We start from the raw sequence: 142,777 nt of genomic DNA on the forward strand, positions 1-142,777 counted from the left end.
GTGCTCGAGTGCCGAAGAGCAGACTCACAGGGGTTTGATTTTTGGGAGTGATTATCAACAGACCCGCTGCATTCAACCCACACACACAATTATCAATTACTCTAACAACTCTTCTCAAATTCTCTAGTGGCCAGATAAGTGCAGGACAATTTTCCTCCGCTCCCATCAGGCCTGATTGCTGGAGCCCCACCAGCTTCACAAAGCCGCCCAGTTCAGTAAATCCAGTTTCCCCACAAATGGAGTTCAGCTCTTTGAAAATTAGGGAAAGCTTAGGTAATGTGTTACATATATCCGATGTGAATAAACCAATCTGTTTGTGGAAATACAGTATGCTAATTTGTTAGCAGCTGCAAGAAGTTTATGTACAGAGAGAATTAAAAGAAACTGAATGGTCATGTGAATAATATATCATATAATCACTAATATTATCACTCATTTCTCATGGCTATATGCTGAAGGACCTCTGAGATTTGCAGTTTATGAAAAATCTTGAAACCTTTTTTAAATGACTTTTTATCCTTTTAATGTTTTTGTGAGTGGAGGCGTTATGTTTTCAGGTCATCCCATTCATCTTCCTTCTTCCTCCTCTTCTTTTTTGTTCTTTTTCTTCTTCCCCTCCTCTTCTTTCTCTTCCTGTTCTTCTTCCTTTTCTTCTTCCTCTGCTTCCCATCAAACAATCCCATCAGCCTCAGTTGTACTTTTGTGTTCAGTGCCAATAAAGAATTTGAAAAAACATTAGACAAAGATGGTGAACATGCAAATATTTGCTTGACATCAGCATGTTAGCATTGTCATTTTGAGCACGTTGCCATTGTGGTGTTAGCATTTATCTAAAAGCTCCACCTAAATGGGCTGTTAGCATAAACCTTGGTGATATTTTCACTTTTTGTAGCCCAGAAACATTTTAATGACCATGGCTATTCTGTATCGTGACTTTGCATGTAAAATTAAAAATGTGACTGATTTAATGTTAATTATACAGCAGCAAGTATAGAGGTATGTGTCCTTACGGTGGCCTATGTAGGACTGGACGGTCGGTCAAAGTTCAGCTCTAAAAACGACCAGCAAACGGGGAATTTTAATGATAACTACATGCTTCTTATCTCATTTCTTGCATGGTGACATTCACCATCACAGATAAAAAAAATCTTCTCAGTGGGACTATGTATAGCTTTGTTTTACTCCTCTGGAGCGGAGAGGCTTGCCTGAGAGGCTTGAGGTTAGTCAGGTATGACCTTGTTCTACATATTTAGAATGCAGAGCAAAGAACTGGTTGTGCTGGAACAGGCTTGTGAATCTAGGGTACTTTATCTTCATCACAGTCCATTGTACTGCAGGCATCTGTACTATGATCCCTTTACAACCCAACCACACTGGTTTATTCAGCCATTATTGGACATTGCTCAAATATTGTAATATGCTCTTATTATGACATAACTTTATGCTGTTCTTATGGTATGGCTGTTTCTACCATATTCATATAAAATATTGTTTAAAATGAATCGTTATGGTATTTTTTTTTTATATATTTATCATTTAGATCTTATTGCAGCCAGAGAGTGTCATTCGGCTTTAGGACAGTTTCTGCAAAAAATATGCTACTATTGTCGTTTATAGGGTAACGGTGTGTGTATGTACGTGCGCGTGAGAGCAGTTCAAGTGCGTCAAGCACCTCAGAGACAGGACAATACCGGAAAGCAGCAAGTTGGCGTTCAAAATAAAAGCACGCAATTTGCATGAAGGGTAATTTCTGTGTGTATGTCACTACAACTGTGGGTTTACATCCCTGAATGTTCAGCTGTATGTTTTGTCATCACAACCCCTTTGTGTAGCTTTCATAGGCTCTGTAATTTACACTAATTTGCCTGTTTATGTTCAGTTTTTGTCTTAGAGAGGTGATGGTTTAACTTTATGATCATGCAGGAGGCAGTAGTTTCTGTTGTTGAGTTGTACTGCATTATACTGAGAGTTCTTTATACATTTTTTACCTCATTTGTGTCAATAAGACTGAATTCAATATCAGAAATACCTCTCAATAACCGTTTCAACTGTATTTGTATTATATTTAAATTGAGCTCTAACTTTTGATTGCAAAAATTGAATTCTACTTTTAAAGTTTTTCATTTAACAAACATTTCTAGTAGCTTTTATGTGTAAAAAATAAATAATTATGTGTTTTTTATGTGTAATTGTGTTTTGAAAGAGAAATTTGAGGGGTAACAAGAAAAACACATATTTTTCTTTTACGCAATGTAATGTTTTTTTTTTCAGACTTTTTTGTGAACTCCTAGACATTTATGTCACCTGGGGCCATGAAAGTCCTTTAAATACAAAGGAAAACTTTTTTTTTTTGTTTTAACTTAACACATACACACATACTATGTGTTTACACATAAGAGCAAAAAGAAAATCTTCTCTCAGAATCTCACACATAATCCATACCCACCCCCAGCTAAAATAACTAACTAATTAAATAAATAATTGATTCATTAAATATATGTTTAGGGATTGTATTGGGGTGATATGCTCAAATTTACATATGTCATATATATGTACAAATTTTGGAAAATAAATAGATTAATTAAATACATGTTTCAGGACTGTATTAGGGTGACTCACTTTAAGGATGTCATACATAGGGCTGCAACTAACAATTATTTTCATCATCGATTAATCTGTTGATTATTTTCTTGATTAATAAATTCGTTGATTGGTCTATAAAATGTCATTAAAAAAAATCTGAAAAATCAGTTTCCCAAGATGACTTTTTTTCCTTTAAAAATGACTTAAAATGAACGATCAATTCTTAAAAAAAAACTTGTTGGCAATTAATTTAATCATTGATTAATAACTGATTAATTGATTAGTTGTTGCAGCTCTAGTAAAGATATTGTATAAATACAGGGAAACAAATAAATAAATAAATCAGAACCATTGCAGAGGGCTTCTTATCTATCACCAGGTACTTCCATCATGTCCTCTGTCAAAGAGTGACTGATTACCTGTGATTATATTTTAATTTTTACTGTATAAAGATAATTCAGAAATTTATAAAACTAACCTATAATTCACCGAGGAGATAATAAGTAGGTTATCTTATTTTGAAAGCCATGACCGGATGTAGCCGTTACTTCTCTTGCTAGCTTACCTGTGCTCTCTAAACACGAGCACCGCCTGTCCTGCAGCTCTCACACAACAACAAACGCGCTTTCCACGGCAGGAAGAGAAACGAGAGAGACACGGAAAGAAATTCAACATGTATTTTTGTCAACAGACACTTTGCTAAAGTTGCGAGTTTGTGGATAAAACGATTTTAAAAGGGACAAAGAACTCGTCGCGTCCAGATTTTCTTAGAAGACTTTCAAGAATAAGAGCAGCTTCCCCGGACTGTCCACTCCAACATACATGGTAAGTTACTGGATTTTTACTGTAAATAACTTAAAGGGGTAATATAAGGAGTTATGTTAAGGTTTTTTTTGTGTACTTTCAGCTGTTGGATTAAATGTGTGTCGAGTTGTGAGTTTAGGGATAAAGATTAATCAACTTCCCTCTGCACAGGTGTGTGAAGGTTAAATTAATTCCGTTGAGTTTTTGTTGCTCCCTTTAGCTGAAAACGCACGCTGTATGTAAATCATGGAGGAAATTAAGTCTCAGATCCCTCAAACAAATTCTTTTACAATGTAAAATACAGCCTGGAGCCCCCCTGAAGTCTTTCTTGTCTAAAAATACCCTTTTTTTAATCGACATGTGCATCAGGCAGGGCAGGTTGACTGGGTTTAGACATAACAAAGTGCCTCCTACAGTAACTACATACAAACTCATTTCCTGCTCAGCCACTCAGTTCCAGTCCACCTCATAAATCAGCAATTTCTTTTATCATGGACCCAAAATAAATCCTATTACTTTTCTCTTATCTTTTTAGAAATAGAGGTCTTGATACTCCATGTTTGGGGTATTATTGCTTTCTAGGAAGTTAGTTATTTTTGTTATCAAAGTTTTTTTAAACAGTGCTCCCTTTGCAGCAGCATTTAACCTTAGTCTTGCTACTTTTTTTTTTTTTTTCATATCTCACTGCAGTTTTTGAATCAGCTTGTTTGCAGTCTGTTTTCATTGGTTCATTTTAAGCTTCCCCAGTCAAAAGCATTCATTCATTCTTAATTTAAAATATAACACACTGTCAGGCGGATGGCTCAAGGGAGAAGTTGGCATTCAGGGCTTTCTGGCAGAAATCTTGCCATTTTAACCCAAACCGTTTGAGTCAATTTTAAGAGAGAGAAAAGTCAAAATTCTCTGACTCCAGATACTGAAATGTGACTATTTCCTGATTTCTTTACTCCTCTGTGACAGGAAACTGAATATCTTTGGGATGTAGACAAAACAAGACACTTGAGGATGTCATCTTGGGCTTTGGAAAACTCTTATCAACATTTTTCACCATTTTCTGACATTTTAAAGACCAGACATCTAACTGATTAATGGAGAAAATAATCATAGTTTGCTCTGATTGTTTGTTTTAGTTGTTTATTCTTGGTTAGGTCAGTTGGTTTTGGATGTTAAATACTGTTTGTTGTTAGGATAAGGGTTAAATGCAAATGCTTGTGGTTTATCGTTCTGTTCTGGGACAGTTTGTTCAGTGTTGAAATCTTGAAGAAAATCCTTAAACTTGTAGCATCATTTGGGACTTGAAAACTAGGTCTGCTCCATAGACAGTCAACGGTCTGCTGACTTTGTAGGAGCTACAAATGCTAAATCCCAAAATAGGGTTGAGTTTTCTAACTCGGTTAGCAAGCATGGACTGCAATTTAAAGGGATAGTTAGGATTTTTTTGAGGTTGGGTTGTGTGAGGTACTCATCCATGGTCAGTGTATTGACTACAGTAGTTGGGGATCGGCACACCCCCAATTTGGAGAAGCAGCTGGAGTACTGATGCAGGAGGCAAAGCAATTTACTGCTTTGGACAGGGTGAACAACAAAGGCATTTTAGCCACTTGAAAAGGTCCCACCTAAAAAAAATCTATATCAGTTTAAGCGTATGCAATATTTAGAAAAGTTTCAGCACTTTATCTTGCTATCAGACAGCCTTTTCCGATGAGAAACCACAGTTATATGAGCAAAATGTCTCTGTCACCAAAGCCACCAGACTCCTGTGATAAAAACAGTAATTTTACCTCGTAGGCCACAGGAGTCGCAGGTCTACTGCTGCCCCGATCTGTTAGTTTTTTTGTGTTATTGTGAGACTTTGGTGAATCTGAACTAACCCTGTAAAACACTGAAGTCGCTGTAGAGAGTGGTATTATATTGGAAATTATTGTGGAAAATATTGTGTACACTTAAACTGATACAAATTTTCTACTCTGGACTTTCTTTTAGGTGGCTAAAATATGATTTTATGTTGATCCTGTCTACAGGATAACATTGCTTAGTGACTCTCATCTACTGTTGGTAATACGCTGACTATGGATAAGTATCTCATAAAACCCTCTCTCAAAAAATCTAAGCTATCCTTTAAAACATATTTTTGGTGCAAGAGCTCACAAGTGCACCATTCATTGTTGATGGGAACAGTGGCAAATTTCACATCCCAGTGACAACACTAAACAATTCATGGTCTATTCTCTAGCTTGTAAGAGAAAGCGGTTCACATTCACAGCTTTGTACTGGCTGACCTGCCTTGGGGCGCAGCAATAACATATGTGAATTCTTAAAATGAATGGCATTCCCCCCTGACTCTCTACAGCCACTTTTGGCCCGACACAGAGGCACTTTTCACGGTACTATTACATTGCCAGGTCCACCGTGGGACCAGAACTCCACAGTTTGTGTTTTACTAGGAGAAACAAGAATATAATTCAGTGTTTTGCACATAAAAGTTAGCTTGTTGGATTTATGGTGCATATCTGCAGTGCGGCTCTGTGGTGTGTTTACACAGAAAAAATCCCAAGTGTGCTCATTTAAGTAATGAGGTTAAAAAAAGCACCCTGTCTATTTTTGTATGCAGCTGCCTCATCTGTAAACAAAGGCCAAATACTTGGAACAAGATGATAACATGACAAAGAAGAGCAAACAAACCGATACGCAGAGCAAATCTCCGAGCTCCAAGCCTCCAACTCTGCAGGGTGTTACATTCAAATGTCTTCATCCTAAACACATGGGGAGGTCAAGTGCTTACCTCAGCTAGCTTGCAAAGGGCAAACTGTGAGCCTTGACAGTGGAGCGGGGGGGGCACAGTTTATTTGCATTGATAATTTCTCAAGTGATTTTATAAGCGCATGGCAAGCCTCCCTCAGAGGAGCTGCTTCATCAGCATATCAGGGTTGAGCGTCTGTAGAGCTCTCCACACTTCGTTTTATACATGACAAGAATATTATGACTCGATGTGGTGGAGCAACAAAACACAACTATTCTTCTTGGGCTGGGCTGCAGCTAGCAATTATTTTCATCATTGATTAATCTGTTGATTAATTTTCTCGATAAATTGATTAGTTGTTTGTCTATGAAATGTCAGAAAATAGTGAAATATGTTGATCAATGTTTCCCAAAGCCCAAGATGATGTTCTCAAAAAACTCTTTTAAAACCCCAAATTTGGGGAATATTAACATCTTTTAACTCATTTGACACAATTCTCCAAATTGCTTAATGCATCAGCAGTGCTGTAAATAAAGAACTTAAAACAATAGTCTCAACAACTAAAATATGGTCTACTCTGAAAAGTTTTTAGATTTAGGTCAGGTTAGGTCTAATCAAAGATGCAAAAGTTTGATCATGCATTCAATGCCAACTTAAGAATTGAACACTTTATGTTTTTAAGTAACTAAAGCCACTTAAAGATAAGAAATAATATAATAAACTCACTATTTATGAACTAAAACTCAAAGATTTACTGTAAAAGAGAGATATTGATCAGTAGGAGATTTGTTGAATTTTACAAATCTGGGTATTTTCCCAGTGTTGAACCAGATTAAGATCAAAGCCTGACTCTTTGCAGGCTTTAAAGTATAATTTAGCTGTATTATACTTTGGATCTTACTTGTATCTGCTAACCCAGGAACAGTGACGTTAAATCGTCAAGAAACACAGTCAGACAGGTTTTAAACAGACCTCCAGATTAATTAAACTGATTTGGAAGAGAGAATAAAAGCAAATGGTAGCATTATAACCCAAACTGTCAGTCATAAACATCCTTCACAGCATAAAGATTAACTTCCTGCTTCAATTTTGACTGTCTGCCATTCAAACAGTTTCTGTGTGCTACGAGCGATTATTAGACATTTCAGGTGTGCTCACTTTAAGTTAACCTCCAAAATAAAATGGTTTATGTAATCTGGCTACAATTTTGGCTTGTCTGGTCATGGAAACACTTGTTTTTCTTTCCCCGTTTGGACTTCATTGTTGTGATGTTGCCATGTCGAGTACTTTCCTTTTAAAACAGATGTCAGACTCTCCATCTTTTACCACGAGCTCTTTGCTCACTTCCTCATTATGATATACCTGTTTGTGTTCCTTCATTAGCATTATATGCTAATGTCTATACTCTTTGGACCACTCCTTGTAGGAGAACATATGTGGCTTCTAATGCATGGTAGAAAATATGTGGCCTACCTATTCTTCTGGCCTTGAGGATTAAATCTATTATCATCAACTTTTCATGTGACAGGCCTAATAACTATAAATGGTTGTCAAAGTAAGGCACACTTGTTGCAGAGCAGGTCTGTAATGAACAGTCTTGAGGCAGGCCTGCAGTATGTGCTGAAAGTTGAAATGGCATAATCAAGTGTGTGCAGGCTGTGTGTGTTCCTGTGTAGAGCTGCAAAGATTAATCGATCAGAAGAGAATAAATCATCAACTATTTTGATAATTGCTTAAGTGTTATGATCAAATTCTATCAAGTGTGATATAATGGCTAGTAAGTTATGCTATGCCATAAATGTTTTTTTCCCCTCCTCAGAAAAAGTGGTGGAGTGGAAAAAACTGGTTTGATTCTTGAAATCATCTTGAAAACTCATTTCAATCGTTTTCAGTTTAATATTGAAATTGTGATGCCACTATTTTATATACTAATAGATTAATTGTGAAACAAATCTGCGGATTAATCAATAATGGCATGAATGGTTAGTTGCAGCCCTAACATTGTCCTTATGTGTGCAGTAGAAGCTGTGTAGGAGCACACCTTGTTGGTTTTAGTTTGACTTTGTGGGACGATTAGGAGGACAGGGACGGAGGTGTGAGTATTTATTAGTCTAAAAGGCCATGTTTCATAATAGATAATGTATTTTCTGTAAGTGATACCCCCCTGTCATGCTGCTGCTGCTGCGCATATTGCCCTTGAGCTGTTTAAACTGGCGGTCAAGTCTCTCCATTCTTTTTATCAGGCTGCACGAACCGTCTCCTTGAAGAACAAATAAAAAGAGAAACTTTAGAAGACAAGACAACAATGGGAACGTAGTGGGAGGTGTTCTGCTGTCAGGCAACATGAAGACTGTGTTGTGTTTTTAGCTTTCCTGGGGGCCCAACATCTCAAGTGAAGTGCTGATTTAGTATTTTGTGTGTTTCTTTGTTTATGTAGTGTCTCATTGTGTTGACTTTACTCTCCTGTCACTGGTTGCTTACTGTAATTATTGATGTTGCACAGTTTCCCACACCACAGTGTTTAAAAACAGTCTGAAATAATGATTCTGGGGCTCCGTGTGGCTTTTCCAGTAATGTGCCATGACGCAAAGTATGCTACAGGCTTATTTCTGTTTAGTCTCTGCATGAGTAAAGAAGGAATACATCTTATGTAGCTCTTGGAATTATGTCCTAAATGTCCTTTGGTTTAATTCTGCTAAAGGAAGACTTGCTGTGTTGTGATTTGTATCTGTTTTGGGGGATTTTGTGTCATTGGCAGGCTGCTGGTTGTTAAGGATCTGCTTTAGTGTCACAACACACTGTACAAAACTCAGGCAACATGCTGAATCCACAACACATGCAGTATGTTGACAAAACACAGTGAGTGCAGTTGGCCTTCAATGTCAGTCCTCCCTATCTTCCTTTAGAGCAGGGTCCAAAGAGATTTTCATCTAGTTTCAAATGTTTCTTTGAGCCCGTGGAGGTTTCAGATCTGATCTGATTAAGTTGTCAGGCACAGAAGTCAATTATTGTAAACATATGGTGCACATGTGCAAATAACATGGGGGCAATTCATGTTCTTCTTACCTTGTCAACAAAAATATGACATATAATTTACCTGCCGACTTTAAATCATGATCTTAAATCATTAAAATTATACTTTGTTCATCCTGTCTTTGCTTCTAAACCACACTTTCTAGCCACATAAAAAGGTGGTATCAATAGAGAAATCCTGAATCATGTTGCTTCTCTTTTTCACTCTAACACAGTTCATTTTAATGCAGCCGTTCAGACCACAGAATAAAAACATTTAAATCTGTTTAATGCATTGCTTCAGTTCTTGGCACGTCACCACCACCAGCTGTCAGTCAGTGGAATAGCTTGAAATGAAGGGATGTCATATAACCTGTGTTTTGTTTTATGGCTGACATTTGCATTGGGCTTACTTGCACTCAGTGCTGTGGCAGTTGAGCGTGAGACAAACAAAACAGAAAAGAATGAAACACTCATGGAAACATTGCTCTGTGGCAACACTAGTGATCAGACAGTCCATACAATTCTTTAAATCTATATACATGAATTACATGATTGAGTTAATCAACAGCTATTTTTATGATCTGTTGATAGTTTTAGGTAGCTTAATTTTAAATCAAAAATAGCAAATATTCACGTTCCAGTTTCTCCAGTGTTAATGCAGGCTTTAACAATAAGGATTGCCCACTTGCTCAGGGCAAGTAAAATGCCACATCGGGCTAGTGAATGTAGCAACTCACTTGTCTGACTGGGCAAGTGATTAAAAAAAGAATTAAAATACAGTTTAATCTTTTAAGTATTATCATTTATCAACTGAAGCTCTTTGGATTTTGGACTGAGAAAACAAGACTTTTAAAGACATCTTTAAATTTGAAACTGGGATGGACATTTTTTTTTTTCATAATGTATAGAGGTTGCATGGGGCAAGTAAAAATTTACTTTAGGCAAGTAGATTTCTGACCCACTTGCCTGCAACTGAAGAAAAAACACATCAACATTGAACTGTAATTATAATAAATTTAAATAAATTCTAATAAACTGAATATATTTGGCTTTTAGACTGTTGTTTTGACAAAACAAGACATTTGAAGACATTGCTGCGCTCCTTTACAGATGGAGGTCTTCTGACCTTATTTCCTCCTCAGGTTGGATGGGTATTCTTTAACAGCTGTGCACAGCTGGACTGCACATCTGTCTGAGGGCACTCGGAGAAAGGGGCTGAGGTTTCAGAGACCCATGATTCCCGACCCAGAGAATGGGTCAGAACTCCTTTTCCCTCCTGTCCTGACCAGGCAGGTGACATCTGAGTATGAATATTTGAAGAATATTGAGGTTAGAAAGTATTTGCGAGGATTTAGCAACAGATATCTGACACACACACACACACAGGGCTCCCAATTAGTTCTCTCTGCTGAAACCTCATGTGATTTTTGCTCCGTCCCAATTTTCAGGTGCAGAGCACAGCGGCCATTAATCTGTAGACATATTTTACCTCCCAAATTGCCATATTTTGTCACCTCCTTTCCCAGCCTTTTGACTAATGGTCCCATTTCAATGCAAATGGACCGCGGAACCCAAACAACCGCCATACATATTTTAAAACTTTTAACTTCCTAATGCCAGTCACAGTCTCGTCCTTCTTCTAAACCTTTTGCCTAAAGTTAACTCTTTTTAGAGAACTCACCTGAAACTTGTTTGAGTTTGAATTGAAGTTTCTTGAAACTTTCTCTGCCTGTTCAGCAGTGAAATAATTTAAAGCTGCAGTGATTAGTAAGTTCATCGCTTGGTTGATTAAAAGAGTTAAGCTAAAATGTCAAACATTTGCTGGTTCCAACTTCCTAAGTGTAATGATTTGCTACTTTTCTCAGTTAAACATCAGCCTAAATGTAGATAATAATCACAAATTATACTGTTTATCACTCTACAACAACACCAACAGCAGTCCTTAGAAACTTGACAATCAAAGTGTGATTCATTATTACATTAATACTAATATCAGCTTCATTTTATTAATCAGTTTTTGCAGAATAACAGTCAGTTCATGCAGCATTACTCAGTGCATCACATTGCAGTCTCATCCACTTCTCCTGCCCTGGCTAAATTTGACTCTTTAAAAATCCAGAGATCACTCACCGCATCTAGAAAACTCACTATTGTTTTATATCTGAACATGATGGAAAATGGAAATGACAGTCCAGTGCTGTCTTTTATTCCACAAACGGCACAATCTTCATCTCCTGAATACTGATGACAGTGAAATAATAAAAGTAACCTCCTGCCTGTAAATTTCTAATATGCTGTGCGGAGAAATAGATTGGACCTCTCTTGTGTCTCTTTATTCAATCACTACCATAACCACATTAATTTTTAAAATCTCGTTGCTGCATCATTTCCTGCAGCCACTTTGAGAATGAGTCCCAAGGAACTGCTGCCCCGCTGATTAGATTTACAGTTTTGTAAACAGCCCAGATAAGATGCCAGAATGGCTGGACTTTGCTGCTTTCAGAGTAAAGTCACCGTCATCGACATCAATTAGCGACTGCGGGAGAAAGTGTCCTTGGAGGGGAAAACCCTTCTTATCCAGGCTAACCTGAAACGGAAGTCACAGAATTACTCGAACTGCATCAGTTCTGGTAGGAACTCTACTGAGCAGCTCAGCTGTGTGACTTGGTCAGTCGGTCAGTTGGTTGGTCTACCTTTCTGGCCGAGACTGAAAAACTATTAGCTGGACTGACTTTAAAGGGATAATTCAGATTATTAAATCACTGTTATATAAGCTAAATATGACTCTTTCCAAACCAACCAGACTCCATTGGCAGAATCTGTCACTTTACTTTGCAGAATATGAGAGATGCTGGTCTACTGCTGCCTCAGTCAGTTAATCTGCTTCGATCGAGGCGGTGGTAGACAACTATTAGATATTCACTGGGCACGATTCAACAATAATTCTAAGATGTTAGCATGCTAACAGGCCAAACTAAGACAGGGAGCACTGTAAAATATTTCACCTGCTAAACATCAGCATGCTCTCACAGTCATTACAGTGTTAGCATTCAGCTCAAAGCATTGCTGTGCTGTGAGTACAGCCCTCAGAATGATAAAATATTTCTCTGATTGCTACAAAGAGAAACACAGTGTAACTGGTCGGATTGCATGGGCTCAGACGTCAGGGTTAGTCAGAGAATGTGGGCACAATTTGTTGTGTTTGGCCTTGATCCCGAGTCTGAGCTTACACCGAAAAATAAGTTGTCAGGAGAATATTTTACATGGCATTTGCAAGTACTGTGTTGCATCATCTGTTGTTACTTGTGGATGATTGCGTGTGTTAAAAACGCATGAAAAACAACATGCCCTTTTCCCAGAGGCAGCTGTGATTGCAATGGTAGTTAGTGTGATCATGACATTCACAGCTGCTGCAGGGAGGCCCATATGTGCTGATGTACAGTGCAAGCCTGGAGCCTCTCTGACTCCTACTTCTCTCTTCTTTTTTTTGTTCCCTTGTTGCTCTCACACTCTTTCCCTCCTCTCTCGCAGCCACTCTTTTTCCCACTCACATACTCTTCAGCTGTGTCAGCTGCCTGTTGTCCTGCTGTGATCCATCTCACACCTTTTGATTGTGGACTGTGGTATAGACCACAGACAGTGGACAGAAACACGAGAAAACACTGAAACAGAAAACAGGTCAACAAGTTTAGACTGAGTTATCTGTTATTAGTTAGTTATCTGGAATTAAAACAACAAAAAAACATTCCTGTATCCTGTCCATTTGCACAAAGTCCAGTTTATCACATCGTGGGTCTTATTTTTGTGGTTTTGGCCCTAACTTCTGTAAGTTATGTTAACATTGAAGTCATCAAGTTAATTACTGAGAATGTTGCAACACTGCTAAAAGAAGTCAGATGGGGGAAGAAAAACAAGCCATCAATTTAGCCAAACCTACAGTATTTGGAAGAGAAAACAAAAGCAAATGATAAAATAATGACTCAAAATGGCTGGAAATATTCATCATCATTTACAGACCAAATTCTTGCTTAAACTTTGACAAGACATATTTGTTGTAAAGGCCTTCAGTACATGTACAAAGTCTTTTTTAATCTTCTTTGTACTTGCTTTGTGACACCGTACAGATTCACAAAAACTCTGTATTGTGACATTGGATGCATGCTTTGTGGCAGTGGTTCATTTTGTGTTGTGGTGACAGACAGACTGTTGTGACACCAAGCTCTCAGGCCACAGCCAAATTGACTTTCACATTTGCTCCCAACCAGCAAAACTCTTTCATGCTTGCTACAGATAATAAATCAATCACATTGATGCTGAAAACATGCACAGGCCTATTTTAATCTACAAAGAAAATTGTTCAGGAACCAAAATGGGAATTGATAAAGGATTAGACGTATTGATAATGGCCTTAATTCCCATCAGTAATTAAGCAGCAGTGATGCATTACTCTCTGATGTACATACTGGAGTGCATTTGAATAGTGATGCACTTGCTATGTGCAAAATCACTTTACATAACTTGCTTATTTACAACCTGTCTCATATCTAGTAGTGTTTCTGTCTGGACCTGTTTTTTAGGGACGTCTTAACAATACCCTCATTCCCTCCTTTCATTCATCCAACAAGGTCATATTACTCTTTTCTTTTTGTTCTTGTTTTTTTCTCGACAGGTTTTCAAAAATGATCAAACACCAAAACGTGGCTTTTTCATTTCAATTTGAAACTCATGACCCGAGTTAATGCGTCATCCTGTGTACTTTGTTGTTTCTGAGGTTCAGAGCTGGGAAATTAGTCTTGAATACCATGTGTGATTGCAGATCACCAGGAGTGTTCCAGAAATTTCTTTAACTGTTCTGTCTCCATCTTTTTCCCTTTTAGTTTTCTTGTAGTTAGAGGTACAGTGTGTAAGTGGGACGGCCCCTCCCTGAGGTTGGTTGTTTGGATATTTTTAAATACATTTCTCCTCTTCTCTCTCCGTGATTTCTGGCCTGATTATCTCCTGCAGAGAGGCCACGAGATGGACGGCACACCAGTGCACTCTCTATTAAACACACTACTGATATGCATAAAGACGTGATACCTCAAACACACAAGACGCACAGCCCTGAAGTGAAGGTATTTTAAGTAGACAGGCTGACTGTGGGGTGGGAGGCAGGCTGACTAGGAGGTGAAGAGGTGGCAGGGAAGGATGAGGGTGCGGATCAGAAGCTACGTGGGTGGTGGGATGCACGGTTGGGCAGCGGCTGCGTCACAGCGTTGCATAAGGGCTTACGCAGGCAGAAGGGAAGTGGATCTGAAGCAATTAGCATAGAGAGCCCTCAGTCCTGCCCGCGCACTCAGAGAGGACGAGAGATTCAAACAATGTACAGTTCATCCATCCCTCCTCACTTAACAGAACAATCAAGGCTGCCTGTTGTTGACTTCATTTCTGATTTCTTCATTTTAGTCAATAGAAATGTGTGTCATGTAGTGGAAATCTGCACTCAGCACTTCTGCTTTTTGCATTTTTCATGATTTTCATGGCCACCGTAGTTTCTTCTACCCACTTGGAAGGAAAGAGTGCTATAAAGTAGTTGCAGTCTGCAAGCTCACCGTTAGATGCAGCTAAATTGCACACAGTTTTAGCTAATCTGTTATGCTGCGTTTTCTTTTTTTAAACATGGCTTTGAACTCATTAAACCGTACAGCATGTTTCACATTGTGGTTCAGTTCATGCTCAGCTTTTTTTTTTTTTTAAATGTTAGACATCTTATTAAACATTTGTTCCAAAAAACACCACCTCTTCACTGACAGCTGCACTTTTGGTCCTGCCTCGTTTCCTCCTCATCCTCAGACCCTCACTACTCACGGAGCAGTGGAAAGGGATGGAGTTTTCTCTCTGAAGGTTTTCAAAACGTGGGAGGATGTTTGAGGTTTGGCCTGGACGATCCTAAATGAGGATGTCTGAGAGAGAAGTGATTTTATGCCGTTTAAGATGGAATGTGATGCTTTCCATGTCGGCCATCTCCTCGCTGTCCAAACAAGGCAGACATGCCAGTTTTCCCCGTGGATTCACTTCCCACCCTCTGCCCATTTTATCCTTTTAAATAAACAGCTGTATGGTTTCAGAATTTCTGAACACGATCTTCCAGTTTCCTCTATGAGTTGTTTTCACAGACATTCATGCTGTTGTCGGTATATTCTTGTCCATGACTGTGTACAAGCAAGCAGCTATGAAATTAAAATGAATTTTCAGACATCCAGTGTACAATATTGTCAACATGTCAGTTTGCATGATGTCCCTTGACACTGCATCACTTCCCTATTTTCTGAATGGCCTTTGTTCAGGGTGTGTTGGTTCGACGATCTGTTATGGGGTTTGTTAACTTGTCTGGAACCTTTGGCACACGTCTGAACATTAGAATAATAAACCGACAGTGAGTGCTGTGGGGTGGCATGTGTTTGGACAGGGAAGAAGTGGGCCGCCACCCTGTTCCTTAATAGCTCACTGGCTCTGTTTGTATGTGTGTATTTGCATGTGTGTGTTCACATTCTTTTGTGTGCGTGGGCCTGAAAGCCTGGCTAACACTGTACCTCAGTTATCCTCATTTCTGCTTCTCTATTACACTGCCCTTCCCAATAGGTATCTAAATTTATTTCCTGCGCCACATCCTATTTAATTCAACCTCCAAACCACTGCACAGTGTAGCTGTAAAGTCCATGCTCCAACATGCACAACTGCACCAACTAATACTGAAAGTTTATAAACACGGCTGAACAATCAACATTTTATGGAAATTGCTTACCCATTGCAATTTTAAATTGCAGAAGTTGCAGTATTTGATATCAATTCAATAATGATGTGAAAAATTATCATTCCCTCTAATATCACAAATCATATCACAATTGCAATACCCTCATTCAGCCGTATTTATAAATGCATACTGTTCATTTTGTTGTGGTTATGAGGTCTGCATAAGGTTGCCTGCAACGATTATTTTAAAATCTGATCAAACTGTTTTTTCACTGTTTCATCGTTGAAGCAACTGGAAGCAAAACTTTTATATTATCATTGGATGACATGACTATTCATCAGCATTGTTTCCAGCTGCTGCAGGCAGCTGTTTTCAGTGAAAAAGCTCTAAAAAAAACTATTGTGTGATACACACTAACTGTCTGGGCAGACTGACAGAGTCTGCTACCAGCTGATGATGAACATGATGGAGCATTTATCAGCTTATAAGCTAGACACGTCCCTTAGGACGGTCAAAACATGACTAAAAAAAGAGTAAATATTTATCAGGAGGACAAAAAACACAACTAAAAATGAATGCTAATGTGGCACCGTGTCTGAAAATATGTTGTGAGTTGTGTTTACAGCTTTATAGCTGCCCCCAACTGGCCAAAAATCTTAAAGGTCCAGTGTGTACAGCAGAAATGGAATATACTGTTCTTAGGTATTTTTTCATTAGTGTGTAATCACTTGAAAATAAGAACTGTTGTGTTTTTGTTACCTTATAATGAGACATTTATATCTACAAAGGGTGTTGGTCCTCTTCTTCAGAGGCTGCCATGTTGCACCGCCACGTTTCTACAGTAGCCCAGAACAGGCAAACCAAACACTGGCTCAAGATACAGCCTTTCCACATTTTGCTCAAATTTTGTGCCCACTATTGGTTCTCCTACATGCCTGGAAGGGAAGAGTGAGACAAGGTGTTTGCAGTCTCTGAGCTCACTGCCAGATGTCACTACATCCTACACACTAGTTCTTTAATTAAAAGAATGTCTAAAATAATCTGAGCTGCAATAATTAATAAATTATTACATTATAATATTATATCTAATATTTTGTGGTTTCTTTACTCCTCTGATGGCAAACTGAATCAAGCAAATGTTTCTGTTCTACTACATGTTGTTCTTGCACTTTTTCTGTGTAAAACCTCAGGTTTTCTCCATGTTGTCTCATGCGTTATCCTTGGTAATTAAAGTGATCCTTATTTTAACTATGACAAATAGTTGTGACAAATCCTATTGTTGAAATAGATTTAGATAGTTTTATCCAAACATTTTTTACCTTTTTCTGTGGGATAGTGAACAGAGGACCTGATCTGACTCCCAGGGCTCTTTTTTTTTTTTCTTTTTTTCTTTTTTTTTTAGTCAGCTGGGAGATTTTTGCCCCCCCTGCCTACAGATTAAACCTAAATCTGTGTTCTCTTTCTCTCATCTGTCATCTTTCTATCACCCATGACAGATTTTAGAGGATTCTTTGAATGTGCTCCAGGACACCCACAAACACATCTACGCATGTGCACATGTCCATACCTCCTTTATTACTTACCTTACTGTTGTATTTTTAGAGGCTTGGGAATAATGTGAGAAAATCCTTGTAATTGCCACTGTGATGGATCAGCGCTATTTATTTAACATTCAGAGAGGTTCTGTGAAATATGAAAGTGACACAAGGTGAAGAAAAGATGGTGACAAGTTGGAATGAGACAGATTTTATTTGGTAAGTAGAGATAAACAGCAGGATAATGTAAAGTAGGGATGTTGGTATCAAGACATTTTTAAATGTGATTTTGCGATATTTGATAAATTGTTGCATCCATAATAGATACTAAAGGGAAAAAAGGATTGATCGGGGACCTGTCTGATTAGTAATTGATTATTCTATTACTCGTACCGGTCCCTATTGTAAAGAAACACTTAGGACATTAAACCTTCCTGACACTTGAAATGACACTTGGTTGCCTGTTCAATCAATCACCATTTCAAACAGAAGGGTCTCTGTTCATTGCAGGTGTATTGAACTGCTTTGAACTGTCATGAAAATAATTCATGTCCACTTCAAAGGAACTTTTCTGATACAAATTCTTTTAAGCTGGCTCTTCATCCCAAATAAAGTGTCTTCACTGTCCGATGGAGAAGAACAAGAGACTTCTCATCTTTACTCCTGCATGTCATTGATTGTTGATTGATTTGTGGGTCAGTTGATGTGTGAGGTTTGGTGGTATTGAAGGCCACCTTTGAAGGTGTCCTGTTCAGCAGATGAATAATGTAATGAAATGGTAATCGCAGCAGTGCCGCCCTCTGCATTCTCTCCATTCAGTGCACATGCTCCTCTTTCTGCGTCTCCCCCTCTGCTGTTTGGTGTTCCTTTAATGAGGATTATCCCCTTTAATGTGGACTGGCAGGTGAGGGGAGCGGCCCTCTTAAGTAAACACCTGTTTATGGTCTGTGGGTCGATTGTCTGTCTTTAAAACAAACAACTATTAAGCCATTACTTTACAGGGCTCAAAGTATACGCTATGGCTTGGCACTATCACAGCGCAACGTTTAAAAGCTGTCGTAAAGCCATCTGGAGTGAGCTACATTACATGTGGGAAGCCACAGCCTCCTCAGCACTTCCATCTGTCTCTAACATACTAATACAGTATGTTTGGCCCAGATGGAAGAGCTGCACGTTTGTTTTAGCTTTAAGTAAAGCCTGTACAGTTGCAGAAACCCTGCAGGCAGTTGGTAATGTTAATTTTAGCAAACATCCCTGATCCTGCTGATAAAACAGGATGCACAATTAACCAGTTAGCTGCTACTCCACTCACACTCTCAGTTTCAGCTCCTACCAGTTCACCAAGACCTTATAAGGTTTAGGGTTCGGTTTGAACTCCAGATCCAGTCTGATGCTATTTTCCTACAATTTTATTACATTATTGATTCATGGCTTATTGTTTTTATTCTATTTTTAATCCAAACAAAACATTCATCAGAGACAGTTTTTACAAGGATTACTAGAAAGCAATGAGAGAGTGCATGCATCTGCCAAAGGTTTTACAATCCTCTAAATTTGTTTTTTAAATAAAAGAAATTGGATCTGCATCCGATAGATAATCATCATCATCATCACCAGATTTAAAATGTGCAATAGTTCTTTGGAAAATGGGACAAATGCACGAAGGTGCAATGTACAACATTTGGCCTCACTAAATGTCAGCCAACAAGAAGTCACTCTCCCTCTTGTGTGTGTTTTTATCCTGTTTATCCAGGTTGGCTGCAGGTGCATGTTGGTGTGTGTGAATCACTGTCTGTCCTCCACGTCCATTTTCAACATGGCGGCCTGGTGAATATTACAACTAAACAGTACACTAAAATATGTTTGTGAAAACATTTTAGATGAGACAGATGCAATGCAGTAACAGAGTCTTGATCCATATTTGATCAACACTGCCTAGTTTGGTTGTTTAATCTGAGTTTTGTGATGAGTGTGTGTCTTTTTTCCCCTAATTTTGAGTGAATGAAGCATGCATTTGTTTTGGTCTGAGATGCTGGAGCTCGACTGTGACCCCTAGTGGCAGTGAATGGCACCTTTAAAAAAAATCAGAGAGTTAGATGAGAAAATCAATACCACTCTCATATCTGTGTGCTAAATATGAAGCAGCCACCAGCTGGTAGGTAGGCTCATTTAGCATGAAGACTGGAAACAGGGGGAGACGGGTAGTCCAGCTCTGTCAAAGGCAACAAAATCTACATATAAAATCGTTCAAAAATTAAGTATAAATTAGGCATAAAAGCTTCAATTCTTTTATCTGGTCTGTTGCTTGCTTGCTTTTTAACCTCTGGTTGTTGTACATTTTACAGTTATTTATTGCAAAAAACTATTTGAGTAAATTTAGGTTAATGTAAAACTGAGTTTAATAGCCAGCCCTGGTAAAAAACATTTTACCTGTCTGTTAGTGTCTGAGTACTCTGTGAATATTTCATGTGCACTATTACTTGGAAATAAGATCTCTGGAGGCACAACTGGCAATTAGTCCACTGCTTCATTTCTGCATATCACCTTGAAAAATTGGCCTGGAAAGAGGAGACTGAAACCTGCAGAACTGAAATTAAAAAACACTCTTTTCCAGCACCATATGTTGCTATTATTTCTTCTTCTATTAGCACCAGTAATTTGATCTACTGACAGGATATTGTTTCCTGAAAACATGATGGTACAGAATGAAGTGTTAAGTAATATTTTGCAATCATAGACATTCTGAAATGATGACTGTCTGGTCGACTCACCTTTGGCACTACTCATAGTCTTTTCTCATGCTCTTCCACTCTGAACTTAAATATTGCCTTACCCTTAATACACCAGTTTAATGAATTGCAGATGGACTCTGTACTTCTTTCCAGATGGTGGCAGTGTGCCTCTCACCCTTTTTGTCTTCCTGGTTGTCAAGGTTTATTTTAATAACATTTTTCTCATTTCATTTCTAACATAGGTCATTTTTCACTTCAAAACTTCTTTTGTCTTAAATTTAAACCTCATACAACCAGAGAAAATGACAAAAATTTGTGAAATCCCACAAACCTTTGTGGTGATCCACGACGATGTAAAAGACTCAACAGTCTCATTTTTACTTTACTCAGGGGATCATTGTTTAGCGAACTGGGTGCAAGGTTTGGGCTCCGTCTTCACTCTTGTTGATATGGAAAATCCCCTCAGTCTCGACCTTCCCTCGTGAGAAGCCTTTTGCCGTTATGACTCAGATTTTCCTCTTTTTCGCTGACTTTTATAAACACACTTGTCACATTTCAGGTTTTCCAACTCTCCACGGTGGAAGTAGTCTCACTGCTTCTCTTCTGCTGATTCAACAACATGCATTCTTTTGCTTTTTATCCCCTCAGTCTGGGAGAACAGAGAGACGAGGAGAGAATGAAGATCTGCTCACCGTTGTGAGTTCCTGGGATGCTTGAACGACCTGTACCCCATGCTTTTTTAACGCCTCCAGAAGCTAAAGACAGGGTGTCATTAACAGGTAAGTGAAGCCTTTTTCGGTGAAATGTGGTTTAAATTTTACCAAAAGACAACTTTGAACTTTTTTGGCTGTTCCAGGATGTGAAACAGGACCTTAAAGTTTGATTTCCTACAAACATTTTCAGATTACATCTCTCACAAAGTCTGTTTTAAGTTATTTCTGACAACGAAAACATTTTCTTTCCTTCTCAAACTATTTCTGGTTGCAGTTTTATTGACATTAATTGGCTACAGCTTGTCGCACACATAGCATTCAGTTTCTGCAGGTCCTTAAAAAGTTTAAAATCCAAAAATCTGACTTTTAGGCCCTACATTGTCTTAAAATCTCAACAAAATAAAAGCAGTCAGGGCTGGTCCATTGGTTGGTCGTTAGGCTCTTGTCCGACCAGATTCTCATTGGTCAGACAGTCGCTGGTGTTACTTTAATGAAAGAAGCGTGTCCATCCATTATGTTGGGGGCAGGACAGACATATGCAGACCTGATGTATTTTATTTCTGAATGACAGGCCATTTACTGAACGTTTACTGGCTCCAAACTAATTGATACCACATCAGAGAACTAGCACTAATCGCTACATAGACCCCGAGGCTCAGAGGACAGAAGAGCTGAGTGGATAAAAAGTAAATTTTTGATGACAACATGTGTGTGGATTTCACTTGGTTGGACTGCTTTCTTAATGAGCCCCTGCTGCTAATGTTTCAAGCCCAATGATGGATAAATACCAGCTGCTCGTGACCCAACTTCAAGCTGGAAAGCTGTAAGTTTTCCCGTGTTTTATGTTGTTTTAGTGTTGAATTTGTAAGTTGAATTTGGCACCACCTTGTTGCTAATGTGGCTACTCCACATGGGATTAATACTGTAATATTGAGGGACAGTCAAGACAAACTGTGTGAACGTTAAGCCTCATTTGAAGCCAAGTAAATAAAGACAGGAGAAGGTTGGATGGTTTTTTCACGTTTCTTTTTGTGGACGTTTATATTGCAGCAGGAGCTGTGTTAGCACTTAGCTTTGTTTATATATGGAAGCCAGTGTGACCCTTGCTAGTGGGTGTGTAACGCGTACTGTATGTGTGTGTGTTGTTGCTGCATGTAAATGTACTTGACATGCTCTGATCGTGATGATGTAGCTATGCGTGAGAAAGAAATGGTCGCACTGGAGGAATTAATTCACTCAGCAACACTGTGTAACTGTGATTGCCACCCACTGCACCCACCCACTGGAGATAATGTGCAGTTATTTCCTCCATCGACCAACCGATTGGTGGAAGACTGGGCAGAATTTCAGTTGACTAGGGCTACAACTGACGATTATTTTCATATTTGATTAATTGGTTGATTATTTTCTCGATTGATATTTATATATTATTTATATATGGTCTGTAAAATGTGGTGAAAATGACAATCACTGCTTCACAAAGTTCACAACCCAAAGATATTCAGTTTGCTGTCAGAGAGGAGTAAAGAAACCAGAAAATATTCACATTTAAGAAGCTGGAATCAGATGATTTAAATTTTTTATTTCATAATCAATTAATGATTGATTAATTGTTGCAGCTCTACAGTTGACTAAGATTTTCCTTGATTGACTACAGCCTGAAAACCAACATGCAACCAATAACCACTACTATTATTACTCCTGCTTACACAGTTCTCTGTGGTCATGTTGAGTTGAATATTGTAGTTCTTGGACTTCAGTTTTCCTCCTTGTCCTCTGTATTTTTTGTTTGCCAATCTGGTTGTGAAATGGGTCTTAAATTGCATTCATAATGCTCTTTAAAAGGTCTTAAAAAGTCCTAAATTTAACTCGCTGAAACCAGCAGAAACTCTAAATGTTGTGCATCCTGCTATGTGTGGATATTAACACATTCCTGCTGCGAGGGAGTTAGCAACAGATCTTAATCATGGATAGGGTTTTGCTGTAATTCCAGAGCTGGAGGCGTAACCCTAATCTCTTTGGCACATTATACAGTAAATCAGAGTGTGGCTAAGTCGGGTCGCTGCCAGCTCAATAGAGCCATCCCATTTCTGTGGATTTATGAGCAGACTTACTAGGAGTTGTTATTTCAATCTACAAAGCTCTCTTCCTTCTCTTCATTTGTGTCTAAAACTGACGAACCACCCCCTGTTGAGCGCTAAACCTTCGCACCAGTTTTATTTCGGAGGTGTTCCTGGATTGCTTTGTGCCATGGTGGATTATTTTGGAAGTAAGCGGTCCAAAGGGCCGGCTGGTGGCGGCCAGTTTTAGCTGCAGCGTCCAGTGGGAGCGATGTCCCCACGCAGAGGCAGCACGGACATTGATGGATGGCCTAGCTTTCTGTCGGCTTCAGGTCCCAGACGTGAGGCGTTGTTATGAAAATATAGAAGGAAGCAGGCTGACGGACCGCAGAGAGATGGCAGCTTAGCTTCAGCCTATGATGGATGACCACCTGCTGGGCATCCGCCATAGATACAGATAAACTAGAACTGCGGCCTCTAAGGAGCCACTTTCAATGTTAACCAGAAATTGGCCCACAGACGGCACCCCTAAACGTTTTGTGTATCTTTGTAGGATAATAAACTTAAACCAGAAACCACCAGACAGATGTATCCAACATTACTGCAAAGCCACACTGGAATTATTTGTTTTATCTGGTATTTTACTGTAATTTCCCTCATGGTTTTCCCTTGGCTATCCTGCAGACTGTGAGGAAGCCACAGAGTTGTCATTTTACTTTGCTGCTTCGGCCTGTAAATCAACTCCCTCCAAAGGGGCTGAGTCATGTTAGGCCCCCCCTCTGGCCTATAAAGAGGTAGTGTTAATGGTGGCATTCACAGAGGTGATTTGCAGCCAGCCTCTTTATCCCAGTGCTGGTGGCCTCGGGGCGGCTGATTGATGGTGTTTGTCGTCCAATCTTGGACTCTAACTGAGAGCGGTTTCTGTTGCTTTGGCTGCAGCAGGACGGAACTTCACTTGTGGCGTATTCAGTGTTCTCCAGACCTCCCATTGAGACGCGACCAAGAATGACCTTGAACTCCCTCCCCGACGTCTCATTGCCTGAAGGACACGCTCCATGCCTACCAGTGTGACCCAGTTATAGCAGAAGGGGGAGAGAGGGAGTCAAAAAGAGAGAGGGAGAGGGACAGATCTGTGTTTGTGTGTGTGTGTGCGTGTAAGGCTGTGGCAGGGCATAGCCTACTTCTCGTACCCTACTTTACCCCTCTCTTCATCTGGGAGCCGAGCAGCTGAGCTCCGACTTCACCATCTCGTCTCATTGTTTCTTTTATTTTAATTCATTTTGGCCAGATGGTGGATTACAGGTCAAGGCAAAAGCTGAATGCTGCCGCTGTCAGAGTAAAATGCTCTGATCCACTGGTTACTCAGGATGTTAGAAACTATTTGTTACACTTCAGTGATACTAAATATTATATCAAAGAGGTTTCAGATTGAAGGTTAACCAGGGCACAAATTCCCATGTTGATTACATCTATCAGGAAAAACAAGTGTAACATTTGATGTCTAAACTGACAGACGTTTAAGCTACATCAATCAGTATTTTTATTCAAATAACAGAAGGGTCCACTCATAGTGTTTTAGTGATTTTTAGCTCAGTTCTGGCCTGCAGCGTCCATTTTGATTCACTCTCAGTACTCTGACAACCTAATTTCCAGCAGCAGTGGGCAGCTGTCTTCTCTGAAAATCCTCTTTTAAACCCACTGCAGGGAGCTAGGTTTAGCAGCTAAAGAGCTAGCAATTTCCCCTACAAGTTGGTGGAGACCAAAACAGAGTAAAAAGAAGAGTGATGTTGGACTCACATTCATCAAGTGGCCAGAAACACAACTAGTGTCTGCAGCATGTGCAGATAAACAGCTGTTTACAAATATATTCACCAGAGTAAGACTAGTAAGATTATGATATGTCAGTGTTGTGTTTACAGCTTGTCGCGTTGCCTCCAAGTGCTGAAGAATGATTAATGCAACGTTATACTTAACTGTTGATAGTATATTACAGCATTTTCCAGCAATAGCCGTCAAAGAATTTCATTATAAAAACAATGAAAACTGCGATATAGTGAAGCCCACTTTTCCCACACAGGTTTCGTATTGTATACTTGTGTATTCACAGGAGACGATGAATGTACGGGACATGACGTAGAAGACAAAAGCTGGGAAAAATGCACATGTTTCATGTACGGCTGATGACAACATTTTATCATAAGTATTTCTGTGTCAGCCAACACTGTGTTGCCTCTTTCAACTGTCTTCTTTCTTAAAGCGAGACGATGTAACTGTCAACAGTGGCCACTGTGACTACAAATTATGGGATAATGCTAAATGCTATTTTTTAGTATTTAGCTAAAATGCTAAACTTTAATAAAAGTACATCAAGTATTTAGCTTGGGCAGTATCCTTTTTTCAATACCTTCATACCTTCCTGTCATTTTAATGGGGTTTACAGTATTATGGCGGTATTTGTGTACAATGGCTCAAGTCGACTGTACTTAGTACTGTAGTACTTCCTTAACATAGGCATATTCCCACAGTTGAGAAATGACTCACACACACAAAGGAGCTCTGCTTCGGTCTTGAGAAGCTGCAGCTTTTATTCACCGACAAACTCAAACTTACACTGTACATTTACTACCAGACCGACGACTTCACCGCTCAACTTTTCCACCACTCATTGTGCATTCACCGTCACTCTCTGCCACCACACACAGTAAAATAATTTGTCTGCCGTTTGCCCTCTCTCACATTTGCTAAAGTTACACACTCGCTACACTATTCTGACCAATCAGTAGTCCACAGTGTTTGCTGGCTCACCTTTATCAGCGGGATCAAATCCAAAATACTCCCAAGCTGAGCCAGTTTTCCTTTTTACCAGTTAGTTCTGTAACTTTATCCTGCAGACGCCATGTTTGTCTGCTCAGCTGCTCTGCCTTCTAGAGAGATTTGACCTCTGGGGGTGTAATTTTAATTTGTACGTGAAATAATGTCTTTTCTTGTTAATTTTTTCTCTCAAGAGTTGCACGGCAAACAATACAGTTCAATACAGACAGTTCTGACTCTTGAAGTGTTATGATCCACTCTTTGCTTTGAAGGAATATCACAGCTGAATTGATAAATTTACCTCCTTTAATTCAGACTGATGGCTTCTTTAATTAACAGTTTGCTCAGTAATTAACTGTAATTCCTTTTTGAGCTTTGGGCGTGTGCCTCAGTGTTTTTAGATCAGACTGACAGATGAGAGGCAGGACTAGAGTGTTTGATGAAGATTCATAAAGAGAGTTTGCATCCAGTGTCTAGTTACATCTCTTTCTCTTCGAAACCTCAAACCTTGAATCCCTGCACTTCTCAGCTTTTTCTTCCTCTTTTTCTTAGTTTTTTTTTCTTGAATGCATTCAGATGAAGACTCAATTTTGACAGATGAAAAGGCTCAAATCAAAAAAGCAAATCCAGACTTTTTAAAGTGAGATAATATCCTCATGCAGTTCCGCTTTCTTTTTACTCTGTGGCTTAGTAGGCAGGAAAAGTAGAAAGGTCTTTAACTGACAGCTCGCCTTTCCCCAGCTTTCTGTTTCTTTCTCCTTTTTACTGCCTGACAAAGGCAGTAGAGGACTTTGCAGAGTGTAGTTTCTTTGGTCAAAGGAAATGGTAGAGGAGGAGTGGGGCATGCAGAGAGGAGGTGTATCTGTCAGAGAGAGGCTGGGCTGTGCTGAGGAGGAGGAGGTGGTGGTGGGAGGAAGGGGAGGGGACTGTGCTCCCATTCACATTGGCGGCATTTGGCTTGAGAATGAGCTGTTTCTTTTTTTTTTTTTTTTGAGGGGGTTAGAGAAGTTTTCCTCAGGAGAGTTGGTCAGAAACGGAGCCAAACATCCAGGAGAACAGGAGCACATAGTGAACATTTGAGCCGACTTAAACCTGAGACACTGAAGGAGCTGAGGCTGGGTGATAAGAAGGAGCACCAGAGCAGATATGCCGGGGACAAACTGGGGTAAGAAACTCGGAGGGAAGGAACGTTGGAGAAGAGGGAAGTTGACTTTATTACTTTGACAAGCAAGGTGACAGTGATGTTTGGTGAGATGTTTGACTTATACTCACTGTGGAAGAAATATTTACTAGATAAAAGATATGCAAGTTTATTCATGCAGGTTTATTGCATGTTAATGTAAAAAAAAAAAATCCATAGATGTAAAAAGAAATGGAAATAATTAGAGGTTCAGTTATTAGTTTTTTTATCATCATGTATAATTTTTGTCTTTATCAGCTTCTCAAATGTCACAATTGGCTGTTTTTCTCTCACAACACTAAATTGCAATACATTTTTGACTGCTAGTCAGCCAAAGTAAGTTAACTGAAGACATCGCCACAGCCACTGAGGCATTATGAGTGCCATTCATTATTTTTAATGTCTCATGGACTAAATGATTAATGAATAGAGAAAATAATCAATAGATTAGGTTAGAAAATGAAAATAACTGTTACTTGCAACCTTAGAATAATCTGAGAATAAAATTGAGAAGATGGAGCCAACTTCCATTGGTCACTCTTGTCTGCTACTGCTCATTAAAACAAAAACAGTGACAAGCTGAGGCTGCTTATCCCAAAGAGTGTGTGTGTGATGGAGGAGAGTGAATGGAGGCCTTTGCTCTGCTCTTTCAGTGCAGTCTAATCATTGACAGCGTTCAGTGCATCAAACAAACCTCATGTCCCTCAAGAGAGACGGCTGTTTAGTTAACTGTTTTCTTTCTACATTGGCTGCCACTTCTACTTGTCCAAAGGAGCTACTTAGGCTATAATATATTATGCACTTTCCAGTCAAAAAGACAGACAGATAGCACAAAATGTATTTACGTCCTGCACATAGTTAGTGCTTAAACAAATAAGTCAATGAATCGGTTAGTTGATTGGCATGACAGTCAGTTACTTGTTTAAAGGTAGAATCAGTAGGATTTGTCTGAGGTGCTCATAAATGGACCAGAAAACTACCAGGATGTGAAAAACCAACGTGTTTGGGTTGGCAAAATGTCTCGAGCAGCAAAATAATGTGAAAATAAGGAAATACAAACAGAAGACAGAGTCTCTACGGAAGCAGCCACTATGAGACACTTCCAGTCAGTCATAAATGACGATCGAAGGAATTATGTTTATGAGTCTCTGCATTGTTTTTAAAGAAACCTTTGCATATTTTGTCCTTGAGTCTTTTACCAAACACAGAATGCCATATATTGTCTGTGTAACTCAAATGTGAGGATTGTGAATTGGATATTCTGGGGGGTTTTGGACTATTGGTTGGACAAAACAAGTACTTTAAAATTGTCATCTTGGGCACTTGCAGAGGTGGCATAAGCACACGTGTTGTAGAACTACAGATACATGTGTTAAAAAAGACTTTGGTAAAAGTTGAAGAACTGAACTTCAGCTTCTTTACTCAAACAAAAGTGAAACTTACTCAGAGTAGTAAAAACTTAGTGCCCTGAAAGACACTTCTACTCGAGGCGTCTGTGCAAAGCAAACTGAACTGGCTGTTTTGTCTCGTTGTGTCTTTAATGTCATTTTCCTCCCATTGCGTCTGTCGTGCATGATATCCATGTCCCATCCATTTAAGCTAAAATTAGTCTTGATGTTGGGAAGATGGTGCACAATGATGCAAAAAAAAGTCAATAATTACCCTCAAATGCATTAAAGCTAAAGTAACAAGTCTGTTTTGAAAGTGTAAGAAGTAGTGAAAAGTAAAGTGAAAGTAAAAAGTTGTCAGAAAAATAAGTACTCAAGTAAAGTGCAGAAACTTGAAAACTCTACAGAAGTACAGGAACGTAGTATTTCTTTTTTGTTAATTCCCAACTCTGCGCACATGCCACTATATTCTGACAGTCCCACAGTTAAAGGAATTGTCACTTGCAGTCCTCGTTGGAAACATTAACATTTGGCACGGTGACCGTCAGTGTCTGCCAGGGCTGTGAGGTGAGGTGTCTGCCTGAGGAAAGGTAGGTTGTCTACAAACCTAAAATAGCTTTGTTACACTTTCCCTCTTATGTTCCAGTTTCCAGAGAGATGGGTGGGGGGGATAAGAGGATGGGAGGTTGGGTGCAGGACAGAAAGAGAGTGAGTGGGACTCAGAAGTTTAGGCAGAGAAAGAGGGAGATGGAGAGTGGAGGAGGGGATCTCCGGACTCATTTGTTTGTTCCCTCATGCAGACGCTCCCTGCTGAAAACTGAGACACCCTCCTCTTCCTTTCATTCTGTCTCCTCGACTCCTTTTCCCTCCACATCCTCCTCGAGTCAGAGGTGGTGAAGCCTCACATGAGAGCCGGTATATAAGAGTTTCTTTTTTTTCCCCCACCAGTCTTAACACTTCACCTGGTGTGGGGAATATTTTTAGACTCTCACCTCTGTGGATGTGTGTTTATGGCGCAGTGCTAACAAAGAGGGATTTAGTGCCGGCTCTTTCAGTTTGTCTCAAAGCAGGTTTGTGTGACGTTGCAGTCTTGCAGGGCAGGGCCAGCAGACTGTGTATACTGTATCTTTGTAATGCAGCCTCTATAAAAAGGCTTTTATACTGTTTGTTTCTCTGATTGCCCAATCTCAGATGCAGTCAGATGAAAGGTTCCCCTGCATGCCAATGAATGTCATTGAAATGTATCTAGATTCGCTGCTGTATGTGTAATGAAATACACTGCTGTGACTGGAGTGACCCGACTGTCGGTCTGTGGGACGAGACGCTGTCTCACATTTCATATTCAGTCAGGTCTTGTAGACTGAAATCTCAGCAAGAATTTTTAAAAGTATTGATCGCAGCATATGGATTTCTCATCTCTGTTACAGATCCCATCTCGCCATAGAAATAAGACGTGTAAATTAAACTTTGATTTTAGTAACCATTTAACATTTATCTCATCTCTGCTTTTTGCTAACAAAGAGCAATGTACAGTGTAGTAGTTATAAATGCATAAACAGCCAGTTGGGATACATTTCTTAAAATGTCAAGTCTTTAAGTGGTCTATTAGGAGTGTCACAATTCTCCAAATCTTTGGTTATTTCAATTTAAACATTTATTTTTTCACTGACAGCCATGACATGGTCACAAAGATCAACACTTTTGTTGTTTTTTGTGATGACAACTGTTTGTTAGCCTACATTTACAAATTCTTTAAAATGACAGCTGCCCGGTAAGCTACACTGTGTTGCCTTTTAAAGGAGAAATGTGCGTGTACCTTGTGATGTGTTTGCTGTTAGTTTGTAAAGTTTTGGTCTGCAGAGTTTTATGCAGAACAATCAAATTTTCAAAAACTGCAGAAATTGCAGATTCTCCCGTCGCTACTTTCTTGTGTTTGATCTGTGTGAGTAATTCTATAAAACTGTCAGTGCTGAAAGCTCGGGGATAAAAATCCTGAAGCCTCGAGGTGACAGCAGATCCCCAGAGCTGCTACTGTTGGCCGCTGCAAAGCAAAAATGCTGGACGCAGGAGAAATGCAACTTTAAATCTCCTCTCGCAATCCTAGCTGTGACATGTGAATGATGAGGCATCAGAAAAACATTGGCTGTAGAGTCGCCCCGTCCACACACTGACCACCACTTTTTCTGTCCATGTTGAGTCTTAACTCTCATTAGCTGCTGTGGCCGCACATTCCTCCTGCTGGAGGAGCGACTGACTGACTGACTGAGTCAGTCTGTCTGAGGGGCATTAAACCCTTCAAGGGCTTTCCCAGACAAAACAGTCTGCCCACAGTCAGAGTCAGCTGACACTGTAGACAGTATGGGGGTGGCTGAAATATAAGCCTCATTGTTGGTTTTGCTGTGTACATGAGATGTAAATTTAGGGCCGATGATTGTGATTGATGATTTTTAATGACCTATTTTTAGTTACAGTTTTTTTTCCACCTGGTCTGTTAGTGCTGTTTATCCATCTAGATAGTTTTTGTTTGAGTTACTGAGTTTTGGAGAGAGATTGTCTGCCTTTCCTCCAAAATAATGGAACTAAGTGGTACTTATTGTGCTGCTCAAAGCAGCAAAAAATACACTTGAAAAATTCAAAACCAGTGTCTCTTTCCAAAAATCACGACCCGGTTACTCAGGTGAATTCACAGACCTTGTTGTGACCAGTTTCAGGCAGGAACTATTTTCTGTCTATTAGAAAGTTAAAGTAGTTCTGGTAGATTCTGCTGCAGACAGAAAGTAGTTCCTACATCAAACTGCTCACAAACAGGTCTGTGGATTATTTTGAGCAACCGGGTCATGATTTCTGGGAAGAGACACTGCTGCTGAGTTTCTCAAATGTACTTTTTATTCATTTACTTTACTTTTTTATTTTAGGGGATTTTAAGCTCCACAGGACTAGTACCATTTAGTTCCATTATACTGGAGAGAAGGCACAACAGGTGACCTGTCCCTTAAAGACCAGAAGAAAAAAGGTCAAATTGGCATGCAGGTATTTAACTTAATAGACTTTTAAAACGCCCCCAAACATTGCCATACTGCCGAGCTGACCCGTTCTTTTTCATTAATGATTTCTTGCTTTTTCCTCTTTTTTTTTTTGTTGTTGTCACATGTTGAAGATGCAACCGAACAACACACAAGTTAATTGACTTTTTTGTGTGTCATAATATCAAGGGATATGACAGGCTGTTTATGAGCCAGTGCATATTCATTATGTACTCTCTTGGTGTTTTGCACTTAATGCATTTAAATGAAACTATTGAACATTTTATTGAACAATTTTCTTGTTGCTTTTGCTGAAGTGTTTATTGCCGATACATTTCACTGTTGTTTTATTGCCCAGACTTCTTACAGTATTTTACTGGCTTTGAGTTGATTAATCAGTTAAACTGATATTTACTTGTACACAACCAGAAGTGGATAAACATACAGAAAAAGAAACTGTTTGAGACATATATTGGTTCCAGCTTCTAAAGTATGAGGATGTACTGCTTTTCGTCATTATTTAGGATAGCCAATTGAATATCTTTGGGTTTTAGACGAGTGACAGATTAGTTGTCAGCTTTGAAATTAATTGGCACCTATTTTGATAATCGATTGTTTTTTTTTTTGAAGAGAAAAAGACTTGTTTCTTTACTCCTCTACGACAGTAAATTTGAGTTGTGGACAAAACAAGATGTTTTAGGACTTTACCTTGGGTTTTGAAAAACACTGACTCTTTTCACCATTGACTATCTGATATTTCTTCAGTCCAACAGTGAAGCGACTGATGGAGAAAATAATCAACTTAATGAATCAATTCATTATGAAATTAATGTTAGTTGCGGCCCTATTTTACACTGTTGTTGGAATTTTTCACAGTTTTCTGCAGCTGTACTACAGTATACTTACCCACCATTTTATATGAATATTCTCTCCATTCACCTCTCTGTGTTGCTGTCATGGCTTTGTCCACCAGTCATTAGCTGTTAATGTCCATTTATCTTCTATTAGGGCCAACAGGGGACGTATGTAAGATTGTCAAAGCTATAGAACCAATGAAGGCTTTAAGATGCTAAGGAGGGGTCCTGGCCTCCCTGTCAGCCCTCTGACCCACTCCCCTCTTCTCCCGTCCTCCCCCTTCTAATGTTTGAGGCCCCGGTCGCTATGACAACAAAAGAGTAACCAGGGCCGCATGATCATGACGGGGGCTTTAAAAACAGTTTGAGACCCCCTCAGTAGAGTCTCTGCATAGTTTCAGTCATCTTGAGTCCAGAGGGATTAGAGCTTATTCACTTATCAGGAAAGAGTGGAGGGCAACGAAATGGTCTCCCCCAATCAGAAACACTGATTTGAGGAAAGCAGTGGAAAAGGAGAAGCCTTCAGACAAAGTTCAGTTTACATGAACTAACATGATTTGGTTCATTTTTACTTAAACCAGAAGTTTGAATAGTTCTTTGTGGGCAGTGTGAGGTTTAAAGGGTTGGGTTTTACTAAATAGCCCCTTCCAGACATGCTCCCCCTCTACGTTAAGTCATGATTGCTGTCTTACAATGTTGGACGGATGGGCAATTATTTTCTCAATTAATTGATCAGTTGTTTAGTCTATAAAATGTCAGGAAATGTAAATATAAAGCCCAAGATGACGCTCTCAAAAGAAATGTTTTGTCCGCATCTCAAAGGTATTCAGTTTACTGTCGTAGAGGAGTAAAGAAACCAGCAAATATTAATATTTAAGGAGCAGAAATCTGAGAAATTTGACTTTTTTTTCTTTAAAAAATTACACTAATCGATTACTTGATTAATTGTTGCTGCACTACCTACGACATGGCACAAGTCTGAACTGAATTTTGTCATATTATTGTAGAGGCTGCAGCAGCACAAAATGAAACGTGCACAAAGAGAGATTAAGCTTTGTACCTGTCCCTCACTGGCTACTGGACTCAACCACTCCACACAGGGCAGTTAGAGAGGCAGGGGGTAAATAAATGACACCCAAAACTTAAGAGCCACTCAAGGCTGCCGTACTCGTAAAAATGGTATCAAGTCATCCTTGCGTAATCAGCGAGAAGCGTTGCCAAGTGGCCGGCATGCTCATGATGGTCATTAATTAAGGCTTCAACGGCAAAGTTTTAAAATCCATCACTGATGCAGCCTCTCCCTCTCCCTCTCTCTCCATATTATAACACCAGATGAGCTCACTGACTGGTGCACATTAAACCAGCAAGGAGGACACTTATCATATAAACTCTCTTATAGAGTTTAGTTGGAGCTAATCCTCCATGATTCATGGAAAATATAATTTTATATAAGTATAAGGAGTTTTTTCTGACAGCTGCTGTTTATAACAGACTTCAGACCTTAGTGTAGTGCCAGAGTTAGACTGATTCCCTGCTATTCAGAAAGGATTATATGTAATAAATATCGTCATGGACTAATTAGCTTTCTCAGTGCATAGAGAAATCACATAAGATTAATCCTACAGGCTCTGCTCATTAGGACGGTTAATTCTGCTTTCCAAACACCACATGTTGCTCCTGCTGCCGTTGAATTCTTTCCTTCATAGCGACACTGATGCTGTAACTGAAGTATGCAGCATGAATCATTAATTATTATGAATGACAGACAATTTAAACTCCATTTCAAAGTGCATTTTACAGAATGACCAAACAGAATTAATGGATGGAGCACTTCCATGAGGGAGTGAGCAAATGGATTTTAAATAAGTATTCGCTGCAGTACTTTTGTTTGACTTTCCAATAATAGTTTGTTAAAGCTCTGTGACAAGGAGGCTGCTGTTTAAAAAGTACCACAATCAAAGTAAAGATACCAACAGATGCTGGTGCAGTGTAGCTTATTAAAGCAATATCACACAAGAGACAGCTGTTGTACTTAACATTATAAGCAACAACAGATTCTGATTTGTTTATTTAATCATTTATTTGGCTCTGCAAATACAAATCTGCAACTGGACTGTTTCCAACAACACAAAGATGTTCTTGCACATTAACATTAGCCTGCTAGCTACTTAACTGCAGCAGAGGTCCCCTGTAGTTGGCTGGTTGGACCCATAATTAGGAGTTAGTTTGGACTTCTTAATGGAACATTGTCCTTTTTTTAATTTATCTTTTCATCATTACCTCTAATATTGTAAAACATAACAATTGCAATATCAGAATTTCTTCAAAATCGTTCAGTCCTATGTAACGGTTATTAGAATGTGTGGAGTGAAGTGGAGTAAAACATGTGGTTAAAGGTCCCAGTTCTTTTGCACTCTACATCAGCATCCATCATCCAATCAATCAGATTACTTGGTTGGAACTAACTGTTGTGTAAAGTGAAAAAAAAACACTTGTTGTAGTTTCACAGTTTTAACACACCATTACAACATCTTGCAGCACCAGATTTGTCTCAGTCAGTTATTATGAGTCTAAGCAGGGATCAGCCCAACTTTGAGTGTGCTAATTAACGTGTGGTAATCACACTTAAATCGCTGTAGTAGCCTCGTAGGCTCAGTAAACTTGGCAGTTTGGAAGGTGACTTGGCATGGCCCCTGTCCTGGCAGGTGGACTCTAGAAATGTGTCAGGCCGGCATGCCTGCTGTCAGGCCCTCTTTCGTCTCATTAACCATCTTCACCGCTAATTGCAAACACGGACACTCTTTTCCCTCAGTTTTTTTTTTTAAATCTTCATTGTGTCAACAGGAAGGTTAAGAGGGTGAAACAAAAGGGAAAGTCCTAGCAGGGCTTCTCCAAACGAGCGAGAGTGACGTAGTGACAGCTGCAGTCTCGCCATACTTTTAAATCCTTCAGTCACATTTTTGTGACTTGCCAGATGAGCCTGAAACTCAATAAGAGGACACACCTGTCAGTCGGATATCCTCATGTTCTGTGACTCACTGTGATGTTTTAAGAGAACAACTGGCTGTGCTGTTGTTGTGTTGTCAGTGCACCATGACCTCATCATCATGCGTCCTGTTGGCCATTGTTCTCCACACAACACTCAACTGTTCGCCATCCACTGTTGACATCATCTGTCTGTGAGCGCCTGTTATAGTGTCAATATTTACCACAAGTCCTGTGAGAGTGAGGGAGCGGAGAAGTAAGTGCGTGAGATCTTGTGCCTCCTACGTTGTTGTGTTATTTCTCACAACTACATATTTTTGTGCACTGTTAGATTTACTCAGCAACTTTTAACACCCACAGCTACAGTATCACAGCAAGTTCAACCTGTCTCCTCTTCTCTGTGTTTATCCTTTGAGGTATTATCCGCAGTTATGAACTTTTACTTATTCCTAAGGCTGATGAGATGTGTGGAGACAGTAGCCTTTGTTGCTGTCAGGGGAAATGCCAGCATGTTAGGAGCCATTTTACATCTCAAATGAAAAGAGACCCTTTTCTTCTGCTGCCTCATGCCTCGCGAGCCTCATGCCTCAGGCCCTGTTTGTGCTGCTTGAATGGGCATCGTGAATGGCCTGTCCTGGTTCTCTGTGTGTGGGCCACCGTGGTCTTGTGGGACATTTGCATGCTTCAGTCTACTGTATATAATTTCTGTTTGGCCTCTGTCGCAGTTGCAGCAGTGTGTGTTTTTGACAGGGTAAAAAATTCCTTGAAAGCACCCCGGTGCAGAGACTGAACAGCTAGAATTTGACCTTATCAGTGTCTGTGAGGAAAATGTGCCATTTCAACCAGTATTTAGTTTCCTAGATAAGAAAATACAGCAACAGGTCTTTGTGTCAGCCATGTAAAAAAACACAATTAACTCAGCTTTGATAGGAAAAAGTTCAAATATCACTTTAATGGTCAGCATTCAGAGACCTGAAACACTTGCAAATGACCAGCAATATGCTTATGAGACTTGTGACTTGATCTGTCCCTTAGAGATTTGGCTTTACATTCCTAAAATAAAAACAATTCAACTATTTAGATAATTTTTTTCATTGAAAAAAAGAAGACAGTGCTGTTTAAAGCCTCACAACTATGGAGTTCTCCCACTTTTTTTCTTTTATCATATTAAACTGAATATCTTGGGATTTTAGGCTGACGAAATAAGACATTTAAAGACACCACCTCAGAAAAACTGTGATTTTCACAGTTTTATGACATTTTGTACGTTGCAGCCCTAGATTAAACTTGACAATTAGCACCACCAAAAAATAACATTTGCACAGGGGCAAATAAAAATGGACTTGCTATTACAAGATGTGACCCTTAACTTGCACTAGTCTAGGAAAACTTGAGACCTGCTATTGGACGTGTCTTAAGCCAGGTATTCACTGTGCAGTTTTTGGCTGTCCCAGATGAAAGATGACCAGCATGAAAGAAATGTGGTGATATCTTTGGTCGTGGCTCTGACATGGTGGTCCTTCTTTGCACTGTGAGAGAGGTTTAAAGACGGCCTGGGAACCATCTCACAATGTGACTGCTGCTAACCAGCTACTACTTCTTGTGACTCAAAGGCTTGAAAACATATGATAAAAATGAAAAATGTATTAAGAACGATTGTTTAAAACATCCTTGAGAGCCTCACACTGTTGTTTTTTTCCCTCTCAGAGAGAGTGACCCCTCTGAGCCGCCATCATGGCCCTGGTTCAGGCTCTGCCCATATCTGCTGAGCCCCACAACCCCGGCCTGAGTGGAGGAGCCCGCAGGAGACACACCTCCGGCCCTTCACCCCCCATCACTGCACCACCACCCTCCACTCTGGATCCTATGGGTTCTGTCAGCAGCCTCATTGCCGCCCGCCCCGGCCCCTACCAGGACCACCGCTCTGGTGCTGAGCTGGGAGCCAGGGTCCGACGGCCCACGCCAGGCGCCTCCTGCCTGGGCTCTGAGTCGCCCCAGGACCCCTTACTGCAGAGCATCCCGCCACTCAAGAAACAGAGCTCCACGACGTCCAGCAGGGGGCTGGAGAAGGAGACTGGGAACGGGAACTATACCTATCTGAACGAGGACTATGTAGGCGACTGGAATGACAACCATGTGACACTCGCCAGTCCAGGAAGTGATGCAGACGAGCTTAAAGAAGGATCAGGGGTGAATGGGAATATGGGCGGACCTCCTCCAAAACTCATCCCGGTGTCAGGAAAACTTGAGAGGGTGAGTCTGAAGAAATTAAATGGAGTTAACTGATAAACTGTTTAATTTTATATCATCATCAGATGTAGTATGTGGTGCCTTTAAGCTGTTTTGCATCATACAGGGAAGTGTTTCTGTTATTTAGTCTATCCTCATTGATATAAATGGGGTCACCTGTCAGTATAACGCAGATAATTCAACATCATCACAAACTACAGCCTCCAAAATGCTGATGAAGTTAAATCAAAATCCCCAAAACAGTTGGAACAAAAACTGAACATTAGGGTTCATTGCAGGAACTGATATGAACTGTCTGGTTCTTCAGATGTACTTGTTGTAAATCCCTGCATGCCTCCCAACTCTATACCATGTTGTGCTCCTTCTGCAGAACATGGAGAAAACAGTGCTGCGGCCCACTGCCTTCAAACCCGTCATTCCCAAGAGCCGTACCTCCATGCAGTACCTCTCCCCTCGCCACTGTGCCAACGCATCGGAAAGCCAAAACAACCTGAACCTGCTGAGCCCCTCGCACAGAGAGGTGTCTCCCTCCTCCCCTGAGAAATGCAGCTTGTACAGCAGGACCCGTAACAGTGCCGGCGGCAGCAGCCAGTCCTGTCAACTGTCTGACTCTGGACGCAACTCCCTCTCCAGCCTCCCTCCTTACAGCGGCGCTGGCTACAGCCAGGCGTCAGGAGAGGCCACCGCTGGCCACCTGGAGCCCTTGAAGAGCGCTCCACCCATCAGTACGCACGGACACTCCAACTCCGACAGCGGGCGCTCGTCCTCCAGTAAGAGCACAGGCTCCGGCTCGATAAGTGGCCGAGGACAGCCTCTGTCTGACAGCGGGTCCGGCGGGCGCTCCCCGGGCCCGGTGGAGGGATATGAAGGGGTGGTGAGGGACCTGGAGGACAAGCTGAGGGAGAGAGAGCTGGAGCTGCAACAGCTCAGAGACAACCTGGATGAGAATGAAGCCGCCATCTGTCAGGTTGGTGGATAATGTAGAACAAAAAATGTCACTTGACAGCTTGATGAGTGTTTTTACAGAGGAACACGCTCACTATCCCGTCCTGTTCCCCTGGAGTTTGTAGTTAAAAAAACAAAAAAACAAAACATGAATCAGTTTTGGCTTTAAAGGTCCAGTATGTAAAATTTACAGCTATTTATTGGCAGAATATGGCAGAAGTGGAATAATAATAATATTCAGAAGTATGCTTGTTTTTATTTACCTTAGAATGAGACGTCTATATCTACAGAAGGAGCGGCTCCTCTTCCACGGCATAGTAGCTACAGTAGCCCAGAACAGACAAACCAAACACTGGCTCTAGATAAAACCTTTCACATTTTGTGAAGTCAAAGTTCACCACTAGATTCCACTAAAGCCTACATACTGGTCCTTTAACTTCGGTTGACAACTTTGACATTTGTAGAGTAAATCCTTTGACCTGTTTGCCTCTTGTTGTTCTGTGTTTCGTCGCAGGTTTATGAGGAGAAGCAGAAGCGCTTTGAGCTGGAGCTGGAGGAGCTTAGACAGGCTTGTGCCACCAGGATGCAGGTAGCCTCGCAGAAGGCTCAGCGAGCGCAGCAGGTGCTCCAGTTACAGGTCAGAACCTCTGACAGAAAAGCTCTGACAGGTTTTACTGCAAGCCAGTGATGCTGCTGTATTTCTACAGAGTCAAAGATGACCAGAACAAAATCACCAGAGCCACAAAAATCCAATTTTAAAAAGCTATGTCATCTAAGTAGTTCGGTTTACTTGACGAAAACATTGTATAATAATCCTTTATTAGAATATGCGTCGATCTTGCCATGCCAGGTTTTGTGAAACTAGATTGCTGTACCTCTTGTGGTATATTATGGATTATTTAATCCAAAAAACAAATTACAGGGTTTTATTTCGTTCCTTTTAAGTACTGAAGGTCTTCCAGCAATAAGTATAGAAAAACATGTTGCCAAAAATTAGTTCATTTTAAATCACTGATTCCCAACCTGACCCCCTTTTAGGGTCACCAAAGCTTCACAGTGTGTGGTGAGGACTGATGTAAGAAAACTTTTTCTTAAGAACCTTGGCCTGTGTATAAAGAAAACTAAAACTTTACATTATTATTTAAGGTTAACTGAAGAAAATGTCACAGGATACAGGCATGGTGAAAACCTGAACACGGAGCCTTCACTCTTTCCTAAACAGCCACATTCTGCATTAGAAAAGTACACAGTCCAAACAACCGAAGAACTAAATAGAACAACGGCCAAGCACCAGGGAATAGAAAATAATGAAGCAAATAAAGTAATACAGGCAGTGAATTGTGTTAAGTTTCCAAAACTAGAAAAACTAACTCATCAATTCATCCAAATCACTTGTTTTACACAAACTTCCTGCAGCTGTTGTGTTCACTATTTGGGTTAATAATTATGTGTTGAATATAATATGAAATATCTATAAAATCCGTCTCTTTTTGTCAGTAGTTGTCAGTTTAATCAATGATAGAAAAGGGGTCCCTTAGGGAAAAAGGTTGGGAATCACTGTTTTAAATCATACTGTATGTTGCTGTCATTTTCACATTGATCATATCTAGAATCAACATCTGATTGAAATGATCTTTTTTGACTTAGATCAATGTAGTTAACTAATGAATTGCTAAGATCAACCTGTCTGATACTGACTCCGTCGTTGTTGCAGGTGTATCAGCTCCAGCAGGAGAAGAAGAAGCTGCAGGAGGACTTTGCTCAGCTCCTGAAGGAGAGGGAGCAGCTCGAGGATCGCTGCACCTCCTACGAGCACGAGAAGATCCAGCTGGGGCCGCGACTGGAGGAGAGCAAGTGGGAGGTGAGACGCTGACATTTTTATTCATCAAGTACAGTAATGACCGAGATAAAAAAAAAAAAAGAAAAAGGTTTGGGCTGTAAAGGTGAAGTTTATCACAGTGCTGTCCTCATTGATTTTACCATTTCCCATCCCTCCTTAAACACAACATTACTCATATTGTTTGTCTGTTTTACAGCATCTCCATTTTATATTCATGGACGCTTTTATTTCTGTAATTGAAAGAAACGGGAATTGAACATGATTACTGTGCAGTGCACCTGTCAGTCATTCACTCGATACAGGAGGTGAAAATGTTTGATCTTTTTGAGCCCTCGTCGCAGGCAACATAATTTGGGGAGTGAGACAAACTTTAAATAAGATGTTGCCTCAGGAATTGTTTTTTATTGTGAGTCATGCAGACCTCCTTGTCTTTATGAGCTGCAGACATGGATCGATATTAATAAAACTGATCTTCTCTGCTGTTTGAGGTAATTGATTGTGCCTCAAGGAATCATTTCTAGAAGATCTTAGAGATTTGATTCTTTTTTTTAATTCTCCCGTTGTTACAGACCTGCTGACAAGAAAAACCTGATCTCTGTAACAGAACAACTTGCAGGCTTCCTCAGTCACCGACAGACTGTTTAATTAATTATTAAGCAACAAAGTTACACACATCAATCAGGCATGTGAGAGTTTAGTTTAACTACACCAAACCTCATTTTTAGACCTTTATCCAAATGAGTGTGACAAGGTCCTTCTAGTTCAACCAGACAATGATCTGACATGCTCAAAAAAGATGTGAATTGAGTTTTGGTCTACTTAAACCTCCAGAAGATTAGAGTTTTTTAAATTTTATTTTTAGATCAGAAACTATTAGCTGATTAATCGGTCAGCGCCAACCAATTTTTTAAGCCAGTGTTTCTCAAATTGGGTTGAAAATACCACCAGGGGTACTTTGGAGTACTGCAGGGGGGTACATGAGATTTTTCTAAACTGTGCATCAGAAAATGTCGTGGCTTTACTGAACTGAATCCTGAGTGTTTGTCTTCTCCCCTCAGGTGTGTCAGAAGTCGGGGGAAATCTCACTGCTGAAGCAGCAGCTGAAGGATGTTCAGGCAGAGTTGGCCCAGCGAGTGGGAGAGATCGTTTCGCTGCGGGGTCAGCTCAGAGAGACTCGTGGCGAGCTGACAAACACCCAGGTCCTGCTCCAGGAGGCCCATGGCACGACCCGCACACGAACCCTGGAGCTGGAGGTGTGTGAGAACGAACTTCAGCGCCGCAAGAGCGAAGCGGAGCTGCTCAGAGAAAAGGTAGGACGCCTGGAGGGGGAGTTGGCTCACCTCAGAGATGCTTTGGCCAATCAGGGCCCAGGAAACAGACAGTGTCAGGTGTTCCAGGACACAGAGGAGCACCTGCTCGCCTACGAGAGCGACGAGGCGAAGGCCCAGCGGCAGAACAACGCCGAGGCCCTGCAGAGCATAAAGGTGCAGATGGACAGGATGAAGGCCGAGCTGACTTTCGAGCGTCAGCGGGCCGAGCAGCAGATGGGAGGCTTCGAGGAGGAGCGCAGGATATGGCAGGAGGAGAAGGACAAAGTTATCCGCTACCAGAAACAGCTGCAGCAGAACTATGTGCAGATGTACCGCAGGAACCGGGAGCTGGAGCAGCTCCTGCAGGAGCTCAGTCAGGAACTGGAGAGCAGAGAGGAGGACGAAGGCAGCGGCAATGAGATCAACTTTGATGAGATCGCCGCCACGGAAATCTGACCTCCGTATGTCTCCATCTTTTGATTTGCACTACTGTAAACTAATCTTTTCACCTCCATGTCACAGATTTGTATCCGTTTAAGATTACCAACACACACACTGTTATCACAAATGTAAAAACTATCTGCAGTATGAATTCAGCCACACTTTAGTTCTGCCTTGTCAGTCTGTTCTCTAAGGAGTCCCACTTGAAAGCTGATGACCTCTATTAGTCGTTAGTGGGCCACTTCAGTCCTCTGACCCTCCATTAAAGGGACAGTGCAGATTATTTGAAGTCAGCTTGTATGAGGTACTTATTGATAGCTGGTGTATTAACCACAGACACGCCCCCAGTTTGCAGAATCAGAGAGAAGTACCAGCATGGAAGCTAAGAAATGTCCTGCTGTGGAGCAGGTCAGCAGCAAAAGGCACATTTTAAAAAAATAATATCAGTTTAAGTGCATGCTTTATTTAGCATATTTTCACTGCTTCATCTTACTGTTAGCAGAGGAGCATGTCATTATCTTTATCTGGAGCTGACGTTTTCCAAATATTCATGCCCAACGAATAGAAGAAATATCCATTTCAATCACATTAACTGTGCTTTCCCACATAACTTATTTGGATTCGCTCAACCAGACTCCATAGGAGAAATCAGTAACTTTACCTTGCAGAAAACAGACGTTGTTGTTCTACAGCTGGCTCAATCTGTTAGTTTGTTTGTGTCATTGTGTGACTGTGGTGTTTTAAAAGGTTAGTTCCATATACACCAAAGTCACACAACAACACAAACCAACTAACAGATCAAAGCAGCTGTAACCAGCAACTCCTGTCTGATGGCAAGGTAAAGGGGCGAAGACATTCTGAGTATAGTGTTTGCTTAAACTGATATTGGTAGCTAAAATATGATCTCTGCTCACCCTGACCACAGCAATACATTGTTTAGCTTCCATGCCGGTGCTCCTGTAGCTTCTTTAGGTGATACACTGACTATGAATAAGTAATTCATACACCTCCACTTCAAATAATCCAAACTGTCCCTTTAATGTCTGTGTTAGTGTTTGCACCAACCTTCGCTAGTTTTAGGGAGACTTTGCTGTGTGTGAGTAACATATTCCAACCTTTCACTATCCTCCTCCTCCTGTGTTGGTGATGACTCCACCCTCCCTGCTGGTTTTGTCACTACACACCCACTCTGTGTTAACGGTCAGCTCTCATTAGGACATTTAATTTGGATGGAGCCCACGCTGTTGTCATTGTTAGTAAACGTGGGATACCACACATTCAGCATGTCACGATAAGAGAGGGTGAATCAGAGCGAGGTGCTAATGATGATGTGGAGAGAATTATGTTGTTTTTTTCCTCAAAGCTACTCAAGTGTTTTATGTAAATTCCATCATGATCAAAAAGTAAACAGTAGATGTTTCCAAAATATGTCTAATTCCTTAAACAAACAAAAGCAAGTCTAATTCTCCAACCATATATGGCAGAAATGAGTTGTTTTGATAACCGTGAGCGCAGATTAAATTAGTTTCTGGACAATAATATTGGGTCCAATTTGAGAGAAATAAAGCCCCATTTTACCCTAAATGGTGGTAATAATGTCATGAACATCTGTACAGTCTAATGCGATTAAACACAATAACATCTGGAACAAAATACTACCTTAACACCTTGCATCCATCAGCTTTTCTCTAAAGTCAGAAGACTGGATTACATCACTTTTCCTGTAGTGTATAGAGAGGGAGATATGGATCAGATCTTCTACCCTGGTATATGTACATACAGAAATTATATACTGCAATATTGATAAACTGTATATCATGATATTGTAAATGTTCAGGAGACATTTTGGCATGTCATGGCACGAAAAAAAACCCATTTGTAATTAATAATATGCTGCATTCCATTTCCAGAAGAACAAAGCGACCCAGTTCCAGTGTCCTGGTATTGTGCACACTGGCTCGCTGTCACCCTTAATGGAACTGAGCCATCGTTAATGAAATTTCTTTCATTTCTGCTGTGGAAAAGGTCTACAACAGGGCTGCTCAAAACCCAAAACTGCCAAAAAAAAAACTGAAGCATCTAAATGGAATTCAACCATAATTAATATATTTCTACTTGTGCTTTTCCTACAATGACATGCCAAAAAGTCTTCTGCGATCAATTTTTTTTCTATGAAGTAAAGCCGATGTCTGTTTTGGGCTAATCATGCAATTTAAATACTCGACACATGAAGGGGCTTCATCACATTAATTAAATTAAATTAAATCATACCAAAATCCTCATTCATTGCCGTGAAGTAGACCTGTGATTTCTGACTCCCAAAGAACTCACAACACTGTAAACTGCTCCTTTTACATTTTTGTCTTTGTTAAATTAGAAAAAGTAAAATGTTTGAGTAGAGATGCCCCGATCATTTGTATACTCAGCACCTCCAAACAGCCTTGCTTATTAAATCATTTCTGACAGACAGCCCTGAAGGTCCACCTAGTGGCCAGAGGTGGTATATCCTGACATATACAATATAATATATTACTTTACTGAATCTCCAGGTGATGTATTTCTGGCATCTGTCACTTTTTACAGACACTGTTTTGCTGTTTTAGTCGTCTGTCCACTGTGGTGTTTTAGTGAACTAATTACACTGCCAATATGAACATGCGTGAAAATAGCACTAGTCTTTTTTTTAGCGCTGGCACTTCAACTGCAAAATGCAGCATGGTTGAGGGAAGTGATGTATGGCTGCTCTCATTCATGATCCAGAGGAAAATATAGAAGAGCTATAACAGCTGCTATAACAAAACAAATAAAACTATAGATCATTGCTAATTGGGATTGGCAGCAGACGAACGTGATTGGGGCATCCCTAGTTTTGAGTAAACATTTTACTTTTCCTGATGCATTATAGCAGACATTTTTAAGGGAGTAATGAACACCGTTATGAGCCCTCAGGAGGAGAGAATCACAATTTTTTGGACCAAGCACCTGGAGAACAATGTTTTGTACACTGTGTTGGAAAGCAATGAGCAGGATTTCTTTTGTTAATCAGAGATATTAAAGGGACAGTGACCACGGTAAAAACAATCTGTGATGGCTGGGAAATTTATCTTGTCTCATGGTACCATGTATCCTTGTGTCACTCATCCCTACTGTTGTAACTTCAGTCATAGTAATACAACAAACGGAAATGTACATATAATTATGAGAAGTGTGTCATAGTACTAAAGCACACTCACAGTGGCTCTTATATCTGATAATTAGAGGAAAATACTTGCTCTAAGAGGTCATAAAAGGTTTTATTTTACATCACTGAAGTGAAATCATGCACTGAATGATGGCTGTTTTGGTGTAAACTACTCTGACCAACGGCGTGACTGTTTCGTCCACCAACCTTTTCAAGTATAGGACCCATTTCATGTGTATTTACTTCCCTGTACTACAGAACCAAGAGAAGAAGACATGTTTTTTGTTCCTCTTATTACTGCTGATTGAATTGTCGTCCTCTGTAAATAACCCTGACAAATCATTGCGTTCTCTTTCGGAGATGTCTGTCCATCTCAGAAAATACAAACATAGCCACTGTGAATAGACCAAAGCAATGTCGCACATTATATATTTTGCTCCTACAGATAACGATGCCTGTATATTAATGTTTGTGTGGATGTTTGTTCTGGTTCCTCAGTATAAATTTTATAATCCACAATATTTGTATGAAGACATTAAATGTATATTTTCATGCTGTACATTTCTTGAACAAACCTACTATGTTTTTAATTAAAAAAAGACAAAATTTAATAGCTGCGTGTGGTACATGGAGATTTCTTCAACTTCATATAACTGCTTTTTAAACCAGAAAGTTTTACAGTAGAGGCTGTTTCTCCCTTAGTTGTATTATTGTGCCAAATTATATGCACACCAATGCAATAGAGTTTTTGCAGAAATGAGACATGGACTAACAGTTTTATCTGGGTTGTAATTCTCTCCAATGGCAACCTTGATTATTTATTCTACAGTACTCATCTTGTTTACATCAGTGATGTTTTTCAGGTTTGTGGTTTCCTTCAGAGATGTCTCTGTGCAGCTCACGTCTGCCCTCTGCAGGTCAACATTTAGATTTCAAGCCAATGTAACATCATGGAGTCAGACTTTTTTTGTTTTTTTTTACATGTTCAGTCCACAGGGATTTTAAAGGCACTCAGGTTACAGTTTGTCATCGGGGGCAGACATGCACTGCCAACACATGACACATCTACTTATTTTTTTGAGAGGATTGGATGTCAATACAACATAAAATGTAAAAAGAAAATCATGTTCTTGACAGGCGTTGGCTCCTGGGTTGTGATAAAGTGAAATATTAAGGCATCAGGAGCACCATGGTTTCATGATTTCAGGCTCAAAGAACACAAAGTTCATTTACTGTAAATGTCTTTTGCTGCATTTGTCTTTACTACAGTATTCCTCTAAAGATTAAGCAAATGAACGAATGTATTAAAGGGTAATTGTGGTAGTTTTAAACCTTCGCCCTTTATTTATTTATTTACATATTTTGGGGTCTAAATGACTACAAAAAGATGTGGAATTCGTCCAGTAGGTCACAGCTGTGCCATTGTAACTGTGAGTGGCTGCTTAAACATGTTAGATTGGATCTGAACTAACCCTTTAAACACCGCTGTTCCAGCTCACACTAAAACAATTTAAAAAAAGATGTTGTTTGACGTTGTGGAGAAGTGCAAGATCACAGGATTTGAGTCCTTCATTGTTAAACAACCAACGTCGCTGAAGAAAATCTGACATGTCTCAAGCAAAAATCATATTCAGAGACAAGGTAACTTATTAAAGTTCTATTCGTGTTTGCTGCCTTCCTTCCTCTCTCTCATGTATCCTGTGTTTTCCCGGAAGTTACAGGAAATAGCGGCTATTAGAAAAGCTATACTATTACAGGTATTAAACACCAAAATGATGCGGTAATAGAAACTAACTGATCGAGGCAACGGTAGACCAGCAGCTTCTGTGGACTGCCAGATGAAATTACTGGTTTTGTCAAAGGAATGTGGTGGATTTCAGGATTTCCTTAGTGACCAAAGCAGACATGTCAAATTCTACAGGTTGTTGTGCATGATGACATCTTTGATCGCAACAGTCCTACTCAAAACTGGTGGAAACGTGGTCTGGTTTGCTAGATAGCACCAAGGTTCCAAGATTCTTGAACTGAACCAGTTCAAGAACCAGAGCAAATGGAAAACTGACTGCAGTTGAAAAAACAAGCACTTTTTGTAGATGTACATTGTCCCCACGGATTACACTGCAGCCCATTTCACAGCAGCAGGAGTTTCTCCTTACTTCCATTTTACACCGCATGCAGCACAACTGCCATAGGTCTGCATTAATTACAATGGTAGCAGACTGCGTGTATTAACACCAGATGCGAATGCAACAGATATAGAATAGAGTTCTGTTTTTGCTGCAGCACACAAAATAATGTCAAAACACTGCTTTAAAATGATGTCCTGTGTGTTATCTGATTTTTTTCATCGTGTGTGTTTCCTGTATGTTTCCTGGCTGAAAATAAACATGAATATATACCTTTCCTATCTTATTCTGTGGAGATACTGGTTGAATTTGAAAATATATAAGTGTTGCACACTGGGTTGAATTCAGTGCATGATATCATTCAGGTCGTCCCCCGTTCACACTGCTTAGCAACTAATCCTAACCCACAAACACCCTAGCAACCAAGTGCACCCTACTCTCAGCACATCCTATTTGTTTTCACACCGTAGTTGAGTTAATTCAGTTCAGAAATGGACGAGGAAAGAATATTGTCGTGATGGAGAAACATTAAGAGCTCTATGTCCCGCAGAACCGGCGTTGTAATGACAACCATAAAAAAGATGTCATTTGGTGTGCTGTTGCCATCGCTGTTGGAGCTTCTGGTACATATTTATTCTTTATTTAATAATATTTATTTTAATGGGAAGAAGTCAATTCAGGCAGGCAAGGGTTTCTTCTCTTCTACTTGTTGTACGGCAGTCGGTGTAAAATGACATGCAGGTCGACGTGCTGCATGCGGTGGAAAATAGCAGTTACTCTTTCTAGGGTCTACAGGGCAGAGGGTGTCACACACTGTACAGATTGTAAAGCTCCCTGAGGCAAATTGCGATTTGTGATACTGGGTTATACAAATAAAATTTGACTTGACTTTATACCCCAAAATACGTAAAAGGCTTAAGAAATGCCAGAATTACCCTGTAAGTGGCATGATCTGCTGGTTTAGGCCATTTTTGTTTCTAGTAAGCTGCTCAACAGTCACCAGTGTCCATGTCATCAGGTCAAACTTCAACATGAATGGCAAAATTACATACCTGACCTCAGAGCACATCTGTGTGTTCGGGCTGCAGTTCAACTGTCTCTGTCTTTGTGTTAGTCCATTTCTCTAAATTCATGAAGAGTGTCTCGAGTCTCCTTTCAAAGGTTTTTGGGGACTTTGACCACAAACACCATGGGGTCTTTGGCCTTGTTGCTGAAGGCTTTCCGGATGATGTCGACAGCATGCTGATGGGTCACTCCTTGCAGGGAGACTCCGTCCACAGACACCAACTCAAATCCAGCCTGAGGACACGAGAGGCAAAGTCTGAGTCTGATACAGTACAAACACATCAAAGGACAAACACTCAGCACAAAACGTATGTCTGCGTGTGTCACCGGGGTATTTGCAGGTCTTCACTGTGCACATGTCTGAAACATTTATTCTCGCTTGCCAAAGGTAGTTTTGTTGGTTATAAAATGTTTTTTATGAGACTGCAGGCTGTCAGGAGACGTTATACACACATAAACCTAAACGTGGGATTGCTGCATTAAATCTTTTGCTGTGGAGTTTCAGTCGGCACCATCAGACCTGCTGCAAACACAGTCATCACTGCAGCTGCTAGAGCTAGGAAGCTCATCATCTGATAATTCACTCATGTAGATTTTGGCAAAAACTAATTAATTTATCATTTTTAATTGGTTAATCCCCTAATCCATTTTCTGCTGTTTATCTGGTTCCAAGTTGTGTTAATCCAATTAATTATATCATTTGGAGTTATTATTGTATATTGCTGGAAAGTGCACATAAATTATGTTATGAAAAAAACCTTATAATGGTTCCCCATCATGTTTCATACATGATTGTGTGAAGTATTAAATTGAATTTGGTGAACCCTGCAGGAACCTGTGACCCGGTGACTTTTTTCTCACCTTGAGCACATCACAGGTGGAGGCAGCTCCTCCAGGAAAGATCTTCTCGATCTTCACCACCGGCTGAACCTTTGACTCCATCCCACCAGATATACTGATGCCTGAAAGATCAAAACAACATGAGCGGGAATCAGTCATGCCTAACGTTGCACAGCTGGTATTCTGCAGTGATGTTTATATATTTTTAATTTAACATTTAGCATTATGTTAGCATTGGGAGAACACTGAACGTCATACAGCCCACAACACTGACGACTCATTACAGTATTTTGTTGGGCTGCAACTAACTATTATTTCCATCATTGATAAATTTGTTGATTATTTCTCGATTAATAGATTAGTTGCTAGGTCCATTAAAGTCAGAAAATGGTAAAAAATGTGGATCAGTGTTTCCGAAAGTCAAAGATGACGTCCTCAAATGTCTTGTTTCGTCCACAACTCAAAGATACTCAGTCTACTGTCAGAGAGAAGTGAAGAAACTAGAAAATAATCACATGTAAGAAGCTGTAAACAGTGAAATATCTTTTTTCTTAAAAAAATACTCAAACCAATTCATCAATTATTCTAAATATTTGATCATAAATAATAGTAAAGAAGTGACTTTTAAAATAATTACTGTTAACTACTAGCAGAACTTGCATATGTGCATTGAGTGTCTCTAGAAGTAAGTGTGAAAATGTTTTTTGTAATTTGGATGAACTAAACCTTTAAATGATGGTAAATTGTATCTATTTACAAAATGACTCCGTGCGCCCAGATGTTAATTCTTTCCCAATCGAACACATTTACCCAGTGACTGTTTGGTCTTGGAGATGCAGACAGTCTGGAGCTCATATTCCTGTTCAGGCTCGGAGCCGTTGAGTCCGTTCTCTGGTGCAGCCTGATGTCCGTTCATCCGTTCGCTTCCCACCTGCCGATCTGCACTTGAGCTGAACACCTGCGACAACAAGGGCCGACTCCTGCGAGCAGCACTCTGCAGCGTGAACACACTCTCCTTACTCCTGTCTCCACTCTTCTCCTTTTTGCTTTTGGAGTGTCCGTTTCTGGACGGGGACCTTCCTCTTTCCGAAGTCGAGTGCAGTGAGACTTCGTCAAAGTGCACAGAGCGAATTGTGCCGATGTCCGTCCGCAGCGGAGGGCGGGATTCATCACTGCGTGCCAGCAGCCAGTTGGGGAGCATGGCGCTAGAAGAGAAGGATCTGAGCTCTCTGGAATCTGCGTCATATCCATCCACTGGTATGTCCAGCAGTGGGGTGAAGGACCTGGACGTATGGGGCCTCTCTCTGGACACTCGGGGCCCAGACAGACTGAGCTTCTCCAGCGCCTCCAGCAGGTGGCTCTCCCTCTCCACCTCCTCCACATTATGGAGTTCAAAACCTCCCCTGAAATCTGGAGGAAAACACAGCAACTTTTTATGTGTTCTGCACAATTTTAAGATAAAAGATAAAAAGTCACACATGAAAAAATAACCATGGTGAGATACTAAGTCAAAATGTCTACTTAATATCTCATAATTTAACTTATTAACACTGTTAGTGTGTCAGAATTTTTATTTATCATGTCATGAGTTCCACAGGGCTGACATCCTCCTCAGAACATAACAATCAACAACTGCAGAAAAAACATTAAATTATTTTGTTTAGCTGTAACAAAAAAGCAGCCTCTTAGGAAAAGTAAAATAACTGAAAGGTACGTACCAGGGATCGGAGTGATGAGGCGCCGCTTGGGTGCGCGACCAGATGTGGGCGAGCGAAGAGGAGGAGTTCGGACTACAACACGGAGGAAACGAAAAATCTAATGTTACAGAATAAAGTGCAACTAAGACTGTACAGAGCTGATTTGTGTGTTTGTTAAAGCTGCTGCTCCTAATTCAGCTTTTTTTGGCACAAAATCACACAGATTCTGACATTCAGCGTGTGTTGCACTCACTTGAACGATACTTGAGGATGTCGTAGGCCTCAACTTCGATGTGGGTCACCATGTTGTTGAACGCACTCAGGTCAGACGGAGGAAGCAGCATCCTGGGAGACAAGAAAATGCTGAGTCATCCTCATTGTTGTGTCAGATTACAGAACATTTTTAATTAGTCATCGGTGGTTTATTGTGGAACATTTGGATTTGAGGAGATTATCCTGAAAAATACTTAAATCTCCGTCTGGCACAATTTGGAATACCACTGTTTCTCTGGCTGGATTTTACACAAGAGCCGCTGAAGTGGCAGAAGTATTTACATGCAGGCAGAAAGAAAATCGTCATGTTTACACGTTCCTGTATATATTTTAGCAGATATTAAACTCCAATTGTTGTGAATATCACCATTTTGAGATCATGATTTATCTTATTATCAATAATTGAATCATTAGCTGTATTAATGTAGGCTTTGGAGTTAATATCTTGAAATTATTCTCCTTTTCTTTTCCTCCGTCTCCTTACCTGACCTCCCTGAGCAGCAGCAGCTTTTCAGGCCCGTCCAGCACGACCAGCAGGTGGCGTATCAAGTTCTCCACTGATCGCTCGGCTATGTACTATTAAGAGTAACAATAAAAATCGTTGAGTCATTTTCCAGCTGATAATTTGACTTTAACTAAGACCTGATATATGAAGTATGTTGTGAAAGAATTGGTTGATCAGGATTAACACGTCTAAAGACTACAATATTTCAGTCTGTCTGCAGCTGTGAATGAAGCTTCTTACCCTTCGGCATGTCTTCATCACAGCAGCCACCTCCTCCTCAGTCAGTAGCCTGCGGGCCATGTCCTCCACCACTCCCAGCATCTCTGAATTTGGCACCGCACTGACCTCTGGAAACATCACAGGAGAGAATCAGTGTTAGGTCGTGATGTATGATCTTAAAAACCTCTCTGCAGCTCCACTGACTTCAGTTTTTAGTATAGTGTTAATATAAAGAAAATTTAACCTTTATGCTTTATGCTTATTATTTTCATTCTTATTAACAGTGACAATTTATCATACTAACAAGTTGTCTCTGTATCTAAAGTCTGATATATCTTATTTTTTTCTGTGTCATAGAGCTCCATTGTCGTCCCAAAACTATTAACTAGTGAGTCAAACTGATGCATTAGGTGACACTGTGTAGTTTATTTTGACTCAATCCCACATACACCATCCTGCAGAGCTGGATTTCTGAGCCACTGATTTCCTGAATCGGTTCCTGTTGTTCTTTTTGTCATTTGCCTGAGTAAGATCTTGTAGATCAAAACGATGCCTTTTAAGAAAATGTAAGAAAAGAGAAAATATTTATTCAGAGCCTAAAGAGTTTGAGGCTGAGAACCTAAGACTGGGTTGGGGGATGAAGAACTGAAAAACACGCTGTTGGTCTTTTCATTAGATTATTTAACAATTTGAAAAGATCTAGAACAATGGCCGCTTTACCTTTTTGTAATCTCTGGTCTTATATACTGCACATTTACAGCGATGTATCAGTTTTTGTGTTATTGTGTGAAGGGTCGGAAGTTTTCCACACACGGATCATACAGAAAATCATCTAATTTATGGCAGTGGAGAAAACATCTATAATGCACTTTAAGGATGCAAAAACACAGCTACCTTTACCAGGGGACTTGGATCGCCCCCTGGAGGCGTCCCTCTTGCGTCCACCCCTGAATAACAAGTTGACGAAGGTCTTTGAGCGCTGCAGGGTGCTCTTCTCCTCTGGGTCCTTCCCCTTCTGCTTCTTCTCTTTCTTCTGCTTGATCTCTGTGATTGGATAGCAACAGTGGGTCTTTATGCAGTTCAACCGTTCTATCCATTTATGTTACCTGCTCTCTCCTCGCCTCACCTGCCACGGTGGTTTGGCTCTGGGACCTGCTGATCGGTCGGCTCGGCCTGCTGAGAGCCAGCAACACGGCTGTCTTCGGGGACTCCTTCCTCCCTCTGGACTCCTCAGCACGGATCACTGTGTCTCTGAGCAGAGTGGTCCGTCCCAGGCTGCGAGTGGTTTCCGCACCCGTCCTCTGAGAGGGAAGGTCTGTCTGGATGGCGGTCTCAGTTCGCTCCGACTCAGACCTGAACAGACAAACTACCACGATCACGTCTGGTGTAGTTTGCAAACATACACATGCTGCTTTTGAACCCCAAAGCTGTGCAAAGAAACTACAGATTGTTCAGATTATTTGAAGCGTGGTTGTATGAGGTATTTATCCACAGTCAGTGTATTACCTACAGAAGATCGAGATCAACATGTTCCCAGTTTGGAGAAGTACAGAGGAGTACTAGTGTAGGGAGCTAAGCAATGTACTGCTATGGACAAGGTCAACAGCAAAGCTACAAGTTTAAGTTTAAGTGTACACTATATTTATTTATATATTCACCTCCACAATGTAATACACTGACTATCTATAACTATCTAATAAAACCCCACTTCAAGATATCCAACCAATCTCTTTAAGAGCCCAGAACAAGTAAAAGGTTCTATATTTTTACTTGTGTAGTTGTTTTGTCCCCGTATTTCTTATTGTTGCCTCAAGATGAATTGCACAAATTTGGAAAAAAAACAGCAAGCTGACCCTGACCTCTGGTCCTCAGTGGAGATGCAAACATCCACCATATCTGAACCAAACGGCATGCTGGGAGGGAACATGACCTGCGACAGGCCGCTCAGAGAGCTGACCGGTGTCCCGGACGACAGAGAGGAGGCTGACGAGGTGGACTCTGAACCCTGGGAGGAAGACTTCTGAGTACCGTTGGCCACTGAGGAAGAACACAAAGAGATCATCTGGCTCAAATGTATCCGAGCTTATCAACAAGTGTCCCAGACAAAAACACAGGCAGAAAGGCTCACATGACACTGTAGATACATACGCTTATTGAGCCACCTGTATTCTGCCACCATCTCCTTATAAGCAGGGTATCGTCCTGCTTCCTGTGAAGATATGGCCACAGATATGCAAATGAGATACAGTGGAGACCTTGAAACTTTTATGGGATCGCTATATTTGATAAAGAGTAACCCTAGAAGCACACAGAGATCCAAAACCAAACACGTCCTCCTACTACAGAGAAACACATTTCCCTTCTTGAGTTCATAATAACCTTTGACGGTTGGGATGCTTTCTGACTCTAATGCGCGGGTCAAAAGCGAGGGATCCCGAGACAAAACTCGCACAAAACACGGCTCTAAGCTTTGATCAGCACCTGATCCCAGCTGCCTGGTGAATAATGCACACGGCCTGGCTATTTTTCACAGCGCGAAACCCAAGCTCCGACAAGTAAAGTGAGCGAGGAATATTACGACTGCGTGCCAGCTGTCGGCCCTGCCACACAAACCGCCGCCGTAGTCAGGCACTTAGTGTTTGGTTTACGTGTGTGTAAGAGAATTAAAGATGAAAGGTAGGAAACGGGTCAGAAAGTTGATGCACATCAGGTCATCTAACCGAGGCAGTGATAAAATAACAGACACGCTTTCTAATAACAAAGAGTCGATATGCAACGTGACACTTCAGCACCAAACATCCCCACATTCAACTGAGACAACTTTACTGTACTTCTGCTAACTAAGTTACACAAGATGAGTGCTTACACTTCTTGTTAACCATGTTTTCCAATAGAAACATCCACAGTGTACTCCACATTTTTATATGAAACTGGAGTATTTTACCCCTTAGAAAACGGTTTCTATTGATGATGACTTCATTAATTCTGAAAAGATGTTCTTGAACAAATCGATGACATAATTGTTCAAACAGTTATGATGCATTCTAAGTAGAGATAATCCACCAAATATTCCCCCAAATCTATGAATACTCCTGAGAGTCCTCTTTTTCTGTGCTGGGGGATGCATTTTATTAAAGTGAGTGTGTGGGTGTCACAACGTGGATAAGTAGAGTGTGAGTTCATGCCTCTCGAAGCCCTCAGCTTTTATTCAAGAGAGGAACCTTTCCAGTGTTAGTCCTTTTACAGTTTAGTAAACGGTACCAGCAGGGCTCTGTGCTCTGGTGCAGGGACAGTAGACGTTTTATTTTCAATGCATTGTGTTGCCATTTCCATCTGTCAAATCTGTGACATATTGTACACCTGTCTATGTTTTTTTTTAAAGATGACTATTCTGACCATTTGTCTTTTAAAAAACAGTTTGACATCATATATGTGCCCTGGAGGTTGAAATTTCTTTATTTTAAATATAAAAAAGTACATCTGAGTCAAGCTTCTACACCAATCATATTTCTCTTTATATTTACTCCCGTTTCAGCTGGACCCACTGACAATTTTCTTTTCATGCTGTCTTTAAATACTGTTTAAAAAATGAAATAGACATATACTAACTGGAAAACTTTTTCTGTAATATACAGTTATGCCAATATTTCCTTAAAAAAATGGAAAAAGGAAACAGGAGGCAAATCCAGTGAACTCTGCACGAATACACGGATTCTGCTTCTAAATCTGTAATTTCAAAATTTTACGAGGGAATTGCAAAGAGGAATTACCACAAACCATGATGAGAACCATAAAAAAAAAGAGAGAGAGATTGTAAAAAGAATAAAAAAACAACAACTAGTCAGCAATGGGAAAATGTCTCAAAGTATTTTTTTCTATTTCATGTTCTACATTTTGGAGTGAGTTCTGTTGGAAAAACCTTTTTTCATTCCTCCTAAACTGGAAACATATTGATAGACCCAACATGTCAAAGTTACTCTGAGGCAAATCACAACCACATTTTCTGGATCTGTCCAAAGATACAAATGTTTTGGAGAGAAATTTGGAGAATCGTGCAGCATATTCTTGGGCTGCAGATCTCACTGACATCCATCTAACTTAATACGGGCCGAAAGGAATAACAGGAAATGACAAAAACCTCCCGAAAAGATTTACTGCAGGAGCAAATGGTTGCATGCTGGCCCATCTACACTACATAACTGGCTCAAAATACTGAAGGAGATTCGTGAGATGGAAAGACGGTTTTTCCCACTGAGTCTGAGAAATGATTTGTACATTCCAGAATGGATATTTACAAGAATTAGGAATGTGGCTGCACCTCACTGTAACATTACAGTCTTTCAGAGGCCGAAACAGGCCAGTTTTAAAGACAGAGTGAAGATACTGGTATCATATCAAACTATAAGACCTGTGGCATCCTAGAGGGTTAAATAACACTCCACAGTTGGGCAGAATTTAGGCGAGGGAAAAACTAGCATGGCCAAATTTAAATGGGTGCTTTGGCCTCTCACCTCAAGACATCTGAAAGAAAATGGCTTCTATGGCTCCCCTTTACAGACAAACCCACTTTACTTTTTTAGCCCACTTTTTTTAGACTCACTGTACAAAATGACCTACAGTAACCTCTAGGAAAATCACAGCTGCATGAAACTTCACAACCACAAACTAAAGACCTGAGCCATCCAGAGGATCTATGGTTTTCCTAGACATATTGTCGATAAGGGTGGGTCTCCAGAACAGAGGTGCTCGCCATCCAGTCACAGAAGAATGCAAATCTTACAGAAATCTCCAAATGGCAGAAGTCTGGGATGATTTTTTTTATGTGGTGTTCCTCAAGGTCTAGTTTGGAGGGATTTCAATTCTCGAGTGGTTAAAAATGGTTAAATTCTGCACCAAATCTCACCTTGATGGTCAGCATGATGTGTGTGTGACTCTTCAGCACCTCCACAGCACTACTGTGGCTGATGTCCTCAAAGCTCACTCCATTGGCAGCAAGGATCTGGTCCCCCATCTTTATTCCATTCTGCTCAGCCAGACCACCAGGATCCAGTCTGAAACAACAAGAAACAGCTCAATAACTCTGATGAAGTGATGAAGAAAATAAAGCCTGTATATCAGTGGCATGGGAACACACTTGGAGACATAGATGCCCAGACCAAACTCTTTTCCCCCCCGTATGTTGAAGCCCAGGCAGTAGTCGTCTGAGGTGGTGTAAAGGTGGACGATCCTTTGTAGGGCGCTCCCTGAGCTCGTCTCCGAAGGCGTCCGTCCACTCTCTTCCACCACCATACGCCTGTGTATCAAGTCAACCCTGGAAGATTTTCCAGTAGGTTAGAGTCTGATATTATTTTAATAAACTGAATTAAAGGGATAGATCAGATTATTTGAAGTGGGGTTGTATGAGTCAGGTATGACAGGAGATGGCAGTAAACATGCTCCCAGTTTTGGAGAAGCAACAGTAGTACCGGCTAAGCAATGTGCTGCTGTAGACAGGGTCAGTAGCAAAACATATAAACATATATGTTTATATATATAAACATACACATAAAAAATTAATTGCAGTTAGCGTGTACATTATATTTCAAATATTTGCACTGGTTTACCTTGTTTTACCTTTTCAAATGGAAAACCACCATAATGCAAGTCAAAAATATCACTCTGTACAGAGCTGCCAGACTCCACTGGAAAAAAAACAGTAATTTTATCTAACAGAACACAGGAGTTGCTGCTTTACTGCTGCATCTATCAGTTAGTTTGTTTATTATTGTGACTTGAGTGGATCTGAACAAATCCTGTAAAATCCCCAAGTCACACAAAAACGCATAGAAACTAACAGATCAAGGCAGTGGTAGACCAGAAATTCCAGTGTTGTGCGAGATAAAATTGCCGTTTCATCGAGGGAGAGAAAGGAATATAGCTGCTTCAGTTCTCCCTTCAGAAATGGCTGTCTAAAAAAATCTGCCTTTGTAAGAATCCTTTCCATATCGTTGTTCCATTAGAGTCTGCGCACCTAATTTTGAATCATTCTGAGCATTTCCATCAAAAATAAATTTGTATGGAACTTGGAAAGGTGGTTCCCAGCTGTTTTCTTTAGGTGTCATATTGTACAGGTTATTGTGCATGGTGCAACGGCCTCTGTTGATGATATCCTTAATTACGATGGTGCTACTAAAAACTTCAGTTTCCTCTCGGAGAAGGCAGTTTGACAGCAAGGTAAAGTAGTGAGAATAGTCTAAATACAGCACATGCTTAAAACTAATATTGATTATTTTAAGGTGGCTAAAATACATTTTGCTGCTGACCCTGTCCACGCCCATTCATCGCTTAGTTTCCTACTGCTTTTACAAACTGGGGGCATGTTGACCGCCATCTACTGTAGACAAGTGATAATGGATAAATACTTCATACAACCCCACTTCAAAACATGTAAACTATCCCTTTAATATTAACATGAATAGCTCTGTCTCACCAGGTCGTCTTCTCCTTGGAGTAGCGGATGCCGGGGACTTTGCCAACACGTCTCACCACCATCCTCAGCCTGTTGTTGCCTGTCAGGACCTTCACAGCGCTGCTCATTGTGATGCTCTCCAGGCTGATGCCATTCACCTCCACCAGTTTATCACCTACAAGTAGGCCCGCCTCCTCTGTGATCAAACAATCACAAGAGCAATAAACAAACATCTGTTACAACAGTTATATCATAACATCACATTATTTCCACACAGCAGCAGGTTAGTTTACCTGCTGTACTGTTGTCCTCCACCTTACTGACAAAGATGCTGAGGCCATGTTCTGAGCCTCCACGCACGCTGAAGCCGAGCTTGCCGTCCACACTTTTATCCACTGTGATCGTGTGGAGGTCCTCGCTGTCATCTCCACCTAAAAATATCACATGGATGCTGTGTCAATGAGCCACTGATGCCACAGATCTCAGGGGAAATTCCTGCACCATAATTATTAAAAGGTCAAGCTTGTATCTGACTCCTCCATCTTATTTGACATTTCATAATATACAGCAGTGGTTTACTATCTTTGGAGCATAAACCCCGAGGGGGTTTTAAGATTATTTTACAGGGATGTCAGGTGGTTGGTATGATACAGGGTCAAAAGTCTAAATAGTTTCTTCTTATTTCTTCATTTTTTGTCTCTGATATATTGAGATATTAAACAATCTTTAGGCCTCCTCTGATGACTGAAACAACACATTTGAATCTTTTTTTTTTTTCACCCTGGGTTTTTCCTCTCAGACAATATAGAGGTTGCCTAACATATTGCTGGGGTTTGTGCACATGAGTGAAGTCAGTCTTCGGGGCTTTCTGGCTATTGCTATTTCACCCCAAACAATGATTTTTTCCCCCCCTAAACTTATCGAAGATGGGCTTTCTGGCAAAAAGATATGAAGGCTAACTTCTTGCAACAGGTCCACACACAACCTTAGAGCAGAGCTGCAGTGGCTCAACTGACTTTAAGACCTGACAATATGGGCAAAAACATTATTTATTCAGGATATGGTCAACTTTAGGCTATTTTGCTTCTATAACATGCCTGCTTCTTCTTCTTTCAGACTAGTGAAGAAAAATTTGTAAAATACACATTTAGGTGTTTGTTTTAGTTCAGATTTCTGTTCTGGAAATATACGGCAAATCAGCACAGATTTAATTAGATGATACATCACTTGCATTTTAAACAGAGAACTTAAGAGGAAGTTTCATGGTGCTTTTAGTTACAATTTTTACCCTTTCACCTTGTCTGTCAGAACATGGTTGGATATCTCTTCTCAAAATAAAATCTCTACTTCAATAGAATTTACATACATTAAACTTTCTAGTTTTATTCCTATCTATATTTTGAAGGCTTCACAGAGGAGTTTGTTCATATATATTATTTCTAGCCTAAAATATATATTGAAAACAGTTTGAAGTATTTTCTGATTTATGGAATTATAAAAAGAGATATTTGCCTCATTTTTTGTTTTTGATTGTTGCATCTGAGACGACAAAAATGTCAAGAACATTCAGCAAAACAGCAAGCGCATTCTGCTAAATTCATGAAAAGAAATACAAATAGTTGTCCTCTAAAGTTTCAGACTTATAAACTTTCACCAGTGTTTTCTCTATAGTTGTACAGTAGGTTGTAATCTGCGCTGCACCAGCAGCCAGCCCAACACTCCTTACCATCCACAGGAGAGTTGATGAGGATGACCCGGCCCATGGGTGAGGAGGATCGGATTCCACGCCGGCGCTGCTCCTTCTTCCGTAAGAGGTTGCGTGTAGCCGTGTGTGACCCCTGGGTCCCGGGGGTCTTCTCCCTGCGGGACGGGTCTGACGAGTTAGCCATGGAGGCTGGCGGGGTCCCCTTTCACACACACTCCACCGGGGGCTCAGCTCCGGGTGGAGGGGTCTACAGCAGCATAGAGCAGAAGGAAGAGGCGGTTTGGTGGCTGCATATTAATAAAACTAGACTGTGTTCATTATGTACAGTTAACACACACATGCATCATTAATTTTTATTAGCTTGCTAGCAGAGTGAAACTACAGCTTAATCCAACTCACAGGCTGCTTTGTGACATGATATCTGACTCTTTGGCTTCCTGGAGTCACACTTGGGTCCATTCCTGCCCATGTTGCATCTCTCTCACCTGTCTGAGTCTCACAGAAAAATCAACAGTTTGTGGATAAATAAACATACAAAGAATAAACACATTAAACATAATTGTCAAGGCTAAAGCTGCAATGATCAATCGATTATTAAATCAATCGCCAACCATTTTGGTAATCGATTCATCAGTCTGAGTACTTTTAAAAGAAACAAAAAATCAAAATTCTCTGATTTCAGCTTCTAAAATGTGAATATTTACTGGTTTCTTTCATGCTCTCTGACAGTAAATTGAATATTTTTGAGCTGTGGGCAAAACAAGACATTTGACGATGACATCTTGGACTCTGATCTACATTTTTCATCATTTTCTGACTCTCCACAGACCAAACAACTAAATGATTGAGAAAATAATCAACCGATTAATCAATGATGAAAATAATTACCGACTACATTTTTAACAAGTAATTAGTAACTGTATCATTCTATACTTTTATAGTAACCCTCCCAACCCTAGTTATAAATCATACTACTAAGACTAGAATAGTTAAAAGCAGTGTCTTTTGCGGTCTGTGAGGGGTCATGACGTGTCATGCCTGTGTTATAAGAGCATGACTTTAACTCTAAACTCTGATACTTTAGAGTTTTTGCGCCTCACATTGATTAAAGGACATTGGGACAACGAATATACAGCATTTGTCGGTGCAGGTGAGGTTAGAAATAGGATTTAATGGGTTTATTTAGCGCCGAGCTGACCCATTTAAGAGTCAGGATGTCACATGGTGCTGATACCATGGTAACATGTCACTAAACTTAAACCCGTGATAACACAGTGTGCCCTAATGTCGTCACCACGGGGTTCCCCCCAAACGTCTCCAAGGGCTTCAGCGCCCCGGACAGAGACGACAAACAGCGAACTGAAGACACGGTGGCGTCAAAAAGCGACATTTAAGCGTCTCATTGTCGAAACCAAGACAGATTTAACGAAGTTTATCTGCGAGTTAATTTACGTCTGCGTTTATTCCGCTACAGTATCTGACAATGTGGGAACAAATTTAGATTTTTAGTACATCATAAGACGCAAACAAAACACACTACTTACCACACATTTTATGTTTCAGTCAACAGGGCAGCTCCTCTCATATATTCCGCTTAAAACCCACCAGACAACAGATACTGACAGGAACAACAAACCGACAGGCGACAGAAAAAAAGCGTTGAATTCATCCCATATTATTTAAATCAACAAAATTAAGTCCAGGAGTTATCCTACCTGAGTCCATGTTGTGCAAACTGATCCAACGCACCTGCCTGGGACATTCCTCTGATGGAAGCCCCGCCCCTGCTCCATGATGATTGGCTCGACTGCAGACAATTGGGAGTATGTGATTGGACAACAAATATGCCAATCAACTGACACTGACAATTTACATTTTCACGACACATGAGTCTATCCATCCGTCTCTATCCATTTTATTCACTTTTAATTAAAGCATTTATATTATTTAATGTATATCATTTATTGTAAACAAATTACAGTGGACTAAAACTAAACTAGAAACTAGAACTAGGTGTGAAAAAAAAAACATTTTAATCAACAAATAAAAATTTAAAATAAAATAAAACAATAAAATAAAAATTTAAGGGAAGAGTCTTTAGTTGCAGTCTTTGTCAGTTTGGTAAAAATCTGCCAACACAACATATATAACTTTGTATAACTTTTTAAAGGAGACTTCTTCATATTAATCTTTTTTTCATTATTGAAATCCTTAAAGAACTTTCATCAAGGGACTTTGTACCGTAACATAAAATAGTTCTCAGTAGAACCCCCTTGATGGTGGCTAGATAAAACCCTTGGAATATAAACAGTTTCCCTGTAAAAACCCCTGAGTGTGTTCTAAATAAAATGTGAAATTAAACCTTGGAATATAAAAATGTTCTCAGTTGAACCCCCTGAGTGTGTTCAAGATAAAGCCCTTGGAATATAAAAAGGTTCTTGATAGAGCTCCCTTGGTCTGTTCTAGATAAAACCCTTAGTTTATAAAAAGGTTCTCCATAAAACCCTTTGAGTGAGAGGGCTCTAAGTGGAGCCATTATATCATAGAGGGGTTCTCTGTAGAAGCTTTCATGGGGGGTTCTAGGTGGGACCTTGCACAAATGGTTCTGGATATAACCCTTTATGTTGGGTTCTAGGTAGACCTCTCTGAAATGGTTCCAAAAGGCTTTAAAAAGGTTCTAACAAGAGCCAAAGAGAGTTATCCTACGGGGACAAGCCGAAGAACCTTTTATGATTCTAGTTATCATCTTTATTTCTACAACAGCTCACATAAATACAACTTAAATGTAATAAATGACTGATGACTCAGTAAATCCATTTTAATCAAAGTATTGATCATATTTATTGAACATCTGTGATTGTAACATTGAGGTTTGAGTTGGTTTTCAGTATCAGGTCTGTGTCCTCAGAGGTTTAGACACAAACTGTCATGAACAAACCAACGTTCACTACACAACAACCAAACAAAACTCTGAAACACATTAACTCACATATTCCTGATGATATGGAAGATTTAAAAAAAATAATAATAAATGTAAATTTTTCTAATTTATTGACTTTTTTGAATTTTCTTTGCAGCCTCCAGGACGGAAGAAAGAGCAGCTTTGTCCCCAAATTCCTTCTCTCTGTGCTCCAGTAGAATACCCTGAACGAGAAGGGAGACGTCAGCGTTTTCTGTTCTCATTCTGAGGCAACAAACGATGAAATTAACTGCATATAAGAACTCTGAAATGATTAGACTTTTTTTTATCACCTGCTTTTCCATTCCAATGACATACAGGCCACCAAGAATGAAGCCTTCTCCATTTTTGTTGCCTTGGTAACCATTCTTCTGAGCGTTCACCAAGTTTCGTAGAACACCGAGACGAACGAGACCCAGACCCAGACCCATTTTTCTGTGTTTGGGGCCGTAGAAAATTTGCTGCAAAGGAAGTAAGAACAGTGAGAGAAAACTGAGAAGATTAATTAGGTCTAATTAATAGATCCTTGCATAACCCTGTGTCCAAATACCTTGAGATCCACAAAGATCTCTCCATTAAAGTATGATCTGAAGTTCTGGATCTCTGTGCCGATGTCCTCCTTCACCACAGCGTACAGAGGGACACCGAGCTCGTCCAGCTGGGCCTTCAGAGAGGACAGCTCTGCAGCCTCCTGAGGAGAGAGCAAACACCAAATTTGTAAAAGACTACGAGAGAAATTCTGCAAATTTGAGATTTATATCTGCAGTCCACCATGTAAAATGTGTATATTGTTTTACTGCACTGCACTATTTTACTGCACTTATTTCATCTAATTTGTGAAGCAGCTTAAAATGTCCTGGATTGTTTTCCAAATAAAATATTAATGTTAATGATAAGTTTTACATCATTATTCTACTTTTGATTGATTTGATTTTTGCAGGAATCTGTACCAAGTGAAGATTTCTATAGAATCTGATGTGTTGCCTCATGACATTCATTCATTTAAAAGTTTTGATGCATTTTGCTTTTAACAAATTGTGCACCACCTGCGACATGAAAATTGCAGAAACCCATAGTCTGATTTTGATAAAAATTTCGATTAATTGTGCAGCCCTTCAAGAGATGGAGGCCGCAGTATTTCAGCAAGTCCCTAGCTCTGTTTTTTCTTATGGAGTCTGGTCCTTAAGGAAAAGTGAAGACAGAAAACTTTTGCAACTTATTTTATTATTTATATATATTTTTTTATTTTTTATTATTATACTTACGGCCACTGAAAATCCTTGTAATGTAACAATTTTGGAGGGAATTCACATCCATACAAGGCCACACCCTCTGACAAGAGATTTAAACTAGACATCACTTCTCTAAATGGTCACAAGCCAAAAATGTTGGGATCCAGTGGTATTCAGTGCCATTTCTGAAGACAGACTTTCCCATTAACACTGAAACTTCTCTAAAACATTTTCTCTTGATTGTATTACATGAATAAAGTGGGCACATGCACTATAATGGTTTTCCTTCCTTTGCCTTCTTTGTGTTCTTGTTTGATTCACCATTTTCTCAGAATTAATGCTGTAATAATATATGGCAAAATGTGACATTTGTATTTCAGTGCAGCAAACTAATCACAGTATTTTCCCCCTCACATTGCTGGTACAAATACTGAACTACATCCATGCTTGGCCACCACTCAAAAACACAAACACAAGCCAGACTGGCATCATCATCATTGCAAGCTGTCTGGTGTTGACAGAAAAACTGCAGCAGACAGGACAGATGAGAACAGATGTTGAACCTTTATGAGTTATATGCAAATAAAAGAGACAGATGTATCCTGTTTTTAAGTTTTAGCTTCTCTACCGCTACTAAGACATCCAATACTTTGTTTTGTTTTTCTACTTCAAAGCAACTAAAAGGGCAAATAAAAATGCATAATTTCAGTTTTAACAGATCCAGCTTACAACACTGAATATATCTAAAACTTGTAAGTACATGTACAGTACCTCTCTGCACAAAGCTCATCCAGGATGCCTCACGACCACAGTCACTGCTCCATTTCCCTCCCACAAAGTCTGACCTTTCACTGTCTTCCCATCTGCAGAATCAAACATAACATACAAACTGAACATAAGTTTGCTTTGTTGGAGAATCTAGAGGGCAAAGTTACATTTACCACAAAAAAGTTAGAGCTCCAAGGGTTAATAACCGTCGTAAACAGAGTTAATACAGGTTGTCTACAACTGTATCCCTGTTGTCTTACAGGAATGTAAACTAAAGAGCATGAGCCAACCACAAGAAACTGTTGGGTAGCTTTTGATGATATCACATGGTCTTCATCTCCGGAGAGACTTTGCCCAGTTGTAGAAGAATTGGAAACTTTTTTTATTTCTGTTTTTACGTGCTCACATAAGCAAAACGTCCTTTACAGCAGGGGTTCCTAATTTCTTTTATGTCAAGGACTCCCACAATAGATGCACATTAGAACGTAGACCCCCAATTACAGAGGATTTTGTCTTAAGGAAGTATTTTTTTTTAGATTGGAAGATTTAAAAAAATCTAGATCTCTGTAAATCAGTCAAAACAGTTTTTCTTTCCATGTTCCAACAAATGTGATAAAAGTGTTCTATTCCTCCTTTTGCTGGGGACCCCCTACAACCCACTCTGGGACCCCTGTTGGCTCCCAAGCCCCCAGTTTGAAAACCACAGGTTTAAAGGACTCAGAAAAAATAAAAAAAATATTAAAAACACAACTCATCTGCTGATAAAGATCCAGCTACTGAGTGGACCCCATGTGGTGAGTTTTTCCAGGGTCAAGAATGAAAATTGAACTTTATAATATATATTGAATGTGTAGAATATATACTGTATATTTATATAATAAATATTTAATGTCCATTTTGCTCACCTCCTGTTGTCATCTGTAGATCAGCTGCACCCAACTCCTCCAGACAGGCCGGGGCCGACTTCGTTAGGAACAAGTCAGTGTTGACGAAGACCAACGCAACCAACAGCGTGGCCACAACAGCCAGAGCCACACACCACACACTGAAGAGCTCCCCCTGCAGGATGAAGGACATAACCGGAAGGAGAGGGGAGAAAACAAACTTTACAAGTTTCATATAAAGAGGTTTCATAACACTATTCTTTTATTAAGCAAATAAAAGGCCACAGAAAAGCTTATTTAAAGGTGAGTCATATTCAAACATTACTGCACTACTACATCAAAACCTGCCTCCTCTGTGCAACTCTGTTTTTTCTCTTTTCCTGTTTTAACTTGTTCATTCAGCAGAGCTTTTACATCTCTAAACCCTGGTGGTGATATGACCTTTCACTCAGATTGACACTCTTTGCACACAGAGTGCAATGACTAAGCTCCCTTGATAAACAGAACATCTGCTTTGTCCGTTAACTGCATGTTTGATAAGGTCAACAATTTCAGTTGTATCACAAGACAATATTCACAATATAAATTTAAATGCAAACAAAACATCACACGTTTCTAAGATCTAAAGGGACAGGTTACCCCAAAATCAAAAATGCATATTTTTCTCCTTGCCTGTATTTCTTTTTATCAATCTAGCCTGCTCTTGTGGATATAAATGGCATGTTGATTTTGGGGTGAACTGTCCCTTTAAAATGATACTTATTAAAGTTGTTACAAAAACATGTAGATGGTATATTTGAAGGACTACGCCCTTCATGTGGGTGACAAACTTTATCAATTATACTGCAGCTGCCATCCTCTGCAGTAACGGCTGTTTTGCACTTAAAGTCAGGGTCAGGGTAAATATGCAGTTTAATAAGAAGAATCATAACAAAAACATAATTAAATGACCATTACTTATAAAGTGAATATACAAATGATGCTTTATCTAATGGAACCTTTTAGAATATTTAGGGGAAATTTGGAGACACATATAGACAAAGTGTAGTAAAATCTGCACTTAAATGTGCGCTTTGGATGTTTTTTTTTGTTTGTTTGTTTTTACACTAGTCTGAAAGAATAATTTGAAATTGACCAGCTTTCTGTAGTGTCTCACCTTAAAAAAATGATATTAAAATAGACCCACAGGTAAAAAGTACCAAATACATCCTGCATTAGACATCCTGACTGACCTTCTATTAAATGTGATTTTAAAACAAAGGAAAACCAACCTGTTTCCATAGCTGTTATGAAAAAGTATCCAGTGAGAGCTGAAGTTTATTCACGCTGAAAACACAAAACATTGGTGTTCGGTTACTGTCTCGTTTTGTTTGGATGTGACGGCTGTTCTCATTACTGGTAAATGTGGACGCTTGCAGGAAACCGGACTGATCTGAAATCAGTCCCACCCTCCACTCAGTATAATTCAGATGACTTTCTTCTCAGGAACTGAACAACTTCTTTGAAGCAGTGAACAATACAAGAAAAACTGTGGCACACAAAGGCATGTTTTATTGGTCAAAGGGTTCTTGGCTCCCCGAGATAACAGAATAGTATCACAGGGTACTAATACAGGAAACTGAGTGTTGGACGTCAGGTCTGCTCCCTCTGTTGAGTTTAAAGACAGACCATCATTAACACACTCAGAACCTCTTACTACACGGTCACACTATAAATATGCTTCGTGGTTTTCCAAAAAAACCAATACACCAAAAAACTAAATCCAACGTGCATTTACAAAGATTATTTTACCTTACACCATACATGTGAAATCTGCCACCAAATCCTCTGCAATTCAAACATTTTGCAACATTTATATGACCATTTATCTGCATGCCATTCATATGGTTCTGAACTTTTGTGCTGTGAAAGTGATGAACTGCTGAAGAACATGACTTTTATACTGTAGATATGAGATTCCTCTCTTAAGGCCAAAGTTGTTATATTCTTCTGGCAGCTTGGATAACCTCTTCAATGTTGACTTTATCTCCAAATTCAATCTCTCTGTGCTCCAGAAGTATTCCCTGTGGGACAATAAAAACAATGATGGGGTTTTGTCCAACAACACCAATTCTAATATAGATGGAAAGCTGTGTAAAATGAGCATAAAAGTGAAATGCAGTAGTGTGCAAAAACTTTGAATTTGCAAATCAGTGCATTTTTATTTACATTTTAGTGTTATAAGTGTGCTTGTTTTACTCCTCTTTGACATGATTTGTCATGCATCATATGAACATTGCTATTATTACAACTGAGGTTTTACCTGCTGTCCTCGTCCGATGACGAAGACTCCACCGAGGACAAAGCCCTCTCCAAAAACATTTCCCATGAAGCCGTTCCTGAAGGCCCTAAAGCCGTTCATCCACACCCCGACGCGCAGGAACCCCAGGAGACCCATCTTCCGCTCACGGGGCCCATAAAAACGCCTCTGCAAAGCAAGGAGACAAACCAGTAGCCTTGATTCGTTCATGCAGACCTAAACTGATTTTTCACAGCTCCTGAATGACTTCAGTGTGTTTAAAAGAAGTGGTTATGAAAAAAAACTGGTTAAATCTGGTTTGAAAATGTGTTTTTCCTTATTTAAAAAAAAGGAAAACCTCAGCATCGGGGGGGAAACTGATCACACAATATACTGATTCAATACAGAAAACAACAGTCCACCTTCTCATCCAAGAAAATCTCGCCCTTGAAGTACGGTCTGAAGTTCTCGACCTCGTCGCCGACGTCCTCCTTCACAACAGCGTACAGAGGGACCCCGAGCTCGTCCAGCTGGGGTTTCAGAGAGGACAGCTCTGCAGCCTCCTGCAGCCAACGAGGACATAAAAATGGTTTGATGAGCAAAATCCCACAGTTTATGTACCACAAATACAAATGCACTGCACGCATCAACCAGAAAATAAATACCAGACCTACGCCAATTCTAAATTTCTAAGCGTTCTGTGATGCTGTGCAGCATGTAGTTGAATTCCACATAAGTTAATATTAAATTGCAGTGGAGAGCCAAAAGTTTCCAAATATGTCAGGAGAGATTTGGGGTAAATGATTATAAAATGATGCAAAAATATGAGAAGATTTCAATTTGATGACCTGGTGCTTCAAAACAGGACATCTATGACAGACATGGTGGGATAATATTATAAGATATAGCTACTTAAAAGAGCTGGAGGACAGTAACTGGATGGTATTTATTTTACTTCTGTGTCGGATTGTTGAAACTGAGGGGAGCTGAGGTGAACTGCTGGGCCGATTTGGACAGAGACAATTGCTTAAGGTACGTTTGTGACTGTCTGTTAGGGAGGGTGAGGGGGGGAGGGGAGGCGGTTTCATTCGTGTGTTGGTTCATTTGGCTTATATAGTGTTTGGGGGGGGGGACCACACTACCATTTCTGCACCTAACCGAGCCACGTTTCAGGTCCACCCAAAAAATCCTGAACTCAGAAGAAAAAACAAACACAGACTTTAAGTTGAAATAAAGCAGCAAAAGGGATGTTAAGGAGTTAATGATGAAAATAACTTATTTGTCTTAATAAATCCTGCCTTCCTATGCTAGGAGACTCGGTGGATAACTAGTGCGGTAGTGTTCATGCCTCTAGAAGCACCCAGCTTTTATATAAGACAGTTTTCAGTTTTATAAAATCCTTTCATAACTTGCTTGGGACCTGATTGTTTGGGTAGGATGGCTGCAGGGCTCTGCAGTCTGGCGTGGAGACAGCAGATGTATTACTTTTACATTTTTTGTCATTGGCTTCCTCATCTGTCAAACCTGTGATTAACTGTAAATCTGTTAATCTAGAGATAAAAAAAAATGCCTTGAGACTCATCTCTTTCATCTAGGCATGTCTGACTATACAGGTTTTTATGTTTGGTTGTATTTTGTTGTTTGTCAGAACAATTTGTATGATTATGTCAAGATATTCTAAGCTTTTTATTATTAATTTACTTTATTGCTAAACATGATCTAGCAAGAACTGTGGTTGTTCTCTCAGACACTGGACTGTACTGACATTACCTCTCTGCACAAAAATCATCCAGGTCGGCGCACAGCCATGACGACAGCTCCAGACTTCTCCCACAGACATTTAGCTTTCAGGATCCTGGTGTCTGAGTCAAGAAACGAGGCAAAAGGGTGACAATGTTGAGTAACAGACTAAAAACGGAACAATAGCTCCTTTCAGCAGGCGCACCATTTTGATCATTAATAAAAAATACTTACAGTCTCTCTGACATAACTTGTTTGGTGGATGAGGACAAGTTGGGACTCACCTCTTAAAGTTTTCAGTTCAGTCTCCTCCAAATGCTGCAGAGTTGCTTTCACCGGCGGTGTTAGAAATCTGTCGGTGAGGAAATTCATAACACCGGTGATGAAGCCGCCGACAGAAGCCACAGCGTTGGATACGAGCTCCATCGCCATTTCTCTCTTTTTTTTTAATCCTCTCTGTCCGTTTTTCAATTTATCGCATCTTGGTTTCTACCAGCGGAGCGACAAACTCGTCTGCGGCTGCACCAAAGCGCATTTAAATTCCAGCTTGAAGTTGATCCTCCCCAAACCCAACCTTTCCCTTGGACCGAGATCTGATCAGACGGGTTGATTACGCGCAGCTGTTTGATCAGCGTCGCAGACATCCAGTCTGCAGCCAGGACACAACTGAAAGATACTGAAAAATTAAATACAAAAACTGTCTTTATGCACCAGCGTCGGCCCTCCTCCTCCCTCAGTTCAAAGGTCACCGAGGAAAACGAAATCTGCACAGTCACTCGGCCTAAATATATCAGCCGTGTTGCAGGCTTACACAATGAAAAGTGTTGCAATCGGTTCCATTATTTCCAAGACAAAGTGCATTTATTAGGCTGACCCTCTGCATGTTGCAAGAAATAAGTCACATGAATCACGGTGGTAGAATATAACTAAGTACGTTTGCTCAAGTAGGGGAGACCGGGGACGGTAGCGACACTCTCTGTTTGAGTGTTGTGGTTTTTCATGCTAGATATCTCAAACTTTGAAACACAGTATCCATATTTATCTACTACAAACATAAGTTACTTGGACGTATTATGAAGTATTTTTATTTTTTAGGAAAAAATCTAAATACTTCCTCCACCGCTGATGAACCATCACCACTAAACCCCTCTTAATACAATTTAATATCTGGCCTGCTCTGAGTTTAATCAGACAGAGACACTTAAATAAAAAAGGCACAGATACACAAAAACTAAAAATAATGATGATAAATATTTACACTCGCATATTTTATACTTGCATATATGTATGTATATATATAGCAATCAAATTACATATAGACTGAAGCTATAAAATCATTTAAACATCATGTTGGATCAGTGGGTCATCAAACAAAACTTGACTTGATCATGTCTGTTCTGCTTCTTTTTCTTCTTCCTGAAAAGCAAAACAAAGCTTAAATAGAATTTATTCATCTCTTAAACTATAAAAATGCAAAACTGCCTGAAGAGCAAGTGTACAAACTAAGATCAGTTTCGTCCAGTCACCTTTGTTCATGGTATTTCTTTTTCACAATTATAGAAATCATGTGTTATTTTCACTTGTTGCCACCTGGCCTGGAGGATCTACCTTCTCCTGGACGTCTTCCTTCTCAGGAGGAGAGTTTTCAGGTTCCTCTTGTGACGGTCTCTCGCTCGGCACTCTCTCCTCCGCCATTGCGTCACCGTCAGCTGGAGTCGAGCTATTGGCAGCCTCACCATCTGCCTCCTGAGATCAAGTGGTCACAACAGTTCTGGTTAAACAAAAATGTCTTTGCATTTCTATCTCTATATTCTCAACAGTCTTCTGTCTGACTGACTGTCTACTGCTGCTGGGACATTTTGGTTCTCAAACACTGCTGTCTCCCTTGAACTTGTTTTTATTAATCGGAGCATCAGAATTGTCCAAAGATAGAAATATTCTGCAAAAAACAGCCACCTTTTCCTGGTCCTGCGGAGGTGGAGAACCTGATTCCTGTGTCTCCTGTTCAGTTTCTGTCCTCTGTTCTTCAGTGGACAGTATCTCCTCTGGTTTGCTACTGTCACTCTGTGGGGCTGAGGATGACTGACCAGTTTCATCTTCATCAACCCGCTGGTGAAACGGTGTGAAAAATATGAGATGAGACCTGTTTTCACTCAGCCTGACTCTGCCTGTCTTGTATTTTCTTCACCTGAACACCTGTGAAATGTATAGAAATTAACATCTTCTTCTTCTGTTGTTCTCTCCTGTCGTCATCTGACCTGTAATGTTTGACCTGTCTTCGGCTCACTTTGCCTCAAATCTTCTTTACTACTCATCTATCTGTTGTCTGTCCTTTCTCTTTGTCCTGCATCTCTCGTATCCTCAATCTATACATGGCAGCCGAAATTAGCAGCCAATGAGTTGTACCTCACCTTCTCTGTGTGTTGAGCTTCAGGGGATTGAGGGCTTTGTTTGTCATGTAGCTCTTCTGTTTGGCCTGTTTTTAAGTCATCAGCGTCTTGGCCTGGAGTCGAGTGTAACGCCTCAGCCTGCTCAGCGTCAGTCGTGTCAGCGTGATCAACCACCTGCAGATCAGTTGTGAGATAGAATAATACACAATTCAACCATTTCAGTGTCACACTGAAACAAAGCAGATGTTTAGCCCTCTGTTCTCAAAGTGTTTCACATTAAAGAGATAGTATGGATTATTCAAAGTATTGTTGAATGAGGTTTTGAGTCAGTGTATTGCCTATAGTCCAAAAAAAAAGTACACCATATTTAAAAGATTTTTGCTGCTTTACCTTGTCATCAGAGAGCTTTTTCTGTCAGGATGCCACTGTAGTATATGTCAAATATCGCTCTGTCTCGTTCAACCAAACTCCTTTTACTCCAAAACACCTTAATCACATAACAACACAAACAGACTAACAGATCGAGGCAGCTGTAGACTAGCAACACCTGTGTTCTGTGAGGTAAAATGATTGATTTTGCCAATGGAGTCTGGTTGGTTTGGAGAAAGCGATATTTGGCCTGTATAAGACTGGTTTCCTGCAGGAGTAGGCTGTCTGATGGAAAGGTAAAGCAGTGAAGATATTCTAAATGTAGCACACGCCTAAAATTTTTGGGTGGATTTAGCTGACCTGTCCACAGTTGTACATTGCTTAGCTTCCTACATTTGTGCTCCTGCTGGTTCTCTAAACTGGGGGTGTAGCGACTGCCATCTACTGTTGCTAATATATTGACTATGGATAAGTGCCTCATATAAGCCCACTTAAAAAACTTCAGACTATCCCTTTAACATCCACCCTTTCCATCCTTTTCATTTGTTTATGAATTAAATATTATTACAGCACTTAAATCATCAGGTATACAGTTGTACATCATAGTATTAAAGTGTCTCATCACCTTGTTCTCGTCTTGGCCAACTTCTTTCATGTCTATTTGGTCAGTGCTTTCTGTTTTCTCTTCTGCAAGATTTTCACTTGGTTCCACCTCTGTTTTCTCCTCTGCTTCATCGCTCCTTTCTGTCTTCTCTTCTGCGAGATTTTCACTTGGTTCCACCTCTGTTTTCTCCTCTGCTTCATCGCTCCTTTCTGTTTTCTCTTCTGCAAGATTTTCACTTGGTTCCACCTCTGTTTTCTCCTCTGCTTCATCGCTCCTTTCTGTCTTCTCTTCTGCGAGATTTTCACTTGGTTCCACCTCTGTTTTCTCTTCAGCTTCGTCGTTCCTTGGCTCAACTTCAGTTTTTTCAACAGGCACCTCTGTAGTCTCCTCTTTCACCTCTGTGCTGAGGGCCTCCGGCAGGCTACTGGCCTCCGAAAGTTCTCCCTTGGTGGACTCTGGACCGGCTACAGAATCTGTAACCTTCACCTGGCAGACACACCATCTCCTTAAACCATCTGAAATCATTTGACGACTTTTTCCACACCATACATAAAATAATCACAGCACTCTGCCCCGCCACCAAAAGTCAAAATCAAAGATCACGGAAAACCAAACCAGAGAAGTCACTGTAAAAGATCAGAGAGGTACCACCACCAGAGGCACACGGATTTGAGATCTACTTTTTATCACCTCCGCTTCACCGTCAGTTTCCGCAGCTTCAGTTTGGTGTTGGTCTGTGCCCTGCTGGTCTTCTGGATCAGGGGCGTTCGGTTTCTCCTCTGTCACAGGTTTGTTGTCCGCAGCAGCTTCTGCTGTGACTGCCATGGGTGCAACAGACTCTGTAGGCTCCTTCTCAGAGATCTGCTGCTGTTATTGAAGGATTTTTCTCAAAATGTCAGGTAAATGTAAAGTGGAGTACATTACAGTGATGGCTTTGCTTTCATCATTCACCTTCTAAAGGTTACTTGTAACACAACAATGTCTAAAAATGACTAACAGCGGAGCAGCACAGACTCTGACTACAGAGACATGAAAACAAAAGTGTCATCAGAACAAGAAAACTGGTTTAGAAGGATGGATGAATAAATGTCAATGGAGGCTCAGTTACATTAACTCTTTGTAATCAGAGTCAAGTTAAAACACAAATGAAGAAGGTAATGGGGATTTTCACACACAACATACCTGTTTAGACTCTTCCAAGACATCACTGATCTTTGGCTCCTCCTCCTTCAGCTTCTCCTGGTGGAACACCTCCTCTTTGGCTTTTGCTCGCTCCTGCCCCAGACGTCCCAAATTGGCCTTTTGCTGCTGCTGCTGCAAAAAAGTGATACAACAGGGTTTTTGACTACAGCTGCAACAATTAGTTGTAGTTTTTAAGAAAGAAAATATCTGATTTTGGTCTCTCAAATGTGAATGTTTTCTAGTTTCATGACAGTAAACTGTATAGTAAACAAATGAGTACATGACCTTTGGCATTGGGAAACAGTGATCAAGACTTTTCCCCATTTTCTGACATTTTACGGACCAAACAACTGATAGAATGAATCGAGAAAATGATTGACAGATTAATCAATAATGAAAATAATCTTTAGTTGCAGCCCTACTTGTGACTACGACCGAGACTAAGCAGGTTGTGAACCTGAGCTACAGGGAAAAGGTGACTGTGTATTTGTTGCCACGGCACCAATAAGCTTTATAGCTTTATAGAGCTCAGCCTGAGGAGCTTAGACTGTCTAAGTCTGTGTCATCCTTTACACCAGCTCTCAAAACCTATTTGAAGATCAGGGCTTCGAGGTGTAGTAGTAGTAGTGACAGTGGAGGTAAAACAGAGGTAGCTCTAGTACGAGCAGTTTAATAGCCACTAGCAAAGTGTCTTCTTGTGGTGGGTGGGGTGATGTTAGTGCTGCATTTAGTGGGACAGTAAGTATTCAGATCCTTTACTAAAGTAAAAGCAGCAATTCAACACTAAACAAACAATCCATTACAAGTAAAAGTCTTTGTGCTTGGTAGGTAGGTGTAAAGAGGATTACCAGAGCTCTTTCCACAAAAAAACAGCTATATGCTATACTGATTATAGCTGATTTAAAGTTTATTTATTAATTTATTTCTCGGGGACAGTTCATATTAATAAACATTACTGTAAATATGCCAGAATTAGCCAAAAGGCTAGTTTTAACCCACCAGATGTGAAGTTGGCAAAATAAAATCAATATAAAATTAGAGAACTAAGAAACAAGTCATAACAACAATTCAAAAGGCATGCTAATTATAGTAAAGCAGAACACAGACAGTATTAAACAGAGAAGCGACGTGGCAGAGTAATAAAAGCAAAGCCACATAAAATAGAAAGTAGAAGTACTCAGACTTGTACTAAAGATGTATGCCACCTTAGTATAATGAATAGAGCTAATGTTGCAACGTATACACACTCTGTGTTGTGTAATGCCGCCCTCTACTGAGAAGAAACCAAGCCAGCAGCTCACCTCGGCCTTATATTCTTCATTGGAGTTGTACTTGTAGAGCCAGTGGGCCAGATACAGGACCGGGTCTGCAGGCCGCTGCTCGGCCACTTCAGCCAGTCCTTCTGCCAGACACTTCCCCACATGTTTCTTTAGATACTCGGAGTCCATGTTGTTTTCTGCAGGAATCAAACACAGCTTTAACACTGTGAATAGTAGACTAATAAATACTAAAAATAACCATAATGATGAAAATAGTAGATTATATTGAAAAGTGAGCTACGAACCTCCCTCGTCAAACACATTAACCAGGGACTTGACCCGAAAACTAAAGTTTCACTCGCTCTTTCTGACGTTAATGTTTATCTACACGGTAAGTGTTTGTATTTTTTATTTTTATTATTATTATTGTGCAATATTAATTTCGTAAACTAAATGTACCAACTAATCTACCTGTTTAGCCACCAAACAAGAGCTACGACGTTAAGAAAAAACAAACCGAGTGTCAGGATGTAGCGGTTGTGTCTCCGTGGTAACGGTGTCACGTCAACTAATGTTCCCCTCTATCCTTTTCAATTGGTTCCTACCCAGATCTCTTTTATTCCCCACGTTTTAAATTGTTTATAATTGCAAGTCAACGTAATTTTGAGTCTCCTAAATTTGTAACAAATAAGAAATGCTTTTTTTTGTCTGTTTGCTTATGATATTATTTTCTAATGTAGCAATCATTTTACTTTTTTGTTAACTGTTAACTGTTATGGTACAATAGTGATCGTCGTGATACTGAATGGCATATTGATATAAATTAATTTAGAGCAGATAGTTTTAGAAATACATAATATACATAAAATACAATGAGTCTAAATAAAATATTTAAAAAAATAAAAATACAATACAAAACTACTGTATAGAGAAATTAGTTACAAATAAACTCAGAAGATGCAATTAATAATTAAATACAAAACACAATTTTTCAGTTAATAAAAAGCAAATCTGGACACATTTGTAAATGGTATTTTAAATAATCCTAAGGCCTGTACCTTTATCACAGCTACTCACTTTTTAGACAGTCATGAAGTCGTTTTAGATCTTAAAAATATTTGGACACTTAGTTAAGATGACTGAAGGTAATGTTACTGAAAGATAAACACTGTGTCTAATTATTGTATTTAATTGAATGTTTATTTGATAGGGACAGATACAGTACATAATAAGAATTGCATAAAAATTACCCAATGCAATCACAGCACCTACATTTCCTTAAGATAACAGACATGAAACACGCTCACAAACAACAAGATTAAACTGTGTGGAACATTTTGTCGACCTTATAGGATGAGGAATAAGACTTAATGTCATAGTTGCTTTCAGTAATGTGACAAATTGGTGACATGAAAACTCAAAAAATGTCCCAGAATTCACCCTTACAGATGACTACAGATACTGTATATTTACACATCACAAATTAATCTCCACTGTATCATTGGCAGCACTCAAATTCAGCCACCAGTGTAGAATATCTGTTTCAGCGCTATGATAACCTGCTCTGAAAGTTATATGAAAAGGCTATGAAACTTTTTTCTGTCATTTCAGTGTAATATCTTTGATTTCTTCAATATTTAATATCATTTTACATGCACCCTGTCCTGAAACTGGGGCAGTTTGCTCACATGGGAGATGAGAAGGTGGGAAAAATTGCAGCCGGCTCAATTTCCAAGAAACAGATGACACCCAGTTAACATTTGTAATCACAGATATCATTTTCCTTGTATAATCATACTACACACCTTTCAGCCAAATATAGCCTTCACGTCGACAGGAGGACTCAGCCAATCAGTGCACTGATGCAGCCCTTGTCCTTCTCACTGGATATACAGACGTTATTTCATCAAACATAATAAAGAATCTGCAGAGTTTGACCCTTGACAGCAAAAATCCAACATCATTAAGTGGATTCTTTCTAGATTTTCCAACCAAACCAACAGATACTGGCAGTTTTTGGTCCACTTATGGGCCCAGTGAACACGTCTGTGAACTGCTGTCAGTCTCTGCTTTCATTAAATATAAGATGAGATTTAAATACTGTATCCACAGCATTTTCAAGATGTATTCAATATGTAACAAGGAGAGATCAAGAGTTACCAACAACAACAAGAAAAAAACAACAACAACACAGTACAGGTCAGAATAAAAGGACTAAATAGAAACATAAAAATCTTTATGCTGTCCTCTGGTGGTGGTATTAGCAATTACAACTTTTTGAGGTGTATTAAAAATTTCTGTCATACTTTTATTTTAGTTTGTACTACTGAGCTTTAAGGACATGAAATTATTTGTGCAAAGAGCTTTATTGTAGGGTTTAGGGCTGCAACTAAGGATTATTTTAATTCTTGAGTTTTCTGCGGATCATTTTCTTGATTATTCGATTGGTTGTTCAATTAGTTTCTAGTATAAAATGGCAGAAAAATGGTGAAAAATCTTAATCACTGTTTTCCAAAGCCCAAGATGACATCCTCAAATGTCTTGCAACGCAAAGATATTCTGTTTACTGTCAGCAAAAATGCTTCACTGTAAAGAAATCCTGCAGTTTTTGTCTTTAAATCAATAAATCAATTAATAAACTGCACAAAACAAAAATAGGAACAGCTGGACAAACTAATAAACCTAACAATGAACACAAAACTGTAACAAGTAATCTATTATTAATATACTATTAAATTAATCTGCATCTGCTATTTTGATAAATAATTAATCGTTTTGAGTCACTTTTCAATTAAAAAAAGTCAAAATTGTCTGATTTCAGCTTCTTAAATGTGAACATTTTCTGGTTTATTTACTCCTTTATGGCAGTAAACTGAATGTTTTTGAGTTCTGCACATTTGAGGACATCATCTTGAGCTTTTATCAACATTTTTCACAGACTTCTGACATTTTATGGACCAAACGACTAATTAATAAACTGTGAAAATCAATCAATCACCAGATTAATGGATGTCAAAAATGTTAAAAATCCCCAAGAACAAAGCAGCTTCAGTGTCAGCATCAGTAAGAGTGTTATTTCTCTGTGTTTCTGTGATTTCTGGCATTTATTTGATTTAAAAAAAAAGACTGTTGTATCATAGGTATACTTCTTGTCATCCTATTCAATATTATTTTCAAAAACCACAACACGAACACTGGATGAACAAATACTTCAACTGCTATTAGTTTGTGCACAAGTTGTTAAATTTAGAGTAACAGTACACAACTTAACCCAAACTTAATAATGACGACTCAGTTAGAAATCTTTAATGGAACATTCAGTGGTGGAAAGTACATTTATTAAAGTACCATATTTCAGTAAAATATTGACCTACTTTTACTTTACTTGAGTATTTCAGCTACTTAATACTTCTACTCATTACATCCTAGAGGGAAATAGATTCAGATTATTAATACAGTAAAAAAAATAAAAATAAAAGAAGATGCATTATTATAGATAATGATAAAATTTAATTATACTTAATAAGTATATAAGTGATTTAAAATAATGTTTTTCAAACAGGGGTCCAGGGACCAACAGGGGTCCTTGAGTGAACAGAATATTTTAACTTGGGTTGGCCGGAGCTGGGCAATATATCGATTAAACTACATTAATATATATTGTGATATGAGACTAGATATCATCTTAGATTTTGTAAATCATAATCTGTTATGTTGTGATACAACATCCTGGTTTTAAAGGCTGCATTACAGTAAAATGATACAATTTTCTAAACTTGCTCAACTTACCAGACTCTTCTGTTATTTGCTTTAACCCAGTTAGTTATGATTATTAATCAAAAATCTTATTGTGTTAATATTTTGAGAAAGAACTTATAGTAAGGTATTTGGTCAAAAAGTTTGTTTTGATTTGTTTTTGTCCATATTGCCCAGCCCTAGGGTTAGCTGTTTTGATTGATTGTAATTTATAGTGATCCTAGTTTGATCACTGATTGATGATGACTTTGTCAGTCTAGTGTGCATCTATTGTGGAGGTCCTTGACAAGAAAAAGTTTGGGAACTCCTGACCTAAAATATGCTCCACCTTTACCAACTGCCGCATTAATATAGTATCATACTTATTATTTTGAAACGGGCCATTCTGCATAGATATATCAGTTTTGGTACTTTTTCATACTTTTACTTCAGTAAAGTTATAAATGCATGACTTATACATGTAACAGAGTTTTTTTTCTAGATTACTTTGACTTCAGTAAAGGATGTGAGTATACTCAGATCCTGTAGAAACAATAACATGGCTTATTAATAGATTTACTAATCTGTGGGACTGTTTTCTAAAGCAGATCTCGCAGGTACAATACTTTAAGATGAGGGGAATCTGCGCTCAGAGACCCGCGGTGGCTGCAGGAGCGGGACGCTTCATCTGCGCTGCAGCAGCAGTAGAGGCTGACTGACTTCAGATCAAACGCTCTGTGACAAAGTCGTCGCTCGACAGAAACGCGCGCAGGAGCGACCAGCTGTGTGGGAACGGCGAGCGGTTCCGCTGGCTGAAGTGTCAAAGGTCTGATCTGATCCTACCTGGAGCGACCGCTCCGGTTTCACTGCAGGACACCACACTGCGTCAGCAACAGCTGTCCTGCAGCCCCGCGCTGGCTGCCACAAGGGGAGAATTACGTCCTCAGTGTGAGGCTTCACGGAACTCTTGATTTTTTTTTTTTTTTTTCTTCCAAGTTTCTCGGATTCTGTGGGAATATTTGCTTTACCGTGCAAGGTAACCCGTCACATGCCTTCTGCTGACTTCCACTGAGCCTACAGATGAGCTGCATGAACCGCAGAATATAAAAAGTTTTCAGTCAGGCTGCAGGTTGAAGCGTTTTTACTTGCAGAATCCGAATGGCTTTGATGGTTATTTACGTTTCGGTGCTATTTTGCCTTCACTAGTGGTGAGTTTTCTATTTATTTGTGTGCTTTACTTTCTCTGATTGAAATGAACTAATTAAGCAACTTTTTGATTTTAAAATAACAGGGTAAAAGTTTATAGCTTCACAGTGGTGAAACTTGTTCAGATTTATCTCGAATATTGAGAAAATGTGTCAGTTTTCATTTAAAGTAGAGTCTGACTGATATATCAGTCAGGTGATATTATCAGCCCGATATTGGCCTATCATAGCTATATCAGTCTATATTGATATTGGTATATATGTTGTCCAATTTGACGGAGCATAATGCAGATTGTTTTTATTTTTTCAGTTTTATAGCCTGCATTTTTCTATATTTCTTCCCTTTTCTTAATTAAAGTTTACTGGACAGTTTTTGTTCTAAATGATTTATAGTTATAAATGCTAAAATGATTAAAATGCCAGTCAAAGTTTTTTTCTTTCAGTGCCCTGATGTCACTTTTGCATTCTCTCAACCGCATTTGCGAGATCATTGCAGTATTGTCTGATATTTTGATATCCGGCCCCTAAAATGCAGTATTGTTCGGGCTGTGATTTAAAGTATAAGTAAGACAATACGGTTGTGCAAGGTATTTCAAAGTAATTGGTTTCACTGTCGAAGAAATTAAATGCAGAGCTGTGTTTTAATAAGATGGCCTTTGTTCTAATAATAAGCATGAACTTGTAATTGAGCTTAGGTCAAATTTGGAAATGGTAGATTTATGGCTTCTCAGCAGCGTTTTTAAATGTGTGTGTTGAGGAAGTGTGTGTGTATGTTTGTGTGTGTGTGTTTGTGTTGTGAACCTGCACACACATGCTGTGGCAAAGTGGTGTTTTATTACGTTATTATGCTACAGTATGAGAGGGAAAACTGCGCATGAGCATCATAACAGAGCCCTGTCTTCACCTGCCAGGTGAATATCTCCCTGCAGGCACATGGCTGTAATGTCCAGTGTGGACACTTTGCAACCTTCTCAATCCCCACTATGCCTCCTCCCACAGGGCCAGAGTTGTATTTTTAGCTCATGTCTTCATGGCAGATGGGAAAGATACTGTGATGCTGTGGATGCTCATAGTGCACCATTTCTCTGCCGTTAATCCATGTTGCCCATATCAGAGGTGTGGGACTGCAGAGACAGCCTGGCTCCATGTAGGCAAAGCAGATCTTTGAGGACACAGTGGAAGACGTGGAGACTGGTGTTCACATTAAATCCTGTCAAGAGTGCGTCTGAAGTTCTTATGTAACAGGATGGGTTCCTGCAGTGGAGCCCCAGCAGTAGGGCCAGTGCAGATTTCAACATGGATGTGGCTCATCAGGTGGTGTTTTTAAAATCTTAGTGAGTTCTGTTTGCATTTTGCATCATTTGTCTTGAATAATTTCAATATATAATGTCCTCTGTGCTCCATTCTCCTCTGACAATGTTTAATGCGTCATCACGTATGTGGCATAAAAGACATATTTATTTTAAGCTTTCAACATGCATAATGTGTAAAGATGTATCTGTGGTCTTCTTCTGCCTGAGAGTGTTTGTGTGTCTCGCATCACATGTTCTTGGACGCAGAAGGTGTCGGTTTTGAGTTTCTTTCACCAACTGAGCCCATGTGACCTCTTGGCCAGGCCTCTGTATTTTCCAGAGTATTCAAAAGGTGAAATAAGGTTAAAGATAAGTACAACTATTTTTCTCAAATTTTACCATCTTGTTTGTTCAGCTCTCCACTTCAGTGCAACCATGCTCGCCGTGCCGTTTTGTTGTTGTGTGACAGAAATAATGTTTCGTTTTAACTTGATGTGGTCCAACATGAGCAGCTCGTTCATGGATGTCTGGGTTTTTTAAGGACTTGATTGGTGTTATGAATATGATAATAGCTCCCCCCAGTCCGTCATAAGCTGGATGGAATATTCTGCGTATCACTTCCACATGTAATCTACTCACATTTCTGTGCAGCAAGTGCATAGGCCAAATAGGTCAGTTTGAGAAAGCAGAAATCTATTTAGAAAGCTGCATTAAACTGTAGCAAAGAATATTATTATTCCTGGTGGCCCAAGTAAATTAAGCTTTCTTGGTTTATTCTAAAACACTTTAATTTACTTTATTAGCCATCTGCTACTGTAGATCCAGGACTATGCAACTGTTTATTAGTACAGTAAAGGCTCTTTTAGTAACCAGAGGTCTGGACTCCAGTCACATGACTTGGTTTATGACTTCAGACCCAACTTGGCAAAATCAAGAGATTTTCAACTTGAATCAAATCAACCATTTCCCCTTATTTCTTGAACAGCTTATGTTTATGTGATTCATTCTCAGCAAGTCAACTCCCCAGATCCAGTTTGTTTCAGCCAATCCAACAGCATCCAATGACGTTACAGAAGATAACTAATGTTACGTTACTGAGCTCCAGTTGGAAAATATGAGATCATAGATAATTTTGTCTGTGACGCAACAACTTTCGACTTCATTCAACACTTGAAGTTGCCCAAAGAACCAGACACCACAGATGCCTACTAGTTATGTTTATACTACTTTCTGGAGTACACTTTAAGGATGCGTTCCACACGTGTGCAGTAGATTGGTATCTGTAGTTGCTGCATAGACAAGTCCGCGGACAAATCTGCATGGTCGCAACATACTGAATGCATGAAAATTCCCACACGGTAGTGTTGTAGTACTCAAGATCGGTCTTGAGTTTTGTTTTTTTTGTGTGTTTTTTTTTTGAAGCTCTTGTCTTGGTCTCCACCACATTTTTACTTGACCATGTCCAGTCTCTGACAAAGAGGTCAATGTCAAACTTTTATCAGCACTTAGAAAGGAAGGATAACAAAAGACATGCTAACTGTTAATTGATGAAAAGTGATAAGACTTCCCACATGTAGCTGAGTTTCAGTCTCAGTCCCTCAAAGTCTTGGCCTCTTCTTGATCTCAATACACTCTGGTCTTGGTCTTGACTTGGTCTAAACAACTCAAAGTCTTGATCTTGTCCCAATCTCAATACAGTCTGGTCTCGGATATGACTCAGTCTAATTCCCTCAAAGTCTTCTTTTTTTCTTGATCTTGGTTTTGGGCTTGGTGGTCTTGACTACTACACTGCCTCACAGAGCCTACACATAAACCTACTGATGATGAAATTTCCCTCAGGAGGACCCTAGGAGACCTTTGCGCACTTGTAGACACAGACAGTATAATAAAATGGCATTACATTTAGTGAAGAGTGCATTATAACTCATTTAGAACCCAAAACACAAGTTTAGGCCTTGGGACTTGACTTAGAACTTCTCAGCCTTGACTTGGGACTTGACTTGAGACTTCAGTGCAAAGACTTTTAAGACTTGCTTGCCAAACAACGACTTGGTTCCACCTCTGTTAGTAACATTATCATATTATGCCGTCATTATTCATGAGACCAAAGTGGTTGTGGTAAATATTTACTTGGCCATGCTCAGAGACACATTGTATGGCTCTAATATGCATGCTCTAATAAAAGTCTGGATTTATAAATCAGTGGGCCTATATGTCTCCATTAGCCATCCGACCATCTAAGTGCACCAGGGAGATTATGCTAGGTCTTCACAGCTCCTCGGTATGCAGCGACAGAGGCATACCGCGAATGACAGCAGCTGTCCTCTTAACAGCAGCATAATGCATGTAGGGATGTAGTGCAACGGAGTCATCTGATAAAGACATCAAAAGGGCTTGACCCTGAGTAGTTACTGAGGCCATGAATGTGCTGATCAGTTTCAGTCTGGTTGGACTTGATGATTTTGACATGCAAAATTGCGTGTGGTGGCACCATACAATGCCACTGTAGGAAGTAGGAACAGGTGGAGAGGTCTGTTTTAATGTGGCTCCCTATGGGGTTTGAAATACAAGGTTAACTGGTGGGTGACAGGGTGTTGATGCAAGCTGGGAGAGAGCAAACAGCAGTGTTGCGATTTGACCCCGTGAGAAAACAGGGGGAACAGGAGCATGGCAAATGTCAAAGGACGTGTGGATAAAAGCCCTTGTTTGCTCTGTAGATCTGTTGTTTACAACTTGACCACATTCCAGGAGGGGTAAGTGCTGTATAATGAGGGGATTGAGATGTTTGAACCCCCGGTACCATCTGGGCACCAGAGTTAAGCCAATAAGTCATTAAAATTGACTACACTATTACCACATAACTGAGTATGACTCCAATTGATCATGTTTTCCATACTGATATAACTGAAACACAAAGATCAAATAACTTTTCTTCTGTTTCCCTGATCACATCAACCTATCTGAAAGCTTAAGACTCAACAAATCTGAAATTTAAGTAAACTAAACTTTCTTACTACAACCCAACCTCTCTTCCTGTATGAACTCGTGCTGCCCTCGTGACAAAAGCCAAAAGCTAGTTCGGCTGGTTTCCGGAGGTGAATATTGGCATTCGCATTCCATGGCCAGCTAGTGTAACGAAGAGGTGGCTACATTACCCGCTCTATATCCTCTACTGGAATGTCACAGGTCACATGGCCTTCACTGACATGCAAGGTGATATATATATTACTGTCGGGGAAGGCTTCTGAAATCTTACATCTCTTCCTCATCTTGCCACCTGTCCAGTGTAACTGAACAAGCGTGGTCATGTAATGGGTTGATTGTCTTTAGCAAGACTCTTAAATTCAAACCAGTGGCGGAAAGTAACCAGATAGATTTACAGAAGAACTGTGTTTAAACAAGTACTTTGCTTGACTATATCCAATTAATGCTACTTTATACTTATACTCCTTTAAATTTCTGATAGGAATATTGCACTTTTTACTTAGTTTATATAAAAAACATACTATATATTTATCAAATAAAACACTCTTTTAAGAACCAGTGGTTCCCAACCATTTGAACCATTTGACTTGTGACCCCACAGCCACTTTCACACATGCACTGCAACTCTGCCCTTATCTAGACATGACCTGGTGTGTGAACACAAACGTAGTGCCTGTTTAACCATCTTCCAAGTTCCCGGTCCCATTTAGTCTGCAGAGTTTCTTGTTTTGACTGAATTAAATTCACCCCAATTTATTTACAATTCAATGTCCATTTCCGACTTGATGTTCTATTTACACTGTGGTGCATCACGCACTCAAAACCTTATAGCAATCGAAACCTCTGCTGACTCCTCCGCATCTTATTATGGCCATTAAAATACAACAATATAACTGTATTTTAATACTTTACACTGAATTATACAAATACAGACAGAACTTTGGCATAGTCCGCTATTCAAAATGTGCAACACAACACTGCAACACAAGTGTTTGGGAACTGTCACAGATGTGACAGTTACCCATGATGCCATGGGCACTAACACACCCCCATACCACCACAGATGCTGGCTTTTGAAGTTAGTGCTGGTAAGAATCTGGATGGTCGTTTTCCTTTTTAGCCTGGATTTCCAAAAACAATCTGAAATGTGGACTCATCAGACCATAGAACACTTTTCCACTTCCTGTCAGTCCATCTCAGATGGGCTTGAGCCTAGAGAAGTCTGCAGCGTTTCAAGTGTGTTGACCAACAACGGTTTTCAAAAGTCTGCCCATGTAATTTCCCTTCTACAGTTATGTTGGTTTTCAATGCAGCGCTGCGTCGGGGCTCAAAGGCCACAGACATTCAATGCTGGATTGTAGCCTTGCAAGTTACATGCAGAGATTTCTCTGAATCTTTTAATAATATTATGGATTGCAGATGGTGAAATCCCTAAATTCCTGCCGTTCTGTGTTGAGAAACATTGCTCTTAAACTGTTGGACTATTTTCTGATGCAGTTTTTGGCAAAGTGTGTGTGTGTGTGTGGGGTGTTCCACAAAAAACTATAGTTATATAGTTTATCATTGTGTAGTAAAAATCTGAACTGTATCAAAAGTATATTAACTAACTCAACTTCAACCAGCTACAGCAGTAAATCTGTATTAACAACCTAATATCAGATATAATAATACTACCTATCAATCACTGCTGCCATTCTACTGCAGAATGAGTACTAATATGAGCACTTGTTGATAATATATCTGTAATCTTACAGTACAGTGGGATTCTGAATGTATGATTTTTAATGTAATGTAAAAGCTCTGCCTCCACCACTGATACAGGACTGTATTTTCTGGCCATTTTATGATGAGTATAAGCATGATATATAATCTATTTTGACTGATACTGAATATCGCACTCCTAACTTAACACGGTGGCAAAACGTATTATTTACCTAACTGACGCAGAGAGACAAGGCAACAACCACTTCGAGGTGACTTTTTTGAGATTGGCGGGCTTTCAACTGAGGGACTAAGCTTTTTTAAAAAGGGACATTTGATGGCTTCAGCAGTCACGGCGTGATGTAATGCAATCAGGAAATGTTCCCCATAAGCCACGGAGAAACACATCCATTCTCAGGATGTGTATTTTAAGGTTGGCTCACGGTTGAGGGCAGCGGAGCCCACGGCTCACGGAGTGGGGGGTTTGAAACAGGATGATGGGGGGGGGGACTAGGTTTTGGAAGGTAGTGTGAAGGGAATATGTGTCTGCACAGGTTGCCTTGTGGCCAAATGGGGGTGAGGTACTAAGCTGACAATGGAAATAAATCTTTTGGATTTTTTGTTTCTAGGATAAAGGAAATACTGAACCATGCAGCATTACTGCTAAAGGAGAAAAGAGACCTTGTGCTCGAGAGTGATCAGGAATGCGGGCTTTGATGAGTGATAGTGTTAAGATGGCACGATTGATGTCTGTGTTGTATGAAAGAGGGATTTAGAGCCTCAAGTGTCATGTAGCGGGATGGTGGGGGGGTTGTCAAGTGCGGGTAAGGGCGCAGAGTCGGAAGCTTAGTGTGTTTGGGGCCCCTTGTAAAATAGAGGGTAGTAGAGAGAGGAGTCAGCTTGGTAAGATAAGCTGGCATGCTGTCCTGTTTATCGGAGGGATGTGAGGCGCAGAGCGAAGGCTCAGCCAGGAAGGAATGAGCAGAGTCATCGGGCCTCTGTAACACGACGCTCCGTCTTGATGGCCTGGAGCAGCTGGGCAGCCACCGTATCTGTGCGAACGTGTGCGTCTCCTCACAAGTGTGTGAATGCATAATTTTCTGTTCAAGTGAGGTGCTTTGAGGGGGTATTATCCTGCATTAATGTGTGTGATCACTGTGCAGCAATGTGTGTGTCTCTTGTTGTTGTGTTGATAGGTTACTCTGATCTCTGTCTTTGTATGTATGAACACAAGAACTCTTCTTTTTATACAGTCTGTTACAAGCTTGTGTGTCTGTTTTGGCCATTAATGATATGTCTGTACTCTTTGTGTAGCCTCTGTATATTAGTTTCGGAAAATCTAGACATGGCAGATGCAGATAGTGATGTCACTTTCAATTTTTTCTTTATACAATTTAGTTACTTTTTTATTGATTTGGGTTTCTGATGGGTTTTGCTGTACAAATGTGCATTTAAACAACTTAGACTAAATGCAGTCATCATTAGGTTAAGGCCCACTTCTCATCATGTCTTCTAGTCAATATTTCCAAATGCATATCAAAGGTAATTTGCACTTAATTCATCGTAAAATTATGCAACATATGCAAAATATTGATATTGTTGCTCTCTGGAAAATACAGTCTCCTTCTAAACTTATTTTGAGTAAAGACATGATTACTCATTAATATACCACTTTCAGGTTAAATGGTTGTAAAATTACATATTAGTAAACAGTGATATATTGTTATATATTGGATTGTCACCATTTTTTTTTATATGAAAATTTTTGAAATTTTTTTTTTCCAAATCAAGTTACCAAGTTGTACTAACAAACTTGCTTTATGTGTTAATTAAAATAACTGATTAAAGTATATAACTCATTGTATTTTAGTATATTCTATACAAAGGTGTGAAAAACACTACTTTATTATGTCCATGATAGCAGGAGCCTATCCTTAGCTGCTCCAGACGAAACCAGACTGGTTGCTAAACACATCAAAGGATGTAAGCGAACGCCACTTGGACCTGATATGGAGCGTCTGCTAAGCTAATAAGTAATCTGATGTACACAAGTAATGTCATGGTCTCTTTAGACTGGTGGGAAAGTCCAAGCTCTCGTCCTGAGTGCGTCTGGTCGTTTTGTTTCCATCTTGACACTTTTAAGTGCTCGTGGTGTCGCGAGGGCTGCAGGGTCAGAGATGTAGGGAAGCCGGTGGCGGGGAGGAACGAGGGAGGGGTGAGGGGTTTGGACACAGACCAAAGCGACTTAGACGTATGATCATTACCAACACTCAGGACACGTATAGGGACATAAACTTTTAGCACAGTGGTTCCCAATGTCTTTGGCTTGTGACCCCTTTAAACAAAGCTGTGTCTTTTTATGTTCAGCACTTGATGTATGACTTGCGCTGTATTAATAAAATTTGATTGATTGACTGATTTGACCACTCATCACAGGTTTCAGATGTTGAGCTTTAAATAACTCCATCAAAGAGGGATTTCTCCTCCAAACTCAGACTGTGATATTTAAATTATTGGCACAAGAAGAGGTGAAGCTATTCAATATGTCAAAAAAAAAAGTGAAGTTTAGAGTCCTGAGTCCTTTTTGCAGCAAGTCTGGGTTCAATTTTAGCCTGTGGCTCTTTGCTACATGCTGTTCCCAACTCCTTCTCCCCCTTTACTGTCCCAACTTCAACTGTCCTATCAAATAAAGGTATAAAAAGTCCCAAACAATTACAAAAAAAGCAAAGATTAATAATCAATAATGACTTCTACCTTATCACACCTGCAACAGACCAGTGCTGAAGTGATTAAGAAATCACTTAATTCATCAGAAAATTAATTGGTGAGATTTAAATGGTCATTTTAAGATCAAGTAAAAATGCCAACCATGGAGTGCCCTGACGGCCAAGGGGTTAAAGCGCTGACCATAAGAATGCAACGTCTCTGGTTCTCCTTCATCCGGAGACCTTTGTTGCACATCATTCCCCAACTCTTTCTCCCTGCATTCTCTCTATAGCCATCTGTCTTAATTATGACATATAAATACTAATAATTTTTCTATTTTATATCACAGTAAACTCAGTACCTTTTCTCATTTTTGGCTCTGATGACTTATATTGTGAATTTGTTAATGTTTTTATCAATAAGGAAAATAATGGTGCTGGAGGTTTAACCCCTTTATTCCTGAAAAGGTTGTTTTTATTTCTATGGGGAAAAGTAAAGAGTTCCTACATGAAACTGCTGGCCATGATTTCTGGAAAGAGACATTGGTATTGAATTCAAATGAATTTTTGGCACTTTGAGCACCACAAGCAAAATCCCATTCATATTCTGAATATATGATTTATATCATTGTCATAATATAGTTTTATATTACATCTAACCATCCAAGGTAGACTTACCATGAGTGATGAAACTGTTAAACAATAGTATCTGTAGAAGCAACAAATCTGTATGATATCAACCTTGTTTTAAGAAAAACACCCTTTACTCGCTACATCCGAGAGAGATACTACACTACCCTGGCTAACACGAATCTTATTAAGAATGTAAAGAAACAATATAAACACTAAAATAATAAAAAACTTAAATATAAGATGAAGCAGTATCATTCACTGGGGCTTATGGGATAAGTAGTTCTTTCAGTCTTAAAGTAATTATGTACACATTCTTTCTATTTTTGCCTTTTTGTATGTGTTCCAATCTTTTTTTGGTCCACAAAAAAAAAAAAAAAAAAAAAAATTGGTCATGATTCATCGTTTGTTGGCTTAGTTCCAGGCTTAAAAGCATTTATAAAAGGATTTTATAAAACGTCAGTGGAATGAATGAATGGGGAATTCACTTCCAGACCAAGAGCCACTGAAAAAGGGGGCAGTCACTGTTGAGCTCTAAATTCGGGAAAAGGTAAACATCTCTATGACCAATAACTCTTGCCAGACTTGCCAACTCAACACCAAAACCATTTACATGGATAAAAAGCAATAAAGTTCAGAGGAAAAATATGGTTTTTTTTTTCATTCTGGGCTGACCTGTTTAAAGATGCTCAAGTGATTCTGGAGAAGGATAGGTGATTGTTGAGTCTCATTTCCAGGTTTTAAAATGCTGATGCTCTGGGTTGGTCAGTTGGGTTGAGTAGTGAAGACTTTCACATAAGTAATTACTGATTTGACACCTTGGCCAACCCAAAGCATTGGTATTTGATGACCTTAGAATGAGACTCAACTATGAAGTATCTTTCTCCTGCTTGTAGCACCTACAAGGTTAGAGTACGCATAAATGGATGTACTATATAGTCTGCCTCGTGTTGTGCTACAGCCAAACCCATCACAAAATGTCCTGTATTCTCATTGTCCTCCCTCTAGCTCCTTCTAGGGAAACCCCGGTGTGGCGGTATCCCTTCGCGATGCGAAGATGGCGACCCTGCTCCCTCCCCCAGGCACTGATGCGTTCCGGCGCTTCACCCAGGAATCACTGGCGGAGATCGAGAGGCTCAAGGAGGAAAGAAAAAAGGCCGCAGAAGTAGAGGGCCATGAGGAGGAAGAGCCAACAGCCCCAAACGCTGATCTGGAGGCGGGCAAGAGTCTGCCCTTGATCTATGGTGACCCTCCACCAGAGCTGCTCAACACACCTCTGGAGGACCTGGACCCCTTCTACAAAGCACAGAAAGTCAGTCATGGAAACACACAGTGTTAAATGAGCTTGACTCCGTCCTCACATAACCTTGAAATATGACAAGACGTATTACTTAAATTTCAGTTATTACAGCTGCATACAGTATCCCTTATGCAATGTATATGATTACATTTGTGGTATGCATACGTTAAAGTTAAATATTAAAGTATCATTTGAGGATTGTCATCACTAAGTATTTATTGAAATGTAGTGAGCATTTTTGGTCTATGTACTATCTTGTATTTATACAGTTTATTAATCTCTTATTTTTCAGACATTCATTGTAATCACCAAAGGAAACACAATCTTCAGGTTCAATGCTGAACCGGCGTGCTACATTCTGAGCCCCTTTAGTTTGGTTAGAAGAGGAGCCATCAAAATTCTCATACATTCATATCCTTTGAATTATTTTTGCCTGAGCTTTTGAATTATTTAGTGTGGAAAACAAAGTGATGTATATGTTGATTAATGTCTGCTTTACACATATAATGCCTGTGTTATTTTCCTTAACCCTGAATTAAATTATTTAGCATGTTCATCATGATTACGATTCTATCGAATTGTGTATTCATGACGATGAGCAACCCACCAGCATGGAGTAAAACTGTTGAGTGAGTACTTCATCACTGTAGTTTAGTTTTCAGGAATTTCTGTGTTACATTCAATACTACTTCCACTAACTTGTGTGTCTTCCCAGGTATGTTTTTACTGGTATCTACACCTTCGAGGCAACAGTCAAAGTGTTGTCTAGAGGTTTCTGTGTTGGATCTTTTACATTCCTTCGAGATCCATGGAATTGGCTGGATTTCATGGTGATCAGCATGGCGTAAGTATCTGAGTTTACTTTCCCAACTCGAGTCACATGACTGGGACCCAAGTCATGGTTTGATTCCATTGGGCACAGCTGCATCAGGCTATTGCTGCACCATGTGCACCGGAGCTGATCGCAGCCGTTTTACACAATGCTTGTGATTCTAGCGCGCCACAGTGCATCCCAGATGTGGCTCGCTCACGCCAAGCCGAGTTTGACAGATGCCACTTCAAACTACACAGAGCAGACTGAGTGGGCAGGAGGTCAGACACAGAATCCAATCAATTTTCAAAATAAAAGTGCAGTAAGTGTGCAGACTCAATTTCATAAAAACAGACAAAAAAAATTTTACTACGTAGACTACTTATCCATTGTAGTAGCAAAAAAAATTAAGGAAAGAGGACCAAATCAACAAAATCAGGGGGGCAAAATGCTCTGCTTCTGAAACACTGCTGGTGGGACATGCAGTTATGTGGAGGATGAATGCAAACCATGGCACAGATTTGCCATGCCTAGTGGAATCAACAGGTGACAGACTGTCAAATTTGATGACTTTAAACTCGACCTGACAAAGTCAAAAATGACTTGCACCTCGGCTTTAACACCAGTGACTTGTGACTTCATTTGCACCTGAGCCTTTTGAACAAGCCCAGAGATTAAAAAGTATGTTACATAAAAAGTGTACCATGTTTGAACAATCCAGCAGCATCGCATTAAGATCTAACATGATAGTACCGCCAAAGGTATTTTTGTCCACATACAAAAACTACTGTGGTCAACAAAAACTTAACTGTAGTATGCAAAACGTGCAGGTCAAACATTAAGTTAAAATGGTATTACATATAGTAAAGAGCTCATTATGACTTGTTTATGAGTCAAAGACTATGCATTTTATATCAGAAAATTTCTATTAGTCTCATCTTGAGTGCACAAAATGCTGCTAAACAAAGCTCAAAGTTGAAAAACATTTTTGAAAAAGATTTGAGACAAATGATCCACTACTATGAAAGCTGATATTGTGCACATTTGTGCCAGTTTTTTATATAGATATCTGTCACTGCAGCCAACTGAAATAGGAAGCTGAATAGATCATTTGTTGCATCTTGTTTTTGATTGATTTTCTTAATCTTTCCACAGATACATCACTGAGTTTGTTGACCTTGGCAACGTGTCAGCCCTCAGGACGTTTCGTGTACTTCGAGCCCTTAAAACAATTACTGTGATTCCTGGTATGTTTTGTTATTTCTTCTATATATTTTATTATTTTTTTGTGTGTGACTAGGTATATTTCTATGAAATGAGGGTCTAATTTTACAAAGCATGACTTTCATTTTTTTCATTTAAATGTTCTAATGGTGCAATAGCAGTATGTTTTCTAACAAAACTAATAGTGTAACAGTACTCAATAGTATATAAATAATTTCTTATATTGATTATGTTTTGTTGTTGTAGGGGTGGTTGATTTTTAGAGATATTCCACTGACGTATTAACTGTATTTTGTCAGGTTTGAAAACCATCGTGGCCGCTTTGATCCAGTCCGTGAAGAAAATGGTGGACGTCATGATTCTGACTGTCTTTGCTCTTGCTGTTTTTGCCCTTGTTGGCCTTCAGCTCTTCATGGGAAATCTGCGTCAGAAATGTGTGCGATGGCCGATCCATACAAATGAAACTGCATTTGGATTCTTTAACACCACTGCATTTAATGATACTGTGTTTTTCAACAACACCATGGGGCTCAATGACACAACATATTCCAACGGTACCTTTGATTTTGCTGAATATATTGAAAACACAGGTATGTTTAACACATACTACATCTTAATCTAAGATGATGTTGTTAGTGGAATAGATTTCACTGTTTCTTTACTTGTGTGGTTATAGACAATCACTATTATTTGGAAGGCAGCCCGGATGCTCTACTCTGTGGAAACAGCTCTGATGCTGGGTATGTATCGTCCACACTGAGACCATCAATCTGGTCTGGTGTTTTGGTGCCAATTCCAAAAGTTTCGTAGTAAAAAATTATCTTAATGAGTGTGATTTGGAGGCTAGAGGAGCAATTGTAGCATGCTGACTATTTGTTGATAGAAAGTGCCCAGAGGGATACACGTGCATGAAGGCTGGGAGGAACCCCAACTTTGGCTACACCAGTTTTGACTCTTTTGGCTGGTCCTTCCTGGCCCTCTTCAGACTCATGACCCAGGACTACTGGGAGAACCTTTTCCAGCTGGTTGGCACTTCTTTTTATTAGTTGCAAACAGATTTATGACCTCTGACTTGGAACATTTCATTTAAAACCACAATTATGAAAAGAAATTTGTCCTTAGTTCTCGTAGCTTCTTTTTTGCTCCAAACACAGATCCTGCGGGCGGCTGGGAAAACGTACATGCTGTTCTTTGTGGTGGTTATCTTTCTGGGCTCCTTCTACCTCATTAACCTCATCCTGGCTGTGGTAGCCATGGCTTATGATGAACAGAATCAGGCGACTCAGCGAGAGGCCATAGAGAAAGAGGAGGAGTTTCAGCGGCTACTAGAGCAACTCAAGAATCAGGAACAGGTAAATTTTACATCAATTTTACTTACCTTTCACATATCGGGTCGTAAGGTTTACAAGAGCGGTGTTTTTGAGCTGTTCCAATAAGTTAAAGTCAGTTGCTAAACTCTCAGCTCATACACTTGATGACTGTGAATGCTGCCATGTGACAGCTTAAATGTAAGCAAAAATGTAAGACATTTGTTTTTGTTCCTTATTTCAGAATTATCAGGAAATAGTGTAATTTCATCATTTAAGATAAAATAAGCAAAATGTCACCATTATCTTATTTGTAAAAGCTGGAACTGAATTTAATTGTCGATAAATAAATAATTTTATGCTTGTAGAGCTGCAACAAGTAGTTGACTGATTGATTGATTAGTCAATCAAATGAAAATGAATTGCCAATTGCTATTGTTTCTGTAATTTTTCAAGCAAAAATGTCACAAATTTGCTGATTCCAGCTTATTAAATGTAAAGATTTCCTGCTTTTCTTTGCAATTAACAATAGTAAATAAAGAATCTTTGAGTTTTGGACTGTTGGTTGGACAAAAGAAGCAATCTAAAGATGTTATTTCATATAATCTAAATAATGAATTGATTAATCGTAAAACTTAAACAGCAGGTTAATTGATAGCATTAGATGCAGTAGAACTGAAGTAACAGTTAGAAGTGCTGTATTTTTTTTATCTACTGTGGCAGGCTCAACTTCTTGGGAGCCGGGCCACTCTAACCAGTAAGAAGTCGCTCAGTCGTCACACCGTATCTGAGTCGGCAGATGATGAACGGAGCCTTGAACCTGATGAAACTGTCAAGGATTGTAATGGAAGAGTCATTCCCCGTCTGATGATCAGAGCGCCCACCATGGACGAGGTTAGTCACACACCGCCTGGTCTCTGTTAAACTGTCAGTTTAACAGTCTGAAAAAAAAAGCGCAATTTGCTAAAGGAAATTCTGTGAGCAACATATTTAAATTCTTTTATTTCTTTTATTTTTATTTGATTTGTGATTCTGAGGTTCTGCCATGATCTTGCAACTGACAGATGTATCAACATATTTTACAGTCTGCTGCAGAATATGAACTCCGAGAGAGGTCGGTAGGGTCTGTGCACAGCATCCTTCATCTGGACGAACCAGGCCTGACACAGAGAACTGCTAGTGCTATGACTGTGCTCACTACAGCTATGGAAGGTACAATGCCAATGGAGATGGAAATTTCATGTTGATAATGCATTTTATTTACTAATGCAATTATCATACAGGATCAGTTTTTATTTTCTAGCTCTGGTTAAGCTAAAATAAGTAGATGAAACAGCACCAATATGCCTATTTCAGGCTGCTGTTTTATGCTAAGCAACAGGATGCAAGCATCAAGAAGTGACAAGTTCCTCCAGGGAATGAAGAAATACACAAGGCTTAGTTGCAGGTTCTTAGAGGAGATGCTCTAATGTGAGCTGTAATTGCTCAGATTATCAAGCAGTTATTAACATTATACACTTATTTATCCAAGGCCAATACAGTAGCATTGTCTCAAGCTCGCAATAGTTGGGCTAATCACATTGTGTGCTGGAGAAATCCCTGTCAACATTCAGTGTCAAGCCCTCGTGGTGTTAAGCTTTGGCTATTTCAGCTCAACTATTACTTGGCACAGATAAGACATGAATTTTAATGTCACTCATCACTGCTCCCTGTTAGCTGTATCGTGCATATGGCTTAAAGTTAAGCCATCTGCTTTGAAGGGACAGTTAATCCAAAAATCAAAAATGAGTATTTTTCCTCTTACCTGTAGTGATATCTATACAACTAGATTGTTTTGGTGTGGGTTGCAGAGGTTTGGAGATACCGGCTACAGAGATGACAACCCTCTCTCTTATAATATCTAACTAGATGACGCTTGGCTTTGTACGTCTCAACCCTGTCAATTTTACTAGGAGACGCCTGCTTTTCAGTCCCCTCTACCACATTTCTCCCAAATTTTAACATATTTTCACACCTTTTGTACCTTCTCATTGTTACAACCCCTTTCTGGCACCGTACAGCCTGTATACACCCTACAGCTTTAAAAGTTGTACAGTATGGATATACCAATTGTCATTTCTTGGCATGCACATGATGTAGAAGATAGCTGCTTGCTGTTTCTAACAGTGAGTTTTAATGGGAGGGTGCACGATTTTTCTAAGAGCAGTCTAACAAAAAAAACATTTGCAAGATATTAATTTTCTGTGTTGTTGTAATCAAATTTGAAATTGGACTAGGTAAGACTATGGTTCCATTGCTTTTTCCAGGTAACAAGTGTCAGCTATAGGTAATCTGCAATCATCTGTTGCAAAAGTGTGTATTATTTAGTTAATTTTAATTCTTTAAAAGTCACAAGAATGCAGGAAAGAGTCTATGAAACTCAGATCCCCCACTGTTGTTTCGGTATCCTCCCTTTTTTTGACGTCTCAAGGATAACAAGATACTCAGCTTGTGGTGCCAAAAAATTACATTTAAAAAACTCAGCATCAGTATCTCTTTCCAGAAATCATGACCGGGTTGCTCAAGATAATCCACAGACCTTGTTGTGAGCAGTTTCATGCAAGAACTATTTTCTTTCTACTGAACTACACCCTTCAACCGTATCACTGTGCACAAGGAAGCATGCATCCACTCATGGAGGAGAGGCTTGTGTTCATCACTGTGCAGGATCTAAACATTAATGACACCCTCCTCAGCACAGCTGAGCTAGCTATCTCAGTTAGACACATTGAAGAGACATTGTTGTTGAGTTTTTCAAATGTATTTTTTGGTGCTTTGATCACCACAAACCAAGTACAATCTAATTCCATTATTTTGGAGAGAAGGCAGACATCTCTACAGCCGATATCTCCAGAACTCTGCAACTCACACCAAAACAATCTAAGTAAGAGGTAAGAAAAGCTAAGAAAACTGTATTTTTGATACTGGGGGTGAACTGTCTCTAATAATGACAGTAGACCTCCTAATTGTTTTCCTGTCTGTATTTGTCTAGAGTTGGAGGATGCTCAGAGGCCATGCCCACCAGGTTGGTACAAGTTTGCTGACATGTTCCTGAAATGGGACTGCTGCAAGCAATGGGTGGTCATGAAAAAGTGGGTGCACTTTGTGGTGATGGACCCTTTTGTCGACTTGGCCATCACCATCTGCATCGTGCTCAACACCCTCTTCATGGCCATGGAGCACTACCCAATGACCCCTGAGTTTGACTACATGCTCTCAGTGGGGAATTTGGTAAATATTTGCCACGTTATATTTAAAACAAAACATTGCAGAAATGTTCTCACATCTCAAACCTGTCAGTGCTTCTAAAGGAAATGTATACCCCTACAGGTTTTCACTGGGATCTTCACAGCGGAAATGTTCTTCAAGCTTATCGCCATGGATCCCTACTACTACTTTCAAGTTGGCTGGAATATTTTCGACAGCATAATTGTCACTCTCAGTCTGGTGGAGTTGGGGCTGGCAAATGTCCAGGGACTGTCTGTCCTTAGGTCTTTCCGTCTGGTGAGAAACTGATTGAACTAATTTGTATCCATTTAAAACAATGAGATTACTGCATTGTTATTCACTGTCTTTGTTTGCGTCTGTCCTGTTGGAGATAGCTTCGTGTCTTCAAACTAGCCAAATCTTGGCCCACGCTCAACATGCTGATCAAGATTATCGGTAACTCAGTGGGAGCTTTGGGAAATCTGACTTTGGTGCTGGCCATCATCGTCTTTATCTTCGCCGTGGTGGGGATGCAGCTCTTTGGCAAGAGTTATAAGGACTGCGTGTGCAAGATCTCCACAGACTGCGAGCTGCCACGCTGGCACATGAATGACTTCTTCCACTCGTTCCTCATCGTGTTCCGCATCCTGTGCGGGGAGTGGATCGAGACCATGTGGGACTGCATGGAGGTGGCCGGAGCTGGGATGTGTTTAGTTGTCTTCTTGATGGTCATGGTCATTGGAAACCTAGTGGTGAGTGCAACTTTCATTCACTCACTACTGATCCCATTTTAGACACACACACACACACAAAAGAAAGGGGTTGTGCATGGGGGGAGTGAGTTGAAATCAATTGAGTAGTAGATCCACGAGTTAAAAAGTGTATCAGACCGATCAGCTGATGGATTTTTTATTTATTTTTTTTAGAAGTTAAGCTTTTCAAATTGGTTCGTTTGCTTTCAGAACCCACTTGGAAACAGACCAGAACCCACCTTTTTATGTGGTCCAGTTGCCCGCTCCAGGGTTCAATTGACAGCTTTCCCAGCAGCCATCCACTGAACTGTATTAACCTGACAAATGCTTCAGGGTTAGTTGTAACCAAATCAATGGCCATTTTTAAATTTGAGGACTATGGTTACTGCCATGTAACAAAATTTCAGGACATTTTGTTTTGTTTCTTAGCACAGAATTATAATAGCTGTAGGATTAATCCTTACCCAGCCCTACAACCCATTTTTAATTTATTTTTCAACATTTATTCATTCAACTATCTGTCTGAACACAGCCTCAAGATATTATGCCGTCCTACTACTGTATAAAAGGAACACTGATGTTACACAGCTCCTGTGCTTTTTCACATCTCACCCAGTATCAGCTGGGATAGGCTCTAGCCCCCCATATCCCTTCAAGGGTAAGCAGCTATAATGGATAGATGGATAACTGTTCCTCAGTTTAAGCTCAGGGTAAACAGACATGGTTTTTACCCGGTGGCTGTTTTCTCAGTGTGGCAAATACACAATTGTTCCTGAGCTCACAAATGCTGCTACTCAGCTACACATACATTATTCTAACTCTGAACAACTGTCACTACTGTGAAGTTGTAAAGCTGACAAGATTTCGAAAAATCTTTCTAAATCTAGCAGTTATCTTATTATAATGCCAGGAGATTTTGTGGCCTGCATGTCTCAGCTGTCTATTGTTAACTCTTTAGCTGATGGATGCCAAGGACAGACACAGATGTAAGAGAAAATTGTATCCACCAGGGGGCATTACACCATCTTAGATATTACAGTACGAGTAATATCTAAGCCAGAATACAACATATATTTGCATGTTTTTATTTTTTAGAGCATCAAAAGTGTCTTGAGCTACACAGTAAACACAGTTGCTCACAGATTCTAATGTAAAGAATATCACCATACATTATTTTGTATAAATATTGGTAAACTGATTCAGTTGTACTAACCTTTTCATGCAGAGTCTGTGTGAATTTGTATGAAGAGTTTGTGATGCTTAGTGGAGAATCCTGAGTGTCTGGAGCATGGAAATACTGTCCCTGACATTTCATCTTGGCCTCACAGAACAAGGACGTACATATAATACAGATGATCACTCTCAGCCATCATTTCAGCATCATATTCAACGGCTGGAGCCAAAACCATTTCCTGTCAGGTTATTCATAGAAACGGAAAGGAAATGGCTCATCGTCAAGCTGACAAAAGTATTGCTATGGCCGCACCGTGCCAAAATTATCATGGCTTTTCTGTTGCTCCAGTGTACGCTCACGTCACGTATACATGCACACTATTTCCACTGACATGAAGGCAAATAGTATACTTACACACTTCATGGGAGGGGGGTTTCTATTTAAATCAAATGACTTGAGACACCAAACAGTGGTTTTGACCTTGAGTATGTGCTAAGATCCGGCTCAAGTAAGCATGCTGCCACTGATGGAACAAACACAGACAGCTGAGCGAGCAGAGCTCAGGTGGCAGAGGCACTGGGTGTTAAGGAAAAGTCATTTGATAGCAGATTGAACCATAATTGATGAAGAGGTAATCATATTGGGCTATCAGCACCAGACCATATGGTCCGGTGCATGTTTAGGGACGTATACTGATCATTTTGTGCTCATTATCCTTTCTCTCCAGCTCGTTCATGATCAAAAGTGCTACTGAATTCACACACTCTCATCTGCGTTCTTTAATGACTTTTGGCATCCTTGTTTTGGCTTTCCTTAAGAAGAAAAACACTCAATTTTTATCATATTTTCACATTATTTTTATGTAGTTTTAAGAGCCAAGACAATCATTATTAAGCACATGTGAAATTATTTATATAAGTTGGAAATACCCAAGTCAATGTCTGTCCATTCAATCTGAAGCTACAAGCTATGTATATATATATATATATATATATATATATATATATATATATATATGTATATGTATATATATACACACATATATATATACATATATATATGTGTGTATATATATATATATATATATATATATATATATATATATATATATATATATATGTATATATATATTTATTTTATAATTGAATTATACAGAAAGGTGATAAATTAAAGGAAAACACAACAAAGTTTCACCTTTTAAATTGTGTCACCTGTCTATAAGTAAACTTGACATTCTAGGCAACATGGTTGAGCCTATATACAACTTACTAGACAAGAAAACTTCAATTTTGATAAAAATCAAAACAGACTGACAGATACACAAAGTGTAGCCAAATGTGCAGAGGGGCAAGCAAGGCTCAACTGGAGTCATCTTGTACAAGAGGCAGGAGCTGTAAAGCTCTCAGACTTATAAAGAAAACATTACATTAAATTCAAGTGTTTTCCAGGGTTTCCAGCAAAAATGGTCACTATAATAATAGTGACCATTTTTTTAAGTTATCTCAGTGTTTCCTCTAGGATTTTTTTCAGCAGCGGGGGCAGGCGTTCCGTTTCTCTTCTTAGAGAAATATTTCAATAAACTCATCTGAAAAATGCAGTCAGTTGTTACATAATGGTGTGTAGATATTAACGTTAGCCTAATACTATCAATTAGTTTACTCACGTTAGCGACACTGAGTTGGCACCGGGCCAAATTAACTTAAACTACCGATAAGTTACGTAACGTTAGCTGGTCATCAACATATTGTGAACGTCTGTTTAACTTGTAAAATCTATGTCGAGTTATCTAAAGCTAATAACTTACGTCTTACCTCTTCTCCGGCCGGTAATTCGCTGCTTTATTGTTTATTTGTAATTCGGGAATTCGCTCCTCTGACTCTGCCCTGTCGTCTAGGTGCTTGACGTGCTTGACTACATTCATTTAGGAGTGGCGGGCCACCACTCCTAAATGAATGTAGAGGAAACACTGTATCTGTATTATTGTGATCTTCAAAAAGTACTGATATAGACAGTGAAATAATTTTTTGAAATGTCCTTTATGATGTCAATTTTTACAATGACGCAAAACAAATCCATGTTGGATGCTGCGCCTGCATCTGGGGGACGAGATTCCAGAAAAATCTGAGTATCAGTCAAGAAATAGATCTGTACATAACCTCATAACCACCACTGATAATATTCTAAGTTTTTGTTGTTTTTGTAGGAATTAAACTAACATGATTTTACATGTTAATGTAATGATGCTGTCTGTTCCTTACACTGATTTTTTAATTGTTGTTTTTCAATTTAACTTAAAGACATGAGAGTTTAATTGGCTCTAACTCTTGACAACAAAACAAGCAGGTGTTATTTTCTCAAAATGCCAAACTATTCCTTTAAGACAAGGACTGATTTTCTCTCATCATCAGGTTAGCATGGCTCTAACTACTGGGAAGCTACCTGAGTGATGTGTCTGAGAACCTGGTAGCATTATTTTGTGCATCACTAACACTGAAACCTGTGTTACAAATCCTTTTGTCCCCCTATCAGAAGTCATTTTATACATTTCCACTCCTCCACTGTCAGGCTTGTGTTTTGTGAAGCTCATCCTTTTCCCTCTTTACTGATTCACAGCTCCTGCACTGGAATGAGAGATCATCAGCCTGACGCTGGCCCGTGTAACCATGATCTCCCGCTAAACCTAAGAAATAGGAACCGAGAAATTGACTAACAGCTTTAGAAACTAAAAATAGCTGCGTATGCGAGAGGAGGCAGACGACATAATATTCATCGATGCACCATCACAGAACCAATTCGATATGTGATGTGTATTTGAGCTGGTCTAGAGTTTTGCGTTTAGTTCGGCAAAATATCCCATACTTTAATTCAGCGATCAGTGACTCGTAGCTTTGCCACCCGTTTTCTCACTTGCAGACACAGTAGAGTTTTATATATGATCATAATGTATTCAATCAATAAATATTTATGATTATTTCCTCATCCACTGATCACAGATAGAAACTAAAAAAATCTAGATATTTTATATACTGCATAAAAAAATGTGCATCTGTTTTTGTTTTTTACATCAAGATACAAAAGGAAAATGTTGAAATTGTTATAATTTCACTATGTTTGAAATATCAAACTTACATTTCAGTGTAAATTTGTCATCACCTTCATCACTCCTTCATGATTCTTTCATCAGGTGTTGAACCTCTTTCTGGCCTTGCTGCTCAGTTCGTTCAGTGGAGACAACCTCTCAGCAGGGGACGATGACGGAGAGATGAACAATCTCCAGATTGCCATTGGCAGGATCACACGGGGTATCGACTGGTTCAAAGCGTTCATCATTCGAACGGTCCTGCAGATTCTTGGCAGAAAGCCCAGGGAGCCCGAGGAGGACACGAAGGACAACGGGGACCCTAAAACAGAGGGAATTGAAATGAACCACTTGGACTCCAGTCAGGATTTCAAAATGGCAGACGGGATAGCTAATTGTTTGGTTGAAGGCCGGCCTTCTGGATTTATTGTGGATGGTGAGATTGGTCTCAATGTGCCAATCGCCCAAGGAGAGTCAGACTTTGAAAACCTGGGCGACGATGATGAGGATGATGAAGATGATGTTGATGACTCAGACTTTACAGATGAGAAAAATAACCAGTACTACCTGGTAAGTACAGTAGATCAATCAAAAAGGTTTTTTTTTCTCTCTACATGCACATCCATTAACAGCATAATGTACATGTGCCACTTTTATGTCAGTATTTAAGAGGTTTTTCTGCTTTGTTGATCATCTGACAATTCATCAGGATGAGCCTTACACTTTACACTTCTTTTCTCACGACACTGGGCACATCGACAGCGTGCTACACAATGTTGTTAAACTACAAGCCACATTGATAATCATGGACATCTACCCCAAAATTGATCCATTCCGTATTTTATGCACCTCACAAAGCATGGGTGAGTTGTGCTGCATTGCAATGCTGCTGAAAAGAAATGTTATACGATCAAATGTGGAATAAGCCATTTTGAAAGTGACCAGAAGTTTTTATTTCTGTTCTGGCAATAAATTCAAACTTGTAACTGTCCTAAAATTTGGCAGGCCCCTTTGAACTACATATTTTTTAAGCTTCTGCACAACCATGGTACGCAAACACGTGCTTGATTGACATTTCCCTCACACTCTGGTAGGCTAATTCATCCACACTTGGATGTGAAATCATGTTTTGAATATTAAATGTACACTGATCTCTGTATGAGAGTGATGTTACAGTTTGTCCACCGTTCATGCTTCAATAGAGGTGAAGGGGAGATGTGACGAGCAAATATTAGTATACCAGGAACGTTAGATGACCAAAGCCTTTAAGTTCATTGCATCTGTTAGGACTTAACAACATATAACTCTATCATCATCAGTATTGGTGCATGCAGTTTGATGATCTCACATAATTCTGTTCGATTTTAACTTGAGCACACGTGAAATACCTGTGTAAATAAGTCTTTAAGGCTTTGTTCTTTCTCAAATCAGATCTTTAAGACAGACTCTGTTATTTGCAAGTGAGCAGATCAGATTTGTGTGTCCAGAAATCACCAACCTATCTGAATGCGCTGCTGTGATAACGATGCAGGTGTCAGTAACTACATATGCAGGTGAGGTGCAGAACTTCTCTGTCACTGGTATACATTCTGATGCTCAGCCGCTCTGATGCATTCTGCCAATCTGGATTTGATGTTGTCATTGTGTGTTGCATTGCAGGGGATGCAAAAGACAGTCGCATCTGAATTAAATTTCAAACCACCTCCAAGCGTGTTTTTTGCTGTCCAGACTTGTATTCAGATTGATCTGGATGCAATCTAGATATATCAAAAAAATAGATTTGGGCTGGCAGTCTGACCAAGGGCCTGTATTCACACCTGTATTCTGGATGATTACAGCTGATTATATCTTATGTGAGATCACCACAGTCTGTCCCATTCTAAATGATTATGAGGGAGATGTCAGTAGGTATTGTGCAGGGCCTTTAACAGTTAGGCTCACTGTGGAATTAACCTTCACCCAGACATAAACTGATAATCCAAAGCTAATCAAATGTGAAAATATAGATTTCTGGGAAAAGATACTTGTGTGCAGGATATGTTATTAATGCTTGTTAAAGATCCATTCTCTATTTCTGTGCTATTTCAGGACAAAGGAGAAGATGACACTAGTATGCAGGGAAGGGTCAAAGTGAGTAGCTCTGTACACCCACATGAACAAAAACAATCCTTGTTACCAATTAAAATATTCATCTGTAATATATTTTACATGAGATTCTGCTCAAAATAAGTGGCGAACGAAATCAATATTGTATATTTTGCATGGTGGCTTTGTAACTGAGCTCCAATTGTAATTCTTGACTAGCTGATGGGTGCTTTGAATGATGGGGATTCTTCAGTGTGTAGCACAGTGGACTATCAACCACCAGAGCCTGAACCAGAAGAAGAGGAAGAAGAAGAGCCAGACCCAGTGGATCCAGAGGCCTGCTTCACTGACAGTATGAAAAACCACTGTAAAACAATTTAACCATGAACCGTGAACTTCTCACAGACAATTGTGGAGCAATCGGTTATTGTTTTAGTGTTTGTGGCATTAAAGTTTAACCTCTAACATCTTTCGAAGTAATCCTGAACCTTTGGTTTTGCTCTCCTCTCAGACTGTGTGAAGCGCTGGCCATGTCTGACTGTGGACATCACCCAAGGTCGTGGCAAGAAATGGTGGAACCTCCGTCGGACTTGCTTCACTATTGTGGAGCATGACTGGTTTGAAACCTTCATCATTTTTATGATCCTGCTCAGCAGCGGAGCTCTGGTGAGTGCTGTCATCGGCGCAACAAATTTAGAAATGTTGACTGTTTTATGAAAGTGTTAAGATACTGTATTACTGTTACAACATGTATGTAAGTATTGTATCTTCTTTTGGCAGGCCTTTGAAGACATATACATAGAAAGACGCCGAACCATCAAAATTATTCTGGAGTATGCTGACAAAGTTTTCACCTACATCTTCATCATTGAGATGCTCCTTAAATGGATCGCATATGGCTTCAAGACCTACTTCACCAACGCCTGGTGTTGGTTAGACTTTTTCATTGTAGATGTAAGTTCTGACATCCAGTGGTGGACAAAGTACTCAACCCCAGTACTTGAGTCAAAGTACAGATACTCCTGGTCAAATATTACTCAACTACAAGTGAAAGTTGTGCAGTCAAATTTTTACTTAAGTTAAAGTACTAGAGCACTTGGTTTTAAAAATACTTAAGTATTCAAAAGTACATGTTTTTAAAAATACTTAAGTATTCAAAAGTACAAATTACAAAGTACATTTTCTAATATCAATACATGCTGTATTGTTTTCATGTTATAGAAGCTTGTAACTCTCTGAAACCATCTAATGATGCACTGATGCTTGTAGAACCACTCTGCTACACAAAGTCTATAGAAACACCTATAAACACTTCAGCATAGAAATACAATCAAAAACAAAAAGGACAGCTGTTGTCATTTTCTAATGTAACTGTATTAAAATCACAGCATAAAAGCAGATTGAAGCCAACTGTAAGGATTTCTCCAAGTCTGTTAAATAACTGAGATTTCTTTCTGTCCTCAGAGGCAGTATATATACATGAATTATGCTGTATTTTTCACCCCAATAAAAACAATCCAACTTTAAAAATTACCTGGAATAATTAATAATTATAATAACATCTTGAGATTTAATTTTGCCTTTCTCCTGCCGTCACCATTACCGCTTTTTGTTTGAATGACAGAGGGAGAACTTGCTTGTTCTTGTTACTGAGAGCGCCTGGATGATGTATTTCCACTTTTACATCAGTCCCATTTGAGAGGAGCTACTGTGATTGGTTTCTTTCTGTGAAGAACATAGCATGCGACCAATTGCATTTTAGAAAAGAAAAAAACACCAACAGCTGACTTCAAAGCTTAGTCAAAAAGTAACAACAACCTTCCTAGAAATGTAGTGGAGTCAAAAGTACAATATTTGTCTTTGAAATGAAGTGGAGTGAAAGTAATAAGTTTCCAAAAAAACAAATACTCAAGTAAAGTACAGATTCTCAAAAAATGTACTTAAGTACAGTACTCAAGTAAATGTACTTCACTACTGTCCATCACTGCTGACATCTTATTTTAAAGGTTCTGTGTGTAAGATTTACAAGGACTTATTGGCAGAATATGGCAGAACCTAAATAAAATAGCGTTAGATTGAAAATATCAATATATCAATAAACATCAATACTAATATTTGAAATGCTTTCAATACTCTTTTGGCTCAGCACACATAGGCCTGCCTCCTCTCACTGACTCACAGGGCTGTCTTCCTCTGATCACTCATCTCATTTGATATATCTGTTGTCAAGTTTTAGCCTTGTTATATTAATCTTTTAATAGTAATGCAAATTTTATGCCCTCAGTGTTGAGTCAATTTTTCCCCCTGGTATCAAAGATGCTATTGAATATTGATATTTTTCAAGGTATTGTATCAAAATGAGAAATTACAGTATCACACTACACTAGAATTAATAAAAAAAAAAAAAAGGATTATTGTCTTGTCGTAACTTTAGAATGTGGGTGCGTTCCTCTTTCTTGGAGATGGCCACGTTGCAATGCCATGTTTCCAGCACAGCCCTGAACAGACATAGAAAACCCTGGCTCTACATAATACAGCCTTTTGCCTTTTTTGCAAGTTTCGCCGCCACTGTAGGTTCTCCTTCACGCGAGGAAGGAGAGAGTGAGGCAATGTGTTTGCAATCTGTAAGCTCACTGTCAGAGGTTGTGTTAGCCTTTCTCATTGTCCATTATTTTGAGGGACAGCGTTGTAAAAATTTGAGACAAACTTAAGGATTATGCATTTATAATGGCATAGAGGGACAAGATGAGCAGGAACACCGACCATGTGGTCACTTTTCATGTTAGTGGTAGAGGTGTGATGACATAACAAAGTGCTGCAGCTGGCTGATTAATGTAGTTCTAGTCACTTGCTTTTCCTTCAACCTCATCAATCCCTCTTTTTTTCCCCACGTTTGTCAACCACATCATTGTTATTGGGATCTATCGCTAGATTTCTATTTCTAAATAGTGACTAATGACAAATTTAGCAACTTATTCGGACCGTGAAGGAAAAGGTGAGAAATATATTGAGTCTGCAGCTCCTCTGCCAACAACGCCAGGGTCTCTCCCCCTCTCCTCTTGCACTACACGTGGCCAAGTGGGCAGGCAGCTTCTCCCTCTCTTTTTTTCTCTGGTATGTCAACAGTTTGTTTGATCTTCTCTGTATATTTATTAAAAACCTTTTTACTTGAAATACATGTGATGATGACTTAGCTTAAGATTTCAGTATCTTTTATATGGTTGAAGGTAATCTCTACCTCACTCTGTCAAATGAGTCAGCCTTCAGATTTTTCCATAAATTACAAAAACAAAAAAATAAAAAAAAATAAAATAAAAACTAGTCTGACGGAAAATATTCAGTTAACCTCTGCTCACTGCTTGACACCACTAAATCCTACACACTGGTCCTTTAAAGCTGACATGTATGTGTGAATTTCAAAAGAATATGCGTACTAACATATTTTATGTCAGATAAAGTTTGTGGTAACACTTGAATAGGAAATGTTGTGATTCTGCCACAGATTTCCCTGATTAGTTTATGTGCCAACTGGATGGGCTACTCTGAACTTGGACCAATCAAATCCCTCAGAACTCTCAGGGCACTGAGGCCCCTTCGAGCGCTGTCAAGATTTGAAGGCATGAGGGTGAGTTTTTCGGCTGTACAACCATCTCTGAGCAACGTGCATGGCTAACATTGATGGAAAAGCAGTGATGTTTCATGCATTATCTTACTAATTTGACTGACTTTCCTCTACAATGTGTTTTGAATGCATGCATACACGATGGCTGCTGTAACAGAGCTGTTTGAGGTACGAGTATTAGTAAAACTTGATGGCAGTAGCAAGTTTGTTGCTCCCTCCTACAAGAAAGGAAGTAATTCTATACAATTTTATATAATTCCTCAACTCTAACCATGCCATCTCTTTTGGGCAGGTGGTGGTGAACGCTCTTGTTGGAGCGATTCCTTCCATCTTCAACGTGCTGCTGGTGTGTCTGATATTCTGGCTCATCTTCAGCATCATGGGAGTTAACCTGTTTGCTGGGAAGTTCTACCGCTGTATCAACACCACCACGGAGGAGCTTTTCCCCATGAGTGTGGTCAACAACAGGAGCGACTGCATGGCCCTCAAAGAGGCCACGCAGGAGGCCCGCTGGGTCAACGTCAAAGTCAACTACGACAACGTGGGAAAAGGCTACCTGTCCCTGCTTCAAATTGTGAGGAGTGCTCTTTACATTATTATATACCTGGATCATCAAAAAGAGTTGTGATCTTTGTGCTTAATGACACATTTTGAAACAGTGTTCTGTGTTTACAGGCAACTTTTAAAGGCTGGATGGACATCATGTATGCTGCTGTTGACTCAAGAGAGGTAGTTATTATTTACAGTAATTTCAGCACCATTACATTGACCCATTCATGAGAATTGGGACAAATTGTGTCCTACCAAGAAAACTTAAAAAAATATTTCTACTAAATATATAAAATTCATAATTTCTAAAAACTATTCTTTAAGGATTTATATATGAAATATATGTAATTTATTAAATGTTTTGATTTGTGTCAATTCTTAATTTCTAAACTTGCTTCAAACAATTTAAAAATGCATTAAAAGGCTTCAAAATCTAAAACTAAGAATGCTTACTGATAACATAGGTGTAAAAATGTGCCATTATAACATCTTTGATTCAAAATATATTTTCTATGACAGTAAAGTTCTGTCCCAGATTTTCAGCTCTGTCATTTTTTTACACAAACATGATTCAATCAGGCATAAAAAGGTTTAGCTATACCCTAAAGACCCCTGTCTCACTTCCTGGTTTAAAAAGGTGGGACTACTGCTCAAGCACTGGTGAACTTTATTAAATAATATTCCTATCACATGTGTCTCAACTATAACATATCAACTCTGTAGAGCTTTTAAACCAAAGCTAAAAACGATTTGTGGTTTAAAAATGTGTATTTTGGTTACTATTAAAACTTAAAAAATGAAATTAATTATGACTATGCTGTTAAATAAAAAAAACTAATCTAAACAAACAAACAACATCTTGTCAACGTTTTTTTAACGAGCCCTCTTCATGATAGATACCTTGTCCACTGGCCTCTGCTGGTCTGCAGAGAAAAAGGTTTTTTTCATGTTAGTCATGCAAGTCTCAAGTCCTCAAATTTGACACTCAAGTCTGACTTCAGTCAAGTCATGTGACTCAACTCCATCAGGTCAGACTCAAGTCAGCTAATAGGGCCACTAGCTACACGGCTAACTGAGCTAACAGCGGCTAGTAGCTATACTGTAAAAACGAAAAAGCAGAGGGAACTCAAAATTTAAAGTCAATAGACTTTTTTGAGTTTTTTTTTTTGAGTCTAACTCAAATTCTTAATTTTTGAAGAAGTTTGACCAATTATTGATCTTTTGTTGAGATAATTTACTTTGCCTCTAAAGATAAATTTAAAGCTTTGGACTTTAGAAACTCAAAACATTGTATTTTAAAAAAAAAACGTTAATTAATTTAAGTTAATGTTAAAGTTTTAACATTTTCAATTAAAACTATTTCATTTTTCAGGCACTAAAAAAGACAAATCTTGTACACAGCCCAAGGTGGACATTTTTTTTATTTCTAAAACTCAAAGATACAAGTTTATCTAAAGAAGAAAAATAAATTATCTCAACTAAAGATTACAGGTCAGTAAAACTTTTTAAAGTTTATTTCAAAACTTAAGAGTTTGAGTTTGGCTCAAAAGTCGTTTAAACTTTTTTTTTTTTTTTTTTTTTACAGTGTACAGCCAATGATAGTTACAGCAAAGAGCAGCACTTAGCAGTGATGCCGCCCCCTGCTTGTTTGAAGTTACCTTCAACAGGTGGCCATATCTTACACATTGCTTCTTTAAGTTAATTGAATATATATGTAATATATATGTGACAGATGGTGATGGTGATACGACCCTGGTCTTTGGATTAACAAGTGCCCCTCCTGGCCAGTATCGTGTTCCAGTATAACCTTCTATCCCATGTCTTACTCACTAACTCTTAATGTACTTAAACATTTAGTAACCCTCCTCGTAATGATTTAAATTTTTTGTTCCTTTTAGGTAGAGGAGCAACCCTCTTATGAGATCAACCTCTACATGTACATGTACTTTGTCATCTTCATCATCTTTGGCTCTTTCTTCACACTAAACCTCTTCATTGGTGTCATTATTGACAATTTCAACCAACAAAAGAAAAAGATAAGTATCTCATTTTTTTATGATAAGTAGTCTGCGCCAATGCAAAAGATGTTTTTCCTTAACACTATACATCACTTTAAAGCACACAGAAGTTGTTGCTGCATTTAAATTCCTACAGTATATCTTTCTTTTATGGTTCTTCTGCACTTTGGAGATAAAGACATCTTCATGACTGAGGAACAAAAAAAGTACTACGATGCCATGAAGAAACTTGGTTCCAAGAAGCCACAGAAGCCAATTCCACGTCCGACTGTATGTCACTCATTTATAATTCCATGATTATTTCAGTCCCCCTGATAGTGATACTAGTAATATGTGTTCTGTTGTATAAATTTATATCACATACCTTTTGGGGAAATACTCAAAACTATTGTTTAAGTACATTGCTTGATGCTGAAAAGTATGAAGTACGTAAGACGAAGTAATGACACATTAGTTTGGCATGTGTGGCATGACGAGGTCATTAGTGACCCCGTGCTGACCTTTTCTGCACACTGCCAGTGTGAACAGGCCAAATGACCCTATTGGATTTGTATTTCTATTCCTCACATTCCCAACCCCCTCCCCTTTCTCCCTTTGATCTGCAGAACCTAATCCAGGGAATGGTGTTTGACTTCATCAGTCAGCAGTTCTTTGACATCTTCATCATGGTGCTCATCTGCCTCAATATGGTGACCATGATGGTGGAGACGGACAACCAAAGTCCAGAGAAGGAAGATTTCCTCTTCAAAGTAAACGTGGCTTTCATCATTGTCTTCACTGGAGAGTGTGTCTTGAAGCTTTTTGCCCTGCGACAATACTTCTTCACCAACGGATGGAACGTATTTGACTTTGTTGTGGTCATCTTGTCCATAGCTGGTGGGTAGCTAATACATCACGGACACTGTTCTGACCATACTTGCCAACACTCCTGATTTTCCTGGGAGACTTGTTTTTCATCCCCCTTTCCAGGTCTTCCTTTTGTCATCACCATTTTCCAATACTTCTCACAATTTCTGACAGATTTTCACACATTCTTTGCTTTTCATTTAATATCCCAACCTGTTTCTAACACTGTACAGTGTACATATGCCCTACAACTATACAAGTCCACCCAGACAACAATGCAGCTACACCAAATGTCGTTTCTTTGCATGCATGCAGAAGAAATGTACTAAGTACTAAGAGAAAGAAATACTCAAGCAAATTCCTGTTTCTCACAGAAAGTTTAATGAAAAGGGGTATGCGTTTAGTAACATCTCTCTGAGTATGATGAGGATGAGGAGCAAATTATTCTGTATTTCCTGAGAAATAAAAGTGAAATTAGAATTCAGGACACAAAGTCTCTAAAGCTCAAATTTTTCAAGGGGGGAAAACCCCAGCCGCCTGCTTTGATTCTGAAATTCTGCCTATTTTTGAGATCTTGAGGTTGGCAAGTATGGCTGTGACCTATTGCTGTTGTGTTCAAACAGACAGCAGGTGGTCAAATATTGTCTCTGACTGTGGTTTATCTCTGTTTATTTCAGGTACGATGCTCTCTGACCTCATCGAGAAGTACTTTGTCTCACCAACTCTGTTCAGAGTGATCAGACTCGCCAGAATAGGCAGGATTCTGCGTCTTATTAAAGGAGCGAAGGGCATCCGGACGCTTCTCTTTGCTCTAATGATGTCCCTTCCTGCCCTGTTCAACATTGGTCTCCTGCTCTTCCTCATCATGTTCATCTTCTCCATATTTGGCATGTCAAACTTTGCCTATGTCAAAAAGGAGGCTGGAATTGATGACATATTTAATTTTGAAACATTTGGTGGTAGCATTATCTGCTTGTTTGAGATTACGACATCAGCCGGCTGGGATGGGCTTTTACTTCCAATGCTGAACAAGGAGCATCCAGACTGTGATCCCGACTTTGAGAACCCAGGCACAGATGTGAAGGGTAACTGTGGCAGCCCGGGCATGGGCATGATCTTCTTCTGCAGCTACATCATCATCTCATTCTTAGTGGTGGTCAACATGTATATCGCCATCATCTTGGAGAACTTCAATGTGGCTCAGGAGGAGAGCGGCGATGCACTCTGCGAGGAAGACTTTGAGATGTTCAATGAGACTTGGGAGAAGTTTGACATAGATGGAACGATGTTTATTGAGTATAGCCGCCTCTCAGATTTTTGTGATACCTTGCAGGAGCCGCTGAGGGTTGCCAAGCCCAACCGGCTTCGCCTGATAGAAATGGATCTGCCCCTGGTCATTGGGGACAGGATACACTGCCTGGATGTCTTGTTGGCCGTCACACAGATGGTCTTAGGAGACACAGTGGAGATGGCAGCAATGCGGGAGAGCATTGAGGCTAAGTTCATCCTGAACAACCCCACCTCAGACTCCTTTGCACCGATTACCACAACGGTACGCCACAAAGAGGAGCAGATGGCTGCCGTGGTCATTCAGAGGGCTTACCGCATCCACCTACTGAAACGCTGCATACACCATGCTGCTTTTATGCACCGCTGTAAGAGGATGGGTAGGAAGGACGAAGGCGAAGATCCACCGGAAACAGAGGGGATGCTCGCACGAAGGATGGGCGTGCTCTATGGCAGCAATGTGGACCTTGCAGAGGAGATGGAGCAAGCTGCTTTAGAAACTCTAGCAAGCCAACAGACTCCTAATCCAGAGACATTGTCCCATTACTCAGAGCTTGAGTATGATCCAGAACCCCCTGAGCCAAATGTCATGGTGGTCCCTGTAGAAATTACTAATGAGGTTTTATTACATTCTGCCCCCAACCACCACTTCTTTACCCTACAGGCAAACCTGAGAGAGTCAATTGTATAATACTCAGCAGAGGACATTTAATTATGTTGCCCTGTTATTTTTTACCAGTCAGTGAAGTAGAGTTAGCAGTTGATGATGTCTCGCGAATGGAGCTGAATTTTCCACATTAGATAAAGAGCACAGAGGTGTATTGTTGCCAAACCAGAAAAAGAAGGACGGATCAGTATCATGTTATAACACAAAAAAGTTATTGCTATAAGAATACATGTTTTTCTGTGTTCCAACAAGATAACTTTAATGTTATAATAAGATGATTTTTATGTTATAACAAGATATTTTCACATTGTCACAACCAAGTATGTGAATCATTAATCACCATTAAGAATTCAATCAGTTCAAAATGTATAGTCTAGAAATGGCAGCAGCTGTGCCTCATTTGACATTGTTTTGCCTGGTGGAGGCATCTGTTGAATAAACCAAAAATGAGAAGAGAAAAAAGAAAAAGTGAAAAAACATGCATTTTTCTTATTAAGTATTTATTTAGGATTAATCATTTGATCAATTCTTAGCACTTTCAACTACTGGTTAAGGAAAATGCACAAAATTTGCACTTCTAATCACAACATACAAACTTATCACATTAATACAAGAAACTTGTTATAGCAATTAACTACTTATTGGTATAACATGAAAAGTTTAATGTTATAATGTGATAACTTATTGTTAGAAAACATTTCACACTATAGCATATCTTTGTTATAACAAGAAATTTTATATAACAATATACAATTTTTCTTGTTATAATCTGAAATGTTTCATGTTATAATGCAATGACATATATTATTTTAATGTGAAGTTATAAAAATAGAAGTAATGTAAGTTATCATATTATATGGTAGAACAAAAAGTTATTACATAACAAAATAACTTGTTTTAACATGACAAGTTTGTACGCCGTAATAACGTTAAAATATCTTGTTATAGCACCAAACTTTTCACTTTATAATATGATACTGATCTGTTATTCTTTTCCTGGCATGGCAGCAATATGCTGCCGTAGAAGAGGTTACACAGTGCTAATGAATGTCTAAATTGCATTTTTTGATGATTACATACAACAAACAATTCCTGCTTTTTTCATGCAATGTTTAAGTGTCTTTTTGGGTTGAAGGTGGAACTGGAGTACATGGATTTCTCTGATAATAGCCATATCAACACCAGTGTATACCTCCTTTAATTCTAAATGGTAAGAATAGGTAATTAACTTCAAATAAACACTTTGTCTGATGTTAAAACAGAATTAATTTTGCTGTTAAAACAGATTTAAGTTATAATGCTAAAATATTTAATTCCCAGTTGTATATGTTTAATGTCAGTTCCATTGTAGCACCCTGTCTCTCTGTACATTGGTGGGGGTTAATGGTAAAGTAGATATGATTTCTCGGCATTTAAATGAACTCTGCCTATATGAATCTGTGACATGATAGCTTTCCAGTGAAAAATCTTATAGAACAAGAGGTTTTGTTCACACTGTATTTCTGAGAAAAATCCTAAAAGTATTTCAATATTTTTCCTATAGTCATTGTCCAAATCACACATGTCTGATGGAGTTTGATGCACACTATTTAGGTGAGCAATTTGCTTTTGGTATGCCTATCACCAGAAAACTAAACCATATGCCCCAGTTTCTAACCAAAGAGCAACTTGAACAACACATTGGAAAAACTGAATGACCCTTCATAGGATTGTTACGGTGTGTTTACATCATACACAGTGCGTACAAGCTTGCAGAGCAGATTATCACTTGACTCTGTGTTGCCTTGCAACAGATATCCAGTATTTTTGCTTCCTCTAATATGACATGAATGTAGCACTATTATCCAATTCTACAGAGCAATATTTTAAAATCAAAGTAGTATGCACACGATACTACTTCATCATTAGAGCCACACTGAAATTGTACCACTTCATGGCTACAAATGGTACAATTTGGAGTCACTTCATTTGTTTTCATTTTTGAAAAATAAGTAAAATTCTGTTTCTGCTTACTTTAAGTTACTTTTATGTAGATTTTCTCATCAATGTGAGCACTCTACGTGCAAATTGTTTCAGTTAGTCACTATACGGTTTTCAATGGTGGGGTTAGTTTTGTACATGTGTAAATTAATAACTGAAAATAAGGCTTATCTTAATCACATTTATCTAAGTCTATCATTAAACCCTGATCTCTGTTAGCCTATTCTTTATTAGCTAATGCAGTTAACACCTGTCCCTAAGTGGCTCCTTCAGAAAGGCCCAGTTTATATTGCACTATTTATATCCCTTCCAGGTCAAGTTAGAGCAGTTGACTGTGTAAGACTGAGAGACCTTCCTGACCATCACTAATATATCCATGTCTTATGAATGTCTTTTTTTATATATTTTGGTCCCCTCAGAGACAGATTTCAACACTCTAAGCAAGCAGTCACTTGTTCTCTCTGCTATCTGTGACTGTAAACTTAAGATTGTTTACATTAACATGGTTGCATAACAGAAATGCTCAGCTCCCTGTTCAATTGGTTTCTATATTTGTCTACCAAATAACACAGATTATAGCAATAACACATGTACTTTGGTACTTGCTGCACATTTTAAATGAAGTTTTACCTCAGGTTGAATCAAGTGCAGTTTTTCTTTTGATTTGATCTTAGAGTAATCTTAAATTCTGACACAGCACACACAGCTGAGTGTAGCTTTAACTAAAAACATGACTCAGAAGTTAAAGGAATACCTCTCTTCCCAATGTGTAGATTGTCACTTCTACGTACACGTGTAACAAAAATGTTTTCGTTTTAGTAAAATCTTCAGACGCAGTGCATCTAGTCATCTCAAGTCTGTCCTCTTCTAGAAAGGTCGGCTTCACTTGCTGTTGTGTAAGTCTTAACTGAATTTAAAATGTCTTACTCAAAATATATTTACATGAGCAACATAAGCACTTTTACAGTTTTCTAGTTTGTTTTTTACAATAGACTATAGAGGGTTGTCTCTTCTCCTGTTTATGTATTCATCACTGTTTTAACATCAACCCTGGGGGATAAAAAATCATGAATGTTTCCTCTACGAGGGGTCTCTTTGTCTTATCCTTCTACCGCAGCATGGCGGTTATTCCTGTCAGAAGTCTGTAATGTGACCTGCAGCAGTCCTATTTGAGATTGACACACTGCTGCTGCACCACTTAGCTATAGTCTCCTCTGATGGTAAAGTTAAATCCACAAGACAGTGTCCTCCTTTTGTTTACATTTCTAATGGAGGGAGAGCCAAATGGGGAGCTTTACTGGTACACCCACAGTTAGTGTTGCCTGTACATACATTTTTCTTTTTTCTTCTGTATTGTATATTTATATCATTTTGTTATTGTAAAAATTGTAACTATATTGTGAGAATAAAATACTTCTTATAGGGAAAAGTAGGTTGTGAGTTTATGTTGACCATAGCTGTATTATGTGTTATCTGTGCCACTGCACTGGTGCACTGAGGCCCTCTGGTGGTTGTACAGTGAACAGGCTGACTGACAAAGTCCCGATTCTGTCATGTTTTATTTTTAAACTTGGAAGAAGACTGGCAAAAAAAAAAAAAAAAAAAAAAAAAACAGTAGGCATCGACCACCATGGTTTTTATCAGAGCAGATACTGATACGGTTATTAATAATCAAGGAAACTGATGTTGAGAACCGATTTACATTTACAGTAAAAATTAAAAACTTAGTGTCAAAATTTAGAATAACCATTTTCTGCTGCTTTATACTTATATTCTACTATATTTTGGAAGCCACTGGGCTACATTTATTTGATAACTTTAGTTACCTACTTTGCAGATTCAGATAATACAAAGTACAAATGAACTATGAACTTTTGTGTTTTTCGGATTTGGCATCCACAGCTGAATGTAACAAAATAAAACAATAATAATAATAAAAAAAAATAAAAATCATATTATAGAAAAAATAAATACATAAAATCCTGTAGGCACCTGTGTCCTATCAGACTTGAGCTTTCCACTTTCCTGATTAAATTCTTGCTTGTGTTGTATCAGCTCTCAGATGTACATTGCTTTGGATAAAAGCATCTGCTAAATGAAATTGTAAACTGTACATTGTCAATAAATTGTAAATAATTAGCCTAGGGAGACTCAAGACTAGCTACCAAAAATTTTTTGAGGAAAAGGCACTGTGCAGTAGACATAGGCTATGACTCACGGGTTAACTAGAGAGTGGACTCCTGACAGAGAGAGGCAGCTGCATCAGAGGCATTTCAATTAATTCATTTGATAAGCAATCACATTTTAAGAAAAGAACCATTCCGATAATTGTAAAAATGCTGAATATTAGAGCCAGGGTGATAATGTATCATCTGCTAATCACAAGTGTCCTTCTGTGCAGGGTATTTTTGTGTCAAATAGTAAATCATGGTATTTGCAGGAGACTATTTGCAGCAACAGATTAATACATATGTGGTGCATCAGTGGGTATGTACAGCAGCAGGATGATGTATGTGGGATTGACTCAAAATAAACTGTGTCATATTCATAGTAATAAAGGACGTATGGCTCAATGATGCATTTTAAATAAATAAATAATAGAACATAATTTATAATACATTTTTTGGCTTCAGTTGAGCTCAAAAGCACAGAGGAATACGCTACAAATAAAATATGTACTAGTTATGGGTTCAGTTCAGTGTTAGTTTAGTCACGAGGTTTGCTGGGAGAAAATTAACTGTCTTATCCTTTATGTTCTCTGTAGATGATTTTAGTCCTCTCTTTCATTTTTCATCTTTTCATCTCCAGTAGAGCTGCAATTAATCACCAACTATTTCAAATAATCTGTTTGAGAACCTTTTTAAGAAAGTCTAATTAATCTAATCTAATGACTCAAATGTGATTATTTTCTTCATATATGTTTCTTTTTATAACAGTGAACTGGATATGTTTGGGTTGTGGACAAAACAAGCCATTTGAGAAACACTGGAAACACTGATCAATATTTTTCACCATTATATTATAATTGTTCATTGCAATGAGTGCAAATGAATGCAATGCAAATCTCTATTACTGAAATCGTCCTGCTTAAACAGAACTGCTAATTTCAGCACTATATAGTGCAGTATACCGCCCGCTTGCCCTGGCGCTATTTTTTGTGTGCGTGGCAACAGACCAAAATAAGCACTGCCTCTTACAAGAAATAAGGAGATGGGGTGTCTGATTTATTTGCATATTTTTATGGTTGCATGCTATGCCTTACCCAGGACTGACTGACGTTGTCTAAGAGGGATGTGCACTTACCAGGAGAGTTGCTCTGAAAGTGTGTGCTGTCATTTTTGGCTGCCTGGCAGAGTAGTGTTGATTTATTCCCTCTGACTATTTTCACCAGGAGACCTTGATGTCCAATGAGCACAAACAAATAGGCCTGCGACTAATGACTACTTTAATTATTGGTTAATATCAAAATAGTTGCAAATAAATTTTCTGTTGATTCACTGTTCTATTAATGCTTCTCACTGCAGCTCTACAATTATATAGTTCACATTAGGGGTTGGCCAATGGATGACAATCATTCAACAAAAGAAGCTGTTGCTGTTCATTGCACTACATCTCCATGCGGTGAAACACAACCATGTTTCACATATGTGGTGCTAAGATGAAGGCCCTTTTAGGCCCAGCAATGATTTCATCGTTTATTACAGTGTTTTGCTGTGGACATCATCATATGCCAATTTCATAGACATCACCCAACCCTTGTTTGTGCCTCCAACTTCTGTGTTTGATTTCAATCGTTTTTGGGCAGCCAACACTGCTGATACAAAATGAAGGACTGCGAATGAAAAAAAAGCCCTGAACTGATTCTATGAGTCACCTGCCTGTAAACTTGTTTTTCAAAGGGAGTTACAGTACTTCCCGTCAGATTCACATGGTTGGAGGCAGCAGTGTATCTCTTGCTCACACACTGTGAAAACTGATCAAACTCCGTACAGTAGATAAAAACCAAAGGTGCTGTAAGATGCATCTTCGCTTAGGGAATTAGGGAAATGTGATCAGCTTGGCTGACTTGAAAACTTCACGCATGACAACACATGGATGTTTCATAACAAAACTAAGAGTCTACCAGCCATGTTGGCAGCTCTGTGTGTCTGTATTTACGCTCGACAATCTTAACTAGGGCTGCACCTAACGATTACTTTCATAGTTGATTAATCGGTCGATTATTTTCTCAATTAATAGATGTTTGTTTTAAAATGACAGAAAATGGGGAAAAATGTCAGTCAGTTTATCCAAAAGCCTAAAATGACATCCTCAAATGTCTCGTTTTAGTCACAACCAAAAGATAATCAGTTTACTCTCCCAGAGGAGTAAAGAAACCAAAATATTTCCCATTTAAGAAACTGATATCTAATATATATATTTTTTCGATTAAGTGTTAAATCGTTGCAGCTTTAATGCAGATGTTTTGCAGGTATAATGTTTATCATGTTCACTTATTCATGTTCATTTGCTGTCCACTAATCAGTCATGCATGGTTTTGCTCTTTCAAACATTTAAAAAAATTAAAAATGCCAAAAAGGGCAGCCAATGTCATGTGTTTGTGAGAGTGACATGTCAGAGAGAGGGTCGTGTCAACAAGGTAACCCCAGATCTGTGCAAAATTATGTGAGAGTGATAATGTTTAACAGAAACAACAAGGGTTCCCTTGCAGACACGACTGAGACAGAGGTGCGTGCAGCTGCAAATACAGAAAATCAATTTGCGGCAGCTGATATTTTCATTGTGGCAGGCGGGCACAAAGTACTGCCAGAACTACAGTATTTTTACCACTAGCTATACGGAGCAATATGTCTTACCTCAAATGACTTCACCTTCCTTCCTGTGATAACAACAGACAGATAAGAGCATAAGGTGGTTTTCTCTCAAAAGGAAACCAGAAGACAACCTCTAGGCTCTGGGCTGAAGTAACACCATTATCCTTTGTTCTCAGTCTTCTCTGGACCAAAACGATCTCCCTTTTACCTGAAACAAGAATGGAGGTGCCACAAACCAACATGTCAAAACGATTAGACACCTTTTGCTCAAAGAAACACCCATGCTGACGATAAGTATTTCTTTACATTAAAACACACAAGATCAAATAAGCCACTTCTGGTCCCATGCATGCACACACAAGTGCAGACAAAACAGCTGCCCATATCCTACTTATTGAATTTTTACTCTGTGTTTTACACACATATTGAAGTATCTACTTACTAATCTTTTGACTTTGAAGAAGGGCTGCACAATATGGTAAAGAAATCACATTGTGCTTCTTGTGGCAAATATATTGATTGCAGTATGATTTATGATTAGTGTGAATGGTCATTTTTCATCACAATTTTCATTTTTTGGGCTCTGCAGGACAACAGTGCTTCATAACGCTGTTTTGTCAAACACATTTTACTTCTTTCAGAAAACTGCAGCTTCGGCAATTTGGATGTTGTACTTTGCTATATCACGATTTCAAAAATATTCCCATTAATTACGTACATGGATGTATTGTATGAACCCGGGGACTCTTCTACACAAAACAAAGACTGTGATACCTAATATCATCAGAAAAAAAAAATTTAAATAACATGGCCTTACATCCTTTTTCACAACCAGAACAATCAAATATGCAAACTACGTCCTTCCGCCACAAAAAACACTTGCTTTTTGGGGTATTTTTTGGCTACCACACAATTCAAATTTCCTTCTTTTGTACGTGCACATTTACTAAACCATAAATCAGAGCATTACAATAGGTATTATCATGTTTTTCCTTTTCACATTGTTCTATTGAACACTTCATGATAGACACAGAGGATATTAGCTATACAAAATGCAAAGAGTAAGTACTGTTGTGATACTGATACTGATACTGAAACTCAGGTATTGCTTTGGCAAAATTACTGAAAAATGTCCAACAATACCAAGCTCTTGACCTGCTAATAATTTGGTATCACATACAGTATTTTTGTTGTCATCCCACACATTGTCTAAAAAGTCTAGAAAAAAAATCTCTTTCACGCCCTCATCCGTTCAGGTTTACAGCATTGTTTCACTTGTCCCTAAAAATGGAACATATGTGAATGAAATCGGACAGGTTTTTCAGGTTAAAAGTGTGGGCAGTTCAAAGCTATTTTGGTTCAGTGTTACAGTGCTCTTCCCCTTATTTGCCTGACATCAAGCATGTGTGACAGACAGCACGCCCACTAGCGCAAACACTTCTTTTCCTCGTTCACAACATTGTCGTGACTGCAGAGAGATTTAGACACACTGAACGCGTGGACGTCCGCACTCGCAATATTCTTCTTTTGTGTGTCATCATGCGCTGGTTGCTGGCTGGATACTTTGGGCTTGCTTTGATCAGTATCTCAGGTAAATGTACTCTTGCAATACGATCAATTTAATTAGTGACTGACAAATGAAAATGGTGCAAACAACAATTACAGTCTTGGTACTAAATATTAACATTAGTGAAATGCTTTATGTTAATAGAGCAATATAATTAGCCAAATAATTTCTTAATGCTTTACTCAGTCATTTAACTGTAATTTTTATTGTCTGTTTAACCGCAGCTACACGGCATACAAGTGTTTTGCATGTTATTTTTGACTCCACAGTGCCAGTATTTCCTGGCCATCTGGGGGAAAGAGGAAGTTGTCTTCTGAGACAAAGACTTTTGTCATCTTGTTTATCTTTATTTGCTGTATAGTATACCTTGACCAAGTTATATCATTCTATCAAATGAACATCAGGTTACTTCATTTTAGACTTGTAATCTGTTTTTAAAGAAAGATAATGGGCAGAACAGATAAGAAGAAAAGGATAAAAAATAAAAATAAAAAATATATGATAGCACACATTAAAATCAAGCCGTAATATAAGCTACCCATTCCCAATATGGATAAATAGACTCGAACAACAAAATCACAACCACTCTGATACCATGCTGCAGCTTTAGGTTGGACTAACCAAAACATTACCTCTGTCATCCTCTGCCTTTTCCTACAGTTATACAAAACATTCCCTTGACTGCCTGACTTCATGTGTACCAGTCAGTAATCAAAGATGATTGTTGATTGTTGATTATTCGACAGCTCTAACTAATAATTTGATTATGAGTCTGACAATTGTCTTTTAGACAAATTTAGCCTATCAAACATCAGGATGAAAAGTAATAGCTATCAAAATTTCCCAGAGCCAGAGGTGACTTGTTTTATTGCACCACAAGAGCAAATGTTTCTTTTAAAATCATATAAAAGCATAAAAACAAGTAATTCTTTACATGGTAGACACTGAAATAAGCAGATGTATGGCACGTTTGCTTGATAAATTACCTCAGTGACTAATTGTTTATCAAAATTGATTCTGATTATTTTCTATCAATCAGCATCGGATAAGATCGTCAATTTATAATTAAACACTGGTTCATGACAACTTTCTGCTGTCTCACCCTGCAATGCCTGCATAATGGTTAGAGCTGACACAATCAGCCGATTAACTGATGAGTCAATTTACAGATACGTATTAATTTACAGAAGCTGAGAAAGGCCACACTTGCAGTTATTGTTTAATGCCAATTAATTCAAAGACAAATTAACCTATTATCATGAGAAAACAAGATTTGATATCTCAAGATAACAAAATAATAAAGTTGTGAGCTCGAAATTAAAAATTAAATTAAATTAAATTAATTAAAAAATGAATTGCAGTTAAGGCCATTCTTGGCTTCTGTATTAATTTATGTCATTTATGAAGTAAAATGTCAAACATTCTGTGGTTGCAAGTTCACAGATATAATAATGTGCTGCTTTACTGAAAAAAATAGTTATTAGTTGCAACCATAATGACTAGACTTAACATCATCATCACTGTAAACAAATGTAAGTCTCTGCATACTTATTTTTCAATACCTACACCATGGGTGAGGAGTATGGGTATAAAGCAACCACAAAACACAGAGACATCAGTTTAGTACATATGATTTTTGAATTCAAGTATATAATTCTGAGCTTATCTGGCACAGTAATGTGAATTTTCTGTTTTTCATCCATTGCGTCATTTGTAAAACTGACCAAGATGTTTGACCTATAATTAATAAAGAGCATCTCTGCTTCAATAGAACTGTTGAAAAAGCACATTTCTATCCTCTCTGCATCCACAGAGTGTATTACCCTTCTTGGTATTAAATATTAAGCCAGCATCATATTAACTTCATATTGTAGGGCTGCAACTAACAATTATGTTCATTATCGATTAATCTGCTAATTGTTTAGTCTATCAGATGTGAAAAAAATGCAAAAAGTGCTCATTACAAATTCCCAGAGCCCAAACTGACATCTCCTAACTGCTTCTTTTTTCCAAACAAACAATCCAAAAACCCAAAGACTCTTTGTTTACTATCATAAATGACAAAGGAAAACAGCAAATCCTCAAATTTAAGAAGCTGGAGCCAGCAAAGATTTGACAAATATAATTTTAGCTTGAAAAATGAATGAAATGATTAGGGCTGCAACAACTGATTATTTTCATTTCAATTAATCTGTCGATTATTTTCTCGATTAATCGATTAGTTGGTTGGTTTATAAAATGTCAAAAATCGCCTTGCTGTTCTACCAGTATACTTATCAACTGCTAAAGTCCAGGGACAAAATATAGACAAATAATCACCGCACATGTTTGTTTAGTGAGATTTACAGTAACTGCTGCATTAACAATGTGCCTCAACCTTGCTCTGTCTGCTCAGTGGCCGTGCAGATCACCCAGAAGCCTCGCTTCTATGGTTTGAATCACGGCGGTTCTGCACACATTTACTGTCTGCTCTCCAAGCAAGACCCGGCAGAGCCTCACCAGTGGTACAAGGCTGATCATTACAATAAAGCAAAGGTCGAGATAAAGGCAGATCCAAGGTTTGAAATTCACAACTTGACTCTGGGCTACTCACTATCAATCCGTGAACTGCGCAAAGAGGACAATGGAGTTTACTACTGCAAGATAAAGCAAAAATTTGGACCTGGGACCGAGCTTCGAGTTACCAGTAAGCAGCTGAGACATCATATGTTTTATGCAAACCTACAGACACACAATGCACTGTTACTTTGAGTATTTCTTTATTTCTAAAGGGATCTCCTCCAGTTCACTTTTAAAAACATACTAAGACACATCTTTGTTCTGACAGGACCATTTAACCGGAAACAGGCACTGTACAGGACCCAGATGAAGGATGCTCTCATTATTCTCCAGGGCTTGCTGTTGGCTGTGTATATTGCTGCTGTACTGCTACGCAAACGAACACTGGTGAGGGATAAAATGAAAAAAATCTCTACGGACAAATCTGTGCTTTACCAGAACGCACTGTAGTTCAGAACTTGCATTGCAATTAGATGGAACAGAAATGAGGATGAGCATCACAAAATTAGTAATGAGTTGACATTTTATGGATGAGACATGTGATAGCAATATTATTTGATGAATCTGTTGAAAAATACAAAGTTTACCAGCGCTTGAGCAGTATTCTCACCTTTTTAAAACCAGACAGGGGTCCTTCTGATATAGTTAAACCTTTTAATGCCTGATTAAATCATGTTTTTGTAAAAATCTGATGGAACAGATTTTAAAAGAAAGATGATTATAATACCACATTTTTACACCTATGTTATCAGTAGGTGTTGTTAGTTTTAAATTATTATTAATAAAGGCATTTAACACGTTTTAATTGTTTGTTTGATTTGTCTTAATTGTCTGTCTGGTACAGAGCAAGCTTAGAAATATATTAGAATATTTTCGCTGCTTGCTTTACCTCGCTGTCAGACAGCCTGTTCCCCTGTAGGCTAAATACAAAAATCATATAAACCAAATATCTCGAAAGCCATCTGACACTTTTGACAGAAATAGTCATTTCATCTCACAGAGCACAGGAGCTGCAGGTCAGGTGGCATGAAACAGTAAGGTAAACACAGGTGTTACCAGTGATACTAATCAAGGTTCTGTTCCATTCAGAGCAGTGTGCACACACTTGCCAATTCATTATTATAGCCTCTAGTGAAAAAATGCTTCGCTGGGTGGAAATTCTGCCATTTTTGTCATTAAACCAATCAATCAATTGCTTAGAACAAAGGAAGGAACAGCAGGACAAACTAATGAACCTAACAACAAACATAAAACACTTCACACAAGTTAATACTGAATTTCAATATTACAGCTATTTTTTTTATTTAAATATTGAATTCATCTGCAAATTTTTTGATAATCAATTAATCACCTTAAGTCACTCTTTAATTTAAAAAAAAACAAATTCTCTGATGTCAGCTTCTTAAATGTGAATATTTTCTGATTTCTTTGGTCCTTCTCTTTGAGCTGTCGACAAAACAAGACATTTGTGGATGTTATCTTTAGCTTTGATCAACAGTTTTCACCATTTTCTGGCATTTCATGGACTAAAGAACTAATCCATCACGTTTAGTGAGAAAATAATCGTTAACTGCAGCCATAAAAACACTGTTAGGCTAAGCAATTTCACAATGTTTTATACTGAGGTAATCCAAAAGTACCAGAAAGTAATCAAGTTACATTAATTTTGTGATACTTGGATTTAGTAACTGACTACTTGTAATTATACATTTTTAAAGTAACCCTTCTGACCCTGATTCTAACTAACACCTGCTACTATCTAATATATTAGCGTTAAGTGCAAGAAAGAAAGAAGAAAGGTAACAGCCACGCATGTAATATAATGATGTAGCTAACTATGCTAACAGCACATCTGTGTTCACGCTAGGTTAGCTAACATACCACAGCTAGCTATTACTGCATTAATACTGATAAAGAATGAACACCAACATGAGCCTTATTTGACATTACCAAAGAAAAGCTGCTCAAGCTGAAAGATAACACTTACCCAAATTAGTTGCAGGCCTGTAGGCCTATGTATAAAGTTCATGAAGTCCATTTTTGTCACAGACAGCACCAGACAGCTTCCGCTCTACTGCGGTCTCCATAGCAACACGTCTGGCGGTCATCAACCTTTAGTTAAATGATAGCCGCAAACTTTAAATTAGCTTACCAAATGTACTTCTCCGTCCTTCCTTTTGATTTGAAGATGTCTACATATTTCGTAAGACATATTTTCTTTACCTTCTGGTGCAAGTCAGAACTTTAAACTACTCAACTTTTAGTCAATGTTCCAATACAATTTGAAGCTAGCTAGCTGGCTAGCTGGTTTGCCTGATCTCGTTGCTATTACCAACAGTAAAGTAAAGTAAGTAAAGGATCAGAATACTTCTCCCACTGTACTTCTGTATTATGTAATGTGTTTTTCAATAGCTGGTGCTAACATTAAGTTTTAATCTTTTTCATTTCTTCTTTTTAAACAGTCTGAAAAGACAGACAGCATATATGAGGAGCCTGAAACTGATCACATCTATGAGGTATGTTGCTTTGTCTTTATTTCACCATAAGATTATTATTAAAGATTTTCTCGTAAGTGGTCATTGTCTGACGCATTTGGGGAGGCTGGTTACAGCTGTGTGTTCTTATACAGACACCAGGACAAGCACCACTGAGCTTTTAACCACAATTGTATCTTGTTCCATCAATGCAGCCCTCAGTTGTAGTTTTTCACATAAAAACATGGCCTGTACTGTTGGCCATGGGGAAATATCTCTAGTTTGCTTTTTTTATAAGAATAATTGCACAACAACTTTGAAAAGTAGCATCTGTGGGTTAAAATACATAGTTTTATTGCCTGTAAAAATCATAGAAGACTTTTATTGTAGCACCTCTCATACAATTGAATCTCACACTGCTTTACATTAATGTACAAGAAAACAATAAGCAAAAGGAAGCAGACCAACTAAATACATGGACCTACACCGTCAAAAAAGAGAGAAAAACAACAAAAAAAGTGAAGTATTTATAGGGATGCACAATATTATCAATCAACATTATCAATATTGGCAGATAAAAGCTTTAAAAATTAAATATCGTAACACCTCAAAATGCCACCATATCTGCCAATAAGATGATGCTTTGTTTCTGCGCACATGACACGAGTATGTCTGCAGCATGGAGGTTTTTTGTAAAGTGTTTAAATCAATATCAGAGTTGCTATTTACAATGATTGTTCAGCGTCAGTCACGCAAAAAGGACGGAAATCACTCTTCTTCAACACTTCAAATTTAATGTACCATCTTAACAGCTGTCATCTTGATCATTGCAATGAATTAGTGAAGAGCAGTCACTGTAAGCCGCTGTCAGGTTTTTTTTTTTGTTTGTTTATTTATTTGTTTTTTGCTCAGTGAATGTGTACACTTTGAAACGCAGTGTATTTCATTTCTAAAAGCATTGTGTTTTACTTTGAAAAGCACTGTCTTTTATTTTGAAAAGCATTGTATTTTACTCTTAAAAGAATTGTTTTTTGTTTGTTTTTGTTTGGTTTGGTTTTTTGCTTGCATTTGCCAATGGGTCATCAATGATATGAGTAGGCAGAATAAAATGAATCATTCTAGAAGAGACTTGATAATGATGATGTGGGTATTGGCATTAGCAATCAGACAAAATGAGTTGTAAAATATTGGCATATCGGATATTAGCAAAAGTAGTTTTAATAATAAATAAAAAGATCAGCTTTCTAATGCACTGCAAGGCTGCAGAAGGTAGCTTTATTGTAGGTGTTTGGCTGACCTTCTGGTACATGTCTGACATGTTCTTTAAATTAAAGTTTTGCTATAATGCCTTAAAAGGAACTTGAAAGTTTGAGACAGTTAAAATTTAATGTAGGATTAAACTCTGAGATGAATTCAAGGATGTAACAGTCAGGAACAGCAGAGATGCTTATACAAGTAATATGAAAAATGTTTAAATGTCAACTTCTCTGCTCTGACATTTAGCAGTTGCGTATGTTTGAGTCACTATGAAAATTAAAGCTGTACTGATACGCCCAATACAATCATAAACGGTACTTTAGGTATGATTCTTCAAAACCACACGAGACTCACAAATACATGTAAACTGACTAAAACTGACTTATTTCTGTCTCTCAGGGCTTGACGATTGAGACCTGTGGAGGAGGTCTGTATGAGGAACTGTCTGTGTACGCCCAGGCTGAAGGAGCCGAGGCCCCATGGGAGTGAGACTAAACTACTTTGCACCACGCCACTTCTACAGCCTCACAATAACAAACAAGTTCTCGATTATAAAAGTCAACATGACATGTTGTTAAGAGCCTTTTGTCGCCTGGTCAGAGGTGGATATTTGGCTTTTTCTTTCAGTAAAATGTGTAGCTTGTTTGTATATTTGCAACAGCACGCTTATTCTGAATTGCTTGTTATATGTGCTGTTGATTTTATGCTATTTAGTAACTCTGCATTGAATTAATCAGATGTGATTTGAAGTGTAAATGAAAAATTCTATAATTCAGAGCTAACAGCTGACTTTTCAGCTGATATTTTTGGTGCTTTAAGAGTTTTTTTGTTTGTTTGTTTGTGTGTGATTTTATAATTACTTTTCTGACTTGACAGTTTGATTATTTAAAAACAAAACTTTCTTACTTTGACTTAAAGGGTTGGTTTGGATTTTTTCAAGTGGGGTTGTATCTTTGGAAAAGCAGCAGGAATACTGGTGACAGAAGCTAAGCAATGCACTGCTGTGGACAAGGTTAACAGCAAAACATATTTTAGCCACTTAAAAAAATCAATGATAGTGTAAGTGTATGCTATATTAAATATATCTTCACTGCTTTACATTGCTATCAGCTTTTCTGAAGGGAAACTGTCGTTATATAAGCTAAATATCGCTCTCTCCAAACAAACCAGACTCTGTTGGCAAAATCAGTCATTTTGCTTCACAGAACACAGTAGGTGCTGGTCTACCGCTGCCTCAATCTGTTACTTTATTTGTGTTATTGTGTGACTTTGGTGTTGTAAAACTTCAGTTCAGATTCACCAAAGTCACACAATAACACAAACAAACACACCAATCGAGGCAGCGGTAGTGCAGCAACTCCCGCGTTCTGCAAGGTAAAATTGCAGTTTTTGTAAATGGTCTGGTTGAGCGAGAAAGAATAGTATTTGACTTATGTAATAGTGGTTTCCTGTGAGCAACTGTGGTGAAAATATTCTAAATATAGCGTACACTTAAACTGATATTGATTTTTTTTAAGTGTCTTTGCTGCTGACCCTGACCACAGCAGCACATTGCTTATTTTCCCACACTAGTAATCCTGCTGCTTCTCCAAACAGGAGCAACTGAAGCCCCACGTACTGCAGCTAATACACTGACTACGGATAAGTACCTCATACAACCCCACTTCACAAACTCCAGACTATCCCTTTAAACACTCTCTGTGGCCCTTCAAGCACATCATCATCACATCGTCACAAATCTTCGTGAGAGGAATCTGACAGAAATCCAGTGTGTATCACAGCCTGAGCAAGGCTGTATTTGTTCCTAATGTTTGATTATATTAAAGAATATGTGTGCCTTTTGTTTATGTAACAGGAATAAAAACAATAAACACATCCACTCACTGGAGGAAGTATTATTTTTATTGGCTTTTTCTGGTGTCCGTGTAAAAAAGAAACTTAAATAAACAAGTTGATCAGCAACATTCATTGGCTGTGTAGGACATCAAGCAATCAAAGAATAATACACAAAGAAACTCTTGATTAAAAACAGAAGATAAATAAACAAAATTAAACCATACATAGATAGATCCAGCTTCTTCTGGGGGCTTGGCATCACTGCGAATGATATGTACAGCACCGCCCCCTTGATTAACGGGATTGGTTCCTCATGTTTATGACATCATATACCCAGACTGACTGACTGTTTTTTTTAGAAACTGCAGTGTCAAAGCAATAAATGCTCAGACATGGTGTTTACTGCTTATTTCTCTCCAGACGTGTCGTGTAACACATGAAAAACATGATTTTTAACTGGAGAGGGTCTTTAAAAAGAGAATCTATATACCTTTTATTTATAACAGGAATAAAAACAATAAACACATTTCAATTTGCTGGAAGAATTTTTTATTGTCTATAAAAATATAAAAATAGAGATACGTAATTTTTTTTTGCTCAATGTAAATTTAAAAATAAGCATGATTACCAACATAGACAATGAGATTAAGACACAAATAACTCAATAAATAGATGAAAAATAAATATGTTAATAAATAAATAAATAAATAAATAGACTAATTGTCTATATATGTAACATTTAGTTTATGCAAATTAAAAAAAGAATTTCCTCTGCATAAGACAGATGTGATAAAAACTCAAGCAATGCAATAAATAGATAAATAGTTAATAAATAAATAGATTGCATGTAAGCAAATAAATAAACAGGCTGTCGATGTGACAGATAAGAGATGTTAGTTGGTGGTGAGTAGAGGTGAAACCAGCTGGTCTGCTCTCATCAGATGGATTTTGATTTCCTTCCTGATCAGCTCCCAGGCTGCAGCACTGTGGCTCTACACACACAACAATATTATCATTAGTAAAATATGATAGATGCTGTAGAGAGATCAATAAATTAACAGACAAAGGTAGACAGACAAACTCACCATTTTCTTCAGGATGTGACTTGACAGTCTCTTGAAATACATGTGCAGCTTCTTGTTCTTCTTGTGGCCCACACTGGGACTCACACAGGAGCGAAGGCCGTCAGCCAGCTGGGTCACTACATTGACAAAGTCGTCCCCTGTGGTCTCCTCCCATGATGCCAAGCTGTGATCCTCCTCAAACAGGACAGCCGTCTCCTCCAGAACCTGAACCGTGAACCGAAGTTTGTCCTCATCCTGCAAGAAAAAAAAAGACAGAAAAATGACAGATGACAGCAGAGTTAAATTACACAAAAAAAAAAACAATGAAAATGCCTTCATTGTCATGTTAGACCTTGAAACATCAGCATCAGGCCTTTGTCAGGGAACCAAAGAGATCAAACAGAGCAAAAAGCTGTTTTATATTGGTCTTCCACTGATAAGAATCTTCCACTTGGTACTGTGGCTGAGAGAAAGAGGGTGTGGGAATATAGAAACTCCAGTAGATGGCGTTGTTTAGCCCAGAATATTCATCAAAGAATTGAGTTGGGGTGCAACATGGTAAATACAAACAATTACAATGATTACAGAAAACAAAACAAACAATAAAACCAATAGAGGTATAAAAAAATGTTAAATCTAGTAGCCTGCAATTTATAAATCATTACATTTTCAGATTGCATGTACGATTTTTTACAAAATATATTTAATATTTTTGACAGCTGTTTCTAACACTGGAAAAAAAGGAAGGCAAAAGGAGAAAAACAAAATCGCTCATCACTTCCTATATTTTACATTCACAGTTGAAGCAGAACAGAGGTTTTCAAAGTCTGATTTTGTTTTTGTTTTGTTTTTTTCCACTTCAGTAGGCTAAATAAAAGAAAATACAAAACAGACCTAATAAAAACATTATGATAGAGAGAGACGGTTTCCACCAGTAATGGGTGATGTGGTAATAGCAATGTTATTTAGTGAATTTGTCAAAAAAAAAAAAAAAAAAAAAAAATATAGAAAGCTCACCCATGCCTGAGTAGTTTTCCCACCTTTTTTTAAAACCAGGAAGTGAAACTGGGGTCTTCATGATATGGTTAAACCTTTTTATGCCTGTAACTGTTTGAGGTCAGGGTCAAGGGTGTTTTTGTTTTGTTTTGTTTTGTTTTGTTTTGTTTTGTTTTGTTGTTGTTTTTGGCACAAAAGAAGTTTAGAAATCAAAAGCAAACCAAAATATTTAATAGATTACATGTATTTTATACAAATCATTGAAGAATATACTTTCAAAAATTGGAATTAGAGTGTTTGTATTGGTAATTTTCTTTTTTTTTGTGTGTGAATTAATTTGTCTAAAAAAAATTAGAAAGCTTGTTGTGCCTGAGCAGAATTCCCACCCTTTTTAAAAGTAAGTGAGACAGGGGAGCTTAGAGTATAGCTTTTTCTTTTTAAGCCTGATTAAATCATGTATATCATGTATCATCAATCATAAATAACATGATAATTTAAGTAAGTGAAAAATGTTCCCAGACACCCTGACAGAGTGCCACTATTTGATAATGATTATGTTATTTAATCTCATAAAGACTCAACAACTGAGCAGAGATAGCCTAAAAATGTATTTAGGCCTAGATATGTTCAGACTACGACAAAAAAAAAGGTCAGTCCTAAAGCATTTCTGACTCTGAGAAAGTGGGAAAAACTGTGAAAACTCCCCAATATTGTATTTCTGAAGTATCTCTTTAACCAAACCACACACACATTTAGGCTATTCTGTGTCATCTCCTTTTGATTGCATATCGCACTGTGAAAACTGCAGCAGCAGACAGAAGTTGAGTTGACTTACTGATGCTGTAGAAGCCTGGTTGTACAGTTGATTAGGGAAGGTCACAGTGTCCTCCACGTCAGCATCCTCAGTGGTGTTAGTGGAGTTATTAGCCTGCAACACACACACACACACACACACACACACACACACACACACACACACACACACACACACACACACTCATCAGATAAACTCATCCATAGTAGATAATTCAGTGACTTTACTGTAAATGAAATGTAAAGCAGTGCACTCACCATGGTGTCCAGCAGATTCAGAGACTCTTCACTGTGCTGTCTGAATTTATGATCCATCCAGCTGCAGCTCAGTGAGGAGGCTGCACTGTACAGACTGAGAGACAGCAGACAGACAAACAAAACCCTGCTCAACATTTTTGTTGTTGTTTTTTTAAAGCTACAAACTGTCTTTGTATGAAGTTAATTCAGATTGTGTGTGTCGCTGCTGTTGTTGCTGCAGCGCCTCATTTATACTGTAGAGGGACGCACCTTTTTCACTTTCCTCACACAACTAAACATGCCGCAGGTTTAATGTCACATATTTCGGATTTGAATTAGAGTTAATGTGAAAAAAATTCTCCCACAATAAAACCATCAAAATATCACGCCTGCCAGCTATTATTAACATATAACTCATATTCTGTCAAATCAAATACAGAAAATAATGGCTAAAAAATGAAGAAAAGACACTGTTTATATTATTTGAATAGTTTGTTATCCTACTATTTACGATAGTGAAAATTATGGGACTATTATAGGAATATTATTGCGATTTTTAAGGTCAAATGCAAAATTGCAGATACTCCTGTCTCCCGTCACTGATCCCCTCATTTTTACCATTTATTTATCTGTTTAATTTGATTAGTTTACAGTGTTTTGGACAAGATATTTATAGGATAAAGTTTATTGACTCCACACCGGGAAAATTCACCTTACAGCAAGTCAAAGAAAAAGTGTGGTTGTGATCTAGAGGCTCCATGAAGCGGAACTTCCCCCAGAGACAAAATGAAAGCGAGTGAGTGACTGCGGCCTCTGACGCTCATTCATATGAACTGACCAGTGACATTTCACACCGTTTTAACCACAACATACATGACCGATTCAACAACGTGAGAACCAAACAGTCTTTCTCTTTTTTTTTTTTTTTTACAAACACATCGGAGCTCATTTCCAGCCTGAAACAAACAATGTGAAAATCGTGTTGTGTTATTTTAAAGAGCCTGTGCGTGTGGATTATATGTTTTAAGATAAGATAAGCCTTTGTTGGGAAATTCAGCTGTTGCATCAGTGACAACTACAGATTAATAGAGAAAGTAAAAAGAAAAATAAGTGATACGATAAAGAAGAACACCTTTCATGCAAAAAAGTGCTTTACAACAAAGAAATTACACGCGAACGAACATAAAAACAGGAATGCCATTATTAATGTAAGATAAGATGGAAAATAAAAGCACAATTTAATCATTCATAACACTGGATATAATTACCTCCAAACTGGAAATGTCCCTGTTTTCCTGTTGTCCCTGTTTAGAAATCTAATCTGATAATATATCGCCTACTACAGGGGTCTGCAACCTTTACGATCAAAAGAGACAAAAAAAAGGGAGAAAAAAAGAGGAAAAGACACCGAGCCAGTCTTTGATGCATATTTTAGTTGATGAAATATAACACATTTTTTAAAATTTGGTGTAACTTACAACATACTACAATAGCTTTTTGAGTTTTGTGCTCAACTCAAACTTTTACAAACTTTCTGCTGACCTTAGTTGAGATAATTTCCTATTCTTCCTTACATAAATTTATAGTAAAAGTTAAAGTTAGAGAAACTCAAAAAAATTGTTTATTCAAAATTTGGTCACAGTTAACTGTGAACCTGATTTGTTACTATTTTGTTGCCTAAAAAATAAAATACAACATTTTGGGGTTTCTAAAATTCAAATATTTAAATATATCTAAAGCAGAAAAGTAAATTATCTCAACATAAGATCAGTAGTTGGTAAAACTTCAAAACTGGGGCTCAAAACTGATGTATGTAGTATGTTGGCTAAAAAATTTTGAGCTGTCTCAACTTTTTCATAGACCTACAACAATGAAACATGAAAAATATTTTAAAAATATAATGTTATTCTTTTCCACACCATTTTTTGCCAAAGTCACAGGGAGCCACTGGAGAGGAGCTAAAGAGCTCTGGAGCCTCAGGTTGCAGACCCCTGACCTACTATGACTAATAATAAAATAAAACAATAGTAGCATATTGAATGTCAGATATAGTATAAGGTGAAATATATACACATATATGACGACAACAGAGTGGAAGCGTTGCTTGGTCTTTCTGTTGGTCACAATACAGCTGCTCTTTGGATACTTCAGGTATTTTGCATTTATTCTTCAGGTGAAGGGCTCATTGCACAGGTCAAACAGTCTGAGTAAAAAGAATAAATAAAAAATGCTCCTTCAGAAACACTCCACGGCACACTGTAAGGTTTGTATAAAATTAAGATGCTTCTATTTTACATTTAAAAAAAAAAAAGAGTCAAAAAGAGTTAAAAAGTGACGTTAAATATAAGACAGAGTATCAAATACAATGAGCACAGAAGCCTATAATAAATAATAATAAAAAAAAGAAATTGACTTATTGAGAACCAACAATGTCAACATAGAAGTGTTATAGTGCTTGTTGTCCTTTTTCAAGCAAATAAGGTAAAATAAACATTTGATTTTCTTAGTTTTTAATTCAATGTCTTGCCCTAAATTTCTTAAGTACAGAACAAGCAAACTAACTTGTTTAAATTATGCTAAATAATTAGCTAACTTAACCAACAACATGGATTTCATTTAAAAAAAATAACTAATTTTCTCCAGTTTTCCCCTGAAAATCATAAGAAAAAAAAAATAGCACGATTTTTCTATAAAACCCAGAGCGGTATTTCAGCTTCTGTTGTATTTCTGAGCAACATTGTCTTATTGTGGGAGACATTTTGTCCACTGACTGAAATCCGAAATGTGTGACATTAAATTCGTCTGGAGGCTGTTTGAACCACAGTTACCACACAACCAGGTGTGTATGTGAGGAAAGTGAAAATAGGTGCGTCCCTCTACAGTATAAATGAGGCGCTGCAGCACAACAGCGGCACACACAATCTGAATTAACTTCATACAAAGACAGTTTGTAGCTTTAAAAAAACAACAACAAAAATGTTGAGCAGGGTTTTGTTTGTCTGTCTGCTGTCTCTCAGTCTGTACAGTGCAGCCTCCTCACTGAGCTGCAGCTGGATGGATCATAAATTCAGACAGCACAGTGAAGAGTCTCTGAATCTGCTGGACACCATGGTGAGTGCACTGCTTTACATTTCATTTACAGTAAAGTCACTGAATTATCTACTATGAATGAGTTTATCTGATGAGTGTGTGTGTGTGTGTGTGTGTGTGTGTGTTGCAGGCTAATAACTCCACTAACACCACTGAGGATGCTGAAGTGGAGGACACTGTGACCTTTCCTAATCAACTGTACAACCAGGCGTCTACAGCATCAGTAAGTCAACTCAGCTTCTGTCTGCTGTGACTATAAATGCTAAATATAACAAATGATGAGAGAAATGCTGGTACTGATATTAGGGAGTATATAAAATCCAAAATGACAGCAGGGCACTGAAAGAGTAAAGTTTCACAGGTATTTTTAATAATTATAAATTAATAAAACAGAACAAATTGAGTTAAGAAAAATAATGTAATTAAATCTTTCCTATAAACACACACACACACACACACACACACACACACACACACACACACACACACACACACACACACACACACACACACACACACACAAAGAAATGAAAAAGAATCTGCATTAATTTCTGTTTAAAAAAAAAAAAAGAAAGAAAGAAGCACTGGACAGGGGCATGTATTTTGTAAAATCTTCCACATCAGTTTTTCTGTTCGGTGCAATGGTGATGAAAGAAAATGGATGAATATTAGTTTAAACCAGAGATTTATACGAGTTCATACTAGAGTGACAGATTTTTCTATGTTCTTTCCTGAGAATTAAGAGCAAAATTAAAAGTATTCAGCATAAATAAAAAAAAATGCTGTTGCAGTGTCTAAAGCGAACAAATGAAAACAATCTGCATTATATTGTGTTAAAAATAGTTTTGATGTAGGTGTATATCAGACAGCGCTGACTGCTGATACTGATACAGACCAACATAGCCCTGATAGGCCGATCTCAGGCCAATAATATCTGTATTTCAGTTTTGGAAACTTCTGTCAGGAAGAGTCATGAATGTAACCCCATTGTAATCTTCCTTTTCTTCTTCTTGCAGGATGAGGACAAACTTCGGTTCATGGTTCAGGTTCTGAATGAGACGGCTGTCCTGTTCGAGGAGGATCAAAGCTTGGCATCATGGGAGGAGAACACAGCGGATGACTTTATTAATGTGGTGACCCGGCTGGCTGACGGCCTTCGCTCCTGCGTGAGTCTAAACTCACTTTCAGTGACTGAGCTGTGGTTTCTGCTCCTATATTAGGGATGACCAGAGTCATTTGTGACATTTTTAATATTTTCTATCATAAATCACTGGCGACTTTAAATACACAAGTCCGTGCACTAATTCTTAATATAAATTATACATTTTCACTAATAAGGACAAGCCTATAATACAAAATCTAATGCAAGAAGTCAGAGTGTTAGAATTCAGACCAGTCTAGACCAACTCTGTTTCTATTTTTGTAGAAAACTGGGCAGCTATTCCACCTGTAACTAGATTTTGAAGGCAAAAATTTGTCCGAGCTGTTCGTAAATGCTGTTGTCCCTAATTATTTGAATTGAGTCAAAGTAATTTTACATTTAAATTTAGTTAAATGTGACCATTTTCTAACAGAAATGTCAACGCAGACAAACATGTTGTCAATTTTTGACCTATAACTTCTAAAATAATGACATCGTCTAAACTTTAGACAACAGAAGACAAATTATTGCACATCCAAAAAGTTAAGTTCATACGTTTTTTGTGAAAAATGTCGACTGAGGTGAAACGATCCTGCAGAGGCATAATGTCATATCACTCCAGCTTGTTTCTGATTGGAGAAACTGAGTGCCCCCTGTTACAATCACCCCTGGTCTCCCCTACATTTACTTAGATCTCTGAAGTCCTGACAAATGTGTAATATTGACATTAACAGATTTACATATTTCTTTTCTTGTTATTTATGTAGATTGGGAGCCACGGCCACAAGAGGAACAAGAAGCTGCACATGTATTTCAAGAGACTGTCAAGTCACATCCTGAAAAAAATGGTGAGTTTGTCTGTCTATCTTTATCTGTTAATTTATTGATTTCTCTATGGTATCTATCATGTTTTACTAATGATAATATTGTTGTGTGTGTAGAGCCACAGTGCTGCAGCCTGGGAGCTGATCAGGAAGGAAATCAAAATCCATCTGATGAGAGCAGACCAGCTGGTTTCACCTCTACTCACCACCAACTAACATCTCTTATCTGTCACATCGACAGTCTGTTAATGCAATCTATTTATTTATTTACTATTTATTAACTTATTTATTTATCTATTTATTTACTGGCTGACTTTAGCCCAATTATTGAATCGTTTGTGCATTTGTAAATGTTGGTTAAGAGGCTTATTTTTAAATTTACATCAAATAAAACTTTATGTATTTTCATATTTTTAAAGACAATAAAAATTCTTCCAGCAAACTGACTGTTTTTATTCCTGCTACATAAACAAAACAACAGTTCAAACATTCAGGAACATGTGGGACCCTTTTCAGATTTCTGACACACACCTACTGAAGGTACAAGATAAAACTGACATTTGTCATGTCAGAGAATTAAAACAGAACAGGGTACAAGTTTTTACACTTTAAGTTAGTTATTAATACTTGAATATGAATATTTTCCTTTAGTTAAACAACCTATAATTATTTAATATTTTGCACCTTGTTTTATGGCAAAATCTTGTTGAAAATGTTTGTATCAAATATGATACAGCCTGTACAAGATTATTTGTGAATCCCTCAGTCATTATTGTATTGAATTCAGTGATGCACTTTGCATTGTTCCTAAAATAAATAAATAAATAAAAATACACTCTAAAATAAGAATAATTTAAGAATGAAATGTCATTTTAAGATTAATTCAGAGTGGAAGTATGTATTTTTTCATATGCTTTCATTATAATCACTTGTGTCTTGCAAACAGCTATGAGCAAGTAAGTACTTTCTAATAATTGTCTTATTAAATTTATTTTATCTTTCGTAATTCTGTGCAATTCAGTTTACAGTAACAAAAGTGTTTTTTTCTGTCAAAATGTCCAGTAAACACTTACGTGCTGTGTCAGGGTTTACAAGTTTAATTAATGCGTTTTCCACATCAGTGTTTTGTTCTTTATTAAATGCATTTGATGAGCAAGTATTTGTAATTTGAAAAAATATACTTTTTGATGTATTTTTGCCCCCCTCTGTTTATATAAAGTCTATTTATTATATACAATATGGAAGCACAACACATGAAACATCTGGTCTAATAATAAATGATTTTTATTAAGAAAAATTACAGTGAAAAAGGTCTGCCTCTGTCAGGAGAGGCTTGTGTTTTTTTTTCCTTCTATGTGCTGGGTGAGAACGTTTCTTTTGAATTAATGGACACCATGTTGGAACATGATGTCCAGTTCTCCTGATGCGTCTCTGCTCGGGCTCCAGCATCACAGTCACAGGTGCTCCACGATCTGTGGTCACGTTCAGGTCAGGTCCAGGCTGCAGGGTTTCTATCAGCTCTGCGAGCACCACGAGCATCGGCTCCAGCTCTGTCACGACAGCTAGCAGAGGTTCAAGCTCGGGCATCACAGCCAGCAGCACGTCAAGCTCCGTCATCTCACGCTGTAGTGGCGTTCACTGGTCGTAGCGGCCCAGGCTCCACTTTCACCGTCATCTGAGGTGGAATCTCCATCTTCACCATCAGCAGTGGTCCGACCTCCATCGCCACAGTCAAGTGTGTGTCCAGCTCCGCTTTAATCTTCAGCAGCAACCCCAGCTCCATCGTTGAAGCTGGCAGCGGCCTGAGCTCCGTCGTCAGCGACAGCGGTGGCCTGAGCTCCACTGTTACAGCGAGGAGCGGTCCGAGCTCCATCGCTGGAGGTAGCAGCTGTCCAAGCTCTGTCTTCAAAGTGTGAAGTCTTCTACAGTAGCCCGGAACAGACAAACCAAACACTGACTCCAGATATGTCCTTTCATGTTTTTCTTGAGTTTTGCAGCCACTGTAGTTTCTCCTTCACACTTGGAAGGGGAGTGTGAGGCAGAGAAGTTTGCATCCTGCAAGCTAACTGCTAAATGCTAAATCCTGCACACAGTCCCTTTAAGACCTGCATATTTGTGTCAGCTAAAAGCAAAGAGATGAAACTGATAGCACTGCAGGAGTTAACTCATAATGTCTGTTGTAATCAACTGTCAAATTATTATTATTATTATTATTATTATTATTATTATTATTATTATTATTATTATTATTATTATTATTATTATATTACATCAGGTGTTACTATAAAAACCTGAGAGAAGCCCCTCGTGTTCCTACATGTTGTTTGATTGGACTCATTAAGAAGAAAGAATCTGCATCTCTTTTGTTTATGCAACAGAAATAAAAACAATAAACATTTCTATTTGCTGGAAGAATTTTTTTTTTATTGTCTATAAAAATATAAACATAAACATACATCTTTTTTGTTTGTTTTTTTTTTGCTCAATGTAAATTAAAAATAAGCATGGTCACCAACATAGACAATGAGATTAAGACACACATAACCAATAAATAGATGAATACATAAATATGTTAATACATAGGTGGATAAATAATTAAATAAATATGTGAATAAATAAATAAATAGATTAATTGTGATGGAAAATATATAAAATTTAGTCAATGCAAATTAAAAAAAGAATATCCTCTGCATAGGAAAGATGTGATAAAAACTCAAGCAATGCAATACATAGATAAATAAATAAATAATTAATAAATAAATAAATAAATAAATAAATAAATAAATAAATAAATAAATAACTTGCATGTAAGCAAATAAATAAACAGACTGTCGATGTGACAGATAAGAGATGTTAGTTGGTGGTGAGTAGAGGTGAAACCAGCTGGTCTGCTCTCATCAGATGGATTTTGATTTCCTTCCTGATCAGCTCCCAGGCTGCAGCACTGTGGCTCTACACACACAACAATATTATCATTAGTAAAACATGCAGCAGGTGTAAAATATCTGAAAATATATGAGACTAAAAATAATCTGATATAGGAATTATGCGGGCTCACCTTTTTCTGTAGGACGTGGTGTGAGAGTCTCATGAAATACATGTGCAGCTTCTTGTTCTTCTTGTGGCCATGGCTCCAAATCTACATAAAAGAAATATTTTAAAAATACACTCTATACTTCACCTGTAATGTACTTAAATAAATGTTCATTACACTGTGACAGTGGAGCTGTTAATGTGCACATTTATCAGGACTTTAGTGTACTATGTGATTAAAAAAAAAAAAAAGAAGAAGAAGCAGAATTCACAGTTCAGTGAGTTTATACTCACACAGGAGCGAAGGCCGTCAGCCAGCTGGGTCACTACATTGACAAAGTTGTCCCCTGTGTTCTCCTCCCATGATGCCGAGCTTTGATCCTCCTCAAACAGGACAGCCGTCTCCTCCAGAACCTGAACCGTGAACCGAAGTTTGTCCTCATCCTGCAAGAAGAAGAAAAGGAAGATTACGACGGGGTTACATTCATGACACTTCCTGACAGAAGTTTCCAAAACTGAAATACAGATATTATTGGCCTGATATGAGCTTTTCACAGTTATATTGGTCTGTATTATTATCAGCAGTCAATGTTGTCCAATATGCGCCTTTATGAAAACTTTTTCTTAAACAGCATTTTGTTCTCATAGCTTTATAAACAGCTATTTGTGCATATTTGATCCGTTTTCTGAATTGCTTTATTTGTTTCAATTTCAATTCATAGTTATTTCTAATTATTAAAAAAAGCTGGTGACAATTTACTGCTTTAATGCCCTTGTGTTATTTTGGACAATACCCTAACTCTAACCCTCAGCAGCATTTTTAAGTTGATTACTTTAAATTTTACTTTTAATTCTCAGAAGAATGCAGGTCTCTGCATGATTGTGCAAATATCTTGCATAAACTAATTTTCATTAGGTTTCTTTCATTCAGGAAAAAGATATCAGAATTTCTATTACAGTATAATAATATTCGCATTGGCCTCAGTCCCCCGAAAAACAATTTTTGGATGAGTCCTTTTCCATAAAAAAAAAAAAAGCAGACAGAAGTTGAGTTGACTTACTGATGCTATAGACGCCTGGTTGTACAGTTGATTAGGGAAGGTCACAGTGTCCTCCACTTCAGCATCCTCATAATTAGCCTGTATCAAACACATCATAAGCCAGGATAAGATAAAAATGGAATAATATAGACATAAAAAATATATG

At 38.7% G+C, this 142,777-nt stretch overlaps 8 protein-coding genes and 2 pseudogenes across 14 annotated transcripts in view; 4 read left to right on the top strand and 6 right to left on the bottom strand.

The window, feature by feature from the left end:
* Positions 1–20,789: 20,789 nt before the first annotated feature.
* LOC146312295 (leucine zipper putative tumor suppressor 2 homolog) lies at positions 20,790–42,024 on the top strand. Of its 3 annotated transcripts, none has more exons than XM_084741114.1 (6): positions 20,790–20,921; positions 36,864–37,409; positions 37,777–38,373; positions 38,866–38,988; positions 40,066–40,212; positions 41,250–42,024. In XM_084741114.1, exons 2-6 carry the CDS (start codon positions 36,891–36,893, stop codon positions 41,955–41,957), a joined length of 2,094 nt encoding a protein of 697 aa, XP_084597240.1. In that variant the 5' UTR covers positions 20,790–20,921; positions 36,864–36,890; the 3' UTR covers positions 41,958–42,024. The 3 variants fall into 3 exon arrangements, with proteins under 3 accessions (XP_084597240.1, XP_084597242.1, XP_084597241.1); XM_084741116.1 differs by lacking the exon at positions 20,790–20,921 and adding an exon at positions 26,860–26,891; XM_084741115.1 differs by lacking the exon at positions 20,790–20,921 and having other exon boundaries at positions 34,686–37,409.
* Positions 42,025–48,134: 6,110 nt separating this feature from the next.
* Positions 48,135–61,753, bottom strand: LOC146312296 (PDZ domain-containing protein 7-like). 2 transcript variants are annotated; one of them, XM_084741112.1, is made up of 18 exons: positions 61,546–61,753; positions 60,401–60,490; positions 60,023–60,248; positions 58,590–58,727; positions 58,318–58,492; positions 56,983–57,159; positions 56,752–56,899; positions 53,997–54,057; positions 53,708–53,885; positions 52,975–53,201; positions 52,743–52,892; positions 51,870–51,976; positions 51,609–51,700; positions 51,105–51,196; positions 50,873–50,944; positions 49,965–50,564; positions 49,176–49,276; positions 48,135–48,548 (listed from the first exon to the last, which is right to left on the bottom strand). In XM_084741112.1, exons 3-18 carry the CDS (start codon positions 60,183–60,185, stop codon positions 48,405–48,407), a joined length of 2,625 nt encoding a protein of 874 aa, XP_084597238.1. In that variant the 5' UTR covers positions 60,186–60,248; positions 60,401–60,490; positions 61,546–61,753; the 3' UTR covers positions 48,135–48,404. The 2 variants fall into 2 exon arrangements, with proteins under 2 accessions (XP_084597238.1, XP_084597239.1); XM_084741113.1 differs by having other exon boundaries at positions 60,401–60,496.
* Positions 61,754–63,027: 1,274 nt separating this feature from the next.
* On the bottom strand, positions 63,028–66,037 carry LOC146312297 (peroxiredoxin-like 2A; annotated as a pseudogene). Its single transcript, XR_014772229.1, has 6 exons — positions 65,866–66,037; positions 65,221–65,231; positions 64,964–65,110; positions 63,511–63,651; positions 63,254–63,421; positions 63,028–63,145 (listed from the first exon to the last, which is right to left on the bottom strand). The product of XR_014772229.1 is annotated as a peroxiredoxin-like 2A (transcript).
* A 1,333-nt stretch (positions 66,038–67,370) lies between these two features.
* On the bottom strand, positions 67,371–70,627 carry LOC146312298 (peroxiredoxin-like 2A; annotated as a pseudogene). The gene is made up of 5 exons (XR_014772186.1): positions 70,147–70,627; positions 69,893–69,984; positions 68,545–68,685; positions 68,147–68,311; positions 67,371–67,907 (listed from the first exon to the last, which is right to left on the bottom strand). The product of XR_014772186.1 is annotated as a peroxiredoxin-like 2A (transcript).
* Positions 70,628–71,199: 572 nt separating this feature from the next.
* dydc2 (DPY30 domain containing 2) lies at positions 71,200–76,189 on the bottom strand. 2 transcript variants are annotated; one of them, XM_084741119.1, is made up of 9 exons: positions 75,972–76,189; positions 75,709–75,863; positions 74,408–74,536; positions 73,916–74,092; positions 73,247–73,711; positions 72,274–72,426; positions 71,819–71,971; positions 71,471–71,608; positions 71,200–71,278 (listed from the first exon to the last, which is right to left on the bottom strand). In XM_084741119.1, exons 2-9 carry the CDS (start codon positions 75,853–75,855, stop codon positions 71,249–71,251), a joined length of 1,392 nt encoding a protein of 463 aa, XP_084597245.1. In that variant the 5' UTR covers positions 75,856–75,863; positions 75,972–76,189; the 3' UTR covers positions 71,200–71,248. The 2 variants fall into 2 exon arrangements, with proteins under 2 accessions (XP_084597245.1, XP_084597244.1); XM_084741118.1 differs by having other exon boundaries at positions 74,408–74,539.
* Positions 76,190–80,102: 3,913 nt separating this feature from the next.
* Positions 80,103–114,348, top strand: scn4aa (sodium channel, voltage-gated, type IV, alpha, a). Its single transcript, XM_084740200.1, has 27 exons — positions 80,103–80,609; positions 90,928–91,231; positions 91,512–91,630; positions 91,759–91,848; positions 91,935–92,063; positions 93,186–93,277; positions 93,554–93,844; positions 93,931–93,994; positions 94,138–94,279; positions 94,409–94,606; positions 95,285–95,455; positions 95,647–95,773; positions 97,593–97,831; positions 97,931–98,104; positions 98,203–98,559; positions 102,918–103,382; positions 104,901–104,942; positions 105,117–105,249; positions 105,409–105,563; positions 105,678–105,851; positions 108,400–108,522; positions 108,812–109,093; positions 109,195–109,248; positions 110,967–111,104; positions 111,252–111,356; positions 111,692–111,962; positions 112,610–114,348. Exons 2-27 carry the CDS (start codon positions 90,977–90,979, stop codon positions 113,908–113,910), a joined length of 5,691 nt encoding a protein of 1,896 aa, XP_084596326.1. The 5' UTR covers positions 80,103–80,609; positions 90,928–90,976; the 3' UTR covers positions 113,911–114,348.
* Positions 114,349–122,080: 7,732 nt separating this feature from the next.
* Positions 122,081–130,439, top strand: cd79b (CD79b molecule, immunoglobulin-associated beta). The gene is made up of 5 exons (XM_084740441.1): positions 122,081–122,271; positions 124,643–124,933; positions 125,075–125,193; positions 127,269–127,322; positions 128,937–130,439. Exons 1-5 carry the CDS (start codon positions 122,220–122,222, stop codon positions 129,024–129,026), a joined length of 606 nt encoding a protein of 201 aa, XP_084596567.1. The 5' UTR covers positions 122,081–122,219; the 3' UTR covers positions 129,027–130,439.
* Positions 130,440–131,266: 827 nt separating this feature from the next.
* On the bottom strand, positions 131,267–133,639 carry LOC146312302 (interferon a3-like). Its single transcript, XM_084740442.1, has 4 exons — positions 133,505–133,639; positions 133,269–133,361; positions 131,459–131,692; positions 131,267–131,365 (listed from the first exon to the last, which is right to left on the bottom strand). The coding sequence occupies exons 1-4, from the start codon at positions 133,637–133,639 to the stop codon at positions 131,267–131,269; spliced, it is 561 nt and encodes a 186-aa protein (XP_084596568.1).
* Positions 133,640–136,459: 2,820 nt separating this feature from the next.
* LOC146312303 (interferon a3-like) lies at positions 136,460–138,754 on the top strand. Its single transcript, XM_084740771.1, has 5 exons — positions 136,460–136,594; positions 136,704–136,796; positions 137,590–137,739; positions 138,482–138,562; positions 138,656–138,754. The coding sequence occupies exons 1-5, from the start codon at positions 136,460–136,462 to the stop codon at positions 138,752–138,754; spliced, it is 558 nt and encodes a 185-aa protein (XP_084596897.1).
* A 2,637-nt stretch (positions 138,755–141,391) lies between these two features.
* Positions 141,392–142,777, bottom strand: part of LOC146312304 (interferon a3-like) — a 1,555-nt gene continuing 169 nt past the window's right edge. Inside the window, exons 2-5 of the mRNA XM_084740443.1 lie at positions 142,633–142,710; positions 141,866–142,015; positions 141,597–141,677; positions 141,392–141,490 (exon numbers count right to left, since the gene is read on the bottom strand). Of these exons, the coding sequence (XP_084596569.1) occupies positions 141,392–141,490; positions 141,597–141,677; positions 141,866–142,015; positions 142,633–142,710 (408 nt within the window). The remainder of the gene's footprint in view (positions 141,491–141,596; positions 141,678–141,865; positions 142,016–142,632; positions 142,711–142,777) is intronic.

The sequence above is a fragment of the Lutjanus erythropterus genome, chromosome 17, assembly GCF_056507025.1.
Source record: "Lutjanus erythropterus isolate fLutEry1 chromosome 17, fLutEry1.hap2, whole genome shotgun sequence".
In the NCBI taxonomy this organism is placed as follows: Eukaryota; Metazoa; Chordata; class Actinopteri; order Lutjaniformes; family Lutjanidae; genus Lutjanus; species Lutjanus erythropterus.

What these genes read in the sequence shown, in the direction of transcription:
- LOC146312295 (XM_084741114.1), top strand. Translation starts at nt 36,891, where the DNA reads ATGGCCCTGGTTCAGGCTCTGCCCATATCTGCTGAGCCCCACAACCCC. An exon ending in ATGAAGCCGCCATCTGTCAG is followed by an intron (nt 38,374 to 38,865) that starts GTTGGTGGATAA and finishes GTTTCGTCGCAG; the next exon opens with GTTTATGAGGAGAAGCAGAA. An exon ending in AGCAGGTGCTCCAGTTACAG is followed by an intron (nt 38,989 to 40,065) that starts GTCAGAACCTCT and finishes TCGTTGTTGCAG; the next exon opens with GTGTATCAGCTCCAGCAGGA.
- LOC146312296 (XM_084741112.1), bottom strand. Translation starts at nt 60,185, where the DNA reads ATGGCTAACTCGTCAGACCCGTCCCGCAGGGAGAAGACCCCCGGGACC. An exon ending in CTGGGCATCTATGTCTCCAA is followed by an intron (nt 56,900 to 56,982) that starts GTGTGTTCCCAT and finishes TTGTTGTTTCAG; the next exon opens with ACTGGATCCTGGTGGTCTGG. An exon ending in GAGCCAAACCACCGTGGCAG is followed by an intron (nt 52,893 to 52,974) that starts GTGAGGCGAGGA and finishes ATCCAATCACAG; the next exon opens with AGATCAAGCAGAAGAAAGAG.
- dydc2 (XM_084741118.1), bottom strand. Translation starts at nt 75,855, where the DNA reads ATGGACTCCGAGTATCTAAAGAAACATGTGGGGAAGTGTCTGGCAGAA. An exon ending in ATGAAGAATATAAGGCCGAG is followed by an intron (nt 74,540 to 75,708) that starts GTGAGCTGCTGG and finishes ACTTTTTTGCAG; the next exon opens with CAGCAGCAGCAAAAGGCCAA. An exon ending in CTCCGCAGGACCAGGAAAAG is followed by an intron (nt 71,609 to 71,818) that starts GTGGCTGTTTTT and finishes ACTTGATCTCAG; the next exon opens with GAGGCAGATGGTGAGGCTGC.
- scn4aa (XM_084740200.1), top strand. Translation starts at nt 90,977, where the DNA reads ATGGCGACCCTGCTCCCTCCCCCAGGCACTGATGCGTTCCGGCGCTTC. An exon ending in TGCTCTCAGTGGGGAATTTG is followed by an intron (nt 97,832 to 97,930) that starts GTAAATATTTGC and finishes ATACCCCTACAG; the next exon opens with GTTTTCACTGGGATCTTCAC. An exon ending in GTATGCAGGGAAGGGTCAAA is followed by an intron (nt 104,943 to 105,116) that starts GTGAGTAGCTCT and finishes ATTCTTGACTAG; the next exon opens with CTGATGGGTGCTTTGAATGA.
- cd79b (XM_084740441.1), top strand. Translation starts at nt 122,220, where the DNA reads ATGCGCTGGTTGCTGGCTGGATACTTTGGGCTTGCTTTGATCAGTATC. An exon ending in TGCTTTGATCAGTATCTCAG is followed by an intron (nt 122,272 to 124,642) that starts GTAAATGTACTC and finishes CTGTCTGCTCAG; the next exon opens with TGGCCGTGCAGATCACCCAG. An exon ending in GACCGAGCTTCGAGTTACCA is followed by an intron (nt 124,934 to 125,074) that starts GTAAGCAGCTGA and finishes TTGTTCTGACAG; the next exon opens with GACCATTTAACCGGAAACAG.
- LOC146312302 (XM_084740442.1), bottom strand. Translation starts at nt 133,639, where the DNA reads ATGTTGAGCAGGGTTTTGTTTGTCTGTCTGCTGTCTCTCAGTCTGTAC. An exon ending in TGAATCTGCTGGACACCATG is followed by an intron (nt 133,362 to 133,504) that starts GTGAGTGCACTG and finishes TGTGTGTTGCAG; the next exon opens with GCTAATAACTCCACTAACAC. An exon ending in ACCAGGCTTCTACAGCATCA is followed by an intron (nt 131,693 to 133,268) that starts GTAAGTCAACTC and finishes TTTTTCTTGCAG; the next exon opens with GATGAGGACAAACTTCGGTT.
- LOC146312303 (XM_084740771.1), top strand. Translation starts at nt 136,460, where the DNA reads ATGTTGAGCAGGGTTTTGTTTGTCTGTCTGCTGTCTCTCAGTCTGTAC. An exon ending in CTGACGGCCTTCGCTCCTGC is followed by an intron (nt 137,740 to 138,481) that starts GTGAGTCTAAAC and finishes TTATTTATGTAG; the next exon opens with ATTGGGAGCCACGGCCACAA. An exon ending in GTCACATCCTGAAAAAAATG is followed by an intron (nt 138,563 to 138,655) that starts GTGAGTTTGTCT and finishes TTGTGTGTGTAG; the next exon opens with AGCCACAGTGCTGCAGCCTG.